This window comes from Grampus griseus (assembly GCF_964374135.1).
Source record: "Grampus griseus genome assembly, chromosome: 16".
NCBI lineage: Eukaryota > Metazoa > Chordata > Mammalia > Artiodactyla > Delphinidae > Grampus > Grampus griseus.
The window spans coordinates 15,764,162-15,908,340 of NC_139010.1; the positions used below are offsets into that span (position 1 = coordinate 15,764,162).

At 42.5% G+C, this 144,179-nt stretch overlaps 1 protein-coding gene across 3 annotated transcripts; it reads right to left on the reverse strand.

The window, feature by feature from the left end:
- Nucleotides 1–19,935: 19,935 nt before the first annotated feature.
- Nucleotides 19,936–88,012, reverse strand: RHOBTB1 (Rho related BTB domain containing 1). 3 transcript variants are annotated; one of them, XM_082673794.1, is made up of 11 exons: nucleotides 87,963–88,012; nucleotides 85,128–85,178; nucleotides 56,351–56,552; nucleotides 55,730–55,833; nucleotides 39,158–39,343; nucleotides 35,403–36,382; nucleotides 33,596–33,714; nucleotides 27,668–27,818; nucleotides 23,647–23,735; nucleotides 20,913–21,018; nucleotides 19,936–20,370 (listed from the first exon to the last, which is right to left on the reverse strand). In XM_082673794.1, the coding sequence occupies exons 3-11, from the start codon at nucleotides 56,540–56,542 to the stop codon at nucleotides 20,201–20,203; spliced, it is 2,097 nt and encodes a 698-aa protein (XP_082529920.1). In that variant the 5' UTR covers nucleotides 56,543–56,552; nucleotides 85,128–85,178; nucleotides 87,963–88,012; the 3' UTR covers nucleotides 19,936–20,200. The 3 variants fall into 3 exon arrangements, with proteins under 3 accessions (XP_082529920.1, XP_082529919.1, XP_082529921.1); XM_082673793.1 differs by lacking the exon at nucleotides 87,963–88,012 and adding an exon at nucleotides 87,234–87,291; XM_082673795.1 differs by lacking the exons at nucleotides 55,730–55,833; nucleotides 56,351–56,552; nucleotides 85,128–85,178; nucleotides 87,963–88,012 and adding an exon at nucleotides 48,289–48,340.
- Between the last annotated feature and the right edge of the window lie 56,167 nt (nucleotides 88,013–144,179).

Consider the following 144,179-nt stretch of genomic DNA (forward strand, 5'->3'; position numbering starts at 1 on the left):
AGAAGCTCCCCAGGTGACGTGGGTGCCCGTGAAAGCTTGAGAAGCACCACCTCACATGACACGCCCCTTGGCACCCTTCTGTCCAGGAAAAGAGACTCAGTCCAGTAAACAAACGCTCGCACAGCCGTACGGTGGACCAGGCAACGTTCTGAACACGTTTCAGATATTACCTCTCTAAGAACCCATCAGTCACACCGTTGCACTCTTCTCTCACCTGATGCCTGTGTCAGGGCCACCCGGAGGGCAACAGGTGCCTTGTCCCATGGAGCCCCCATACTGGCCAGGCCAGCTGGGGGGTGACGGGAGCCTTTTTCTGGGGCCCATCCTAAGGCAGAGAAGAGTGTGGGAGGGGGGAGGTTTGTGTGAGGGGGGCGCCCTATCCAGACCAGCCTTTTCTAAGCGCTGTGGAAATCCTTCTGGATTCTGCCTGTGACTGCATCTCAGAAATGGGGTCGGTAGACTGGCTTCTAGCCTCTCTCCAACCACTCTTCCACCTCTAGAGGGAAGGGAAAATGCTGTTTTAAATCTCAGGTCATGCCGATGGGGTGAATCTCTGGAAGGGGAGAACCTGAGATGGCGCTTCCAGCTTCTCACTCTCGAGGGTGGAGACTTTGGCCGCACAGAGAAGTGGTTTCGGGTTTGGACTCTGAAGAAAGACTTCTTAAGGGCAAATCTGCCTCCTGTCCCTTACCAGTGGTATGGGCGTTGGGTATTTGACTTAACATCTCTGTGCCTCAGCTTCCCATCTGTAAGAGGGGGATATAAAGTACCTCCCCTATAGATGTGTGGTGAGGATGAAATGAATTAAGACTTGTCACGTACTTAGAAGCAACCAGCTAATGTTACCTATTGTTGGGGCGGTTGTGTCCCACGTCAGACTTGACTTCTCTCCTTCGTCCAGGCACGTTGGGTTAGGGCCAGAGCCAAGCTGGAGGATTCCAGGGATGCTCCACGGTGTGAGGAGGAGATTAGCAGGTCTTCCCGGGCGGACAGGGATTAGGGGCTGTATTCGTTTCCCATTGCTGCAGTAACGGATTACCGCAATTTAGTGGTTTAAGACAACACGAGTTTAGTAACAATTCTGGAGGTCAGAAGTCTGAAATGAGGTTCACCAGGCTAAAATCAAGGTATCCGCCCAGCAAAGTGCCTTCAGGAGGCTCTAGGAGAGAATGCATTTCTTTGCCTTTTCCATTTTCTAGAGGCTTCCTAGGTTCATGACCCCCTTCTTCAAGCCTCAAAGCCAGCAGCCTAGCATCTGCAAACCTCCCTTGCATCTCTCCCTTTGCTTCGGTTTTAACCTGTCCTTCTCTCTCACTTCCCTACCTTCGACTTTCACCTATAAGGACCCTGGTGATGACACTGGGCTCACCTGGGTAATCCAGGGGAACCTCTTCATCTCACAATCCTTAATCACGTCTGTGAAATCTCTTTTGCCGTGTAAGGTAGCATTCATAGGTTCCAGGGACTGGAACGTGGCTATTTTGGGGAGAGAAGCATTATTTTACCTACCACAAGGGCTAAAAAGATAAAGCAGCAGTTTACTTTGCTAAGTAAAGGAAGAAAACCCATGTCAATGCTCAGATGAGGTTGGTAAGAAGCTCTTGGTAATCACAGGGCACTACCGTTGTTGGGCATTTCTACATGCCAAGCCCTGCTATAGGTGCTCCTGTGGTTTTTAGCATTTAATTTGCATACTAACCCAGTTTACAAATGAGGAAACAGAGGCTGGGAGAGATGGGTCCGTTCTCTGGTGGCAGGGCTGGTGTTTGAACTCCGGTGTGTCTGGTTGCAAAGCCCATCCTCCTCCCATCGCGCCATGATTTTTTTTCAGAGTAAATAGAGCCCAGCAAGGCAGGCTCATTCAGAAGGCTAAACATTGCCCTGGAATCCATGTTTACTAATACTGCTTGAATATTTCTACAGCTGGGAGCTGGCCAGAGCGGAACTTGGCAGTAGCCTTTGGAGTCTCATTACCCAGGGCGGGGAAGGGCTGGGGGAGCCCCTTAGGGAAGAGGTCTCCATTTGCTATGGGCGCCCCCCGCCTTGGGCTTCATCTCAAACCCCGTGGTTTCCAAGGCAATGTGGCCCAGAAACCTAGTGCCCTGCACTGCCTGGCCCAGCCCGATGCTCAGCCCAGGGTAGGCTCCTTTCACATAAATAAATGAGAAGATCTTATATATAGTGTGCAAACCACTCCACAAAATCAATTCGGCCCCTCTGGCAGCAAAGCTTTTGGCATTAAAACTACTGGAAGGGTTCATGAATAATGGAAATCACACTAAACGGCAGGAGAGAGAAACATGGTTTGGCGAGAGTGCTGTTTTCTTGGAGGCAGAATATTCAAGAGTGGAAACAAACTTGGACAAAGCCCCTCCCCGATGGGATGATGGCCAAGGGGAAGAGCCCCAGGAGTGACTGTGGTGGAGGCGCTCTTGTACGGGCAGGGGGCCTGCTCCCTCCATAGAAACTGGGGAGCATCTCTGTATGGCTTCTACTGGAAGCAGCTCTGGGAGATGCCAGTGACCAAATGGGTTCATGGGGGAAATGACAGAGAGGCAAACTTCGGCTTCATGTGGGAAAGAGCAACTAGAGCTGCCCATAGATGGAATGGGCCAATACAGAGAGCGGGGAGCTGTGTTCAGAATTATTTAAGGAGAAACCACACACAGATCTGATAGGAAGTCTGGAGAAGGAGTTTCTACTGTAACCTCCAAGTCCCTCACTTGTGGGTTTAAAGAAGGCGACAATAGCCTCTAAGTCCACACTTGAAAAGTGTGTTCCACCTGTAGAAGCCTTCCGGGTTATTGCTGGAGTCCCCAGATGTTTTGTATATGCTCAAATCAGTTCTCCTATGGTTTTTTGTTTTAACTTTCCAAGGCAATTTTTATTTATTTTAATGTATTTTTTCCTTTTTATTTTTAAAAATTTAAAAAAATTTTTCTTGGAATATAGTTGCTTTCTTATGTTGTGTTAGTTTCTGTTGTACAAAAAAGTGAATCCGCTATATGTGTATATATATATATATATATCTCCTCTTTTTTTAGATTTCCTTTCCATTTAGGTCACCACAGAGCATTGAGTAGAGTTCCCTGTGCTAAACAATAGGTTCTCATTAGTTATCTATTTTATACATACTAGTATATATATGTCAATCCCAATCTCCCAATTTGTCCCACGCCCCTCTTCCCCCCTTGGTAACCGTAAGGTTGTTCTCTGCACCTGTGACTCTGTTTCTGCTTTGCCAATAAGTTCATCTGTACCATTTTTCTAGATTCCACATATAAGTGATACTATACTGTATACTATAAGTGATATTTGTTTTTCTCTTTCTGACTTCACTCTGTATGACAGGCTCTAGGTCCATCCACATCTCTGCAAATGGCACCATTTCGTTCCTTTTGATGACTGAGTAATATTCCATTGTGTATATGTAACACACCTTTTTTTTTAACATCTCTATTGGTGTATAATTGCTTTACATTGTTGTGTTAGTTGCTGCTGTATAACAAAGTGAGTCAGCTATATGTATACATATATCCCCATATCTCCTCCCTCTTGCATCTCCCTTCCACCCTCCCTACCCCACCCCTCTAGGGGGTCACAAAGCCCTGAGCTGATCTCCCTGTGCGATGCAGCTGCTTCCCACTAGCTATCTATTTTACGTTTGGTAGTGTATATATGTCCATGCCACTCTCTCACTTCGTCCCAGCTTACCCTTCCCCCTCCCCGTGTCCTCAAGTCCATTCTCTACATCTGCATCTTTATTCCTGTCCTGCCCCTAGGTTCTTCAGAACCATTTTTTTTTTTAGATTCCATATATATGTGTTAGCATACGGTATTTGTTTTTCTCTTTCTGATGTACCACATCTTCTTTATCCATTCCTGTGTCAGTGAACGTTTAGGTTGCTTCCATGTCCTGGCTGTTGTAAATAGTGCTACAGTGAACACTGGGGTGCATGCATCCTTTTGAATTATGGTTTTCTCTGGGTATGTGCCTTTCCTGTGCTCTTTTGAATCATCCTGCTTGTTGATGTCATCTGCCTGTGAGTCGCTAAAGGAGGGCCTCTCATGCCCATCACGACTCCGTCTGTGCAGCTGATTGCCAAATGCTTTATGTACCAAGTGCACCGTAGTCCCAAAGAACGGGAAGAAGGCAGGAGGATGCTAGTAAATGTTTGGTCACGGGTTCTCCAGAAAAAAAGAAGAAAGTTTCTGAGTTATAGTATTTTTCACTTTCTGTGGTATAAATACTTCCACCACGGCTGATTGCAAGCTACCAACTCGTTGTCAGCTGGCTTGCGGAATTCCTGAGACGTTAACAGATGCAGGTCAGCCCCGGCACACCCCTGGAAAGAAGTTTTCATTGTTTCTCTTTGTCATTCAGAGCCCCTGCTTCTTGTGAACAGAATGCATTGTGAGAGCAGCCATCGAGTTTCTGCAGGTGGCACCCTTTCCTCGGGGGCTCAGTCTGAAGTTCTGGGACAGTCTAGGGGGTGGCATGCCGTCTTGTTTCTCATCCCTACGGCACAGTGTTTTCCTGGCTCTAGGCACAATCGGAACACACACTCACCATTTCAGGAGAGACCTTCCCACGTGTGCTGATAGTTCCCTCATGGGGTCTCTAGATCATCACCCTTCACTCTCAGTTTAAATCTAGCTGCTTCTGCAAAGTGACCGATCATCAGAATTTAATGGCGGGCCATAAAACAAGTAGAATTCTGTGCTGCTCCTTTCTCCAGAGATTCTGATTTGGTAGATAAGGTCTGGAGCCTGGAAAATTGTAATTACCTGAAGTTCCCTGGGTGATTCTCTTGATGAGACAGGTTTGGAAGTCACCATGCGTCTTTGCTTTGGGAAGGAGTTTAGTTAGGGAGCATAGCCTTTAATAGCCCTTCCAGAAGAGTCAGCGCCATCACATCTGCTTCTCAATGGGAATGATGTCCTAAGAAGTGAAGCAGTGAATCCAAGGGATAAGACTGTATCTTCCTTCTGCCCGTAGCAGAGCAGGTTCAGAAAGCCACACCACAATCTGAGACAGCAGCTAAGTAGCAGAGTGAGGTGCCTAAGTCGCTCTGAACCATGTGTTATACTTGTTTAATTGGAGTATAGTTGCTTTACAATGTTGTGTTAGTTTCTGCTGTACAGCAAAGTGATTCAGTGTTATATATATTATATATATGTATATATATTTTATATATATATATATAGAGAGAGAGAGAGAGAATTTTTCATATTCTTTTCTGTTATGGTATATTATAGGTATTGAATATAGTAGTTCCCTGTGCTATACAGTAGGACTTTGTTGTTTATCTGTTTTATATATAGTAGTTTGTATCTGCTAATCCCAAACTCCTAGTTTATCCCTCCCTGACCCTTTCCCCTTTAGTAATCATGTTTATTTTCTATATCTGTGAGTCTGTTTCTGTTTTGTAAGTCTGTTCATTTGTACTGTTTTTCTAGATTTCACATATAAGTGATATCATATATTTGTCTTTCTCTGTCTGCCTTACTTCACTCAGTATGATAATCTCTAGGTCCATCCATGTTGCCACAAATGGCATCATTTCATTCTTTTTGATGGCCGAGTAATATTCCATTGTGTATATGTGCCACATCTTCATTATCCGTTCCTCTGTTGATGGACACTTTAGGTTGCTTCCATGTCTTGGCTATTGTAAACACTGCTGCTATGAATATAGGGGTACATGTATCTTTTCAAATTATAGTTTTCTCTGGATATATGCCCAGGAGTGGGATTGCAGCATCATATGGCAACTCTATTTTTAGTTTTTTAAAGGAACCTCCATGCTGTTCTCCATAGTGACTGCACCAATTTACATTCCCACCAACAGTGCAAGAGGGTTCCCCTTTCTCCGCACCCTCTCCGGCATTTATTGTTTGTAGACTTTTTGATGATGGCCATTCTGACCAGTGTGAGGTGACACCTCATTGCAGTTTTGATTTGCATTTCTCTAATAATTAGAGATGTTGAGCACCTTTTCATGTGCTTCTTGGTCATCTGTATGAACCAAGTGTTCCCAGTGACCGTCACCCAGTGCTGCTGGGCTGTGGCTGGACTTTCCCTCGGGCTCTGCTAGCCCTGCCCCCATCCCTCATCCTTTCTCCCTAAGTCTTCCTCGGCACCTTGAGTGCCTGCCGCACAGCTTGGATACTGCGTTTCTCCGGAGGGCAGAGGAGCTTTCTTCTCAGCCTGGCCTAAGAGAGAATGATATCAGACACTGGCAAAGAAGGTAGAAAGGGCAAAAGAACTAAGGGGGCTCTAGTGGGAAGAGACCGGGGTGAGGGGAGGTCTGAAACGTTTCAGAGTCCTCACCCAAAGCGACAACCCAGGCTACAGAGCCTGCTATGAGCAAGGTGGGTTAGAACAGCAAGGCTGTTTAGAGGAAGAAGGCTTAGGATTTATGGCTAGGGCTGGGGATAAATCATGAATGAAGCCTGGGTAGGACTCTCAGTAGCCATCTGTCTCTGCCCGTGGAACCTCGTTCCCTCTGCCTCTGATCTCGTCCTTCTCTGAACTGTAGCACGTTCTGTGCTGTACACACCAGCGCTGATTACTAGGATTGCTTACCGGGTTCACACTGATGGCCTCCTTAAAGACCCGCTAGCGTTTGGATTACATGACCTCACAGGGCCCTTCCAGCCTCCTAATTTCCAAATTTGCTGCCAGGACACTTGAGGGCAGGGGATAGGTTTTCTGTGTCATTGTTACCGCTCCCAATGAAGTGTCTCCTAAACAGGGGTTACCGGAGAAATACTGTGTCCAGCTGGCCTCCTACCTCTCCGGAGAACACAGATGCAACTGCAGAGCCCACGTCTGCCAGACTTGGGGCTCATCTGTTACCTGTAGCTGCAGATTACAGCTCTGGTGAACTGTGGATGACTTCAGAATCCCATCATAGGTTAAACTTTAGCCAACTAGTGAGGTGGAAAGGAGATGCACGTTTCATTCAAAGGATCCTGGAACCTAACACTGGATTCCGTGCACATAGGGATAAGAGGGCTTTGTAGGTGTGAGAGACAGTTTGCAGACGTGGCCTCAAGAAGAGAACAGGAGGGTTATGGGCAGTATTAGAAAGTCACGGGGGACAGCATAGGGAAGTACCCAAGAGTGAGGTCAAAGGACCTGGCCTTACCCTCAGGAGTTTACACTAACCCCCTGTGGCCTGGGTGACGCCACTTACATTCTCTGGCTCTCAGGATAGAATTTTGATTTTATATAGTTGACACTATCAGTTGTTTCTTTTATTTCCTAAAGATTTGAACCAGACTCATAAATGTCATCCCACTCTCAGGCAATTCACCCAGAGTTTTGTATTAGTTCGCTCTAGTTATGTTTGTTTTATTTTTACACTGAGATCTCTAAAGTTAAAAATGATGTGGAAGTACAGATGTGTTTCGTTTTTTCTTTGCAAATGGCTATCCAGGTGTCCCAACACCATGTATTAAAAATTCCATATCTTCCCCAGTCCTGTGAAGTACAACTTTAATCGTAGGCTAAATATACTCTGCAGGTGTTTATTTCTAGACTTTCTATTGTATTCTATTTTTATGTCCGTTCTTGGGCTGACATTAACTGTTCATCGTAAAGCCGCCTTAGACATTTTCATATCAAATAGGGCTATCCATCTCCTATTTTTTTCTCCTTGTTTTTAGAGCTTTCATGGTGTTTTAGTCGTTTGGGCTGCTATAACAAAAATCATAGACTGGGTACAGAAATTTATTTCTCACAGCTCTGCAGGCTGGGAAGTCCAGGATTAAGGCACCAGCGGACTCTGTGTCTGGTGAGAGCCCACTACCTGGTTCCTAGATGGCTGTCTTTTCTCTGTGTCCTCGCATGGCAGAAGGAGGGAGGGAACTCTCTGAGGTCCCTTTTACAAGGGCACTCATCCCACTCATGAGTGCTGTACCCTTATGGCCTAATCGCCTCCCAAATGCCCTACTTCCTAGTACCATCACACTGGGGGGTAGGTTTCAACATATGAATTTGGGGGTGGGACACAAATATTCAGCCTATAGCACATGGCTATTGTTATCTGTCTCTAAGAAATTTAGAATAAATTTGTCTAACTCTAATAAAAAAGTAAATAAGTAAACAAACAAAGGGTGCAAATGAGGTACTGAAGCGAGTTAAAATCCCTGCTCTGGTACTAAGTGTGGAAACTTGGTGACTTTTCCCGCCTCTCTGGGTCTGGTTTCCCATTTGTAAAACAAATAGGAAGATGTATTGCAGAGCACTATGAATTGTTGTGGGGACAGTGCGGGCTCTGAGTGAGTCGAGAGAAATAAAGGTACTTGTGTGCCTGGGGAGTCATTTAGCCATCTCTTCTTGTCTGCAGGTTCTAACCACTAGAGGAGAGATATAAGCACCCAGAAGGCGATCATTGTTAGCTACATGGTGTCACGTATGCAATAAGCCTGAATTTCAGGGTTTCCTGGTGACGTTGGACTGGAGACCAAGCGAGGGCTTCCTGCTGCTTCTCAAACCCAAGCCTTCGTCCCTGTCTGTGGGGAGCACTGGGTGGCACAGTGGGCTCGGGGCACTCTTACCCAGTGGGCTTCAGCAGGGCAGCAGCCTGCTCACAGCATCCCTTGCTGGCAGAGAAAGGAAGGTCCTTGAGAGAATGGCGGTCCCCAGGCAGCCTCTTGAAGTCCTGACCCAGGTGTTCTCTCCGTTGGGTCAGGGAATAGAAAGGGTCCTTTCCCTTTCTGCACTTCCTGGAGGCAAGGGAGAGAGACTGGGCCATCCCATCCTCTGCTGCTCTGTGGAGAGGAACCACAGGGGTACAGAGAGGCTCCGGGACTTTTGCTCCAGGAACCCTCCACCGTGGAGAGGGCTGGGAAAACTCTGCGGAAGCATGGACAGGAGGCTGAGGGCTCCCGTCTAAGGTGGTTGTGCCTGTGGTGCTGAAAATAACAATTAGACTCTCATGAAGAGCTTGGGCTCGAGGTATTTGCAAGTCTGGCTGTTGGGTGGCACCAGGAAACCTATTGGATGAATACCCTTTCCGACACCTGTCTTAGATATAATCTGCCATGTGTCCATCCACCTTGCATGGTCTGAATATCAGTTCCTGTTGAAGTTTCTGAAAGCCAAGGGCAGAACAGCTGGGGCTTTAGAGTGCCAGATGCCCAGGAATACATAATGAGTTGGTGATTTTGAGAGAAAGAAACAGCATGTCTGTGGTTGGAAAGGGTACCCTGGGGGAAGGGGGACTTTTCCCCCCCAACATGCCCGTCCTCTAGCCCTCACTGCTATACTAGGACTTCCTAACCGGTCTCCCTGCTGGTCATTTCTTCGCCCTCCACTCTTTCTGCACCTGCGTTCGGCCTCCTTAGACCCAGAGGGAGGGGGAAGCCAGAGAGCAGCTGGGGTTGCAGCCAGGCCAGAGGGCTGGTTTGGAGGTAGAACTGAGTTTACCTAGAAATCGTAAGCACTCTTTTCAGGTGTGTGGGAGACTGGGTTGCTGCTTCGTTGCACTGATGGTAACATTGACAAGTGAGCCGTGATGTGTGTAATTACGGAACTTCCGGGCTGAATTCTTTTCAACCCTAAGCTGAGATGGTTTCTTCTAGTTATCACGTGAGCCTCTTGGGCCTCCTTGAAGATGGTTATACAACTGGATAGAAACTCAATGAGGTTTATATGGTGGGACATCCAAGGAGCAAGAGGGGTGCTTCTTGAAGCTTTACGGTTCTGGCGCAGGTCCTTGAATCGAGGGGTGAGTTGAGCAGTTAACTGGGGAAAGAGCATCTGATGGCTGAGGGAAAAGCATGTACAAAGATCACAGGACAAGGACACAGCCTAGTGAAAGCTCGTCAAGAAGACCTGTTTGGGACTTCCCTGGTGGTCCAGTGGTTAAGACTCCACACTTCAACTGCAGGGGACCCGGGTTTGATCCCTGGTCAGGGTAAGATCAGGATGGCCCCCCCCAAAAAGAAAAAAAAGATGTGTTTGACTATATATAAAATAGATAACTAATAAGAACCTGCTGTATAGCACAGGGAACTCTACTCAATATTCTGTAATGACCTGCACGGGAAAAGAATTTTAAAAAGAGTGGATATATATACATGCATAACTAGCACAACATTGTAAATCAACTACACTCCAATAAAATTTAATTAAAAAGAAAAAGAAGAAGCCCTGTTGGGCTGAAGCATGGCAGGCAGGGGAAGCAGGGTCAGGAAGGGAGTCAGGACACATCAGATTGACAGAGCCGCTCAACCCCCACGCACGTTGGAATTGCCCGGAATGCTTTCAAAACACAGATATCCTGGCACCGTCCCCTCCGCCATCTGAATTGACTTTTGGGCTGTCTGGTTCCTCCACTGAAAAGAATGTTATTGTTGTTTGTGAAGAAATATTTGTTCTCTGAACTTTTACTGAACAAAAGGCCGTTAGCTCAAGAAGGTCAGACCCTCTCTGAAGAGTTTGTGTGAGGATAAAGAGAGGACGTAGCCTTTAAAGAGGTTGTGTCTTTCATGGGAGATCCAATAAGAAAATAGCTGGGCCTCCAGCTGAATAATTTTCAGACAGTTGAAGCTGCTGAAATACAGTAGCTGCCCCTCTTGGGGAGGTAACCATCTTTTTTTTTTTTTTTAATTTTATTGAAGTATAGTTGATTTACAGTGTTGTGTTAATTTCTTCTGCCCAGCAAAGTGACTTAGTTATACACGTATGGATATATATATATTCTTTTTTATATTCTTTTCCATTATGGTTTGCCACAGAGTATTGAATATAATTCCATGTGCTATACAGTGTGACCTTGTTGTTTATCCATCCTATATATAAGTTTGCCTCTGCTAATCCCAAACTCCCAATCCTTCCCTCCCCCACCTCCCCTCCCCCTTGGCAACCACAAATCTGTCCTCTGTGTCTGAGTCTGTTTTTGTTTTGTAGATACGTTGATTTGTATCGTATTTTAGATTCCACATATAAGTGATATCATATGGTATTTGTCTTTCTCTTTCTGACTTACTTCACTTAGTATGATAATCTCTAGGTCCATCCATGTTGCTGCACATGGCATTATTTCATTCTTTTTGATGGCCGAGTAATATTCCATTATATATATATATATACACACACACACATATATATACATACATACACACATATGTGCCACATCTTCTTTATCCACTCCTCTGTTGATGGACATTTTGGTTGTTTCCATGTCTTGGCTATTGTAAGTAGTGCTGCTGTGAACACAGGGGTGCATGTATCTTTTCCAGTTTTCTCTGGGTATATGCCCAGGAGTGGGATTGCTAGATCATATGGCAGCTCTGTTTTGGGGGAGGTAACCATCTTGATGACCAGAAGCTTGGGTGAAGTGGGTGGAGTTCCTGTCAGTTAAGTGAACGTGGGTTAATGCAGGAATCGGGCAAGGAAGTACAGAGAGTGGTCCAGGCAGTAGCTTTCAAGAAAAAGAAGATGTCACATAATAAAGCAAGCAGTGGCAGAGCTTTTCTTCCTTGCTCTGAGCCCTGACTCCACCTCAGGCTCTCCTTTTCTCCCTTTGGTTAGCTCAGTAAAAATCAGGCAGTGAATGCCATGGAAATCACACAGTTGGTATTGAAAGAAAAATTTTTAAAGACTTAAAATCTTTAGACTTTGATCATTTCCTCTGGACTGATTCTGGTGTGTGTAGGGAGATGGTGGGTGTGTTGAGGGAGAATCAGAATTGCCATCCTGGGCTTTTTTCCGAAATTGCTGTAAATCTAGAAAATGCTGTGTGGCAGAAATTTGTTGAGGTTCAATTAAATCGTTATTAAATTTGTTTTGCACAATCTAGGGGAAATTCAATGATACCCTTTCCAATAAGGTCTTGGGTACATTTTGGGGGAGGATGATTATGTTTGAGATTCGGTAATTTTGAAAAATTAATCCAAGACGAAGTTCTCTTCTGATGCTCTTCAAGTTGATTTCTGAAGCTTTTTGACAGGAAGCAAAAGAGGATGCAATGTTTTGTCAGCACACAAGACTGCCATCAGTGTGCCCCATCAAACAGTCCAGGTTGTTTTTCAGAATTTCAGGATAGAGGTTAGTGGCCAGAGTAACCTGGCGCCGTTAGGTCCATTTCACTTTTCTGGGTGTCCCTCCCTGGCTTTTGTGTTCTGCTTACCTTTAACAACCGACACACATGACTCACCTCAGAGGATTTCCTACATGCTACTGGAGTCACTTTATTTTTATTTTTTACAACTCATTTTTAAAAATTGAAGTATAGTTGATTTCCAATGTTGTGTTAATTTCTGCTGTACAGCAGTGATTCAGTTATATATGTTGACTATAGTTCCATCTGCTAGACAGTAGCAACTTGTTGTTTATATATACATAATAGCTTACATCCGCTAACCCCAACCTCCCACTCCAGCCCTCCCCCAACCCCCTCCCCCTTGGCAACCACCAGTCTGTTCTCTATGTGTGTGATTCTGTTTCTGTTTCATAGATAAGTTCATTTGTGTCATATTTTAGATTCCACATAGAAGTGATATCATATGATATTTGTCTTTCTCTTTCTGACTTACTTCACTTAGGATAATCTCTAGTTGCGTCCATGTTGCTGCAAATGGCATTATTTCACTCTTTTTGTTGGCTGAAGAATATCCCATTGTATATATGTACCACATCTTTATCCATTCCTCTGCTGATGGACACTTTAGGTTGCTTCCATACCTTGGCTGTTGTGAATAGTGCTGCTATGAACATTGGGGTGCATGTATCTTTTTTTTTTCTTTCCACTCTGTAGATTTTTACTTGCACCCTGTGTGCATATATCTAGGGCACAGAGGACCACCAACATGCGCCAGTACAGCGTAGGAACCCTGCGTTACATCCATTAACTTAAACCTATCTTTAAGATCCTGCTTTGAACAAAAAAGAAAGCTTAGAAGGCAATATGTTGAGTGGGAATAAACATTGAAATATAGCAATCATGTCTTCAACTTCTACAATTGTCTTTACGTGCCAACTAACATTTATGCAGCCTCTTACAGGTACTTTACCATGTAATTTAAGTTTTAGAAGCTTTGATAAAATCACTAGTAGTATATAACCATGCAGAAAACACATCACGCTGACAGCACAGAGGCAAAGATTTTGCACAGCTTTCCACATTGTGCAGGTTACACACAATACAATATCAATCTTATTCCTAACAGATCCTAAAAAAGATATTTCAAGGCCTAGCTGTAAACTACAGTACTTTATATCTATATTCTTAATAAAAATAAAATCCACAAATCTTAAAAAGGAATTTTAAATGCAGGGCTATATTGAATTGGTAAACTGCAACACAAACTGGCGCAACAGAGGTAACTGAATACCAGTCTCACTCTATATGATGCAAGCATGCTACTTTCCCACTAATTCTTTTTTATTATGTAGTTATTTTTTTTTAACATTTTTACTGGAGTATAATTGCTTTACAATGGTGTGTTAGTTTCTGCTGTATAACAAAGTGAATCAGCTATACATATACATATATCCCCATACCTCTTCCCTCTTGCGTATCCCTCCTCCCACCCTCCCTATCCCACCCCTCTAGGTGGTCACAAAGCACCAGGCCGATCTCCCTGTGCTATGCAGCTGCTTCCCACTAGCTATTGGTTTTACATTTGGTAGTGTATATATGTCCATGCCACTCTCTCACTTCATCCCAGCTTATCCTTCCCTCTCCCCGTGTCCTCAAGTCCATTCTGTAGTAGGTCTGCATCTTTGGGGTGCATGTATCTTTTTGAATTATTGTTTTTTCCAGATATATGCCCAGGATTGGGATTGCTAGATCATATGTAATTCTACTTTTTGTTTTCTGAAGAACCTCCATACTGTTTTCCACAGTGGCTGCACCAACTTACATTCCCACCAACAGTGTAGGAGGGTTCCCTTTTCTCCACACTCTCCCCAGCATTTGCTTTTTGTAGACTTTTAAATGATGGCCATTCTGGCTGGTGCGAGGCGATACCTCATTGTAGTTTTGATTTGCATTTCTCTAATAATTAGTGATGTTGAGCATCTTTTCATGTGCCTGTTGGCCATCTGTATGTCTTCTTTGGTGTAATGTCTATTTAGGTCTTCTGCCCACTTTTGGATAGGGTTGTTTGTTTTTTTTTTGTTCAGTTGTCTGAGCTGTTTGTATATTTGGAAAGTAAGTCCTTGTTGTTTGTGTCATTTGCAAATATTTTCTCCCATTCTGAGGGTTGTCTTTTCATCTTGTTTATGGTTTCCTTTGCTGTGCAAAAGCTTGTAAGTTTGATTAGGTCCCATTTGTTTATTTTTGTTTTTATTTGTATTGCCTTGGGAGACTGATCTAAGAAAACCTTGGTGTGATTTATGTCAGAGAATGTTTTGCCTATGTTCTCTTCTAGGAGTTTTATGATGTCATATCTTATGTTTAAGTCTTTAAGCCATTTTGAATTTATTCTTCTGTATGGTTGGAGCCACTTTTTTCAACTCGCCAACACAGGCCTAAAATGCTCAGAAATTTACACTAATCCCTTCCCCTGCCCAGAGTACTTAGCCTTTGACTATCTGTGCAGGAATAGGAAAGCCAACTCCGAGGTGTAGTTTATACTGCAGGGCACACCTCAAGACCAGGCTGGTTTCTTACCTTCCTGCTTCCTTCTGCCTCCCATGTTGGTCTCACCTAAGGACACTTCCTAAATAAATCACTCGCCTGTGACTCTCTGACTCAGGGTTAGCTTCTGGGCAACCCATCACCTTCCCCATAAGACAGTGTCGTGAGAATTAAATGAGGTAAGTGCATGTAAAGCACTTATTGTTTGGCCCCAACATGTACTAAAAAATGTTAAATATTATTAGCTTGGTTCTCATCTCTGTGCTTTGGACTCTGATAGATTGGTGCCAAATTGGAACATCAATCCATCGGGTTGGGCACTGTGAGGAAATAGTGGAATAAAACTGGAAGAGCATGTGAAAGTGCATCTTAGCCTCCCAAGGCCTCACCACCCTGGCTACCTAGGCAAATGTCAGCAAAATGGGTGCAAGGGTACCCGCAGTACAAAATTTGCTGCGGAGAGAGTCCACCTTATAATTATTATTTTTTAAAAAGATTGGTAAGCCCATTTCTCTAATAGTTGGAAATTTCAAATGTTTGGCCATTTACTATGACTACTTACTTTTAAAGAATTCTCTCCAATACAAAAATTGAAAGATATACTCGTGGTGGTCATGAGGTCCCAGCATCCCAGTGGGCGTGAGGCAGTGGGAGAAATCACAGTGGTCTGAACACCCTCCATCTCATGAACTAGGTAGTGTTGCTCTGTGGTTCACCACCCAGAATGGAAAACTAAGTTTTATATTCACGTTGATATGACTCACAGAATTCAAGAGACTCTTTGAAAAATCTGTAGAATTTGTACTGGTAGGTTACTTTTTCTTTAGACTTCATATGTGAAATAAAATTAGAAGGCAACCTTCAATGCATATGCACAAGCTCTCTAGGGATGTATTTATTTTTTTGGAAAGGTTTATTGCAGGGCCAAGCAAGGAGAACATGTGGCTTGCGCTCAAAAACCCCGAGCTGTTGGATGGTTTGGGGGGAAAGGTTTTTTATCTCTCGGGTTTTTTTTAAAGGCAGAAAATCCAGCCCTTATTCTATGGAGAGAAGGGAGGAACAGTGAGGGCAGTGTCTTCTTGGAAAGAGCCATACTCTCCTCCATCCTCCTACCACTTGCCTTTTCTCTTTCCACAGCTCTTATTTTCTAACTCTTTAATCACTGTCATGAAGCACTAAGCAGCGAGGCTGGCACACAGCTTGAGAAATGCAGGAAAAGACAATACAGTAATTTTGTAACGTGCAGAGTTGTCCTCTCTCCTGGATTTCTTGCCTGGGTATTTCACATGCTGAGTACACAGGTTTATTTACTGAGTGATAACTATGTGTCAGGCACAGTTCCAAGTGCTTTACATAAATCATCTCACTTAATCTGCACTAAAAACTCAGTGAAAGTTGTTTCCATTCTTTTCTGGATGACTAAAGCTTGGAGAAGTAGTGTATCTTTTCCCACACCAGTTAAACCTAACATTCCATGGGTATTATCCCTCCATTGGGGACTACCGTGAATCATCAAATCAAAAGGATGTTTATTTTTATCCGATTGGGAGGAAACAAAAAAAAAATGCCCAAACTTTGGTTGGCATCCAAGCAGAGAGATATGAATCAAGTTCTTTTCTTATTGATTGCCTGCTCCGTCTAACCATTCTTGTCTTGGGGATTGAGAATGTATTCAGACTCAAAGAATTTAAATACTCCTTCCATGGGGCCACATTTGGGAATCACCCATTTCATCTACATTCTGGAAATGCATGTCACTTACATGTTCTGTTCCTGGAGAACTGGTGAGCAACAGGAGGGAGTTGCTGGCAAGTCACTTCATGTCTCCTACTGTTGTTTCTAACACTTTCACGTCTGTGGATGTGCAACTGTATGATTGATTTGTTTCCACCCAAGAGTTATCTGCTCCCAAATTATTTCCATATTTTGTAGACTATAGTCTGTAAATGTCTAACTGATGAGGCACCTGCACATGAACCCAGTGAAATATCCCGCAGCTAAATGGCTTAAGTGAAAATACCCAACTTAAAGGCACTAGCAGCACAGGGTGAGATTTTCAAATGCAGCCAAAGGGAAGAGCATGGCTTCTCCTCTGACAGGAGGTCAGCAGTGTTGCCATGCCGGTGCATACATCACCTGCCTCCTAATTGGAAATTTAAGAGAGCAAACTCTTCATCTGAAAATTAAGTCATGAGATATGGAATAATCTCATAAATTAGCACTTTGGAAGAAAGGGGTGTATCCAAGGCTCACGGTGCTTAATTCAACTTCGGTGGCTCTGGTCAGTGCCCCTTCTCCCTCTTTATTTTTTAAAATTGTGTTTAGCCTTTTTCTTTTTCTTCCTTGTGTTGTTTCTTGATTACTTACACACATACACACACACACACAGAACACAAACACATTCTCCACGGCTAACTTTTAACTCTACCACTTTTATGCAATAGTCACATTCTTCTAGAAAAGAGGAATTATTGCTGCTTGCCCACTGGCATCCAATTAGGGCATTCAATTAAAGAAATACCCCATATATTTCCGTAAGAAAAAGTCTGGTAAATCTTTAGCTTGCAGAAAAGCATCCAATTCAGAAATGCTGCACTCATTAAGTTTCCAAATTCAGAATTCACTTTGTTTTTTCCTCTGACTGGCAGAATTTATTCTACTTAGCCAATGTCACAGTGATGAAAAACTGAATTTTGACAACTGATATACCATACAATGGAAGTAAGTGTGAAAAAAAAATCTTAGAAGCATAGAATTCCTGTTTTTGAATGTCTATAATGAAAATACTGGAGTTACCTGTAAACCAGTACAATTTGTGGTTCCTGTAATGCTGATACAGGGTTGCTGAAATCCTTGATGGTTTGCTAGGCATTGCCACAGGAGAGATTTAGACCAAGACTTTCTATGTGTAAGACCCCACTGGTATGCGTTACATAAAAGGTGTCTGACCTGGACCACCCACCTTTAAAAGGTGTGTAAATGTATTGGAAACTCACTGTCTTTTTCCTGCGGTTGTTTTTTATAGCTGTCAACTCCTTTCCATGGAGGCATAGGGAATTTGCCGCTCAGAAAATCCCCCCCTGTGACCTCACTGGAGACCCTTCTTCCTTCTGAGCTTGGGCAAATATTACACTGCCTAGAAGTCCAGAAATTTTTAACAGATTTTTCCAGAGGCTTTTCTCAGATCTGCTTCTGAAGAAAAGACTGATCTTCATGAGTCCACCAACGCAAACTTTGACTTAATTGCTGGTGGAATCCCCCAAAATCCGGTTATAAGAAGTCCATTAGGGGAATGGACTTAGTCCATTAGTCCATTTTTGTTTTTTCCAGAACTGTACCACGTCTAATGACATAACCATATTAGCCAAGAGCCAAGATCCAGACCCCGCATTTACATCATGGCATTGCACCATGCTGGCAATACTGAAAACAAAGATGACGGTCATTCAAGCTGCCTGGTTCCTAGAGGACACACAGCCCCCGTGACCCAGCACCTTTAAAGTTTTGACAGTTTTTTAAAAAAGCAATGAAAATGACACACATAATGATGGTAGTCCTTAAAGAAAAACTGGAGGCATTTTATAGCTAAACGATTTTACTGGCTTTTCGTGAAATAAAAAACACAAAACAAACCACCATGGTTAAAAGGCCATAATCAGCGTTAACCAAATGAACCAGCCACTTGGTTACAGTAGCTGATAACAAACACTAGTGGATATTATTGCTTATACCCAGGTTCATTTATATGTCCATTACATTTTGGCAAGATTACAATCACATGGGAGCTTTGGTTGTGTAAATTCCATTCTGACTACTCATCGAAAACTCAACTCCTACCATTTTATGATGGGATATATGCCGATCCTTCCTCTCATTCTGTCTCCTTTCTCCTTCCATTAATGACTTACAACCTATTGACCCCAAATTAAAGTAGAGGCATTTACAATCATCCTATCCTTCCCTACTCTGCTGCCCCCTCCTTTGTCATGAGAGGGTGATAAAGGGGCCTCTTTATGGCTGGGCCTCTCCCAGCTTTTGAATCTGGTGTGTATCCCCTGCCAGTCATAAATGTCCATCTGTAATCTGGATAGATTTTCAAATATATTTGGCTGTCAACATTGGAGTTTGGATTCAGCTGTCTCTTTTCCAACTTCTGAAAGGTAGAAAAAAAATCAACAGCTTTTAGCATCAGTAAATTGACTTCCTGAAAGAATAAGTCCCAGCCTCCACCATACAACATCCCTTGACAGGTATGGAAGTGTGGCCTGAAAATGCTCTGCGTGAGTGCTGTAACATTTTAATTTACAGAGAAGCAGTGATTGACGGCCTCTCAAAACTCCCCTGCTCAGTACTTTCTATTTTAACACTGAAAACTCAGACTGACAAAGGGTCAGAACTAACTCACAATAGCACCATTTCCTAGACTCTTGGAGTAAAATTCCCATCTTCGTTGGAGAATGCAGTGACCCTAGACGACCCAGCCTCCAGCTTCGTGCCTTCACAGGCCCCGCTGAATTTCAGCAGGGGTGGGTGGTCTGCCTTGGTATACTTCTGCAGCAACATGAGTTTTCCCTGGGAAGAGTTAAAAATATGGGTCTTACAAAGTGAAGTTGGCCGCAGGTGAGAGACCTGAGGAAGCCTGTTTCCAGTGGGGAGGTGTGACAAGCCTGCAGACGTTGGGACAGAGTCCGGGGACCCTTTCCCTTGCCCATCTCGATTCAAGTCAGTGGAGAATCTGCATGCAGAAACACGGCAAGATCAAGGAACACTGAGAGATGTACGTCCTAATACAGCAATCCGAACACCAATGCTCTTACGGTATCTTCTGTATTCAGGTCCACCAGAGAGTTTGCCCTGGATAATGCTGGGATTTAATAAGCCCTTCTAATGATTATAAAGATTGTCCTCTTAAATCTAGATGTTTTATACAACAGAAGATGTGATATCACTATATTTTACATGGCACATATAACCATATAATTACTAGCACTTACATGGCAAATATCGTAAATATTACACATTCTTGGAGTGGACTTTGTAATTATACCGATGCTATTCAGCAGAACAAAGATGAAACACTCCCTAACTTGCACTTTGGGGAATTTCATTCCAACCCTTTACTTCACGACAGAAGGATAACCCTCTAAGTAATAATGCTTGGTGATCACATGGGCAAAGAGAATCACAGGGCGACTTCATGGTTAATGTGTGGCTTGTAAAATAAAGTAATACACAGTATTTTCATTTACAAGAGACCATATAAAAATATTTTCCAATTTGGAATTCGAAACATGAGAGCTGGATTTTTTTTTCCTTTGTATAAAAAGAAATGAGATAACGGACTAAAGTTTATTAAGCCTTCTAACAAAAAATATACAAGTTTAAGGAATGCAGTGGGCGTCAACTTCCCTTTTTGTCCAGGCTCATGGATGGTGAGCTTGTGCTTTGATCCCAACACAGATAAATGCATGAAAGTGGAGGAAGAGCAGCGCCTGCCACCTGAACTACACCTTATCTCTAATAGTAAGACCGATTTTACAGCAGTGCTTTGAAAAGTGGTGTGTCAGATTTCTCCTTTTTTTTTTTTTTTCTCTTCTGCCTCAGGCGACCGCTGGAGATGAATTCCAGAAGCACCACTTTCGTCTCGAGTGATGTTTATTTAGTGCAATATCTTCCTTCTCTCTTTCCCTTTTCACACGCTGGTAGTGGTCTTCTTCCTTCAGGTACCACACGGGGGGCCAGCGGTGCCGCTCAAAGTATTCCTGGTTGTCTGGGGAAGGAAAGATGCAGATGGTGATACCTGCTGTTCATTCATGGCCTCTTTGTGCCAGTAGGTTCTGTGCTTAGGCTTCTTATATATGATTATCGTGTGCTCATCCCAACTACCCAATGGGCAGGGACTGTGGGCAGGGCCAGTGGCAGACTGTGACACCAGAGTTTTGAGAGGTAGAATCACTTGCCTAAAATCACACAGCTGGACACAGAGAGCCTGAACCCAGGACCCCTTCACTTCAGAGCGTAAGCTCGCTCCCAAGCATGCCTCCCTGGACAAGGGCGAGCCAGCAATCTCTGCTCGCTCCACAGCAGGGCATCCTGACCGCCCCCTCCGCCCAGATCCCCCCGGCCGTGGAGTTCTCCAGAGATGACTTCCAACCTCCAATTCCTTGGGTCACGTCACGTGAATCTGTGACGACCGCACAAGGAATTCTCCATGAGCTGGGGGCTGCCCGCGTTCCTTCTCGGGGGCAGTGAAGGTAAAGCCTTCAGTCACAGGTGAGGGGAACTGGACAGATGGGGACCGCACGGCCTCACCTGCAGATTTCGATTTGATCTCCTTGCGGAACTTGGAACAAACACTGTTGTAGTTGGTGCAGATGTGGTGCAAACACCAGGCGGCCAACTGGTGGGCGTTGTGAAACTGCAGGGAAGTGACCAAAAGGGGGTCAGACTCTGTTTTCTAAAGTGGGGCTACAAAGAAATAAAAAGCCACAGGACGGGTCAAAGAAATAAAGGGCCCAGATGACTAATTCGGAAACCTCTTGTTTTGACTACACGGTTTTGACTCTGCCCATGGTTCCGACGCCAGCCACGCGTAAGCGTTCGGCACACTCCCCCCCCGCCGCCCCCACTGGGATATGTGCGCTAAAAATAATCACTGTATCAGATCAGGAGTCTAAAGTATGCCTTGCCCTCCTCTTCTCCCCTTCCACCTGCCCTCTAATGGTAAGTGGCCGTGGCCTCTGGAAGGCACCAGACCATGGGAGAAAGCAGCGATGTCATCTCCGTTTAAGGAGCCCCGGCAACAGAAGCCTCCGTGTTGCATGTCGAAGCTCAGGTGGCTGGGGCCAGAGATCTAAAACAGGAGCACGAAAGATCAGTGCAGGAGCACGCGGCATGTGTGCCTGTCCTCCACCTGTCCTCTGGTTACATAAGAAGAGCAGGCAGTGTGGGCGGGGACGGAGGGATCCAGACCCTCGATCCACCCTCTCCTTTCTGAGCAGACGCTCAGGACAGCGGCAGCTGAGGAAGCCGTGACTGCAAAACACCCGATGCTCAAAAACCCACAGTCCACTCCCCATTCCCTCCCCCACTTTGGCAGGTCCCCCCACCCCTCACTCTTTCTGTCCAGGCCCCTGTCAGGCATCCATTCTGTTGTCTGTCGCTCTTGAAGTTTCTTTGAGCAGGTGAACCCCTGAAACCTACAGTGCGCTTCCTCCAGGGCCCCCGTCAGTGCCCTGAACAGAGGCCAAGAGGAAAGCCAACGCCCTCAGAAACTAACTCAAGGAACTCTCTGCAGATCATAAGCCCAACAGGACAGACAATTCTAGCAGGTGCTTCCGACTTCTCTCGATAATAGATTTCCTTCTGCAAGTCAGAGCAGAGCAGTGCGGTACTGGCGTTGGCTTGTACCTGCTCGAGAGCATCACAGAGCTCGGTGACTTCAAGTTGTTAAAGTTGGCCAGGTAGGGGTATTTACACCCCAGAAACTGGAAAATGCAACAGATCAGCGTCCCACCTGTCCCCAAGCTGACTGTTAAATACTTACCTCTTGGGTTAGGGTCTAACAAATGAGCTAAGATGTGGGAGACTCTGTCCTAAACTCTTCCTGCCACGGCTTGTCAGAGATGAGCAGGAATCATATTATTTCTTTGCAGGGTGTATGTGTGGGCGGGGTCGGGGGAGGTCACGGGGTGGGAACACACAGCAAACAAATAGACACGACTGTAAATCATTACCTCCAGTGGGCTGGCCCTATATGAAGTTCTGGGTCATCTGATTGTTCTCAAGGAGGCATACTTACTGGAGAGGGCACAGGTCATAAGCTGTCCTCCAGGCCTGTTTCAAAACACCCCCAAATTCCCTTTTGGACAGTGTTGATGGGGGCTTGCTGATTTGACTTGTGATTGATGTTTGCTCTCAGTTTTAACTGGAACCTCTGTGAGGTTGTTTTTCACATTGGATTTTAATAAGTTGTGCTTGTGTCTGTTTCCCTCAGTGGCCTAGGACGGCCCCAAGGGCAGAGAATCTACCCTGTTTGTATCTCCATGTCCTCTCGTCTAGGGTGGTGCCTGGTACAGGGGGAGAAAATACCAAATCCTTGTTGAATGTTAAGTCAGAGTGAGCAGGTTGCTGTGAAGTCCTGGTCCACCGTTTTCCCTTCTGAGAAATCTGGATTGAAACTGCCTGACCTAAGACTTAGTGAACCACTGCCCTGAGAAAGGGAATGAAGGAAGCCAAACCTAACAGGCCACAGAAAAAACGAAAGAGTTTATTCTTAGTTCCTTCAGAGTGTAACCTCATCGCCAGTAAGTCTAGGCCAGGGACTAGATAACTCTGCATACGTGCCTTGTACTATGAAAGGGCTTCCTCTCTTTGGTGCTCTTTCTGGAACATTCTCTCCCACCTGATTCTCAAAATAATCTGTAAGGTTGACAGGGTGTGAATTACCATCCTTATTTCCTACAGATGAGGAAACTGAGGCAGAGTTTAGCTTTGTGCATTAAGTAAGTTATGTAGTGACCAAGCCGAGGCTGGATCTCAGACCCTCTATGGGGGAAGGGGGCAAGTGTGTATGGGGATTATGGAAACACAACGTCAACAGTAACAAGTACTGATGTAAAAAAAAAACCCAGGAGGGCTGCAGTGAGACGTGAGGCATCCATCACTGGACTTCACGAAATTCTTGAAACTGTCTGATCTCGGCCAATCCGTGTCTGAGAATTCAAGGAAGGAGAGAGAATGCCTTCTCCTCCCATGCCCTGAGTTGTTCTCCCACATGTGAAGCTGGTGCCTCGGGGCAGGGGGAGGGGGCACAAGGGGGCTGGCGTGTGGGTGGGGTCCTTGTTGTTTTATTCAAACAAAGCCCAGCAGGGTGAACCGTGCATGAAACGTAAAACTCTCAGATCTTCTCGTTGCACACAGTGGGGGGCCTCTGTGACTCGGTGGTGACATCTTTATTTAGACAGATGCAACAGCGGAATGTTGCATCAGCGTTAAACGAACTGGTTGAACACACTGAAAAGGTGAAAGGCAAACTGCTACAAACCTGGGCCAATTCCAAATAAGAGAGCACTTCCCCGTCGATGCCCACGCCACTCATGGCGGCCCTGGTCAGCTCCTGGACAGCGTGCTGCTCTGGGGAGGAGAGAGGGAGCGGGAGAAAGTTAGTGCCTGGAGGCCATGGCCCGGGAGCAGCCACGAGGGGAGGAAGCACGGGTCACAGCTCCACGTGAACTGAAGCCAGGGCCCGCTCTGCCGCGCGCCTTTCAGCACGGGGAGTCCTGGTCTCCAGCCAGTGCACCGGCGACTCCGGGGATCCTTGTTCGCCTTCTGAAATATCTAGAGTCCTCCAGACCTTCTCTGTCCAATATGGTAACTACTGGCCACCTGAAACTATTAAACTTAAATTAATAATTAAAAGTAAACCAAGTAAAAACTTCAGGTCCTCAGCCACGCAAGCCGCATTTCATGTGTATCGGCCAATGCGGACACAGGAACTTTCCATCACTGCAGATAGTTCTGTTGGAGCGTGCTCCGGACAGGCCAGTACCTGCCTAGAATCCTCTATTTTTTTTCTTTTTTTGTGGTACGCGGGCCTCTCACCACTGTGGCCTCTCCCGTTGCGGAGCACAGGCTCCGGACGCGCAGGCTCAGCGGCCATGGCTCACGGGCCCAGCCGCTCCGCGGCATGTGGGATCTTCCCGGACCGGGGCACGAACCCATGTCCCCTGCATCGGCAGGAGGACTCTCAACCACTGCGCCACCAGGGAAGCCCTAGAATCCTCTAGACTCCGTAATATCTTCCTGCTTGACAGTTTCCCCATTCACATCCCTCCAATTCTCAGTACTCTCTGACCGTGGAGAGACTGAGTAACCGGAATGAGTCCAAATGGGGAATTAAAATTGTGAATGTGTACGTGTGTCTCAGCAGCAGCAGACAAGGGACATGTTCAACCTCTCAGATTCCAAAGGCTCGGGGGAAACTTCAGCCAGAAGTCAGACAAGTCTAGATGGGAGAGCCATTTCTGCTCTGAAGCTGTGTTCCAGGCTTCTAAGATGAATTCAAACTGTGGTTCGGAGACTGAGCTGTGTCTTGCCTCTGTTAGGCTGTTGCCCTCCTCTGGCGCTGACGTGTGGGTACAGTCTTGGCCCGGCATTTCTGGCTCCTTGATGCTGACGTATTCTTTTTTCATCTCTAGCACTGCATCTATTCTTCTAGTATATGGTCCAAATCATGCTTACTTTCTGCTCTGGTTCTATCGATACATACTTACTTGTTAGTCAGTACGCCCCCATCTGGTCAACAGGGTATCAAGATTGGGATGGTTTCTTTGACACAAGCTTCCTCAGCTCGATTGACAAACAAAGAACTATTTGGAACTAAATCTCCCAGAGGAGTCACTGGGTTTTTTGTTTTTTCTTTTCTTTTTTTTTTTTTTTTTTGCGTTATGCGGGCCTCTTACTGTTGTGGCCTCTCCCATTGCGGAGCACAGGCTCTGGACGCGCAGGCTCAGCGGCCATGGCTCACGGGCATAGCCGCTCTGTGGCATGTGGGATCTTCCTGGACCAGGGCACGAACCCATGTCCCCTGCATCGGCAGGCGGACTCTCAACCACTGCGCCACCAGGGAAGCCCTGTTTTTTCTTTTAAAATAAATTTATTTATTTTTGGCTGCATTGGGTCTTCATTGCTGCTCATGGGCTTTCTCTAGTTGCGGCGAGCAGGCTTCTCACTGCGGTGGCTTCTCCTGTTCTGGAGCAGGGCCTCTAGGCGCACGGGCTTTAGTAGTTGTGGCACGTGGCCTCAGTAGTTGTGGCACATGGGCTTCAGTAGTTGTGGCACGTGGGCTCAGTAGTTGTGGCACGTGGCCTCAGTAGTTGTGGCGCACGGGCTTAGTTGCTCCGCGGCATGTGGGATCTGCCCGGACCAGGGCTCAAACCCATGTCTCCTGCACTGGCAGGCAGATTCTTAACCACTGCGCCACCAGGGAAGTCCAGTCACTGGGTTTTAAATTTTAGGGAACTGCAATATTTCTTGATATTCATTTAACACTTTGCCTTGCAAGGCATTTTCACCCCAGAAACCGACTTTTAAACACTATGGTCTAAACACTCTATACTACACACCAAACACTATATAAAGGATTAAAGGAATCACCTTAGGAAGCTATTTACTAAATAATCATAATAGTTAATAATAGCATTTAATAAGAAAAGTAAACATACATAGAAGTCTATAGTTCACACAAGAAGGTTTCTTTGGGTCAGTTTCTTCCATATTTTCATCCCCACACTTAATATTTAAGCAAAAATGGCACTACTTCAAGATTGATTGCAAACCTTGTTCAGCAGATTTGCCTCCAAATTACTTTTGACTATTTAAAAAAATTCAATTTGTTTTCAAAGGACAAATACTTGTAAAAACTGGATAGTCAAATGGCTTGGGACTCTTACTTCTGAAAAAAAGAATTGCCCATTGCAGCCTCCTAGCAGCAATACTCATTTGAATCTATGACTTCAGGTATATTGGTTAAAAACCGTTTAAAAAAATGAATAGCAATACTTCAACCATCTCTTGTTATCCAACTGGTGAAGAAGGGAGGTAAGGAGAAAACTTTGATCTCCAGTTGGTTGAGTGTAGTAGAAACCTGGAATACAGAGAAGTAAATCTTTTCTCTAGAGACACTGGCAGAAAGTCAAGGGCAGATATGACTGGTTGGTTTGTTCATACATTCATTTTCATTTAATGATTCCACAAATCTTTACTGAGAACCTCATATGCTCAGGCACTTTTCTGCGTGCAGGGGATAAGCCAGTGAGCAAAACAGGCACTATTCTGCTTTCACGGTTAACAGGAGTCAACTAAACGTAGCAATAAACACCCTATTGCTAATCGAAACCTTTGGTGATGAAGCACAAGGTTTAAATTCAAGAAAAACAATATTCGAAAGCGTGTATCTTATTTTGACCTGCTTTGGCTCACCAACTGAGCAAGTCTAGAAATGATACATAAGATTCTGTGAAGTTAAAGCAAGTCTCCCTTTTTCCCAAAATGGTCTTGACAATGTCAGAACATTTTCTAAAATAGCTTTAAGAAAACCACTTACATAACGCTTACTAGGTGCCAGACACTGTTCCTAAGGCCTCTCTCTCTCTTTATATACATATAATCTCTTAACTCATTTAATCTTCATAACTCTGTAGTAGAATATTATGATCCCCATTTTAAAGAGAGAGAAAGCTGAGACCCAGAGCAGTTAAATCAAGCAGGAAATCAGCCAGCCAGTAAATAGTGGAGCCAGGATTTGAACCCAGGCAATCTGGATCTGTAGCCTATGTTCTTACCCACTGCCTCCTACTGCCTCTTTCTTTCTTTTTTTTTTCGTGGCTGCGTTGTGTCTTCGTTGCTGCGCGAGGGCTTTTCTCTAGTTGAGGCGAGCAGGGGCTACTCTTCGTTGCAGTGCGTGGGTTTCTCACTGTGGTGGCTTCTCTTGTTGCGGAGCACGGGCTCTAGGCGTGTGGGCTTCAGTAGGTGCAGCATGCAGGCTCAGTAGTTGCGGCACTCAGGCTTAGTTGCACCGTGGCATGTGGGATCTTCCCGGACCAGGGATCGAACCCGTGTCCCCTGCACTGGCAGGCAGATTTTTAACCACCGGGGAAGTCCCCTGCCTCTTTCTTAGACGCTGTGTCTGAACACATATTATGGGGATAAATGGACACAACAGAATTTCCAATTCCAAATGGAATTTCCAATTTCCAATTCTGTGGTCCACCCACAAATGAGGCAGAGGGCATAGAGCACGGGCTTCAGGGGCAGGGGCCATGCATTACTCAGCTTTAAATGTGCATCAGCAGGACCTACTACAAAGTAGGTGCTGAAAAAATAGTTGCTGAATTGAACTGGGCTGTCTGATACATTTGATCCGTTCATATCACCCTGTACCAGACAGTCCTATATTGGGTGCTAAAAAATAAATTTTTATTCCCTGGAAATCTTATTTTTGCTTAAATGCGATTTTGATAAATATGACAGTCAGACACCGCACGGCCCTGAGTCATCAGCCTTACCTGCAAGCGCGACCAAGTGTGGCAGGCAAAATCTGTTTGCCAAAGCAATTAGTTCCAGTGGGTCCAGGTCCAAGTTAGGTGACAACTGCTTGGTATAAAGATAATCCAGTACCGCCTGCATTGACATCTTGTTTATGTTCGGGAGATATACCTGAAAGGTTATTTGAAAAGGTAAGTTCTGCTGAAGAAAGCAGTGGGCACATTTTCAGGCTCTACTGCTTGTAAATATCCCCACTGTGTGATTCACTGTTAGTGAGTCTGGGACACCTTGCTTTGAGGCTGTGCAGAGAAGTCATTTACTATTTATGGCTTGAAACATAACCGTTTGATTTGTAGATGACAAAAAAGTGGGGCTGCCTGACAGCCTGATTTGGAATTTTTAAATGGCTGTTTGGGCTTATAAATCAGACCAATGGGCTGTACATGGATGACATTACAGGCCCTCCTTGCCAAGTACCTTATAATACTCGATTGTGGGGAAAGAAATCTCCTAGCAACATGACAGGTGTTGGGGGGAGCTGCACACTGCACTGTTGCTGACACATGACAGAGCCCAGCTGTCTAAGATGTCAAAACAAAGGATGAACAGCCACCCTAGTTGCCACAGTGACTGGCTTGATTCCAACCTTTCACTAAATGCGAGCATGGAATCAACTCTATGTCAATAAAAAAAAATTGAAAAGTATATGTTAGCATGACATACACACTTTATCCTTCCTATGACATAGACATAGAACTACTGGAACATTATCAGGTTTCAGCAGAGAATCCAGAGAAACCTGTGCTTGGGACATCTAGGGGAATGGCTGGGGAATGGGGAAGTGTTCCCTGGAGGATCCCCCTAATCTCCTTCCTGAGTACCTGTAGTTGTTGCCCATATTCCTACACGCTAGAGTTTGCTGGGGAGCCAGGGACTGCCTGGGAAGTAGAGTTCTGAATGTCTGGGCCTGGATCAACAGGGATATACACGTTACAGCAGGTATTCTTCACTTCACGAGACGTACCCTGGCAAAACACGGAACGGTGCCCCTAGTGCTTGCTATTTGGAATGACGATAAGAATTAACCCAACAGAAGGCCTCCTATGCACAAAGTACTGTGCTAATAAGCTTTCCACATGCATTATCTATTTTGATCCTTATATCCTCCCTAGGAGGAAGAGACTTTTATTTTTGCCATCTTACAGGTAAAGGGATGGAGGTTCAGGGAGGTTAAGTCCAGCGCCCAGGGTCACAGAGCTAGGAGGCTGGGGCTGATATCTGAACCCAGGAAACATGATTCTGAAGTCAGTGTTCAGAACTGCTGTGTAGGACTGGAAACCCTTCGTGGTAAGGAAGAAAGCTACACGACAGCACCTTATTTCACTAACAGTTGTTTAGAATTAGATTTCTAAGTTCAAAAGGATGAACAGTCACACACTTCTTAATTCTGGTACTTAATAAACCTCTCTATACAGCATAGAAAAATATATATCTATATATGATTACATTTATGAATTATATATGATTATATCTGTATATTATATATGATTACATCTATACTATATATCTAATCTCTCTCCATATATTTGTATGTATGTGTGTATATATGTGTGTGTATATATATATATATATACACACACACACACACACACACACACACACACACACACACACACACACACATAAAATGCCTCCACAATCTACAAGGGCCTTGTGGCCATTGCAGTCTTCTAGTGGTATGGTTGCAGAACTGTTTAGGTTATAGCAACCATCTATATAATTTTCCTGCATAGACACCAGCCACTTCAGAGAGGGAATATCCTTTCAGACAGTTGGAGTTTCCCTAAGTGTATCAAAGAGGGCCCAGAAAAATTCCTAGAAATATTAAGAAAATTACCCCCTCCCCTCTCAGACGGAGGGAAAACAATTATGATTCTATTAATAAGCTGCATGGGTTACTACCATCAATGACTTGACGAGCGTGATCATTTCAAGTTTCTAGCACAACCTCTACAATAAATAAAACCTGGCAAGTAGAAAGTATTACTTATACCACTTTGAAATAGAGAAGCTGTGGTGTTGTAATTGCTATTCCAGTGACTCTAACACCGGTTATATCTGTGTGTCTACATGTTTGCGCACACATGCGTTTATCTTGTACAGACATGAATTTATGGCAAATATGGCAAATGACATAGGGCAAAATTTCATTTCTCTAGAATGGTGCTTGGATTCGTACCCCTTTTAGATAACTGAAGGTTAATTAACTTGTGAAACTTTAAGATCTGGGCCATTGTGATAGTAAAAATATATACATTTTACCAAGTGCTAAGTGCTCTAAAGTGTTAGTGATTATCAATAAAAAAAGTCCCAGAGTTTCCTGTGAGCACCTGTTCTCCCAGGGATGGGGATGTCTGCTGTTTCTGAAAATAACGGATTGGAGGACAGGGCAAGAGGCTGGGGCAGGCCCAGAGAGGTGTTGCTAAAATGCTCTGTGACCTTTGACAGATCACCCTCTCTGAACCTCAGTTTCCTCATCCGTGACACGGGAGGGGTTTGGAATACATGACATCTAAAGCTTCTCTTCACTGAGATGACGGATTTTGAAGTTACCCAGATGACTTTAGCAATTTTTGCTAAGAGTGCGTTCTAAGTCATGGCAAAATGGACATCCTAAATGGAAAGAAGTTGTTTCTGGCGGCCGGAGATGACAGTGGATTCCAGCAAGCAGCCCTGGCCCAACACTTCCACTGTCTTCAGAGCATTCTGACATTTGGAATCATCCATGACCTACTGTTTCCTTCTTGCTTAATATAACACTGACATTTTTTTTTAAAGCAATGGCTCTTTGGGGCAAATAATGTTAGGGACCCTCCGAAGTAACCAGCAAATGAGAAAAAACTAAAACACTTTCAGAACATGCATTTCTTTCCCCCTCGATGCTGATTCTCTGTAAAAGGCTGTTTCTGTGATTTCAACATTTATAATGAACTGAATAGCAACAGAGCGACCGTTTTTATAGAACTTTAAAAAATAATACAAATACAAGAAATGGAATTAAAAATGTTGTGCCCTACCTGCTGAATGTAGCTTTAAAAAATAAAAGAATATAATGCTACCCTAAACAACGACCCATATTCCAGTTTAGTTGGTTTAAAATTTTAATTGTGAAGATCAGCTCAGACTATCAGGCTTATAATTAGAGATGGTCTCATAGAGAATGAGAGAGTATTCTAGATCCAGAGCATTGCTTCCTACAAGCCGGCCATGCATTTTTAATGAACCACTTGCTGAGTACCTCTGGGGAGAAAATTATGCTTACTGCTACATTAAAAGTAATGAGAAAAACAGAAGTAAATTACAGTGTCTTCTTAAATATTAAATGACAAAAAAAGTTAAAGGAACATCAGTGGGCATATTTTATTCCTTTCTGGATATGCATGTGAATTCTATTAATGCAAAAAAAAAAAAAGGCTGGATTTTGTGGAGGATGTCAGATTTTCAGAAGACAAAGAGTTAAAAGGTGGCCTAGGAAGAAAAGGCCCATGTGAATACGCGCCTCAATTAACCATGAAGCATTTATTGGGCCTTTAACCAAATGCCTCTTCTTACCCCCATAACCATCTCTACTACACTTCGCTAGTTTAGGAAGGGAACTGGGGGCTTGTTACCTGAAGGCTTTTGGGGGACAAAGATCTTGAGCTCCTCATGGAAACAATTTAACAGGAATCCTCCAGGATAATAGTCACTGACACTCCTTGAGCCTTTGCACGTTCTAGGCACCAAATCTGATGCTTTACACGCGTATCCTCATGCCTTACCTGCCCTTTGAAAAAGGTTCTCTTGCGGTCCCCGTTTTAGAGATGAGGACACAGGTCTAAAGGGGGTCAGACTCTTGCCCAAGGTCAAGCTGAGACTAGAGTTCATAACTATGTAAATTACAGTCCACCCTGGAAATCACGAGAAAGGGCGGGAAAGGCTGGACATATCCACAGCTCATGCCATTCTTTGTATACGAGGTGCCCTGGCACAGACCTTCGGTTGCTTGGTTCCAGGGCCTTTGTCTCTTGAGCTGGGTTGAATCTCTACATCCCTATCAGGCTCAGCTGCAGTTCTCAATGGTGAGTGACCTGGTCCTTAGGGGGTGGGGGGCAGGGTGAAGCTAAACAGGTGTCGTCCCTGGGAGAGGCTGTGGCGCCGCGTACGCGTGTGGTTCACATCGCTGACAAGTTTTTGTTTTGGTCACCTCTCCCGCACATTTTAATCTGGACACAATTACAGTCCATTCTGGGAAGGGATAAAGGGGATTAGCATTTGTGAGGTCAGCTCTGACAGTGTCCCTTTGTGGGACAATGGGCTCCTGACCTCGATCAACTTCTCTCTGCTGCGTGAAGAGCAGGCTATCTGCGGCACTCTTGGCACACACTTCAGAGAGCTGGAAAAAGAAGGGAAGCGAGCCTCTGGACTCTTTATCTCAGGAGATTACTGAAGTCGGCGACGTGCCAGTTGGATGAGGTTTTATGAATTGGTGGCTTCCCCCAATTTTCTTGGAAGTGAGAGGGAAGGAATATCATCAATGCTACCGGCATCCAAATAGGACTGAGGTCATCTGGCATTTAGCGCTTACGACGTGCTTTGCAAGTATCAACTGTCACACCTCACAACCACGTTACGGGTTTACGATCGCCTTTTCCAGATGGGGAGGCTGGAGCCCAGCAAGGTGGTCACTTGCCCAAGGCCACTCAGCTTTTTATGTAGGGGAGTTGGGGGATCTGAGCCTCAAGCCCTTTCTTCACTGGGTGGCCTCTACCAGCTGCTGTCATCTCAGTAACGATGCTCCCAAACACCTTTGATGGCCCAGGAAAGACTTCATTTAGCTACAGGCAAGGACCTCCTGGTTTACAAAGGCTGGCAGACACCAGAAGAGGTCATCCGGATAATTCTAACATCTTTTCCCCCAACAGACAGTCTTTGGCTGGGGGTCGGTTTAGGAGCAGTGTAGTTTTTTCTGGAAGCAGGAGGGTGGCCTAGTGACAGCTGGCCCTCCTGGCTTGGGATTCTAGGATTCTGTTTCCCTACTTGGGGATGCAGATGCAGGCGTCTGGGTCACAAAGGGAGTGCTCGGATTTCTGGTGTGAGCCCCCCCCCCCGCCCGCCCCCTTGGAAAAGTTAGCTATTGTTTTCTGTATTTCTGTTAAAAGTTTGGAGAGATGCTGAGATAAGCATAACAAGCCTCTTAGGACAATAAGCTTGTGTCCCCATGTTTTATTTTTTCTTAAAAAAGATGGTTAAGAAATACCTGCAAAACTTGACAGAAAAAATGCCCACCTCTAGGCTAAAGTTAGAAACGCTCACCTCTAGGCTAAAGTTAGAAACGCCCACCTCTAGGCTAAAGTTAGAAACGCTCGAAGGGAATTTTTCTGTCTTTTCCAACAGTTCGTAAAACGGTGGAGATACAGGGTCTCCAAGATACTGCTTGCTCTGCTGTAAGAATATCCCTCTTGGGCTTCCCTGGTGGCGCAGTGGTTGAGAGTCCACCTGCCGATGCAGGGGACACGGGTTCGTGCCCCAGTCCGGGAAGATCCCACATGCCGTGGAGCGGCTGGGCCCGTGAGCCATGGCCACTGAGCCTGCGCGTCCGGAGCCTGTGCTCCGCAACGGGAGAGGCCACATCAGTGAGAGGCCCGCGTACCAAACAAAAAAAAAAAAAAAAAGAAAGAAAAAAGACGACGGTGACCTGACACTGAAGCACTGCCTAAAAAACTATTCCGGATTTCCCTGGCGGTCCAGTGGTTAGGACTCCAGTCTTTCACTGCAGGGAAACAAACAAACCTATTCCAAGTTAGCAGTTAAAGAATCGAAGTCCTCTGGCCAGTTAAACACTTCCTAACATAAATACACATGCACGTTCATAAACATGCCGCTTGGGCTTTTCGGAAGGCACCTACCTCACTGTTGGCGCTTTCGATGAACGACCCCCCGAACATGGCAGCCATCCACTTGCAGCTGCAGATCAGCAGCGGTTTGTGGGCACTGATGGCTCCGTCGTCCAACTTAAATGTCACATCTGCCCAAGGATGGAGGAAGCACAAGCGTGAGCCAACCTCCCCGAGAAACTTCCACCCACGCGCCTCAGCCTACATCTCTCGTCTTCTCTCCTCCATACCTTTAAGCACTGATGTTGTGTCCACCCCTCCCCAACCTCCCCGGCACCCCCCGACCCCCCGCCTTGGGCACACCCAATTCTCACCGTGTCCTCCGAGGATTAAGGAGTAAGCAGTTAAAATTACACAAAGGGTCACAACACAAATTCTCTGAACCATAAAGTAACGTAAAGGAGAGGAATATTTTTTCAGCCTTATTATGAAAAATTTCAAACATAGAGAACAGTGGAAAGAATAGTACAACGACAACTTGCTTTTCACATGCTTAACATTTTGTCATGTTTGCCTTAGCGATATATATATTTATATATTTTACATTTATGTAGACATTTTTTAACAGCATGATACTTCACTCCTAACTACTTTATTAATAAAGAATTTTCTAAAAATAAGAACATTCTCCTAGATAACCATACCATTATTATTTTTAAGAAAATTAGGAATAATTCCCTAATATCATCCATTATCTAGTTCATATTCAAAATTTTCTAATTACCCCCAATTGTATTTTATAGTTTGTTTGTTTTTTTTTTAAACAGAATCCAATTGAAGCTCCCACACTGTATTTGGTTAATATACCTCTGTAGTAGGGAAAGGGAGATTTCATCATGTTCACTTAAGGTCTATTGTTTACTTTACTGTGGGTTTGTGACATTTCATTAACTTTCAAGACTGCTTCTGTACCATGACGGTCAATGTCTGGAGTAAATATTACGCAAAGCTTCAAAATTAATGAACAGATTCAGCTACCCCCTATTACATGTATATTACTATGACAGGCATTATGAAAGAGAAAGAAAAATACAAGTATCCCTGTAAATAGAAGTCAGGAAGTCAAAGTTTTACAATGAAACATACACAGAGAGAACAAAAACGACACACGCCTGTAAGATAGGACAAGCATGGGCCAGTCGCCCATCTTGGATACAGGCCACCAGGGTGCTTAAGCAATTACATAAGGGCGCTGTGGGCAGCCCTTGGCACAGTTATCAAAGACAACGAAGGGGCAAGAAGGATACAGATAAGCAGGGTAAAGGAGGGTAAGAAGTGAAAGGAGAGGGATTAGAGGCAGATGAGGCTTTCCAGATGGGAATGCAGAGGGTCACCGAAATGGCCTCAAGGATTTCAGTGGCCTCGGGAACAAAGGTCACTGATTTTTGTCATGGGTGTGTGCCGAAGGGTCAAAACAGACTTGATCAGGGAAGGAATCCTGGAGGGCAGTTGTGAGCATCAAACCAATGGCTGAGGCTCACGGGTAGCTCGACCTACCCTTGAGGAGCGCTGTGACAGCACGGGGCTTTAGGGGGCAGCTTGCGTTCAAATCCTGGCTCAGTCATTTACTACCTGTGCAACCGTGGGCCAGTTACCTAACCTCTCTGTCCCTCCGTTTCCCCATCTGCAAAACGGAGATCATCAGATTTAACCCTCAAGTCTGTGAGAATGAAATAAGCAAAATACGTGGAACTTGGGTACGTGGGGGAAGAGTACTTACGTACGCTAGTGACGGTTACCCTTCCCCTCCTCGTGTCTGGCTAACGTTTGATCAAAGGCAACCAGAGGTATCGATGACTTTGCCATTGGACCCACTCACCTGAGAACGTCCCCTTGCTGAGACACTCTTTTATCCGGTTGGCTTTCCGGACGTGAAACGCTTTCGTAATCTCCTGGTTCATGAAGGCTTCCTTGTTCATGATGTTCTCCACCATCATCCGCAAATCAAACATCTCTAGGACCTCTGCTATCTGAGCCAGGCCCACCAGATCCTTTTCCTTTTCATCCAGTTGCCCCGTATAGAGAAACTGGAGCAGGGTCCGGAAAGGGCCTGGCTGGACGGATGGGTCCATCCTGACCACAGTCATGGGGCCCACCCGCTTCGAAATGGGGTTGACCTGCATCTCCTTGTGCATGGCAACGAAGCCCTTACTCCAGCCTGACAGGGTCTGTGTCTCCGCCGCTGAGCCCTCGGCCTCCAGCCCCGGGGTCTCCTGCTGGGACAGGTTCTGGCTTGAGGACGTCCACTGATCGGCCTGAGGTGTCCTTGGGGTGCCCTCCTCCCTTTCCTCGTCTGGATCAAGACTCAGGGGCCGCCCCTGGAAATCCCTGCTTTGCTTCTCTTGCTCACAGGCTCCTTCGCTCCAATGGGGGGTTTCTTCACATTCCATTAAAAAGAGATCATAAAATTTGGAAGAGGAGGTAGCGAGGTAAATCCGGTGTGCGAAGATCTGCTCCTGGTCCTGGAGGATGAACAGGACGTCAGCGCACAGAGGATTGTCCAGTAAACAGGCGGCTTCGTTCGTTCCTGTGGAGGGACATTCTGGAACTTTGATGACCGGTGGAGGGGCTTTTGGAGGTAGGAACGGTGCCTGAAGTAGAGGTTTCTGGACTTTCTTTAGGTGGGATTTCCAGAACTGCAGGTGCCGGCGGGAAATGAGGGCGGCTCGGATTGCATTGTCAAACACATCCTTGATTCCAAACTGGTCAAACACGCTTGTTTCGTAGTAGGGTATGCCCAGTTCCTTTGCAACCTCTCGGCCTTTTTCTGGGGGCAAGATATCCCCTCTCTTTATGGGCCTGAAATAGAATACTTTAAAAATTAGAATCAGTCTTCTTTCAGGAAAGAAAATAGTAACCAGGGCCTATCTAAGCACCTACATGGATTATACATTTAAAATCCTATTCAGGCTTTTAACCAGACTCTTGAAAAATCTACCAACCTTAAGACTTGCAAATATAAAGGACTTAGGACTGCAGGAGAAAAAAAAAATTGCTTCTGGTAGTAACAACAGTAACTCAAGTATCAGCCATTTGCTAGCTATGTGATCCTGGACAAGTTACTTAACCTCTTTAAGCCTTGGTTTTCCCATCTGTAAAACAGGAAGAATAATAGTGAGTACTTGCATCTCAAAGGACGATTGGAAGGTTTAAATGAGATATTTGCCCAGCACAGTACCTGTTCCACAGTAAGTGCTTGAGACACGTTGGCTGTTATCATCATTGCCACCATCATCTGCATCATTTTCATTATTATCCCCTTATGCTTACGTTTTGCTGTATACCTTAAAAATCAATCCATAGTCATTTTCTCACTTGAGCCCCAGAGCAACTCTATGGCTATTATATTTGTTCTACATTCTGAAGAAACTGAGGCAGAGAGGTTAAAGGGTTTGCCTAAGGTCACATTTGCAAGTTGCTGAGAGACCTTTCCTAAGCAATGAGAGTCTAGAACTCCCTGGTTCTAGACTAAATGGTCCATGTCCGACAGCTCATTAAGTCTCCTCTATTAGGTGTGTGAGCCTTATTTCATATCTCACCGCTTCTCTTTACTTCCACACCCTTCAGTCAGGCCCTCATCATCTTTTGCCTGGACTAGTACATAAGCCTCTGAACTCATCTTTCTTCAGATTCTCCACATTTTCTCTCACAGTGCTCACTGTTGCACGAAAATTCCTCACATAATACAAGTATGACTTAGCCGCAGTTCTTTAAAAAAACTTCCTCTGGTTCCACAGAGCCCATGGAATAAAGTCTACACCCTTTAGACCGGCACACAAGGCCCATTTACAATCTAATCAAAACCCAGGAAGCCAAATGTCTGGAAGCAGTACTGGCAGAAGAGTGCCGTAATTATGGCATTACCATGGTCAAGACACAGATGGATTCCAGAACGTAGGCAAGATGGGATCTGTCGTTATGCTCTTCACACACACATCCTTGGTTCTGAGACACACTCTTAGGAGATGATCTTCCTAAATAAATATTTGGCTTACGAGACCAAGGGTGATGTGTGTGACAGGCACCGGCCTTAGGAACAATAAGAATACTGGGTAGAATTTGGATTTGAGGACCTAGATGGAAAACTACAGCTTGTTGTAAAGGCGGAAGGGAAGTGCAGAGAGGGAGAAGGGTTAACTTCATCACAAACTGATGAATCTCTTTAAGGCTTAGCTCAGATGCCACCTCCTTCATCAAATCTCAGAACTGTCTATGGAAAGGACTGTCCCCTGGAGCTCTGTAACTCTCCTCCAGGCCTCCGCACATCCACGGTGTGAGGCCCGACTATCCTAACCTTTGAAACAGAAAGTTCCGGGGCCAGGGGCTCATCTCTCATTTGCCCAGAGTCCTCTTTCCCTCTACGTGGCTTACGATATTCAATTCCTAGTCCCTGCATTTAAGAATAGAAGGAACATGAATTGTTTTCAGAACATTCATCCAAGACATACCTAGAACATCAGAAATTATCTCAACAAAGTACCATTTGCTTTTGCTGTGAGAGCATAAAAACTTGTATCTGTATAAAATTTTCTAACAACCCTATTAAGGCAAGTACCTGCCTGGAAGGAAGGTATTAATATCAACATTTTGGGGAAAGCTATGCTCACCAGCAAAAAATGGAGTTAAGCATAAAACGTATAAAATTATTTTTTAAAGGAGAATATTGAAGGAGCACAGCTTTTGGAAAAACTCTTATTCCATGCCCCCGCCACCAAGATTGGTATCCACATTTTATACAGACTGAAACAAACTCTCCTTCAAGTTGTATTTTAAACGTGTGACGCTCTAAACATATCACCACTAGAGCCATTTGAAAAGCAGTTTTGCAACCATAGGTGTATATAATTTTTTAAAACTTGACACTGCCAACTTGGGAATGAAATACTCTCAGAGGTTGGATGGAGGAAAATGAGAAGATTAAAAACACCTGGATAGGGCTTCCCTGGTGGCGCAGTGGTTGAGAGTCCGCCTGCCGATGCAGGGGACACGGGTTCGTGCCCCAGTCCAGGAAGATCCCACATGCCGCAGAGCGGCTGGGCCCGTGAGCCACGGCCGCTAAGCCTGCGCGTCCGGAGCCTGTGCTCCGCAATGGGAGAGGCCACAGCAGTGAGAGGCCCGCGTACCGCAAAACAAAACAAAACAAAACAAACAAACACCTGGATATATGTGTTTGCATGAACCTGATGTTCCTGGGGGCAAGAATTATGGCTGATGGCTCTGAACGTCAGTTAACTTTACTATAATATAATTTCCAGAAAGACATTATTATGAGTAGCTAACAGTTTGTTTACTACTTTACAAAGTTCAAAGCACTTTTATACACTCCGTATCATAATTAGAGAACTCACTTCAATCACTGGTCAACCATTTTACAGAAATGGGCTCCTGCCTAAGAGGTGAGAGGGGTCAGGGACACACACCCCTTCCTCATGTTCAACAAGCAAACCTAAAGCATATGGCTGACTGATGGGGCCCCAGAGCCACTGAAGAACAGAACCCAAGGCTACAGAGACATCTGCTACCTCTAAATTTTAATTTGGCCGGCACAGGGAAACACTGAGTCCCTCGGCTTACCTTGCTAAAGGGCGTCTGGCTCTATTAACAGCCTCGAGATCGGCATAGCGGAGATCTAGCTGGCAGCCAACTAGAACAACAGGTGTGCGAGGGCAAAAGTGCTTGATTTCTTGATACCACATCGTTTTCACATGATTTAGGGAATTGGGATTAGCAATCGAAAAACAGAGGACCACAACGTCGGACCTAAAAGGAAATCACACAAGAAGCTGTATTTTGCCTTTTAACTTGTATTTTCTCTTTCATCATTATGGGTCCTCCCCTCCCCCATCCATCTAATGCCATATCATGTCACAGTTTAAAAAAAAAAAGACCAGATATTAAAATACATCTTGGTGTCATGCAAACAGCCCATTAAGCCTCCACATTCCAGCACCCGCACAGCCTGAGTTCATTTCCATGTTGCACTGCAGAAGGGTTTCCAGTGACGTTATTTTACAGTACGGATGGGTTATCCAAACTAGACTCAGGTCTGGAACCACCACATGCTGAACTATTTCTGTTCATCACAAGAAATAGTTTCAAGATAAAAGAAAATAATAAAAAAATACCATTTACCACTGTAAACAGAAAGGTGATGATGACTCAATGAGATAAAGCAAACAGTTTACGCATTACAAAAAAATGTAACAGGTATTTGCTGTACAGGGTCGGCAAATACACAGAAGGATTTCTGCCCTTCTTCTCCCTTAAGCACACATGGAGAGAGCACAACCACTTATCTTTTTCTGAAAAGGAAAAGTCCTGAACTTGCAGGAATTTCGACTTTTTGCTGGGTGTAAGGCAAGAAGGTAGTATTTAACATAAAACTAGCCGGAGTTAGTCAGACGGCTAATAAGATGGATGAGAAAACGTTGGAAGCAGATTTCTCAAATGTGCTACATGACACAGAGCAGATATATGGAAAAAAGGAAAATTGTTTTATAGTCAGTTGTGACATAAGGATCTTCCATGTTTTATATAATAACTTATCATTCTAGGAGCCAAAGAACTGTTTTACAAAACAGTTGTCAATTATGGTGTTTGACAGATAATTGCTAAAAGGTATCTTTAATAAGAATTATAAACCATCTTTCTAGGTTCAAATGTGCAGAATGATGACTGTGAAAACATGGAGGCAGAAGAATATAAAGAATAGAAAAAGTTATAACCAAGGATTCAAGACTATTTTGCAGCTATATTCAGAAATAAACTCACAATTTTATTAGATGTTAATTTATTGCCTTTATTGTTTATATAATGAGAAGAATCAAGTCGATGAATCAAAACACCATCTTTTTAAATCATTAATGAGCTTCTCTCCCTACATATCAATGAAGAGAAACAAATATATCCAGGCAACCATAAAATTTCTAAAAATAATCATTTGCAATGCAGCAAACTGCAGGGTGCTTACATTAAATGTAATTCACAAGTTGAGTATTTAAATTTATATCCAAGAAAAACGGCACCAGACCACGACAAGTAGAGGGGAAAATCCTGACATTAAAATATTTACTAATTATAAAAGAGGACCCTAGGACTCAAAGCAGATGAGTGTATTAATCTGCATGTTTAAAATGCCCTTGAAATAAAGATCTTATCAAAGATTCTTGGGTACTGGAAAATATAATGTCTGTAAAAATATGCATAACTATATAAATGAAAGGGAAGCATGTCTTGTCTCTGGGATTCTGATTTAGTTAGCAGAATATTCTGTGCACAGCCTCACTTCTAATCAGCATAAATAATAGTATCCAGTAAAGTCAAGAATGCTTTGAATGTTACATTTTTTAGGAGCTGAGTTTTCTATTATTCATAATTCTATTTATATAGGATATCTGATGCAGCTCTGCTGTAAGCTTCAGCCTGATCGTAAAATAAAGCTGCTAAGAATTCTGCACAGCGAGAATAATATGGCAGGATCTCAGGTTCAGAATCATAGGGAAGGAATTGAGAAAACGTATCCACCACCTAAATGTGGAACAGTACCTATTGATATATGTATAAATTTTTTCTAATTGGTGCCTTCTATTTCCATATTAAGGCACATGGCTATAAAGAAAATCACTCTCAGAGTTGAATTTATATGACAGACATGTAGCAAAATGTCAATTCTGCTATCTAATTTTATGATACAGCATGTGAGGTTTTGAAATCAGAGCTAGCTCTGTTGCCAAGGTTACCGTGATAACACTCATGCCACTGAACCTATACAAGTTTCTATCCAGATGACCCGTAAACAAGTACAGACAGGACCTTGGGGGCTGGAAAAAACGGCATCTCCTGATGATAGCAGCACAATGCCATTGCACAATACGCGTCCGGAGGGCCCAACTTCTAACTATGTCACGTCAATATCTCAGTGCATGAAATGCTGTTGGAAAGCCAGAAAAATAATTCAATGCTCTGTAAATATTTTGCCTCAAAAGGATGATAGTTAAAGAGAAGAGGCTGTACTGAGAGCAACGCTACCTCTGAAGCGAAAATAACTTGAGTCAAAATTCTATTTGCATCCTTGGAATAAAGTTATTCTTTTTCCTTTTTTGAAATGCATGTTTAGATGCTATGGGAATCTGTCCCCATGATTTTACATTAAAAGTAGTTTAAAAATTAGATCATATTTTATCTACCAACCTGCTTAAATGTCTTTAACCCTTGTTGATTTAAATACAAATTCAAGTTAAGAAACATGTACAGAGGCCTGCCATACGAATGTAGTGTTCTAAACTTGATTTCAAGCAAAAGCCTGAGAATCAATGGCCATAGGGACAGAGCTATAGAAAGACGCTGCTTTGACATATTCCTTGCATCCCAGCATTCTTTTCTAATTCCTAATTCTCAACACATCAGGATCCTCTATGATATAAACACCTATATAATCAAGTAGCTATTTTGAGAATGCCATTTATTCCCTCTAGATTTTGAGCCATTTTTCTATCTGGTCAAAGAGGCACAAGACCTGCAGCTAAGAATACCTCCAGCTTTAGGCAGAATTCCAAGGAGCTAGAGATACTAAATAACTTTTAATCAAAACATTCATTCCTGGGTGGAGACTGTTCAATGTCTGACACAAGCTGGTGTTTAAAAATGCCATTCCTGCGAAAGATAAAAAGAAAAAGGCAAGTTCTAGCATTTCTGCTTCTCTGGGCTCTGTTACACTTTTTTATTTTTGAAGAGTTGAGTTTAAAAATAATTGGGAGGGGGAGGTGTGATGAGGACATTCTCACAGATTAGGCAGCAGAGTTGGCCTAGAAGTGACCTCAGGGTTCCTATTTCAGCTGTAAAAAGAATCTGATGGGATTTAAGTGGAGTCCTACAGCCATTTGGAGTAGAAAGCACGAGAATTCGAGAATGCAGAGGCAAAGCACATAGGAGACAAAACTCTAAACTCCAGAACTTGAATATTGAGAAGGGTAGGAAAGGTTTGGATTTTTTTGGACCGGGCTAAGTGGCTGTATTAAAGAAAGCCAGGATTACAAAGGATTTTAGAGTGTTGCTGGCCTATGAATGTTTATTTTTTGGAGAAAAATGTGATTTATTGTTTCTAAGGGGAAAATATCAATATAAAAGTTTCACTAGGGTACTGACGCATCAAATAATGCCCATGAAATAATGTTTTGATTAGACAAGTGAAAAACAATCCAAAGTAAATCTATGTGTTGAAACAATTGCGGATCTCTAGTTTCATGGAGGGGTGGGACCAGAGAGAGACCTAGTCATCCCCAAAACGCTTGAGCTGATAAAGCCAACCTCAGTTGTAGCAGTTCTTCTTCAGATATTAAACAAACAGAAAGGCATATTTTTTTCAGCTATCTTTCAAGGAGAACACTGGCCAAAGATAGCATGTGAAAGATTGGCAGAGATATTTGGATAACATAAGGCGTGCATGCAAAGTTGGGACCAATCTTTGTTGGAGGATTAAAGAAAACAAAATCTGAAAATAGTGCATCATACCCACATACCTTGGCCCGGGACAGACTTTTTAAAAAGTGTACTTTACTCATTACACTCTTTATTATATATGGCTATGGGCGTAGAGTGAAATTTTTTTTATGTGAAGTCTTTAAAGAATAGATTGAAATTAAATACATGGCGGATTTTCCTTTTAAGGTAATAATATGTGTATATATACATTTTTTTTTCTTTTTCAAGCTAGACTTTAAACATTAAATGCCACATATTTTCATGGCCTGTCTTTATAATACCTACAGTCAAATTAGCAAACTTGGTGGGAAAAGATCAGGGAGGCAAACAGAAGCTAAGTTTATCCTTTGAAGAAGTGATTAAAAAGGGTAGATAGGGCTTCCCTGGTGGCGCAGTGGTTGGGAGTCCGCCTGCCGATGCAGGGGACACGGGTTCGTGCTCCGGTCCGGGAGGATCCCACATGCCGCGGAGCGGCTGGGCCCGTGAGCCATGGCCGCTGAGCCTGCGCGTCCGGAGCCTGTGCTCCGCGACGGGAGAGGCCACAACAGTGAGAGGCCCGCGTACAGCAAAAAATAAAAATAAAATTAAAAAAAAAAAGGTAGATAATCATTATTAAAAATTTGCTGTTAGGAATAAATTTTCTATGTTCTTTCCTATCACAAAAGTGCTTTCCATCTTTTTAGTTTCTCTTCCCTTTTCTTCCCTTTTCTACTTTGCCATCACTGTCCAGCTAAGGAGCCATGGGCCTTGGGTTTTCTTATCTGCTTAGGTGAAAAAAATAATTGCTAAATTATCCTTTATCTAAGTAAGACCAGGCCAACGCAGGCAACATGAAGGACAGTGGATTCCATGCAGTCCTCCAGATAGCTGTGAGCAGGGCATCCGAGGGCCCTTCTCTGGTGTGCCAGTTTTGCTTGGGTCTCTTGCTGATGAATACTTGGTAACCAAGAGTAAGCGACCAATTCTATTTACCTGAGTCTTGCTTGGAAGTATCTCCTTTTTAACATATACTTTTAAGCCTTTCTATGTCACTACTGCCTATTATTATTTCTTTAGTAGAGACTACCATATCCTTTATATATTGGTAGAGATCATGATCACATTTCAATGGTTTCTTTGTCAATGTACACAAGTCCTCTTCTGGCAAAGACTCAAGTAGGAGTCCCTGACCTCCTTCTCCCCACTGATAACCGAGGTAGCCTCTACGGAAACGTTTTCAAAACCATTCATGTCAGCAATACACCTTTCATGCATATAATCTGACAGCGCTGTGCAAACAGACAGATCAAAACAGCACAAAACAGCTGGGAGCATGGCAGAGAAAAGGAATGTGTAACACGTGGCTTTGGAAAATTTTAGTAGGGGAGCAGCCCGGTGTGTATGAGATGCGGAGGGAGTTGTCAGTGATGGTGAACATAACCACCTGGAGATGAATGGCTGTGTGAGCTCACACTCATGGAGAATGGAGAGGCCTGTAGGGGAGTGCCTGGCAGGGGATCTAGGGAGAGCAGGGCAGTACCATGCAGTGCCCTGGATGTGAGCAGAGAAATCAAGTCAATACTTTACCAATAGCAGTGAGGCTTCTTAAGTACAGATGTTATGTGGGGAAAACTGTGAAAACACCCTGAAATATATCCAGATTGGGGAGTGATTAGCATGCGTAGCTATTTCTTCCAAGCCCGTAACTGCATGTTTAGTAGGAAGCAACATTTTAAAACAGTCTTCCCCCACCCTCCAAAAATGGGACCAAGCGATGCACACTCTCAAGTACAGGGAAGCCATGTCAACATCCCACCAATGCCACCAGATCCTAAAATAGATAATACTCAAGTCTTAAAAATGGTTGGTTCTGCCATCATAGTGCAAATATCCCAGAAGGCAATGGCCTGACCATAGAGAAAGCTGTGGGTTATCATCTTTTGGAAACCAGCTTTTTTTTAACTTGATATCCCATTTTTCTATCTATGCTCCCTTTAGTGTACAAATCTTCTCTGACTTATAATGGGGTTATGTCCTGATAAACCCATCTAAATTGAAAATATCATAAATCAAAAATGCATTTAATACACTTAACTTGCCAAACATCATAGCTTAGTCTCGCCTACCCTAAATGTGCTCAGAACACTTACATTAGCATACAGTTGGGCAACATCTAACAAAAAGCCTATTTCATAATCAAGTATTGCATATCTCATGTAGCTTATAGGACACTGTACTGAATGTGCAGAATGGCTGTCGGGTACAGAGTGGTTGTAAATGTATCAGTTGTTTACCCTGGTGACTGCGTGGCTCCCTGCCAACGCGCAGCAGCATGAGAGCGTAGAGTACCACATTTCGCTAGCCTGGGAAAAGATCAAAATTCAAAGTATGTTTGCTACTGAATGTGTATCGCTTTTGCACCACCGTAAAGTAGAAAAATTGTAAATAGGACTATTATAAGGCAGAGACTGTCTGTATTCTTACACCTCACACAATCATCAGAAGAAGTGGAGTGCATGTGAAATTGCGTGAAGCACAAGTAATTAAAAGAAATAGCTTAAGCAATCTCATTTAACTCCTGATCAATGAAAGCAGGAAACACTGATACAGAGAAGGCTTCCTTGACAGGAGAAAGTGAAATCGTGGTAACAAATTCTCTGCCTAAACTCCACCTCATTCCCATTTCTCTTCGGCTTGCCCTGAAGCTACATGACTGAGGAAATGCCTTCCTGCACTGTTTTCTCCTAAGAGCAAGACCAGCTGCGCATGTAACAGTGCCCACATGTCAGCTAGATGGCCAGATGGGAGGGCTCTGGAATTAACCTCCTGACTCTTCTGAAACGAAACTGGGTGAACCGGCAAGATCATCCCACCACTCTCACCCAGGCTTCTCCCCAATCCTCTGTGAATCAATAAAGGTACAAGGACTTGCCAAGTCACTTATCCAGTATCAATAAGCAATCATTCAATCATTTCTCCCAGAAATATTAACTGATAACCTACTATGTGCCAGGTGCTCTTCCAGACATTTGTGTCTTTAACAAGTTAAAGACACAAATCACTGTTCTCATTGTGCTAACCCTCGTCATGCTTATATTCAACTGGAGAATAGAGACAAAAAGCAAGAAAAATAGGTAGGATATTTAGTATGCTAGGTGGTGACAAGTGCTAAGGAGGAGATATAGTGGGGAAGGGGGACAGAAATATTGGGGAGCATAAGCTGCTGCCGAAATGAGGTGGCCGTGGAGGGCCTTACTGAGAAGGTGACATTTCAGGAGAGACCTGAAGGAAGTGAAGGAGCTGACACGTTGATATCTGCGGGGAGAACACTGTGGAAGAGGGAACGGCTAGTGCAAAGGTCCTGAGGCAGGAGCATTCCTGGGGTGTTTTCCTGAGGGCGAGGGGGAAAACAGCAGGAGCTGAGCTCAGAGAGGCAATGCTGGGCTGAGGTACAGAGGGCCTAATGGGTGTCTGGCTCTTACTCGGAGTGAACTGGTAGACGATTAGGGGTTTTTGAGCAGAATGACTTAATTTATGTGTTAACAGGCTCACCCCACTGCCATCATGAGAACTGACCCAATGGTGGTGGGGCGTGGGTTGTCAGGAGGGATAAGACAGAAGGAGAAGCCAGTTAAAAAATAATAATCCAGAGGGAGATGGTGGTGACTTCGGCCTGGGAGTGGTGCAGGTGGTGAGAAGTGGCTGCGTTCTTTATACACGTGGAAGCTAGAGCCACCGGGGTTTGCTGATGGAGCAGGTGTCAGATATGACCAAAAGGAGTCAAGAATGATGGTGGAATTTTTGCTCAGAGAAATTCTTTCTTCCCTGTTCCTGGTACTGACATCTTTAGCTCAGCGCTTTAACACTGAATTGTAACTCTTTAAAATGTTGCTGTCTTTCCCCACTACTCTTTGAGTCTCATTTTTAGGGATTTTGTTCTGTTCCTACTAGTTTCTCTCCCATTGTGCACAACACAGTGTTTGTAACAAAAGAAGCCCTCAGTGACTGTTTATCAAATAAAATGGCCTTATAGATATTGCAGGATGTAGATGCAAATATGTCTGCAGACTCCAAATCTAAAAGAAATAAATTTGGGCCTAAAATAAGTCAGTTAGGGGATATGCTTAAAGTTTTAATGAAAAAATGATACGTGAGCTATTACATTTCTTCAGACAATTATGGCTGAAAGATAGCTATATAATATCTCTGGTATATAGCAGAGATTATCCACTAAAAATATATCTTTAAATTATTTGGATTTATCTTAAAAATCTATTTACCCATCTAATTGGATACTTTCATAATGGCAGAATAAAAATGGATTAATGATCTCTTCTAGGAATTAGACTGTATCCAGGAACAAAGGAAATATAAAGAAATGGGCAGGTTACTTTCAGGATTAATTCTGGGCTAGTTTCACAGAATTAAGGCTTAACATAACACCCTCTATTTCACAGACCATCTTGTTTTTTAAAAAACATGCCGACTCTCCCGTCCCACCCCAAAAGTACTAAAATAGAAAGATAACCAAGGTGATAAGTTTAGAAGAGATTTTTGCTTCTTTGTTTTATCTTTTGGTAATTCAGTACTTTGTCCTTCTAACTATATTTTCTAGGCAGAAAATATAGTTATTTTCTGAGGCAGAGGAGTTCTGGGGAGAGAACAAAGTAGTGGAATAATTTTGGAAATCTAATAAATGGTCAAAATTAAAAGTTATTGATACGATTATTGTTAAGATTCACTAAGAAAAATATCTGTGAAAGTGGTCTGTAAACCATATGGTACCAATTATTGTCAGACAAATACGATTATGGGTTCAAAAGTCACCGAAGACATATCTTGTATATTGCAGCTAATAAGAATGGCAGGACATTCTCATCAAGAGATCTTTCCCTTTTGGCTGACTAGCTCATTGATATGGAATTGCTGAAAGACGGTAATAGAAGCATCCTCTGAGGACACTGCAGAATTACCCAGCAGCTGTCTCTTTCTTCTTACCACCTAATTTATAAGGGAAAACTGTACGGGCTGAAATATCTATTTCTTCATCAGATGATTCCAGTATAGAAACACCACAAACTGATGTTTTCTCTTTGTCCAAGGATGAAAAGTCAACAAACTTAGCTGTATTTGACCCAACTTGTCAAGCTTGCAGTTATTAAGTAGTAACAGCAAAAAGGTAAAAAGAAGGCAGAACACACGATGTTAATGCATTGAACAGTATATATGTCCCTTATTCTCCTTACCCATCTCAGTGGCCACGTTATTCATATGTCTGCGGCATCTTTTGGGTCCACAAATGCTTTCCTGGGCTCAACCATAACGGACTGTCTTTCCCAGTCATGTGACCAGTGTTTGGGCAGCAGCCAGCATCCTTCCAGGTCCCGGAACATGACTGACCCCAGTCATCAACCAAGCCCTGTTCCTGTCTCATTTGGCACTGCTGCTTCCCAAGGACAATTTCATCCTGGGAACAGGGCTGGGCTGCGCACAGGGATCCCAGCTCTTCTGATACTGTGTCTTCTGGTTACAGTACAAGATGTACCAGTTCAGAGCAGGAAGGACGGTGGAGGACAGTAGGCTGGGGATGGCACAGAGCACGGCACAGACATATTTTCTCTGTGCCAGATGATGTGGCGTGACTGCAATCCTATGCTTGAGTACTTTAGTACAGAATCCATAAATTTCCAGTACGTTAAAAATTTTTAATTACTTGTATGCATTTAGTCTAACATATTTTTGTTTTGGATTAGCACAAAGCAGTAATAATCCACTTTCAACCGTTTTAGTTAATGCCCTCATCTATGGGTAAATGGAGTACCATAAGTATATAATTATTTTTTAAAATGATTCTTGTAAAGACCTTGGAAATGATACCCAGAGGAGAAACAAACTATAGTTGGAAAAACGTTAGTGTTAATACATGTAATTCTGTTTAAGAATACTCATTCAAACAAGGCATTCCCCCCCGCCCCAATTTATAAATTCAAAAATTTGGCAAAAAAGGGGGAGGTTTGGGGTGGTGTGGCTTACTACGCTTCCCTCCTTTTTCTCTTGGTCTCGCACCATTCTCTAGTTCCAGAAAGGACCAACTACGAAAGAGAAAATTGTTACTATTTGATGGAGAAATGGAAAACTTTCAGGAATGTGGTGTCCTTTATTCAGTTATCACGGGGTACCTGCTCAAATATATCTTCTCAGAAAAAGATACAAACAGGACCACAGCCAAAGACACAGGCCACTTGGGTGAATTACGATCCACACAGCTGAGGGCTCTGTCTCTGGGAAAAGGGATCCAGCATGATTTGGGGACAATTTGATAGTGTCCCATCATTAGCTTTGAGATGCCAGAACCATTCCATTTCCCATGTTCAGCTATTAAGGATCTCGTCTTATTTTTTTCACCCCTAAGTTCATACAAATGATTTCTATTGATATTTTCAATGAGAACTAAGTTTAAGTTCTATAAATAATCAAAACATACATTGTCAGCCATGAAAATTTCCTCACATATCATAGACTACTTAGACGGCCCATAAAAATATTTTATTTAAAAAATTATTGAGCTACAATTGAAATGCACTAAACTTTGTATACTTAAGGTGCTCAATGTGATTAGCTTTGACATAGGTATACACTCTCCATACTGTCATCCCAGTCAGTAAAACAAATATTTCCATCACCCTGAAAGTGTCCTTGTGTCCCTTGGTAATCCCTCCTTCCCTCCATCCTCTTTCCCAGGCAGCGAGTGTTCTCCTTTCTGTCAGTATAGATTACGCTGCATTTGCTAGAATTTTACAGCAAGGGATCCACACACAGTATGTGCTCTTTTTTCCCCGGTTTCCCTCACTCAGAAGCTCTCTCCAGCATTCATGAGATTCTTCCCGTCTGGCTGAGGTTCAGTAGAGAGTATTGTGATGTTTCCGTGACAGTGTTTAGCAAAGCGTGGCCTGAGGACTGGCTGCTTTCGGATCATCCAGGTACGGGCCAAAACATGCCGGTTCACCTCCCCCCAGATCTCTGACATCAGGTAACCGGTAGCTTCGGCATAATCAACTATGAGAAGTAGCAGTTTTAGTCGAACCTCTTAGGGAACAACTACTCCTGTCCCTTGGTCCAACTAGCTGCTCTTCTAATGTCTTTCTACTGTTTTCTATAACTTGGGCAAGTCTCAGTCCTTTATGCCACAGCAGGACGAAGTATCTTTGGGAAACAAGCTGCAGTAGTTTTCCTAGATCCCTCTGGATCACACATTTAGAAGTGGTTTGGATGACTTTTCCATCAAGTACCCGCATTGGGAACTTTCCTCCCTTTGCTGATTTGTTACCCATTTATAAAGTCCACCTTCAGGGCCAGGACTTGGGTGAAGAGTGAAGCACTGGCCTCAGGTGCAAAATTTAAAGAGGTGCCCAAAACCTCAGTAATCCAGATGAACACTATTTTTTCAAAAATCAAAATTAAGGTTAAAAAAAAAATCCATGATGAGCAAAATACCAAAATTTTAAATAAGGTCAGGACCAGTAACATTTGCCATGCTGAGCCTGAGACAGAAAGAAAAGATCAGTTAACAGTGATCCTATCTTTCCTTTTTTTTTTTTTTTCTTTTTTTGCCGTACGCGGGCCTCTCACTGTCGTGGCCTCTCCCCTTGCGGAGCACAGGCTCCGGACGCGCAGGCTCAGCGGCCATGGCTCACGGGCCCAGCCGCTCCGCGGCATGTGGGATCTTCCCAGACCGGGGCACGAACCCGCGTCCCCTGCATCGGCAGGCGGACTCTCAACCACCGCGCCAGCAGGGAAGCCCAGATCCTATCTTTTAAAAATTATTATGATTTACATTTTACACCCAAGGTGAGTGCCTCACCCTCATCCTGGCCCTGGCCCTCTTCCACCTGATATGTTTTCCTGTCTGACAGGCTGTTTGCCATCCTGAAGTCATCATCAGAATGTTAGTTCTGGCCAAGCGTTTAGAAGGTGCCACGGACGAGAACTACTTCAAAATACTTTCCTGAGGCACATTCGTTGTTTCTTGCTTTTTTCCCATGCCATTAACCACAACTTCGGCCAATCCCAAACAAAGACATAAACACTGGTCACCCACAGTCCTGAATTTTTTAAAGGGCCTCAACCAGGCATTCAAGATGAGATGTATTCATGCTGTATCTGATTACATGTGCCTTCAACGTGAAACTAGAGCTGTCTTATCTAAACAGATACACAGAAACCATGGCTCTGATTGATGTTATCATTTAAAACATGTAGTGTACTTCTCATTGGACGTAAAAGCACGAGAAAAATCAGTGTGTAAGAGTAATCTATATAATAAGAGTTCCAACTGTACTGAAAATATGCCTAGAAACTCTTCGGGGTAAGGGTAAATGCAGTGATTCTGCATGCTTACGTAAAATTGGGGGGAGAAAACATGCCATAGAGAGTACCCCAGCATCCCACTCACTCTCAGAAAGTTTGCTCGGTTGTAACATTTTTACTGGAAATGAAAGGACTCATGTTTAGTCACTCATGGATGCATATAGAGAATTAAGTCATTTGCTACGTATTAAAGAACTTAAGAGGAACAAATGGAATATTAGTTAGAGCTGGTGATAGATGGTGAACGCTGGTCTTCCATGTCCACACAGAACAGTGTAAGAATTAGACTGGACTGGGAATAAATGTAAAGTAAGTTGGCCATCAATCATCATCATCAACCACAAAAGCCTGGGGGCAAGGGAAGAAGCAGGCTTTGGAGTCAGACAGAACTACCAGGAGAAGCTCAGTACCACTCTCTCCTAGCCATCTGACCTTGGCCCCTTTCCGTACATGCTTGCTCAACTGTGACATGAGCCTAGTTTACAGGGTCACCACAAGAATGACGTGGCAACAAGATACGTAGAGCCGTGAGCACAGGCCTGGCTCATGGGGAGCCCTGATTAAATTGGAGCTGCTGTTATCACCGCCTCCAGCCCCATAGGCTTTATGTGTTTGAAGGTTATGTGACCCCAAGACACAGCAATGGCGAAGGTTTTCAAGGAAAGTGGACACTAAAATGGGTACTCATTTATGTGTGGTGTGACTGTAGGATGGCGGCAGAGGGGCCCAGGTATTCTGTTGAAGGCAGAGCCCATCCTACTTGCCTACATGTTCAGTGCCAGGTACCTAAGTGTCCACACTTCCTTCTTTTAATAGTTCTAGGGGAAAACTCTTGAGTGATATCCCTTTAAAAAGAAGTTATTTTTTTTTCTTGCCAGAAAAGAGCAGCTGATCACAGTCATGGCTACTATGTACAGTTTTGTTCTTGACATTTTAAAAGATCCAGGAAAGAGCTTCAAAAGTTCATGCGAAAATGGATAGAAAGTAGGTGGTAGGAAGAAGGAAGGCTACTAAAAGTTGGAGTCATTCGCTCCAGACAAAAGAGGGTTTGAAGTATTTCAAATGTGTTAGGTAAGTGTTAGGATGCTAATGCCACTCTGCTACCTTTCATGTCCATCGGACAGAAGGACTCCTATCACTACTTCTTCTTGGATGGGTGATCTCCCTTCCTGGAGAAAAGGGGTTGACCAGATGACTTTTTGAGATCTCTTCTCATTCTAAGCCACCACACAAATATAGAAGAGCAAATGGATACCCAGCTCATCAATGTGGGGTGGTGGTTTCAGTTGCATTCTGTTTAAAATGAGGTCAAGGTAGCTTGTCACAATGGAAAGAGTGGGAGCCAGGAGTCAGGCAGAGCTGGGTTTGAATCTATTTTTGAAACTCACTATTGGGCAGGTTATGGTAGTAAAAGAACTCAACTCTCTACTCAACTGCAGTAGAGATAATCTCTGCCTCCTAGGGTTCCTGGAAGGATGAACTAAACTAGTGTTGGCAAAGCGCCTAATAGTTTGATTGACACACTGTAGGGCTTTGATGAATTGGAGCTATTAATCTAGTTGGCTAAAAAAATGGGTTGAATAATTACCTTTAAATTATAACAAGAGCCTTGACATTCTGGTTGTAGTTATACCACGTGAGGAAAATCGCAAATTCGAGTCAGCAGACTGGTACCACCCTGGCCCACCCTGCAAACTAGAACGTGCCTGTGCCAAAGGAGGTTTGAGGGGGTAACTTGTTAACTAGCTTGGTGCTAAGACGCCGAGGAAACTGAAGGCGAGGTCTAAGGCATCTTGGTATGAATCTGGTTTCTCTCACTGTCACCATAAGAATCAAATGAATTATTTTAAAAAGGTTCCAAATACATTTCCGAGTCTCAGGAATGTATCACATCTCGCTGACTTGTAATTCATACCAAGTATAGTAAAAACATCAGTGAAAAAACAGCTTTGCAAACCAAACTGAATTTCAGAAACTGGAATTATGATATTTCTCCGTAACGAATGATAGGGAGCTAAAAATGGAAGTTATACAGAAATTAAACAGCTCTCACACAGCAATGAGATCCAGTGGTTGGAGCCCTATACTGAGGAAAAGAAACTTCTACTACTACCAGACTTTTCCATACAATGTAACTTTTTGGTGCTATAGCAACGTGGTCTGACATATTTAGCGTTTATAGACAGAGGCTGGAATCCGAGACAGAACAGCCCTGGTTTTTGTTCTTTACCAGTGGTGGGGTCTGTGGCAGGAAGCCTGGAGGCTGCGGAGAATCAGAAAAGACAGAGGAAATGCAAGGCCAGACATGCACATAAAAGTGAGGCCCACAGAGAGCTCGGTGAGACACACGGGAGGGCTTCCTGAGCCCCTCTGTGTGGCTCAGGGAGTCAGACTTGGCTTGGAAACCGCGTCCTGTTTCCACCAAAGGGGTGGGGGATGGCTACAGTTGACAGAGCAAAACACTGTCAGAGCCAGAACACTGCACTTTGAACTGATAGAGTCACATGAGAGACCAGCTTATTTCTGTTGGGAGGGACCAAGCACAGGCACGACATACATCAAGAAGCTGGACGAGGCCCAGCGTAGATGCCTGTCAGTATCAGACCTATGAAGGTCACTGTGCCATTCAATCACCCCTAAGCAGGAACCTCCCATGATAATGAGGCCGCCTTTCTAGTACCACAAAACAAGTTTTACATGGTGGAACCAAGTTAGAATTCATCATCCCAAATACATGAATTTCAAGTGGCAATAAACCACTGAGCTGTTGAGACAGCATGTGGAAGCTAAACCCAATATCTCAGTAAGCTCATCTCTATTCACCACACCTTTTTAGAAGTTGGGTACAAACAGTCCTTTGAAATCTATTGTGCTGTCCTGACTTTGCTTCCAGTCATCATTTAATTATGCTTCCTTAAAACCACAGGTATTACAAAATCTGACGGCATAGTACTTACAAGCAGGTTCACTGATTCTTATTTCTGTGCGTGTGTAATAATGAGACAACAGAAAAAAACCCAAATGGCAACTAAGATAAGAATCAAGAACATCATGGAAAGGGAAAAGAAAAACAAAAAACAACCCAGGAAACTCAAGAAGAAACCTATCTGTAATGCTGGATATTAAGTTCAACAGTTCTCGTTGTTCAAGGGGACGTTAAAATCAGTTTTATTTCTACATGCCTCTTTCTGAGACCCCCTTGAACAAACGCCTAAATTGCAGATTCTTTCAGTGTGTGAACGACTTCTCAGGACTAGGGCAAACCCTTTCAGCGGTTTAGTCAGTATTTTAGACCACTTGGATAAATGCCAATAGAAGTTCAGAGGCTTACGAGGGCTACTGGCTTGAAGAAAAGAGAGGTCCTTTCAGAAAAGCTTATCTCAATACAAAGGAGTAACTCGTTTGGAGTATCTAATCCAATCCTGTGAGGTAGCATGATGCTTGATGTTAACAGAGACCTAAATTCTAAACTTTCTAAACTTAAAAGGAAACGTCTTCATTTACTATTAAGGGGTAAGGAAATCTCCTCCTTATCTGGATTTTGATAGTCATAACAGATTCACTGAGAGGGACTTTAAGACCGCTGGAGTCCCGGAGACTCCTTTGGAGTTATAGTGACCAAGAGCAGTTGCTAAATATTTTACGGTACTTTGACCTTGTTCCCACTCATATTAATGTCCTAGATTTATCTTCCCTTTACTGGATTTTTCCTCCTCCTCCTTTTTTTTTTTTTTAAATGAAAAGTAGACATGAATGCTTCAGTTCATTTTGGAAATGTGCCTTTATGAAGGACTTCAGAGATATTTTTCTTTCTTTTTTAAAAATGACCTTCAAATAAAAACAATAGACTTTTCAGACAACAAAGCCCAAAGCAAGTAACATCAGACTGCAGTATGGTCACAAAAAGACCAAAGAGACCTTCTGAAGCGGGGTGGCCAAGTGCTAAAAAAACTTAAAACATTCTAAGAGAAGGTAAATTAAGTATTATTCAGGAAGACAACAATCAAAGCGGCCCAAGGTTGGAGAGCACAACAGAATCTGCACCCAGCAAACGTCCAGTTTAACTAGCACTGGTTGTTTTAAATAAAGTACTTCCTGGGAGGAACCACGTGGCCACGCAGAGTGCTTTTCTTGACATCAGGAAACAATGCTGTTTGGGGTTGCTCTTTTTTTTTGTCTTGTCTTTTCTTAGACACAGTGCAGAACCCAACACATCTCGAGGCCATATTATGTGATTTTTTGTTGATTTACGAAGCAGAGATGGGTTTGGGAAAGGAAATTGTACTGAAGTTGAACTGAACTGCACTAGTCTTGGTTTACCTGCCATATGCAAAACGCCTGTCTTTGTGATGATCGCCGAAAGTATCCCAAAGCCTGAGAGAAACGCTCACTTCGTCAACGACGTCCCGGGAACGCTCCAAGACCTGCAGGAGAGACAGCACCCATGCTCACCGGCAGTCAGAGGCTCCCCCTCAGAGCCCCCGGGACGCACTTGCATTTAGCGTTCTCCTTCTATCTAACAGGACTTAGCTAAGTCCTAATTCTGTTCCTGGAGCCACGTGCCTCAAAAGCCCTCCCTCAGGATACCATAGCCACACTCCAAGTCGGCCTTCTGGCTTTCGTTTTCTCTTGTGACACTAAAAAGGTGAGTTTTGTCTCGAATATACAAGTTAACCCCTTCCCCTGCTTTTAAAAAATCAGACTGGCTGTATTCAATTGCCTGTGGTAAACTGTAATGGAAAAGAATATAAAAGAATGTATACATAGGTATACCTGAATCACTGTGCTGTACAGCAGAAACTAACACAACATTGTAAAGCAACTAGACTTCGATAAAAAAAAAAAATCAAGTAACTAGAAATCCAAAAAAATAAATAAAAATCAGACTGGCAACAGCAATGATGTACCCTTAGGATTCTAAAGAAACGCCGTCTGTCTTACCTCCTGGCAGACCCGGTACTGGTCAATGGCCCACACTGTGGGGACGTGGGTGGCCAGCAGCTGGTACTGTGTCAGCGTCGTATTACACGCTCTGGCGCAGATCAAGCGTGTCTTCCCCACGGCGTTGTCTCCCACGACCACGCACTTGATGGTTTCCACGTTGGGTCTTTCGTAGTCCATGTCAGTGTCCATTTATAAAACTCTAGAAGAAGAGAGCAGACACCACATTCAAGACACTGGTGCTTTCCAGAGCGGTCAAAGATGGGAGGGGGCCAGGTGGTTTTCCCTTGGTCCAGGTACTTCTTTGGAGGTACCCAGGCAGAAGCCAGAAGTTTGGAAGTTTCTACTAAGCCAAACTGAAACTCAACTTTTCTTTTTATATCTCACACAAGTACAAAAACACCGGATTGTTATTTTGACCCCAAACGGTTGATTCCGGTTAACATGTTATTTTCTCCTTGGTTTTCTCTAAACACAACCTGCCTACTGGAGCTCCATCCAGGCGAGTCAGGGCTGCTTGCACACATTTCTAGCTCACTAGCTACTCACGTCAACCCGCTAAAGAGACTGGGCACCTGCAGGTTTAACCTTACACATTCGGTCATAAGCAGCCTTTTCAGTATGAGTGTCCGTTACAATCTTCCAGTGATCCAAGATCTCTCATTAAAAAGCAATTTCCTGTAGGTTCTAAACTATCCTGGTGACTTAGGGGAGAATCCAAAGTGTGAGCAGAAAGGGACTACTTGACTTTAAAGAAGAGTGAACTGTAAGTGTGAGATTGGATACATTATTGTTATTATTATTATTTTAATTAATTAATTTATTTTGGCTGAGTTGAGTCTTCCGTTGCTGTGTGCCGGCTTTCTTTAGTTGCGGCGGGTGGGGTTGCTCTTCGTTGCGGTGCGCAGGCTTCTCACTGCGGTGGCTTCTCTTGTTGCGGAGCACGGGCTCTAGGCGTGCAGGCTCAGTAGTTGTGGCGCACGGGCTTAGTTGCTCCGAGGCATGTGGGATCTTCCCAGACCAGGGATTGAACCCGTGTCCCCTGCATTGGCAGGCGGATTCTTAACCACTGCGCCACCAGGGAAGTCCCTTGATACATTATTAAAATTAATTTATCCTTATACTCATTCATTAATTTTTATTAATCAAATTCATTAAAAGATATTCTTAAGAGGAGCATTATAAAGAAAGATTTTGAAAAAAATTCCCTTCCTCTCTGTTCTCAGAGAAGAAATCTGGAGCATGTGGTAGAGAATGATTTTACCAGAATGAGGAGCTACTTCAGAATCTTCCTGAAACCATCAAAAAGGGTTAAAAGAGGGTTGCTGGGTGAGGGGTGAAGAGGCAGAGGAAAGTTGCTGGCAGCTCTGCTTCCCCAAAACAGGAACCCCACAAGTTGCAGAGCGGACTGCTTCCTGGTAGCAGCTGGATGGGTGGCCAACCATGCAAGATTTTAATGTATTATGATTGCTCTTCTGAGGAAGTCTATTGTTAAACTGAGAAAACTGTTGGATGGTCATTTTCTTGAAAAGAGTCCATAATGGTCTTAACAGCCATGGTAAAAAAAAAAAAAAAAAAACTCAGAGTAGGGCCTAATACATAATTGGGAATCAAAACATGTTAAAAAAATTTTTTTTAATAAATTTATTTATTTTTGGCTGTGTTGGGTCTTTGTTGCTGCACGCTGGCTTTCTCTAGTTGCAGCAAATGGGGGCTACTCTTCCTTGCGGTGCGCAGGCTTCTCATTGCGGTGGCTTCTCTTGTTGCGGAGCACGGGCTCTAGGCACATGGGCTTCAGTAGCTGTGGTGTGCGGGCTCAGTAGTTGTGGCTCGTGGGCTCTAGAGCGCAGGCTCAGTAGTTGTGGCGCATGGGCTTAGTTGCTCCGCGGAATGTGGGATTTTCCTGGACCAGGGCTCGAACCCATGTCCCCTGCATTGGCAGGAGGATTCTTAACCACTGTGCCACCAGGCAAGTCCCTCAATACATGTTTAATTCAATTGACTTAAGAAAAATGATAATTTGGATAATATGAGATTAAGGGTATAGAGGGAGAGATAGAAGAAGAATGTTAAAGAAGAATGCTTTTGCACAGTTAGGACCATCTGAATGTGGATAACACCATCACAGGAGGTGTTAAACCCGAGGCTGGAGAACTATCTGGCAGGAATTGAGTGGAGTGATTCAAGGAACAGATGTGTGGTGAGGTTAAGATCTGATCCTACACCCGTGAAGAGGCTTAAAATAGATACCTGTCCCCCACCTGGTAAATGCTGATTTTGAAGGTCTTGGGTGGGAAAAGAGTCTTTAAATATCTCCAATTCTGGTGATTAGCCAGGTGTGGTGCTTCCAAAAATCAACCTCTTTAAAATCCAGCCTTAAATTTCTATGACTGTATTAGTTCTCGATTTAATAGTATAATGTGGCAAAAGCATTACTTTGGCATCAGATGGGCGGTGCTTAAATTCTAGAACATTTGGCAATGTCTGGAGGCATTTGGCAATGTCTGGAGCATTTTTGGTTGTCACAATGGGTGTGGAGAAGGGCTACTGGCTTCAGGTAGGCAGAGGCCAGAGGTGCTGCTAAACATACTACAATGTACAGGGCAGCTCCCACAACAAAGAATTATCTGGCCCCAAATACCATAGTGCGAGGTTGGGAAACCCTACCTTGGATGGATGAGAGTTTGAATCCTGGTCTCTCTGCTTTCTAGTCATTTCTTTGACTTTAGGCAAGTCAGCGGCACTATCTGAGCCCTAGCTTCCTCGTCTGTTAGATGGGAATGATAGTACCCATCTCCTAATGCGGTGAGGGTTAGGTGAACTGATGTTTTCAGTCCCCAGGGCCGTACCTGACACACCGATGGCTTCAAAATTATAATCATCATGCTGAAATGAATACTTTTAGATGACAACAAAATTGAGTCAGGTGGAAGACCAGGATTAGATGCAAAAATCATAAACTTAATCATCATAAAGATCTATAAAAAGGATATATTTTAGTAGAGCAATTAAAGGGTAATTCATTGAAAACTGCAGCACATAAATACAAGATGGAGCACAGCTGACCTGATGCAAAGAAGGCAGAGAAAGTTCTGGGTGGGGACAGGAAGAGAGGAGGTCGCAGTTAACTGAAGGATAACAGAGTTGCAAAGGTAGGTTAAAAATATTTTTATGGGGCACTTCTAGATCCTAGAACAAAAGTGGTAGGACTTCACAACAGTCTTTGACAAGATTCTGGTGATCTTGCCATGGGGTAGCCTATGTCAGAAAAAACCAGGTTCCACTTGGAGTCTCACAACTCTGGAACCTGAGGTCTATTACTTTGAATGTCCTAAGTGACATTAAAACTTTATACTTTTGAGTGAATTTTATTTTATTTTTTAGATAGATAGAAGTCAAAGAGAACCAATCCATAAAATTGGGGAGAATGTTTGGATTTAGTAAAAATTCAGACATGACACAAAAACTGTAACAATGGTTTTCTCGTTGGCTTGCAAACGTACTCTGATAGCATCCCCCCAAAGAGAAGTCCCCCAAATAATTTGGATAGTGGCAGCTCAGGTGGAATAGCTGTGTAGCTTTTACAGAAGATGACTTGGAGGGGGATAAAAGCCCTTCTGGTTTTAGATGAAGGCCATGATTACAAAAATATCATCACTTTACTTATTTATAGACACATCTCATGCACAGTCCTAAAAAGAATTTCTGCATCAAAGGTGAGAATAACATCCCTTGGTCCTCTCATCTCTAGCAATCTGTGCAAAACCGAAGTGACTGCCAAAGGTGCTGAACTCTGTGCAAAGGTGACAGCGTATAAGGGAAGTGAAAGGCAGGCAGAGTTAAATTCTCATAGCCCGGATCATGCACTCTACATGGGGCACTTCCAGGAAGAGTTTGCTGGCTTTCCAAAATCCGAGGCTCCAAATCTTTCCTTTTGGGTAGAAATTTACTTAGTGGTAGTCTAAAAAGTACTTTAAGAGTATGACGTCACAGCCAAGGGTGTAAACTCCTGCTCTTCTTGTACTGTAAACCAAGTATTCATCTGTTACACATAAACCAATAAACATTACATTATGGTCTAATTATAAAACTATGCAATTGTATCCTCTTTTGCTTGTTATGGGCTCAAATTTATCCATATCTAGCACTCTTACGGTTGAATGCACGCTTACGACCATCTGGATAATGACTCTCTGGTTTCTGATTTTTATTCACCCGGAAAAGAGAGTAATAAATATTCCTTTAACATTGTTAATAAATTTCGCCACCATAAATCCTGCTGATCTATGAAGATACCCTTTTGCCTTTAGATCCATATCTGGGGAGACAAGGAAGGTATAAAAGGGAAAGAATAGCTAGGCGGAAGTGCTACTGGTAACCTGATACTGTGCAGCTCTGTAATCTCACTCAAAACCGACTTGAACTTTATTTCATACTTTCACTGAGTCTTCAGGACATGGATGCTGACAGTTAAAAATGCTGCCTGAAAAATCTACTTGTACACTCTCTAGAAGTCATAAGTTTATTTAAAAACAGGTAAGTGATAAAAATAAGAAATGAAAGAGGAGAAATAATATCTGATACTGCAGAAATAAAAAAAAAAAACCATAAGAGAATACTATTCCAACAAACTGGAGAACCTAGAAGAAACGGACAAGTTTATAGAAACATACAGCTCACCAAAACTGAATCAAGAAGATATAATCTGAACAGACCAACCACTAAAAATGAAATAGAATCTGTAATAAAAGAAAAAATTCCTTGCAAACAAAAGTCCAGGATGGGATGGCTTCACTGAAGAATTCTACCAAACATATAAAGGAGAACTTATACCAATCCTTCTCAAACTCTTCCAAAAAACTGAAGAGGAGGGAACCCTCCCAAAGTCATTCTATGAAGCCACCATCGCCCTGATACCAAAACCAGACAAAGACACTACCAAAAAAATTATAGGCCAACATCCTTGATGAATATAGATGCAAAAATCTTCAACAACATATTAGCAAATTGAACCCAACCACACATAAAAAGGATCATACACCATGATCAAGTTGGATTCATCCTAGGGTCACAAGGCTGGTTCAACATACGTAAAATCAATGTGATACACCACATCAACAACAGAAAAGACCAAAACCTCTGTTGATCATCTCAACAGATGCAGAAAAAGCATCTGATAAAATTCTACATCCATTCATGATAAAAACTCTCAGCAAAGTGTGTATAGAGGGAACATATCTCAACATAATAAAAGCTATTTATGACAAACCCACAGTCAACATAATACTCAACAGTGAAAAGCTGAAAGCCTTCCCACTAAAATCTGCAACAAGACAAGGATGCCCAGTCTCACTTTTATTTAACATAGTATTGGAAGTCCAAGCTACAGCAATCAGACAAAAAAAAAAAGAAATGTGTCCAAATTGGAAGGGAAGATGTAAAATTGTCTTTACATGCAGATAACATGGTATTCTATATGAAAACCCTAAAGACGCCACACAAAAACTGTTAGAACTGATGAACGAATTCAGCAAGGCAGCAGGATACAAGATTAACATACAGAAATCTGTTGCATTTCTTTACACTAACAATGAAATATCAGAAAGAGAAAGTAAAAAAAAAAAAAAAATCCCTTTTAAAATCATGTCCAAAAACAAGATACACAGGAATAAACCTGACCAAGGAGGTGAAAGACTTACGCACTGAGAACTATAAACATTGATAAAGGAAACTGAACATGACTGAAAGAGATGGAAAGATATTCCATGCTCTTGGATTGGAAGAATTAATATATATATTTTTAGCTTCATTTTTTATTGGAGTATAATTGCTTTACAATGTGATGTTAGTTTCTTCTGTACAATGAATCAGCTATATACATACCTATATCCCCTCCCTCTTGCACCTCCTTCCCCACCTCCCATCCCACCCATCCAGTTCATCACAGAGCACCAAGCTGAGCTTCCTGTGCTTTATAGCATGTTCCCGCTCGCTATTTTACGCATGGTAGTGTATATATGTCAATCCTAATCTCCCAGTTCATCCCACCCTCCCCTTCCCTCCCTGTGTCCACATGTCCGTTCTGTACATCTATGTCTCTATTCCTACCCTGCAAATAGGTTCACCTGTACCATTTTTCTACATTTCACATGTATATGTTAATATACGATATTTGCTTTTCTCTTTCTGGCTTACTTCATTCTGTATGACAGACTCTGGGTCCCTCCACATCTCTACAAATGAGCCAATTTCGTTCCTTTTTACAGCTGAGTAATACTCCATTGTGTATATGTATCACATCTTCTTTATCTATTCATCTGTTGTTGGACGTTCAGGTAGTTTCCATGTCCTGACTCTTGTAAATAGTGGGGCAATGAACATTGGGGTACACGTGTCCTTTTGAATTATGGTTTTCTCAGGGTATATGCTCAGTAGTGGGATTGCTGGGTCATATGGTGGTTGGCAGAATTAATATTGTTAAAATGGCCATACTACCCAAAGCAATCTACAAATTTAATGCAATCCACATCAAATTTTCCACAGAACTAGAACAAATAATCCTAAACTTTATATGGAGGCACAAAAGACCCAGAATTGCCAAAACAATCCTGAGGAAAAAGAACAAAGCTGGAGGCATAACCTTCTCAGACTTCAGAATCAAAGCAGCATGGTACTGGCACAAAACCAGACATACGGATCAATGGAACAGAATAGAGAGCCCCAAAATAAACCCACACACTTAGGCTCAGTTAATCTATGACAAAGCAGGCAAGAATGTACAATGGAGAAAAGACAAGTGGTGTTGGGAAGGCTGGAGAGCCGCATGTAAATCAGTGAAGTTAGAACACTCCCTCACATGGTACACAAAAGTAAACTCAAAACGGCTTAAAGACTTAAACATAAGACATGACACCATAAAACTCCTAGAAGAGAACGTAGGCAAAACATTCTCTGACATAAATCGTAGCAATGTTTTCTTAGGGCAGTTTCCCAAGACAAAAGAAATAAAAGCAAAAATAAACCAAAGGGGCCTAAACTAACTTACAAGCTTTTGCACAGCAAAGGAAACCGTACAAAACAGAAAGACAACCTACGGAATGGGAGAAAATATTTGCAAACGATGCAACTGACAAGGGACTAATTTCCAAAATATACAAACAGCTCATACAACTCAATATCAAAAAAAACAAACAACCCAATCCAAAAATGGGCAGAAGACCTAAACAGACATTTCTCTAAAGAAGACATACAGATGGCCAACAGGCACACGAGAAGACGCTCAACATCACTAATTATTAGAAAAATGCAAATCAAAACTACAATGAGGTATCACCTCACACTGGTCAGAGTGGCCATCATCAAAAAGTCTACAAACAATAAATGCTGGAGAGGGTGTGAAGAAAAGGGAGCCCTCCTACACTGTTGGTGGGAATGTAAATTGGTGCAGCCACTAGGGAGAGCAGTATGAAGGTTCCTTAAAAAACAAAAGAGAGTTACCATATGATCCAGCAATCCCTATTCTGGGCATATATCTCGAAAAGATGAAAACTGTAATTTGAAAAGATACATGCACCCCAGTGTTCATAGCAGCACCATTTACAATAACCAAGACATGGAAGCAACCTAAATGTCTACTAACAGAGGAACGGATAAAGAAGACATGGTATATATATACAATGGAATATTACTAAGCCATAAAAAATGAATGAAATAATGACATTTGCAGCAACATGGATGGACCTAGAGATTATCTTACTAAGTGAAGTAAGTCAGAGAAAGACAAATTTCATGACATCATTTATATGCAGAATGTAAAAAATGTTACAAATGAACTTATTTATGAAACAGAAACAGACTCACAGACATAGAAAACAAACTTATGGCTACCAAAGGAGAAAGGGAGGGGGAGGGATAAATTAGGAGTTTGGGATTAACAGATACACACTACTGTATATAAAAGAAACAACAAGGTCCTACTGTATAGCACAGGGAACTATATTCAATATCTTGTAATAACCTATAATGGAAGAGAATCTGAAAAAGAACATATATGTATGCATAACTGAATCACTGTGCTGTATACCTGAAACTAACACAGCAGTGTAAATCAGCTATACTTCAATTAAAAAAAAAAACTGGTAAGTGAACAAGATATTGTGGAGGTTGGGAAGTGAAGGACTTGGTGAGGTGCAGGGAGGCCACTGCTCTGGGTACCGGTGCCCTCCACAAGGCCGGCTTAGAACAGCGTGGTCCCGATCTTCTAGCTCTCAGGTTACGCCATCTGCTTGGTTATCCCATATCTGCCCCCGCCATTATTACTGCCATCTACTGGACTTCACGTCGCTCCTGCACATCCACCACCAACTCAGTCTTCTTGCTGCGTCCACAGGATGACGCACCCCACACCCAAGCCTCAGAGCTTCTTCGCCTCTTCAGTGCCAGTGACATTCACCACACCGTACTGGAGCTATTCGTACCTTTTGGCCGTGTGCTGGATATCGCTGTCCTTCAGAAACATTTTACCTCTGAAATCTCCAATTCCAAAATCCTACTCTAAGAGCAAAAAAATCCTGTCTTTACAGCCCAGTGCTGGGTGAAATATGGCCACGGCAGCGACTCCCATCAGGAGATGGAATCTATTTCCCTTCCTCTTGAATGTGAGTGACTTCCTGGCCCAACCCAAAAGAATGTGGTGAATGTGACGCTGTGTGAATTCCGGAATGAAGGCCTCCACAGGCCCCGCAGCTCCACCTTCGTGCTACTGGAGCAACCTCAAGGCTGTCCTCTGAGGCCCGCCCAGCAGAAGATGAGGATTCAGTGAGGAAAACCGAGGCAGTCCGGCCCGATGGCCATCACCAAATGCCACATAATGGGAGGCCATCTTGAATCCTCTAGGCCGGCCAACCCTCCAGCTGAATGTTGTTTTATGAGTGAACCGGCTGAAACCAGCTGAGGAATCACCCAGCCAACCTACAGAATCCTAAGAAATAATAAACTGTTGCTTTAAGCCACCAACTTTCGGGGTGGTTTGTTTCAGAGCGATAGTTAATTGAAACATATACATTATTCTTTAGGAACATCTCCAGAACCTCGACTCCTCCATTAAAAACTAATATATACATTTCCATATCAGACGATAGGATGATCTTTTCTACCTAGGGTTGAGGAATCATGCCAACGCTTATCTACACCGTCACCCTCAACTTCTTGCACTGCACTGTGCAGTAGGCAAAATAATGGTCCCTCGAAGATGTCCATGTTCTAATCTCCGGGACCTGTGAATATGTTCTGTTACACGGCATGCGGGAATAGGTAGCAAATGGGACTGAGGTTGCTAACCAGCTGACTTTACTATAAAGAGATTATCCTGGATTATCTGAGTAGGCCCAGTGTAATCACAAGAGTCCTTTACATGTGGAAGAAGGAGGCAAGAAGGAGGCAGAAGGTCAGAGTCGGAGAGAAATAAAGGACGACTCTGAAGATAGAGGGAAGGGCCCTAAACCAAGAAATGCAGGTAACCTCTGGGAGCTGGGACAGGTAGGGAAGCAGATTCTCCCCTGGGGCCTCCAGCAGGAACACAGCCTGCCAACACCTTGATTTTTACCCCGGTGAGACCCGTTTCAGGCTTCTGACCTCCAGAACTATAAGATAATACATCTGTTGGTTTAAGACATTTAACTTTGGGTAACTTGTTACAGCAGCAGTAGGAAACTAACACAGCTTGCTTTAGCCGCACAAAATGGCTTTCAAAATTCTAAACACTGGGGACTTCCCTGGCGGCCCACGGATTAAGACTCCGCGCTCCCCATGCAGGGGGTGCGCGTTCCATCCCTGGTCAGGGAGCTAAGATCCCACGTGCTGCATGGCGTGGCCAAAAAAAAAAAAATTCTAAACGTTGTGTGTACCTCCGCAATTCTTCATCTGCCTGGTGAATTCTATTCATTCCCTAAAATCTTATTCAGATAATACCTCCTCTAAAAAGCTTTCATAATTGCCCCACCTCCCCACAGACTAAATTACTTGCTCCTCTGTACCAATAAATGGTTTTAGGAGAAGCAGTCAAAAACATAGATACTCTCTTTCTCCTCCTCTCTCTCACACTCATTTTTTCTTATATTAGCAAATCACTGAATGGTGGTCTGTGACCTTTTAATTTTTTTTCCCTGCGGCTGTAACTTCAAAGTGCCCGTCTTGTTCACTGAATGAATCATCAGCTGTTTCTGGGGTACTACTATATACGGAAGTGCTTGGAATATATGAGCATACGATGCCCCTCTTCTATAAAGCTGTGTCATGGGTCCCTAATATACTCCTGGGCAAACCATGGGCAAAACAGTGATGGAGCCTAACATGACCTTAGCTGCCCTAGGCTGCTTGCTTTTCAAAGCATGTTCCTTCCTGTGATGGTTCCCCACACCCACCTTCAGTCCTTGAGATGATGGCCTTTGTGCTGTCCTGTTCTCTTAAGAAACAGGTTCTCAGGACGTCTCAGGCACGTTCGCTTCCTCAGTCACACGACAGCTAGGTGACCGTCAGAGTCTTGTCTCCATAACTGAATAATTCAGAGGCACTGTGGCTTATAAAACTCTAGATGTTTCCGCGTGTCCCAGGTGGGTGCACATTAGGATAGGGCCACTATCTGAATTCAGGTAAGGGTGCAGATCTCTTCTAACACTAGAAATTCAGACATTAGAGCGGGTGGCAAGGAAAGATTTATCACTTGTCTAAGATGCCTCACTGAGCATCTCCTAATTCCTCCGCATCACCCCACTCTCGGAATATGCCGCCTCTTACTGTCACTTTTTCCGTATCTTTTGTTATATTTGCTACTGCAGTCAAGGCCAGGTGAGCAGTCTGCTTAAAGACAGAAATCTAAGGCCCATAGAGGGGCCTTTGTACTTTAAGCTCCATTCGGCTGTTACTAACAGTTTGAACAGGGCTCTTGCACAGCCACTAAACTTTCTTGTCCTTTAGAAAAGCATATACTCTGAACATTAAGAAATAATTTAACTTGGTCATTAAAAAATACTAGCGGAACAAATTTCAGCGTCTTTGAAGAGTTAACTTTGAAAGAAAAACTGAGAATTTTATATTATTGGCCGGAACAAAAGGGAAATGTTAAGAGTTGCATAATAACTATAGCCAACAGCCAAGTTTCAACTGTGCAGATTTCATTATCCTGAGCTCTTAATCACCAGTCCTAGTGAGGCAGGAGCTGCCTTATGCATTATATAAACATCTCAGCTGGAATGGAGAATGGGTCCAGACCTGGGGAAAGAGACAGTCGGGGCTGGGCTGGGCTGGGCTGCGCTGGGCTTCCCTAAATCAAAACTTCACCGAAATATATCTCCAGGATAATACTGCCTTTCATCATTCAGAGCAACAATATTTTTTCAATTGAAAGTTGTGATCAAAACAAAAAAAGAGATTAAGTAACAGAAAAAGCACTGCAGAGAAGTCCAGGAATACAGATAATACAGGGACACTTTTAGAAACATTCACTCGTTCTCAGCAGAGCCCTGTGAAGACCTACACCAGATCACGTTCCTTCCTTTTTAAAAACTCAGTGTCAGTGGGGAAGGTGGGCCAGGATTCGAAATAGACTTCTCCTTCTGTCTATCCACTGCCCTTAATACATGCTGTCTCAGTGAAAGACAACAAATCAGAAACAGCTTAAAAGGTGCATACAAATTCCAGGGTAGGTTTCAAAACCACCATAAGTAAAGTGTGGGCTACATGCCTACAAACATGCCAGGTAACCTCGCCTTTGATGTTGACTGTGCCGTTATTTCTGCTCAAATGCCCTTTCTCGTGCCCCCGATCCATCCGCTGAAATAGTTCTTAGGACTCGGGCTGTCATAGTTAAAGAAACAGAGGCTGCACTTACTGAGTGCCAGGCCTACAGGTGGACAGCAGCAGACAGGCCAGGGGTGGTGCCGGCCCTCAGGGACCCTCACAGTCAGGTGGGGAGGGACCACTAAACCTGGGGACATAACTGTACGTTTGATAAGCTCCCTGAGGAAGAACGAAAGGGGTTATGAGAGGAAATGATGGGTGGGAGGTCTCCACAAGGAGGTTCCATTTCCCTGCTCTCAAGAATGAGAAGGGCCCCGTCACGAGATGGGAACGAAGCAGGTGGGAAAAGCTCAAGTGTAGGGAACTGGGGCAAGAGAGGGCTGCAAGGCAGGAAGGGGCCAGGTCACACACGGCCTTTTAGGCCACGGTCAGGAGTCTCGATGTTATTCTCAGTGAAGTGAGAAGCCACTGAGGTGTTTTCAGCAGAGGAATAACAGGTTCTGACTTGCTTTTTTTTAAAGGATCATTGGTTTCACCGAGACTGCCGTGTGGAGAGCATGTGGGGGGATTCTGAGCAGTGGCCGAGGCCCAGCTAGGAAGCTCCTAAGTTCTCCAGGAGGGAAAGGGTGGTGGCTGGGACCAGGGTGGAATCAGCAGAGATGGAGCAAAGCAGACACATTCAAGTTCATTTTGGATCGAGAAGCACTTAGCACGTTCTCCCTTTATCCTGTCTCCTAGGGTATTTATCAAATTCTTGTTTTGTAATATTCACAGTTAGGCTCACCAAGATTATGCACTTTTGACAACAGAGACTGTTATTCACCTTTAAATCCTCAGATCCTTTCATGGTGCCTTGGCCGTATGTGGCTTGCCGTAAATGTCTGTTCACTTGCATATACAGCACGGTCGTTCCACCTTCCTTAGGAAGCCTTCCACCTGGGGCTGGCAGAGACCTGGCGCTCGGCTGTCTCTGGTGACTGATAATTAAGCCCATGGCCTCGAAAGCTGCGGCATGTTGCCAAGCCTGCAGAGGAACACGTTGAGGGACATCTGTGTGGCCCATCATGAGAGCTGTCTCTGACAGATGGCAGTGCACCAGCCATGGCTCCCCCAGCAGGAAGAGCATCAGTAACCATGGGAACCACCACGGACCAAGGTCCAGGCCCCTCCACCAAACGGGAAGGCAGAGGAGCCCCGATATAGGCAGATAAGAGTGGCTTCGGGCTGGACCTGATTTAGAAAAATAAAGGAATGTGGTCTTTCGCTGTGCTCTAGTGCCTATAGCCAATTTATGAATCTTGATAATATCTATGTATAAGGGACGTATAAAGTTCTCATCCACTTTTAGACTTTGACATCCTAATTCAAGGGATTCCCAACTCTCTTCACTGCTTGGCTGAAAAAGAAGAGGAAAAGGGAGGCATCCACTACATAGGGAGAAAGATTCATAACTGATACGAACATGAGTCTGGAAGACAGAGTTCACTCTATGCCTACAAGAGCCACATCACAAAAGGCAATTAGCTGGACTTAAGGCAAGTTAGCCATGAAAGCACAGATGCCTTGGACCCCCCTCTACCCATGTCTCACTAAAATTAACCTTATTCTGTACAGATAACAGACTCCAAAACAGTACCAGAAACTAAGAGTAAGAAGTATCCATTCACCAGAAACTGCAAAGATCTCCACCCAGTTCACTTCCATGGAGCCAAATGAGAAGGTCACTCTTTTCCACGGGGAAGAGAGTTGGCCTGGAGGGAAGCAGGAGGCTCTTTGCCACAGATGCCTGTGATCTGGAGTGATACGAGCTGGACTCACTGGGACAGGGTGGAAAGAGGAGATTGTGGAGCCACTGGAGAGCCATTATGACGCCAGCAGGCTGCTGTCATTGCCCCTTCCTGAGGCTGGGCCGGGCAGACAGCACCGAGCATGGAGGAGACGGGTTTTTGCTTCCTTCAGCTGGCCCCGCCAGGCTGTTTCCGCTTTGACACTGCAAACAGAAGAGACTGAGCTTGCGATGTTGACGCCAGAGGGAGTGCGGTGAGGGCGTACGAGGCTGGACGTCGGTATATCCTCTGTGGTGACACTCCTCACGTTAGTCCTTATCTCACCCTCCTAAGTCCTCAACCCGAACCAAACTGAATAGCTTTGCTTGTCCGCTGGGGACTGGGTGGGTTCCTGGATCTCTACAGAGCCCTGCCTTGGTCCCTGAAAGCCTACGGTTATTCCAAGCCTTTGGAATGTAAATATACTTCAATCCTTTTTTATATGGATGGACTAAACAGTGACCATTCAACATATGGTCTATTAAAAACCTGGACACAAAAAAATACATGCACCCCAGTGTTCATTGCGGCACTATTTACAATAGCCAGGACATGGAAGCAACCTAAATGTCCATCAATGGAGGAATGGATAAAGAAGATGTGGTACATATACACCACGGAATACTACTCAGCCATAAAAAAGAATGAAATAATGACATTTCCAGCGACATGGATGGACCTAGAGATTCTCATATTGAATGAAGTAAGTCAAACAGAGAAAGACAAATATCATATGATATTGCTTATATGTGGAATCTAAAAAAATGGTACAAATGAACCTATTTACAAAACAGAAATAGAGTCACAGATGTAGAAAATAAACTTATGGTTACCAAAGGGGAAAGTGGGGGGGAAGGATAAATTGGGAGATTGGGATTGACATGTACACACTACCATATACAAAATAGATAACTAATAAGAACCTACCGTATAGCACAGGGAACTCTACTCAGTACTCTGTAAGGACCTATATGGGAAAAGAATCTAAAAAAGAGTGGAGGGACTTCCCTGGTGGCACAGTGGTTAAGAATCTACCTACCAATGCAGGGGACACGGGTTCGATCCCTGGTCCGGGAAGATCCCACATGCTGTGGAGCAACTAAGCCCCTGTGCCACAACTTCTGAGCCTGCGCTCTAGAGGCCACGAGCCACAGCTACTGAGCCCACATGCTGCAACTACTGAAGCCCGTGTGCCTAGAGCCTGTGCTCTGCAACAAGAGAAGCCACTGCGGTGAGAAGCCCGCGCACCACAAACAGAGAAAGCCCGTGTGCAGCAACGAAGACCCAACGCAGCCAAAAAAAAAAAAAAAGAGTGGATATATGTATGTGGATAACTGATTCACTTTTCTATACAGCAGGAACTAACACAACATTGTAAATCAACTCTACTCCAATTAAAATTAATAAAAAAGAAAAGTACAAGAAATTAGCTAAAGACATAGAGAAGATTCTTCTACTGAAGTAGATATGCTCTAAGAAACATAAGAAGAAAAATCCCATCCATGTACTTGATCACGCAGAAGAAGATAATGCAGGTATACTAACAGCAGATGAGGCTATAAGTAGGCAATAGAACACGGTGAGTAAAGGCCATGTATAAATGGAATATGAGTCAGCCAAATTCAAAACCATACTGGCAACAGTCAATAGCAGCCTTGAAAATGTAGTAAAATGAATCCGTGAGGTAGAGGGCAAACATGAGAAACTCTAAATATAGAAATAAGCCCCTCTGAAAATGATGTAACGGAAGACATCAGGTAAGAGGCTGTTGAAAAGCAATCCCATAGATAGTAGGGCTCTTGAAGAAATAAGGTTGCAACATGTGATTTAATAGAACAAATTTTTCCCAGTACTAAAAGGAGGATGTAGTGGGGAGAAAAAGAAGGAGAAGATAAGAAGACTCCAAAGCTATACATTTTTCAGCAAAAAATAACTGTATAATAATCCTGTAAGTAATCTTAGCAAAACATCTTCTAAAACTAATGGCGAAAAACATTTCTATCAAGAAAGGATAATACAGATGACCATATACTTCACCAATACATTATTTTAATGCAGTAGAAACCACAGAGCTTTCAAAGGAAAAGGATATAATAACAAATTTGTGAATCAGGTCAAATTAATATTGGTGTGAAGGCAACATAAAGTTATTTTTGGATATTAAAGACTCAGGGGGTGGGACTTCCCTGGTGGTCTAGTGGTAAAGAATCCGCCTTCCAATGCAGGGGACGTGGGTTCGATCCCTGGTCGGGGAACTAAGATCCCACATGCACATGCCGCAGGACAACTAAGCCCACGCGCCGCAGCTACTGAGCTCGCGCGCCTCAACTAGAGAGAGAAAACCCACATGCCACAACTAGAGAGAAGACCACACGCTGCAATGAAAGATCCCGTGTACCGCAACTAAGACCCAATGCAGACCAAAAAAAAAAAAAAGACTTGGGGGCAAAACCTCAAATGTCTTTAAGGAATTAAACTGCTCAAAGATACTTGCCAAAACACCCAGAGATAATTAAAAATGAAAAAAATGGACATTTCAGTTTCAAAGAACTATGGAAACCAGAACCAGTCGAGAATATAAGACCAGCCTACAGTTATTTAGCCTTTGGTTTCAAATTTATATAGAAAAATTATCTGTAAAAGATAATTAGAAGGTAAAAAAGAGCAATTCATAGTAGAAGCATAGCAGTAATAATGACCCTTGATAGATTAAAAGGCATGTAATAAAAAGGAAGACAAATTCTATAAGTAAAAAGAGAAGTTAATGCAAATAACTGACATGAGATGAATAATCAGAATCACCATCAGATGAAGAAAGCAAAAGTGAAATACAACACACGGAGGGCTTGAGTAGCATAAAAAGTGGCATTAAGTTAATAGATAACCCACATTTAAAAAAATCTATAAGAGAGTGCTTTCTTTTCAAGTGTTCTTGGCACCTTTATAAAAGTTGACTACATATGGACTGATCATAAAGACAAATATCCTTCAAAACATAAGTTATAGCAACCAAATTCTCTAGCCGCAAAGAAAGAAATGAAAAAGTTAAGAGGAAAGGTTTTATGACAGCAACCAAGAAACTCAACCACTTGGAAACTTGAAAAATACCCATCTAAGAACTTTATAAATGGAAAATGTTTAAAAGCAAACATATTTATCACATCTTTATTAAGAATAAGGAAAAATTGCAAACCACTTGTCTATGATAAGTCGGGGGATAATTATTTAAGGTACTTGGTATGTGATCTTGGGCAAATTACTTAATCTTTCTAAGCCTCTATTTCCTTGTCTGTAAACTGGGGATGACTTCCCTCAATGGTTGTTGTGAAGATGAAATTAGATAATGCTTGTAAAATATTTTAATCACTATGCCAGCCATCAAGAGAACATTCAGTAAGTCTGATCTGTTAAGATTATCATTATTTAAAATTATGTTTACATTAAGTTTGCAGTCACTGAGAGAAGTGCTAATGTATCACTACGGAGGGGAAAGTGCAGGAGAGTCATCTGAAATATAGTTGACAAAAACTACATAAAATGAATATGTGTAACTCGAATAAAATCAAGCCTCCTTGTTCTCTCCCTCTAAGTACCACCTTACCACAGTGACACATCTAAAAGGGACAAAAATGTGACTTTTAGAAAGCCTTGAAAACAATACAGGTATTGAAGAATAGAGAGATGTGGTTCACATAATGTATCAGGCATCTTGCAGCGAAACTTCTAAAAAGTCTCTTTGGGATGTTTCCCTGAAGAGTTCTGCCTCCAAGGCAACTGCTCAAACCTGTCTTTTTGCCTCTCGGGACCCTAGAGCTTTTCCCTTCAGGTGTTGCTTCATCCCCCCTCACAGGGCTGGCCATTGCTCTCTGCCTCTCTCACGTGCATTCCCCTCAGCCAACGAACCGATCTTCCTTGGGGACCCGCCCTTTGTTTGGAGGGGAAGAGATGGGTGGGTTTTGATAAGTGAATACTTAAAATTTAATAAATTGTGCCCTTGCCATCTAAAGGGCAACAATACCAGTCTCCTCCTCCTGCAACAATACATGGAAAATAAATTGGAAGGAAGTACACTAAACAGATGCCAGTGATTGTGGCTGGATCATGGGGCTGTAACTTGTTGCCAGTTTTCTGCTGTCCTGTAGTTTCCAAATTTTCTACGGTGAAAATATATTACCTCTTTTTGGTAAACTGTGATAAAATTTACATGCCAAAAAACTCACCCTTTTAAAGTGTGCAATTCAGGTTTTTTTTTTTATTATATTCACAAAGTTGTACACCTATTCCCACTATCTAATTCTAAAACATTTTCATCATCCCTAAAAGAAACCTTGTGCCCATTAGCAGACATTCTTGTTCCCTCCTCCCTCCAGCTCTGGAAACCATTAATTTACTTTCTGTTGCTATGGACTTTCCTACTCTGGACATTTCTTATAAATGGAACCATACGAGAGATGGCCTTTTGTGTCTGTCTTCTTCTACTTAGCATAATGTTTTCAAGTTCATCCATGTTGTAGCATGTATTAGTACCTCATTCCTTTTTATTGGCTGAATAATATTCTTAGATGTATTACTTCTATAATGGGAAAACTATTTTAAAAAATGTAATGAGTACATAAGCATAACCCTTGATTGTTAATTCTACTAAGAGTACACTGGTACACTCCGGTAATAATAAAAAATGATTTTTGATGATAGATTAATTATTTTTCAAAATCATGTATTTAAAAAGCATAGTGAGCCTATTAAACCTGTTTTTTTCTGACTCAACCTCTCAACTAAAAAGAACATAGGAACCTAGGGCTTCCCTGGTGGCACAGTGGTTGAGAGTCCGCCTGCCGATGCAGGGGACACGGGTTCGTGCCCCGGTCTGGGAAGATCCCACATGCCGCGGAGCGGCTGGGCCCGTGAGCCATGGCCGCTGAGCGGGCACGTCCAGAGCCTGTGCTCTGCAACGGGAGAGGCCACAACAGTGAGAGGCCCGCGTACCGCAAAAAAAAAAAGAACATAGGAACCTAAATGATATCTTGCTGAATATCAGACATAGCAATTGAGCCAAAAGAGACAGCTGTGGACAACCAGGATACTTAATATATGATTCTATTTCAAAGAGATGAAAAATTCTTGGCTTTTAAATTTTGAGTGTTTAAAGGGAATATTTACGGTAATGAAAATGAGCAATTTTAAGAAATTGTGGGAACTTAGCCCATGAACTATTCTGTGGCAATCAATTGTAGCTAAGATTTTTTTAAGTTGGATAATGTAGTATAATCAGCTTTATATTCATTAAGAAAAAAAGTTCCAAATTCGTTTGTATGCCTGTTGTGTATTTGTATACCTGCAAATCACAAACACATAAATATTGCACACTCAGTGCATGAATTTAATGTTATAATTTTTACTCGGAAAGGCAGATTCTACATATTCTCAGTTGCAAGGGAGATAGTTTGATCAAAGCTGACTGCAGCTAGCTCATATTAAGGAAGGGTTCAGTCAAAAATCAAATTCTGTAAATGAGTGACTTACCCAGGACATAAAATTTGAAGCGGTTCAGACATACTGATGGTGCAGTGGGGTGGTGACCAGAAGTGGGGTTCTTGATCTAGGTGTTGGTTACAGACGTATGTTCCGTTTGCAAAAATTCATCAAACTGTACACAAACAAACTGATCTAGACACATTTCTCTATGCATGTTATACTTCAATATCCTTTTTTAAAGTCAAAAATATATATAAAGCAACAAAGGACACTATACATTGTTTTCAGAGGGCCTGTAGTCCTCATATGGGTGAGCCTTAGCCAAAGGCTGGATCAGGAAGCTTTGTCAAGAATTGATAATGAAAATACTGGTCAAGTCTTTAAAGAGATGTCAAAGTGCTCGTTTGAGAAAGTTCATATCAAGTCTGCGGACTAGATGCCCTTAAAAATCCGTCCTTGTATAGAGAAGTCTCTATAGTCCTCTGTCATAAATTGTTCATTCCAAGTATTCTCTAAAGATGTCACTTGGGTTAGCGTCTGTAGCACCGGAAAGACCACCTGCTGCGAAACCTTCAGATATGATGACAATCAAACAATTGCATTTAATCATTGATGAGACTATAACATGTCGGTTAGGATTAGCTTATGCTCTCATTCAGGCAAATGAAGAAAACTATTCCCCCACCACCACCTGCCCCCCAGGATTTCTTAGCAACATTAGACCAGAAACACAAAAATGCTGGTAGACAAAAACCTTAAAAATCTCGTATTTTATTCGAGGTTATTGGCTGCCAGGAACGTGTGGATTCTAGCTAGTATTTTCAGAACATGTTCTTATACCCTCCAACTCTAGGTAGGAATTATTACATGAAAGATTGTACATTATTTAAAAGCAGGATGAGGCACTGTTAGTGGGAGTGGAAGATGGTATCATTATTTTGGAGTGCCACTGGCACTCAAAAGACTTTAAAATGTCCATAACTTTCATCCAGTTATAAGACTTTACTCCTAAAAAACTATTTAGGATTACAAAAAGATTCCATTAAAGGAGTGTTCATCATATTACTGTGGAAACAAAATATTGGAAACAATTTTAGAAATCCAACCACAGGGGAGGGATTTTTAAAAAGTGTCCATATAATGGGAGAGTATATAGCAGTTAAAAATATGTTATAGGAGTACATTTATTATTTCAGTTAGAGGTTCATGAGTAACACCATTCCTTAAAAATCATGTACCTAAAAAAAATTATGTACCTAAATGTACAGAAAAATATTTGGGAGATACGTTAAAATATTAATGCCAACTGGGATTATAACTGATTTAATTTTTCTTTTTTTCTTATCTACATACATATTCCATCTTTTCTATAATGAACATGTGTTATTTTGTAACAAAGACATTTTACAAAAAAGTGAGGTTGGGGAGGTCGGAAAACCAGGGACTATGATATTTATGTGTGGGGGAATACATTCTTCTTTCATTAAGTGGAATTAGTGTCTATTCTTTACTTTTTCTCTGCATATCATGAAAGCTGTAAGTGATGTTGCCTTTCACATGGCAGGAAACAGCCTTGCTGCTGTTGGCACCTTTCTTTCCATTCTGAGCACCCATCCTACTCCATCAACAGCATCATCTTGGAGCTCCTGGCCATTCAGCTCCCTTGACTTCTATCAAAGGAACTAATATCTCAATAGGCCCAAAGGCACAAATTACACAGCCACTCAGCCTAGAACGACGCAGCAGGGCTACACTGGCTGCACACGAGGTGTAGGACAAGCCCACGGCAACACCTCCTTCTGTACTCTCTCCAGATCAAATCATGAGACTTCGAGAGATGTCAGTTCTCGTGTCAGAAGAGAGTCCCTGGTCTACTTCAAATAAATCAATTTTGAAAAATTTAGAATCGGAAATATTCCAAAGGTTTGCCGTTGATTTTGGTTTGATACACACAAAGGGAAACAATTTCCCTTCCTTGAAGCCTCTTTCCAGGAGCCTTAATGCTCGGCTGCCAGATTTAGCCTTGGCTCCATCTCTACCATGTCTAATATTCCTCCGTGCTATTGATGTGAGGCCAAATCGCCTCTCTATTTAGAGTGCACAAGAGCAGATGTCTTGACGAAAGGGGGTGTTGGTGAACCTATATTGAAAAGAGCCAGGAGAACGTGCTGTAATGAATGGAAGCACACAGCTTCACGGCCTAAGGTGTTAAAAGTACATTCACACAAAAGAAGCAATAGCTTCGGTCACATCATATGAGAAATAAAAGACAGGAGGGGAAATGATAGAGGAGGCAGTCAAGAAATCAGCTGCTCATTCGAATCACTGGGGGAATTTGTTTCGTTTCAAATACTGCCGCCTGCGCAAGAATGTCCTTGGTAGCACTACTTGTGATAGTCAACAACTGGAAACAAACCGTCGACAGTACGATGGATATAGAAATAATAAATTGAGGCCTGTTCACACAATGGAATATTATACAGCACTAAAAATGGATGAACTGGGACTTCCCTGCTGGTCCAGTGGGTAAGACTCCACGTTCCCAATGCAGGGGCCCGGGTTCGATCCCTGGACGGGGAACTAGATCCCACATGCATGCTGCAACTAAGAGCCCGCATGCCGCAACAAAGATCCCATGTGCCGCAACTAAGACCTGGTGCGGCCAAATAAATAGATAAAATAAAAATTTAAAAGAAGGTAAAATTGAAGAGCTTCTTTAAAAAACAATGGATGAACTACGGCTGCATATATTATAATGAATCTTCCAAACATAATATTGAGGGGAAGAGGCCAGACACAAAAGAGATTGCATTTATATAAAAGTTCACAACCAGGCAAAACTAATCCCTGGTATTAGAAGTCAAGGCAGTGGTTGGCTCAATTGGGTAGTGATTGAATAGGGGCTTAAGAAGAGATTCTGGGCGCTGGTGATGTTCTGTTTCTATATTCAGGTGTTAGTTAGATTAGGTGAAGGTGTGCGGTCAGTTTGTGATTAATTCTTTAAGTTCTATACTTATGATTTGTGTATTTTTCTTGAAATAAGATACAGTTCAATAAAAATGTTTAACAAATCCAGATTCCTGGGCCCTGACATGAATTTCCTAAAGCTGTAGGTTGTAAATTCCTGGGGGTATTCCAGTGTACAGCAAAGGCTGAGAATCACCGGGACCAGATGATCCAGGTCCAGTGGTGCGCTGGAGCCAGCCTCTACGAGCCCATGAACCAACTGTTAAATGTTCAGGACTTTTGCAAACCTGTTAAAATAGGGTCAGTGTTGAAAATTAAAGTAGATAAAGTTTCAATTCAATAAAGTATACTAAAAACAAAGGTACTAAATACTCAGAACTCACCCCTTTGTATTTACTTTACTGTTATCTATATTTCGAGGTTATCTGGGCACATTTTACCTGTATGGTGGAAAGGCTGTGTAACGGTGTGCTACTGTACCATCTCTTTCCAATTCCAGCTCAGTCACAATGATGGCTTCAAATTGGCCATGATGGGAGTATTTATACCAGTGAAACTGGCAACCGCTTCACATCAGGGCTTGCTTTCTTGTTCTGTTGATTGTCTTGACTTAAGAAAGTGATTTAAAAATGTTAACAATGCAGATTAAACTTAATAGTGTGTAATATGTTTAGCTGTTACATTATGAACAGGACATTTAAGGAAATATCTTATTATATTTAAAAGCTATTATCTGGTTCAGCAGTCATTCATATCTTTTTTTTTTTTTTTCATTCATATCTTTTTTTTTGCGGTACGCGGGCCTCTCACTGTTGTGGCCTCTCCCGTTGCGGAGCACAGGCTCCGGATGCGCAGGCTCAGCGGCCATGGCTCACGGGCCCAGCCGCTCCGCGGCATGTGGGATCTACCCGGACCGGGGCACGAACCCGTGTCCCCTGCATCAGCAGGCAGACTCTTAACCACTGAGCCACCAGGGAAGCCCCCATATCTTTGATGAATGCGTACAGTTCTGACATATGTCTTCGTTATTTCACTTTTATCTTACTCATTAACATAAGGGAAAGTATCAGACAACGTTTATATGGGAATTACACTCATCAGTTGTACCATAGGTGAGTTCTCAAAAAGCAACAAGTGTTTTGTGAGACTAACCAATTAGCTAGATGGAGTTCACAACAAAGAGTATTCTTTATTTTATTATTATTTATAAATTGTATGCTACACACATCCTTTGTCAGTAAAATTTTTAATCAACTTATATATGCACATAAATGCATTCCTTTATTCCCCAGAGTGCTGGTTGATTTACTAGCATATCCCTTTCAAGTTTAAGATTCCATGACTCTCTATTATAATTTAAGAAAGAAGCAAACAAAATAAGATGGGAGCCTTACAGCCTCCAAGGCGTGAGTTTCAGCATCAGATAGAGTAATGACTATACTTTAGAGAGTACAGTATATTTCACTACTCAAAATGTGGTCCTTGGACCAGTAGCGCTGGCATCAGTGAGGAGCCCCTGGGAAACGCATCATCTCAGGTCTCATCCTAGAACTTCTGAATCAGAGTCTGCTTTTTATCGAGATGCCTAGGTGATGTGTATGTACATTAAAGTTTGAGAAGCACTGCTTTAAAGCACTGCTTTAAAAATAAACTTCTTAGTATGAACTGAAACTTGTATAACCGATCAGTTGGTGATCTGTAAGCATCTCGCACCAGTTGAGCCGCAGCACTGGGGAAAACAACTAATCGCTACACCGAAGCCTGAAGAAAAGGACATACATCTTGCCATTTGTCACATCTGTCAAATACTGAAAAGGGAAACTGAGCCACTAGGAAAATAAAGGCCATTCTAGGCCACTTGGCCTATTAATGTCAAAAACAGGGGGGAAAGTACAAGTAAGAAAATAATCGTTATCAGTAGCTTTCCTGCATGTATATGATGAGTAGGACACATTGCCAAAGGCTTGGTTCCTAAAACCCAAAGCTGGGCAGCAAGGGCCACATGACAAAGTGTGGTAGCTGGAGAGAGGATGTGATGAAACACTTCCCAGGGATGTAATTTAGGCCAGGGTAGCTATCAAGTGCTGAGGGTGAAAGGGGGAAATTGTAGTGCTTATGTATTTCCCAGTCAATAAAGCAGTTGGCAACCCAGGGCAAAGAGAAAAGACAGGGCCAATGCACAGGAAAGATTCAATACTAGAGTTAATTGAAATGATGGGAGGAAGCTCTCACATGTTTTGAAATTGAAAGCAAAATTGTTTTACTGGCAACACTATTCTCTGGAAATATTTCTTAGTTATTTGGCTGAAAACATAGTGGATACTTTGAGATGCAAAGGTCTATGTGGAAAACACGTTAGATACTTAAACAGTGTCTGGAAGGAAATGAGAGCCACAGATCTCCAAGAGGAGCTTGGTATTAGTCTGAGGCAGAAACCGAAGCAATAAAATAATTCAAGTAAACCCTGGCAACCCTAGACCATGGAGAAGACAAATGTAATTGTACCCAGGCGTGCCCACGCCACTGGTACTCAGAGACGCCGCTGGTACTGAGACACGATTGGGCCCATTTTCACCCAAGAAAAAAGGTCACTGTAATCATCCCTTGCAATATCAGACTTCAGATGACTGAAGAACATTTAGCAGCAAAATGACATGAATGCCCTTATGTGTTATAACATTTTCCCTTAAGATACCTTAGCATGGCTAGGAAGAGAACTCACCCTTATTGAGCACCTACTATCTGTTTTACATGTGTGATTTCATAGCACCCTCATAACCCTCTGACAGAGGTGATACTGTTAGCATTTTACAGACGAGCAAAATAAGGTTCAAAGAAGTATGTCACCCACATCACACAGTTAATAAAAAGCCAGAACTCCAGAGACAAAATAAAAAAGCTCCATACTTGATGAAAACAGGTATCTCAACAGAGACAGCTTGGAAGGGATCAAGAGTATGGAGCTGTTATGGTTCGAAGACGAGGCAAGACTGGTCTATATTGGTGTCAGTGAAGATAAGTGAGGCTTCTCCTAGAACCCACCTTATCTTTACATTGCTGGAATCCTCTTATCACCCACTTCTGGCTGTATATTAGGTTTCAGATGTATTTCAAACTTGATAGCTGTAATTTGGGCTAAGTTGGAGGCTTCTGAAGACTTGGCACGTTTCAGGCAGTGTTATGTAATAGAACTGAGTCCTGGGCTGGGCCTTGGAAACCTGGGTTCAGTTCCAGCTGTGCCACTTATGAACTGTAAGAGTGGCGAGTTACATTGCTTCTCTGGGTGGCAGATTTTTTTCACTTACATGAGGTTGGATTAAGTATCCTTAAGAACCTTTCTGGGTCCATGATTCAACCCTCCATGACTCAACTGCTTACAATTGTGACTTCCATCAAAATATATTAGAAATGACCTGAAGAGTTAACAAGTCTGTCCAGACAAGACTGCTGAGTGGTTCAAGTTACCAAATATAAAACAAAACAAAAAAACAAAACAAAACAAACCCCAAAATTCAAAAAACCCTACAAGAATAATTACTTAACTCCTGTACTCTACCATCTGCAAGAATAACCTGGAATTTAATGTTTTTAAAGTGGTTTTTTCCCCCCAGGATATATTTAAAACAAATATATATTCAAGTTCTTAGATCTGGATACAAATCCAAGCTCTACCTCTAATTAGTTCTCTGACTTAACATATCTGAGTTTCCCTTAGGCTTCTGTAAAATTGGAATTAATAATGAATATTAGCTGTAATGCAGTAAAGTGTCTGGCATCTAGTAGGAGCATAATAAGTACTGGTTATTGTTATTCCAGTGGTCATTAGGGGTCTGGACTACCACTGGGTAACAATTCAGAGGAAACTTCTCCACAGAGGGATGGAGCCTGAGACTGTACCTCATTAGCACTGGGAACTTGCCATTCATCTGTGTCTATGCAATAACAAACTCAGGTGCAGAGTGGAGAAATGTAATCATGCTTCTTCTGGACCTACGTGCATCTATCTCTTTCTTTCTTTGTAAAAACCTTCTAATTCACCCTCAGTGGATAAAACCTTGTAAGAGAAATGCTGATGTATTTGACAGGACAGCTGGAGGGAGGGAGTGTCTGAAGACAGGAGTGTCCTGGGACATCTGGAAAGAGTGCCTGTCAGACCCACATTTCATTTTAGTGGCTTTTTTTTTTTTTTTTTTTTTGCCTATTTCCCAGTTTCTGCCCAATGCGCACAAAGAACAAAAGATTCTAGGAGGAGGTGACTTGACTTTGCTTATAAGCCCCACCAAAAAAACCGAACAATTTTGATGCTGACATGTCAATAACCAATCCATGCACATCCCATCCGTTTGAGTGACTGCTTCTTGCCCTCCCTGCCAAAGCTCTCCCTTTCCCCATCCCCTCCCCCGGCACTCAAACACTCTCCCACCCCCTCCCCCTTTCTACAAACGCCACACTTTTTGTGACTTATTTTTCCTTCCCCGTCCAAATTTTGCTTTGGTGTTGCCAGGTTGGTGGGAAGCCTGGGTGAACAAAAGAAGATGAACACAAGAACCAGATTCCAATTGCCTGTACTCTTTGAACCCCATCCTTCACATAATGAGGTTGAACTGCCTGTTTTCTAAAAGGAAGACCAATAGAAAGGTTAAAGAAAAAATTCCTGTTTTCTACAGGTAAATTTCCTGAGCAAAAAAACACAGTAAAGTGTCAAATATTTCCAGGCGTGTTTTAAGATAAGTCAAGTATATTAACCAAAGTCTCTGAAGTTCAAAAAAGCAAACAAATGATTGCTAATTAAATTACTACTGGAGATACCATGCTCATTCTGAAGCTTCTTTCGGTGCTAACATCATAGGATTCAGAGTATAATTTTACTCTTTAAGTAATTATAGGTTTATAGCTGTTATACGGATAATTTACGACATACCATGGTCATAGCTAAGCAAACATCAGTTGATAATGAGGCCTTAACCTGTAATGGGATCTTCCCAGTCTAACAGTGCTCTTATGATCTATTTTGTAATGATACACTATATAACAACTTTTACAGGACAAAGGTGTAATAGGACAGCTTATAACAACCCCTTAAATGCTTAAAAGTATCTCTTAACTAATTAAGCTTTTAGGGTTATTAGCTTGGGTTGGGGTTTTTCAGTACATTAAAAAAGATGATATAGTAAAGCTTTCTCTAGTAATCTATTCCCCATTTTATTTTTTATTATCCCTTTATATAATACCCTCTGAGAAGGATTAACAACTGTTACAAATTATTCTACAAAAAGTAGGAGGGGAGTATGAAAGGGGGGAAGGAGACGGTTGTCAACTCCGGCAAAAACTGAAAATGTCCTGCTTAATCTTTAAATACTGGCCATTTTCAGAACTTTAGCTGGTATTTAACTATTAGGTATCCAAATCTATCTATGTGGCACATATCAGACAAACTGAGGTTTCAGAAGGAATCTGGTATGCCAAATGGTAATGCTTTCTCATTGATGCTGTGAAGATTCAGACAGCTCACAATTTTGTTTCAACGCTTTTGAAGCAATAACACCTTGAGTTTGAGATACTGTAATTTAGCAGTTCTAAACGAATGCATGTCTCCCTCTTGGTTTGAAATTCTACATTCTGTCTTTCTTCAATCTCTCACCCTTTTATTATCTATCCTGACAAAAATGTGCTTGGAAATTCTTTTCCATGCATACATAGAACTGCAAAGTAGTCCCACTGGGTGGAAAATGCTGAACTTCTCGTAAATGTACCATTGACCCTCAGTTCAAACTTCTGGCATGTATGATCTCGATTTATTTTCTCACTTTTCCTACATGAATGTTTAATATCTTGTCTTTTAAATCTGTTTGTGAGATCCTTAAAACCAGAGACCCCATGGTAAAAACTTTCTTAAATTTTGACAGGGCCATGCCAGAAAGTACATATGAATACTTAATATTTTGCTGTTTTACAATACTTAAGAGAATGGAATTTATTCTTTTGTAACAGCTGTGCCACTGAATGTTACTACATAAGCTGTAATTACCAAGTTATCTCAGGCAAGTCGCTTAACCTTTCGTGGTCCCAGTTTCTCTACTGGAGATAAGATTTTTCCAATTAGAGAATTTAGGTTTTGGAGTAAGACAGCATTTGAAAAAAAATATTATTTCTTCCATTTACTAGAGAAGCAGGAATTGAACCTATTACCTAACCTCTCTGACCTTTCAATTCCTCACCTGTCCTTTGGCGACCAAGGGAGTAGTTACACCTAACAGGGATTTTTTTGATGCAGATTGAGAACATAGTATAAAGAATGCGGCACGTTACCTGAACTTTGGTTCATGCTCAAAAATGTCAAGTATTATTGTATCAATTTTCTTTCAGCTTTAGAGCGCTAAGATTAGCATAGATGTAAAATCTTAATTATCAAGCACCCAAATCCCCAGTATCTTCAGCTATTTTGGCGCCACTTGGATCCCCAAAGTGAAAATGAAAAGTCTTTAAAGAACATACTGATTCAAGGCCCATTTTAGTACCACTTTGCTCAGAGTAAATAGAATAATTTTAATAATCACTGAAATTGTGATATTCATAATTGAGTCAATAAAAACATGACAAAGACGAACCGTTTTAAGACAGATGACTAAGAAACTTGTTCTGAAATGCATGCTCAGAATTAGACACAGGATGTCAGCAATTTATGGTCATGGGTTTGCACAAAGAACACTGACCTGGCTTGCTGGAAGTGAAGAACAGAACACCCTGCTCACAGCTGGACTTACCTACACAAAAGAGAGAAATACTTTATAAATCCTACTGCTTGCTAGGAGCACATGGGGAGCCACTGACATTTTAAACATACATTGTTTTCCTTTTTTTCCCCCCAAAAGGGCAGAATCTGCTTTACTTCTGCCAAGTGTCGGTGTTAAAATGGCATTTCTTGGGGTCATATACCTCCTGAAATGGCTAGGTTAACTTTTTGCAGCATTTCTGAAAGTCTGTTTCTGAGCCTTTGGGGATGATACAGAATAAAGCATGTAACCACAAACTCAGGAATAGGAACAAGGAAAACCTTACAGGCATTTAACAATATGGAAGTCAACGAAGTGGACACGCTATTCTTCCAAAATAGCATTTTTTGGACCATATTATCATAAGTAAAAGTCCAAATGATTCTGGTTTTTACTATTTGATTACATTTGTATAGTTAATAAGTTATGCTGTTGTGCCAGTGACATCAAACTACCTATGTTTCTATTTTCACCTCTGTGATCACAATAGCCCCTATGCACTTAAATTTACGCTCCTCTCAAAACAACAATCAATGGCGCAAGCTTAGAGTACTATGATTTCATTGCTTCCGACTGAGTTTTCAAAGTCTTCCACGCTGGGATGAACAAGTTAAATCCCCTTCCCACTAATATGTCCAAATACAATCCAGGTATCTCAGAGGAAACCCCAGTTGAATAATAATTTGCTGCCCACTTCACCTGCGGAGCGGTGTGTAGACATTATTTACATTGAAAAGAGCTTGTGTTTCTTTTCTAGCAATCAGTGACCCTCTTGGGCATCTACAGAGTTACCGGAAATGAAATATAACTCCAAATTTCTGAAGAGTGTTTTTAAACAAACTTATCTGTATGTTTAGAAAAGCCTAGCGTTTGCTGCACACAGAGCCTATTGGCTATTTATATCTGCTGATAGTGAGAGCACAGTTATACAGAGATGAAAACTACTGATAACATACTTCCGCAGCTTAGAGAGGATCCACAATACGGTGTAGAATATGCAGCACTGCCCCGGTTGGTGGTGGGGAGCCCCAAACTAGTGAAACCTCAAGCTGAGCGTCTGGCTGGGGTTCAACAGAGCTGCGTGAACAGCACGGGTTGGGGGAAGTTCAAAGTCAAGGCGACTCCTCTGGTCTTAACTTCCTAGGTCTTCCTAGGTCTGGGTGCCTTTGTGTATATACCGATCTTCGTACCTTTCCCCGCCCCCAACCCCAGCAAACGTGTGCAGTCAGCTCGAAAGGCACCGCTCTTGTGCTGACGTGCAAAACCAAGTCAGAACCCTGCGCCTGGCGCTCCCCTCTAAGTTTCTGGCTCCTCCAAGTCTAAATATTGACACTGCTCCTCGGTTGAGATGTTTGATACTGCTGAGGGTAGAAACGGCAGAGCGACAGTAGGATCGGGTGGTCCATTTTTACATAGCTGGGCCTTCCTTCCACTTCGTCTTCTGTAGTAGGGGTTGGATTCCCTGTCTGCATATCCCCACCCCCCGTTTTTCTCCCCGAAAGCTGAGCGCGCAGAGACAAGGTAAGGTGTTTTGCCAGCCCCTCATGGCAGCTCCTACTGTTGTCACAGCAACTCACAACAGACTCCATGGACACCGGCTGGTGGTGGGGAGCGCCGAACTCTGGGCAGACCGGTCAGGGGGGTGCAAGAGCCCAAGGGGCTCGGGTATCCCCCTCTGCAGTCCCACCACCGTCCTTCCAAGGAAAAGAGCCCTCTGGTCTGCGCGGCACCCCGCCCCGCCCGCCTGCAAAGGGTGCCTGTTGTGCATTTTCTCAGCTCCAAGTTAGGGGTGCGGCTGGACGGGCGCTCCTAGGAATCTCTTCTGCTTGCCTCTGATGGCGGGGCTCCCGGCCTCGCGAGACAGGCGAGGGCGGCTCCCAGAGCAGCTCGGTCCCACGACTCTCGCTCGGGACGCTGCCCGCCGCGTGGCGCGCGGCCCGGGGCTCCCACAGGCCACCCGCCGGGGCCGGGGCGGGTGGAGCGAGGCTCCGCGGCGGCCGCTCGGAGAAGTTTCACAGCATAGCGCACTCACGACACAGAACCTACCCTGAAGCCGAGCGAGACGCCAGCTCTCTCCGCCTTCAAGGGCTGGGGGAGCGGGGGGCGGGGGGGGGCGCTGGCCCCCGCCACTCAGCAGCAGCCACGACTGCGCGCGGTCGCGGGTGTGCGGGGCCCCTGCGCGCGGCGCGCCGCCCGCCGCCCAACTTTGCACAAAGGCAGCATGGCACTGCCTCGCCTCCCGGGCTCGCCCGGCGCCGCGGCCGCTCTTCCCGGTGCCGGGCCGGAGGGGCTCGCCCCTTTCCGCCGCCGCCCCCCAGCCCTCCCCTTTTCCTCCCGCCCCCACCCGGCTCTCAGGCTGGCTGGCCGGCCGGGCGGAACAGAGCGCTCGGCACCCAGCTCCGCCGCCTTGGCGGCCGCCGCTCGCTCCGTGACGTTAGCAGCCTTCGCGGCTATTTATAGCCACACGGTTGGATTTCATTCATGAAACCGGGGCCTGGTGTGTCTGTGCGCTGGGGCGCGGGTTGCAAAGGTGCCTCCGCTTGACGCGGACCCGGGGGGGGCCCGGCCTCGGAGGCAGACTGCCCGGGGCTGACGTGCGCAGTACCTGGCAGACCCCAGCCCCACTCGCTAGCGGCCGGGCGGGGAGGGGCAGGACGACCAGCCCCCCCCCCCACCTCCACCCCACCCCGTCCTCTGTCCCCAGCACTCCACCCATTCCCGTACAACTGCTGGCCCTTTGTCCCAGGCTCCGGAAAAGTAAGTTGGGCCACTAACCGGCTGGGCGGCATGGTTTTCTTCCCCCAAGGAGCTGACCGGCCGCGGACTCCGAGGGAGGACATGGGCTTTTGTTTCAAAACCGAGCCCAGCTGCTGACTAAGGGCTGCGTTAGCCCAGCCTGCTCCTCCCCTGGGCGCTGCACGTGTTGGCCGGCTCCCCCCTCTGGGTTACCTTCCTCTGTGACTTGGCTCGTGGGGGTCCCCGCAGGGGGCGGTAAGGTCACACGGGCTGCCCCCGGAGTAAGTAGGCGATTTACAACCGCCTACAAATGGCTGAGTGAGGAAGTGAAATTGATTCTGGCCGCTCGTGGGTTGTCAAAATTCTTGGATGCCCACGACAGTCCGTCCTTCCTCGTGAACTCTTTCTTACTCTTCCAGGCTGACTTTGAGCTTTGAGGACAGGACCAGGGGCAGTTTTCATGCACGCACGTAAAAGGTACTTATTTAGTGTCGACATACAGTGTGTCAGGTACCCTGTCAAGCTCTAAGGAGGTGACAGCGAACACAACCAACCTGGTGCCGGCCCTCAACGTGCTTTCAGTCAGCCTATTAAAATTACTGTGTTTTAAACCTCCTTATTCCCAGCTTATAAAGAGGCAATTAGGAGATAAAGGTATTGATGTGTTCAGCTACCTTAAGGGGCTTGTTCCTTTAATAAACCTTCACCGAGGAGGCTGTCTGTGTACTAAGGGCTGGGGATACAAAGATGGCAACAATGTCCTCGAGGAGTTCTCAGCTAATGGGTTCCTGAAGGTTTGCAGGGCTGGGAAAGAGGGACCCACATTCTATTGCAAAGGCTGTCTCTATGTGTTATCCCTCAAGAAACAGAACATTAGAAAAAAATTATACATGCGAACATACCCCTCTCTCCCTCGGTTTCTTCCAAGAAACCATCTTCAGATTCCCAGATGGAATACTTGCTCTCCCTTCGTAGGCTCCCCAGATGAGTTTTACTACATTGGCTATTCCTACTCTTCCTCACTAGTTTATATTCCCTTTGGGGAACAAGTCTTGCCTGGTGCTCTCTGAATTTCCCAGAGACCCCAGAATATAGTGATATTCAGTGTTTTTACAAGGAAGGTTATTAAGGGCAACCTGCTTTGTTTAAGCCATCCTCACTGAACTGTCTGTTGGGAATGGAATTATTAGTCCCTAATCTTTGATACCCAGAGAAGAGGATAATGAAAAGTCAAGTATGGGCGTCTACTCTAAGAACTTCAACACAGATACATGAGGGGGTGATCATTTACTTGGCACAAAACAGACTTTGCTTAGTCTATGTAAAAGTGACTCCATTTTGAAAGGTTTAATCAATATATTATACATTTTTTTCAGGAACACATTTCTTTCTTGGGAAAAGTTAATTAACCCTGTTCACTCCTAGCAATCAGTTCGCTTTATTGCAAGCCATTTCTCTTCAAACTGTCCAGAGGGGCTAAAAAATAGTGTAAAACCTCAAAAGAAATAGGAATCAACATGTATTATGGCCTTCACATGTGGCAGGCAATGGGTTAGGCTAGGAGATTCCAAACACATTGTCTCAAGCTCACAGCAGCAGATGAGGAAGATGCCATTGTTAACATAACCATTTTATAGATGAGGAAACTGAGGCACACAGAGGCAGTTTCCTGAGATTTTGACAGCTGCATTTGCACCTGGGTCAGCCTGTGCTAAGGCCTTATTTTACCACTAATTGGCTTTTTGACATCCTGCCTCTTCTCAATTTCTTTCATTTCCCCAGTTATAAATTAAAAAGAATTAAATGGCTTGTTTAAGCAGCAGGTAGGTGGTAGGACCAGAAGGACACCTATACAAAGACCCCAGTTGGTAGGCAACTGTTCAGACGTTGCCCTCCACCCCTAGGGGGCACTGAGGCTCAGATAGGCCTTCCAAAGGATGCTTCTTCTCCAGGGGGCAAAGAATTAACCATCATTATGGAATTACCCAGTTGGATGCCTACATCTGAGGGAAAATGACCGGAAGAATGTCCAGGAAAATAAATTGGTGTAAACAATAATTCAGATGCGGCAGAGGAAAGGGCATGATTTAAGGAAGTCCTTCCCAACCAGGGCAGTGATTTGAGAAAGAGGTTGCCACAGTGGTGCTATGTAGCCCCCAAATTTTACACATGAAACTCAGGATTCTAAAAAAGTTGGACAAAATGAGTACAGACTATATTTTGCCAACAGGAAAGGAAAAGAACAACAGCAAATAATCCTCTGAAGCACTGCCATGCATCTTGTTATTGCCCTGTTCTTGCTATTACCACAAAATAATCCACATGTGTATGCTAAAATTGTGGCTTGCTAATAAAATCAATACCATTCACTTTTAATAAATACAAAAATTGGTGGGACTTCCCTGGTGGTGCAGCCATTAAGAATGCACCTGCCAGTGCAGGGGACACGGATTTGAGCCCTGGACCAGGAAGATCCCACACGCCGTGGAGCAGCTAAGCCCGTGTGCCACAACTACAGAGCCTGCGCTCTAGAGCCCGCGAGCCACAACTACTGAGCCCACGTGCTGCAACTACTGAAGCCTGTGCACCACAACTACTGACCCCGTGTGCTGCAACTACTGAAGCCACACACCTAGAGCCCGTGCTCCACAATAAGAGAAGCCACCGTAATGAGAAGCCTGCGCATCACAACGAAGAGTAGCCCCCGCTGGCCGCGACTAGAGAAAGCCCAAGCGCAGCAACAAAGACCCAGTGCAGCCAAAAATAAAAGAAAAATTTGGTACTTAAGCTTAATTAAACCAACACTGTGTATTTAAACACTCAGGATTGTACTGCACAAAAGTGGTGTAAAGACTTTTGACTACCTTTTATGGTAATTATTTACCGAAGTCACAGGATTAAAAAAAAAATCTCACAATCAAGATACAGAAGTTTCATCATCATAAAAGAACTTCTTCATGCTAAATCTTGGTATTTGCATCCCCACCAACCATTAATCTCTTCTCCATCTCTAGAATTTTGACATTTTGAGGCTTACTTTAATAAGAGCATACAGTATGTAACGTTTTGAGATTGAATGAAAAATTTGTTTTACTAGGCAGAATGCTCTTGAGGTTCATCCAGGGTGTTGCATATATCAGTAGTTCATTTCTTTTTATTGCTAAGTAAACTATTGGATGGATACACCAGAATTTGTTCATCCATTTTCCCATTGAGGAACTTTTGAGTGGCTTCCAGTATTTTGCCATTAAGAATAATACTTCTGTAAACATTGCATTGTAGGTATTTGTGTGAACTTAAGTTTTTTATTTCTTTGGGATGAATGCCCAAGAATGCCATTGCTGGGTCATATGCTAAGAAACTGTCAAACTATGTTCCAGAGTGGCTGTACCATTTTACATTCCCACCAGTAATGTATGAGAAATCTAGTTCCTCCAAGATCTCACCAGTATTTGGTATTATCAGTATTAAAAAATATTTGTTTTCAATTGTACAGTAGCTTTGTAGGGACAAGTCATTGTGGTTTTAATCTGGATTTCCCTAATGACTAATGATGTTGAACATCTCATATCCCATGTCTCTTTTTGCTGAAATATCTGTTCATCTCTTTGGCCTACTTTGTAATTGGATTTTTTTAATTACTGAGTTTTGAGATTTTTTTTTTCCTTCAAAAATATATCCTGGAGCAGAAGCAAGAAGAACTACAATCCAGCAGCCTGTGGAACAAAAACCACACTCAAAGACAGATAGACAAGATGAAAAGGCAGAGGGCTATGTACCAGATGAAGGAACAAGATAAAACCCCAGAAAAACAACTAACTGAAATAGGCAACCTTCCAGAAAAAGAATTCAGAATAATGACAGTGAAGATGATCCAGGACCTTGAAAAAAGAATGGAGGCAAAGATGGAGAAGACGCAATAAATGTTTAACAAAGATCAAGAAGAATTAAAGAACAAACAAACAGAGATAAACAATACAGTAACCGAAATGAAAAATACGCTAGAAGGAATCAATAGCAGAATAACTGAGGCAGAAGAACAGATAACTGACCTGGAAGACAGAATGGTGGAATTCACTGCTGCGGAACAGAATAAAGAAAAAAGAATGAAAAGAAATGAAGACAGCCTAAGAGACCTGTGAGACAACATTAAACGCAACAACATTTGCATTATAGGAGTCCCAGAAGGAGAAGAAAGAGAGAGAAAGGACCCGAGAAAATATTTGAAGAGATTGTAGTCGAAAACTTCCCTAACATGGGAAAGGAAATAGCCACCCAAGTCCAGGAAGTGCAGAGAGTCCCATATAGGATAAACCCAGGGGGAAACACACCGAGACACATAGTAATCAGATGGGCAAAAATTAAAGACAAAGAAAAATTATGGAAAGCAGCAATGGAAAAATGACAAATAACATACAAGGAAACTCCCATAAGGTTAACAGCTGATTTCTCAGCAGAAACTCTACAAGCCAGAAGGGAGTGGCATGATTAAAGTGATGAAAGGGAAGAACCTACAACCAAGGTTACTCTACCCGGCAAAGATCTTATTCAGATTCGATGGAGAAATCAAAAGCTTTACAGACAAGCAAAAGCTAAGAAAATTCAGCACCACCAAACCATCTCTACAACAAATGCTAAAGGAACTTCTCTAAGTGGGAAATACAAGAGAAGAAAAGCACCTAGAAAAACAAATGCAAAACAATTAAGAAAATGGTAATAGGAACATACATATCGATAATTACCTTAAACGTGAATGGATTAAATGATCCAACCAAAAGACACAGGCTTGCTGAATGGATACAAAAGCAAAACCCATATATATGCTGTCTACAAGAGACCCACTTCAGACCTAGGGACACATACAGACTGAAAGTGAGGGTATGGAAAAAGATATTCCATGCAAATGGAAATCCAAAGAAGGCTGGAGTGGCAATACTCATATCAGATAAAATAGACTTTAAAATAAAGAATGTTACAAGAGAGAAGGAAAGACACTACGTAACAATCAAGGGATCAATCCAAGAAGAAGATATAACAATTATAAATATATATGCACCCAACATAGGAGCACCTCAGTACATAAGGAAATGTCTAACAGCACTAAAAGAAGAAATTGACAGTAACACAATAATAATGGGGGACTTGAACACCTCACTTACCCCAATGGACAGATCATCCAAACAGAAAATTAATAAGGAAACACAAGCTTTAAATGACACAATAGACCAGATAGATTTCATTGATATTTATAGGACATTCCATCCAAAAACAGCAGATTACACTTTCTTCTCAAGTGTGCACAGAACATTCTCCAGGATAGATCACATCCTAGGTAACAAATCAAGCCTCAGTAAATTTAAGAAAATTGAAATCATATCAAGCATCTTTTCTGACCACAACGCTATGAGATTAGAAATCAATTACAGGGAACAAAACGTAAAATACACAAACAAATGGAGGCTAAACAAAACGTTACTAAATAAGCAAGAGGTCACTGAAGAAATCAAAGAGGAAATCAAAAAACACCTAGAGACAAATGACAATGAAAACACGATGATCCAAAACCTGTGGGATGCAGCAAAAGCAGTTCTAAGAGAGAAGTTGATAGCTATACAAGCCTACCTCAGGAAACAAGAAAAATCTCAAATAAACCATCTAACGTTACACCTGAAGGAACTAGAGAAGAAGAACAAACAAAACCCAAAGTTAGCAAAAGGAAAGAAATCATAAAGATCACAGCAGAAATAAATGAAATAGAAACAAAGAAAACAATAGCAAAGATCAATAAAACTAAAAGCTGGTTCTTTGACAAGATAAACAATTTGATAAACCATTAGCCACACTCATCAAGAAAAAGAGGGAGAGGACTCAAATCACTAAAATTAGAAATGAAAAAGGAGAAGTTACAACAGACACTGCAGAAATACAAAGCATCCTAAGAGGCTACTACAAGCAACTCTATGCCAATAAAATGGACAACCTGGAAGAAATGGACAAATTCTTGGAAAGGTATAACCTTCCAAGACTGAACCAGGAAGAAATAGAAAATATGAACAGACCAGTCACAAGGAATGTAATTGAAACTGTGATTAAAATTCTTCCTACAAACAAAAGTCCAAGACCAGACGGCTTTACGGGTGAATTCTATCAAACATTTAGAGAAGAGCTAACACCCATCCTTCTCAAATTCTTCCAAAAAATTACAGAGGAAGGAACATTCTCAAACTCATTCTATGAGGCCACCATCACCCTGATACCAAAACCAGACAAAGATACTACAAAAAAAGAAAATTACAGACCAATATCACTGATGAAGATAGATGCAAAAATCCTCAACAAAATACTAGCAAACAGAATCCAACAACACATTAAAAGGATCATACACCATGATCAAGTGGGGTTTATCCCAGGGATGCAAGGATTCTTCAATATACGCAAATCAATCAATGTGGTACACCATATTAACAAACTGAAGAATAAAAACCATATGATCATCTCAATAGATGCAGAAAAAGCTTTTGACAAAATTCAACACCCATTTATGATAAAAGCTCTCCAGAAAGTGGGCATAGACGGAACCTACTTCAACATAATAAAGGCCATTTACGACAGACCCACAGCAAACATCATTCTCAATGGTGAAAAACTGAAATCATTTCCTCTAAGATCAGGAACAAGACAAGGATATCCACTCTCACCACTGTTATTCAAAATAGTTTTGGAAGTTCTAGCCACGGCATTCAGAGAAGAAAAAGAAATCAAAGGAATACAAATTGCTAAAGAAGAAGTAAACTGTCACTGTTTGCAGATTACATGACACTATACATAGAGAATCCTAAAGACGCCACCAGAAAACTACTAGAGCTAATCAATTAATTTGTTAAAGTTGCAGGATACAAAATTAATGTACTGAAATCCCTTGCATTCCTATACACTAATGATGAAAAATCTGAAAGAGAAATTAAGGAACCACTCCCATTTACCATTGCAAAAAAAGAATAAAATACCTAGGAATAAACCTACCTAGGGAGACAAAAGACCTGTATGCAGAAAATATAAGACACTGATGAAAGAAATTAAAGATGATACCAGCATATGGAGAGATATACCATGTTCTTGGATTAGAAGAATCAATATTGTGAAAATGACTATAGTACCCAAAGCAATCTACAGATTCAGTGCAATCCCTATCAAATTGCCAATGGCATTTTTTACAGAACTAGAAGAAAAAGTTTTAAAATTTGTATGGAGACACAAAAGACCCCGAATAGCCAAAGCAATCTTGAGAAAGAAAAACGGAGCTGGAGGAATCAGACTCCCTGACTTCAGCCTATACTACAAAGCTACAGTAATCAAGACAATATGGTACTGGCACAAAAACAGAAATATAGATCAATGGAACAGGATAGAAAGCCCAGAGATAAACCCATGCCCCTATGGTCAACTAATCCATGACAAAGGAGGCAAGGATATACAATGGAGAAAAGACAGTCTCTTCAATAAGTGGTGCTGGGAAAACTGGACAGCTACATGTAAAAGAATGAAATTAGAACACTCCCTAACACCATACACAAAAATAAACTCAAAATGGATTAGAGACCTAAATGTAAGACCGGGCACTATAAAACTCTTAGAGGAAAACATAGGAAGAACACACTTTGACATAAACCACAGCAAGATATTTTTTGGCCCACCTCCTAGAGTAATGGAAATAAAAACAAAAATAAACAAATGGGGGCTTCCCTGGTGGTGCAGTGGTTGAGAATCTGTCTGCCAATGCAGGGGACACGGGTTCGAGCCCTGGTCTGGGAGATCCCACATGCCACGGAGCAACTGGGCCCGTGGGCCAGTTGCTGAGCCTGCATGTCTGGACCCTGTGCTCCACAACAAGAGAGGCCGCGATAGTGAGAGGCCCGCACACCGCGATGAACAGTGGCCCCCGCTTGCCACAACTGGAGAAAGCCCTCGCACAGAAACGAAGACCCAACACAGCCATAAATAAATAAATAATTAAAAAAAATAAAATAAAAACAAATGGGACCTAATGAAACTTCAAAGCTTTTGCACAGCAAAGGAAACCATAAACAAGATGAAAAGACAACCCTTAGATTGGGAGAAATTATTTGTAAATGATATATATAATGTATATATATATAATATATAAATTATATATATATTATATATAAATATATATATAAATAGCTATATATAAATATATATAAATACCATATAATATATATATATAAATACCATATAAGTATATATAAAGTTTGGTATATAAATACCAAAATATATAAATAACATGCAGCTCAATATCAAAAAATATATATATAATATATATTTATATATATAATATATATAAATATATATAATATATATATAAATAGCTATATATATAAATATATATAAATACCAAAATATATAAATAACTCATGCAGCTCAATATCAAAAAAACAAACAACCCAATCCAAAAATGGGCAGAAGACCTAAATAGACATTTCTCCAAAGAAGAGATACAGATGGCCAAGAAGCACAACATCACTAATTATTAGAGAAATGCAAATCAAAACTACAATGAGGTATCACCTCACACCAGTTAGAATGGGCATCATCAGAAAATCTACAAACAACAAATGCTGGAGAGGGTGTGGAGAAAAGGGAACCCTCTTGCACTGTTGGTGGGAATGTAAATTGATACAGCCACTATGGAGAACAGTATGGAGGTTCCTTAAAGAACTAAAAATAGAATTACCATATGACCCAGCAGTCCCACTACTGGGCATATACCCAGAGAAAACCATAATTCAAAAAGACACATGCACCCCAATGTTCATTGCAGCACTATTTACAATAGCCGGGTCATGGAAGCAACCTAAATGCTTATCGACAGATAAATGGATAAAGATGAAGTGGTACATATATACAGTCGAATATTACTCAGCCATCAAATGGAAAGAAATTAGGTCATTTGTAGAGACGTGGATGGATCTAAAGACTGTCATACAGAGTGAAGTAAGTCAGAAAGAGAAAAACAAATATCGTAGATAAACGTATATATGTGGAACCTAGAAAATGGTACAGAGGAACCAGTTTGCCTAGCAGAAGTTGAGACACAGAAGTAGAGAATAAACATATGGGGGAAAGTGGCAGGGGGTGGCGGTGGTGGTGTGCTGAATTGGGCGATTGGGATTGACATGTATACACTGATGTGTATAAAATGCGTGACTAATAGGAACAAATAAATAAAAATAAACATAAAAAAAATTCTGGGATCACAGAATTTGCAGATGCAAATTAAATGCTACCTTAAGATTACTCCGTTTTCAGTTCAGTCACTATCGTTCAACACTTCTATTGCCATCCGTTTTATAGAGAATATTCTCAGGTGTTTACAGTAAGTATTCTCAAGTATTTACAAAAAACTCCTATAGAGAGGGTCTTTCAGGATTATTTAATTAACTTGGTTTTCAGCTGTCGGTAACCAACACGCAGAGCCCGCCCCACACGTGGCCGCAGCGCAAGTCGTGGACGTCTTGTCTCCGCGCAGTCGCAGACGCCTCTTCCGGTGATGTGTGTGCGTGCTCGACGCAGCTACGCCTGCAGCAGAAGCCTGAGTGCGGCCGGCTTTGCTTCGTCTCTCTCCTTCTCCTTGGGTGCCCGGTAGGATGCTGTACTTGGCTGTTGAGAGGATGTTATCCTGGGTGGCGGGTTCCAGGTGTTACGGAGACAAGCGCTACCAGCGTTTGAAGACATGCCCCTGTTTTAAGGAGAGATGTGTTCGGTAGAACAATGTTGAAAAACAGCTATTGGAGCAGATTCCTGGTGTTAATGTGGAACAGCCGACAACTCTGCGGTACTCTAAAGAGATGGTGGCTGGAGACCTAGTGAGTGGCATGCTGTCTCATGTATTCGGGTGTTCTGGCTTTTGAAGAAATGCTTCTGGACCAGAGAACAGAGTGAGGCCCGTGGGCACCGGACTTCAGCGTTGGCTGAGGGGCGACTTCCTCGTCCCGTACAAATCGTCTTGTTCGCTGGCTGCCCAGGAGGACCGGGGCTCTGGCTCCCACCAGCAGGCAGTGGCGTCTGTCTGGACCTAGCTGGCAGGAGGGGCTGTATGCGGCTCCAGCGAACGGTGGCAATAAGGTAAGACAGCCCCTGTTCGGGGCTCTAGATTAATGCAAAGTATTGCGGGATCTAAAAGAAAATGACCTGATCCTCCCGGGCCCTCTGTTTCTCCTGAAACTCTTTCTTGTATTCAGGACCTTTAGTACTTCTGCCGGAGTAGGTGCTTCTCCCAGATGTCAGACTGCTCTGGGGCCTGTCGAGCATTGTGTCTGGGGCCCCCTCGCCAGCTCTCATGTCATTGATAGCCACATGGAATTACATACCATCACGAACCCTTTCTGTCCCAAATACCACAGGCAGGCTTTGGCCAAATTGCTTTCACGTGGGTAGAGTGAAGACCCTTTAGCCCCAGGAGCCCAGCTGTGTGGGGTTTTGACTACTTGGGAATTTATCTCAGCTGTTACTCAAACCAGCCCTTGTGGTCCCTGAAGTTCCTATTTTCTGGGGAAATCCAAGCTAGTCTTGGCTGTGGGAATCAACTGAAGGAGACTGTCCTTTACCTAAAAGCTACAAGTGTAAATTAACTAGTCCTTCAGTCTTGGCATTTCCTTGGTTACCCATTTAAGGACAGAAGCGTTAAATACAGTCAGTGTGCTTTTTAGTTGTCAGTTCTATGAAGGTGAAAATGCTTTTTACATTGGCGTTCGTGTATTACTGGGCACCAGTGTATATAGGCCATGTGTTGGAAATAGACAAAAAGGTATCCTTTGATTATAGCATGTTAAATGTATTTGTGCATGTTTGCATAAAATCCTTTCTGTATGCATCCCTTCATTAGGTTTTCTGTTACGGTGGGGCAAGTTTGGTAAAAATGTGGTTTTGCGGGCTGGGCAATTCTAACTACGTTCATCTTCCTGTCAGAATCTCTCTTACTAAGGTGGTGTTCCGCTGGTCTAGCTCAGCATGTGTTAAGAGGAGGTAGCAAACAGCTTTTATGGGCCTCTGGCTGGCTTTGTTTAGCATGGCGTTGCTGATCGTAACCCTGGTATGTCACACCTCTAGAAAAGAAAAACACAGTAGCCTAATGCACATTATCTTTGCTTTTAAAAAAAAAAGTAAAAATAGGGCTCTGTACTGGGAAAGAAGTCTGCATTTGAAAGGGACATTTGTTCAAAATCAGCTATGTTCCTAATATTACAAAAGGTGTTATATTAAGCTTCAACTTTACCTAATTACAAATAAATGACAAGGTTTATGTGTCATAGCATGTTTAAGGCTATCTTGCCCGACCAACTGTTTCATACAAAAAATACAAAACTGTATTTCTCTTCATGACATAAGTTAAAAAACAAAAAAAACCCCGAAAAACCCCAAACGGAGACACATTAAAGGGGGCATAGAGTAGTGGAAAGAGTAGGAAAATGGAATTGTGTTTTGGCCATCCCACTAACTAGTCATGTAATTCTGTGCTAGTTCCTTCATCCATTGCATTTCAAATTTCCATATATGAGATGAAGATGAGAATAATAACTTTCTAAAAAGTTGTTACGACTAAATGAAATAATGAAAATGTCTTGTAAAATGTGAAACTGTATACACACTGTGAGTGTAAAATGACTCATCCTGAAGCCATTTAAAAATCTTGTACAGCACAGTGTATCCTTGGATTTCGGAGTAGCAAAGATCAGTCTTATAGGAACTATATCATTCCCACAACTCAGCCCCAAATGCTGACTGTAAGTATTATACAGAATAGCCGACACCAAATTCTATCCATAAGGTAGAAGGTTTAGTTTTTGAGATTTGAGGTTTTTGCTGTGCCGGTGACTTGTAATTGCTGCATTTCCCTAGAAGTGAGCTAAACTACATGCGGAAACTAGAAAAATAAATCGACTACACACACACACAGCTCATGTCAGAAAACTAATTCCACCTATATTCATATCACATTTTTCTTCTTACCAAGCATCTCTAATATACATGTCACTTAATCTTCATGACAGCCTTGAGAATTATCTCAAAATTCGAGAGATGGGGGAAATGAAGTTTACTAGAGGGTAAGTGACTTGCTGTGTGTTAGCAGACGGGGAACCTGAATTCTATCTAACCCAGAATTCTAACCCAGATCTTCTGACCACATGAAAGTAAATATTCTGAAGTAATTGAGTGCATAGTACACTAATTTATGTATAGATACCACATTAAAAGAAATACAAATTTTTTTAGAAACGCCAATGACCTGGAAGGAGACCTACCAGTCAGTCCCCAGAAAAAAGCTGAATTGTGAGGCTTTTTCTGAATTGTCATCACTTCTGCTTTCATCATGGTTCCTTGTCTAAAAGCGCTGAGGATCTGACTCCTTGCTCTGGAGTCAAGACCATGTCTCGTGCACACAACTGCAATCGCTCCTTAGCTCTGTAAATATTATATTTATCTTAATATTTCACAGGACCTCTGATTTACTACTTGGTAAACTTCCCGCTTCATGAACAAGTAGTTAACTGAATCACATGTGAGTGATATAAGCAGTTAAACACGTCGTGATCAACATTGCAGGAGTCTAGTCCTTTAGCTTGTAAACATAGCCGATAACTCCTGGGGCCAGGGACAAAATCTCACTTCCCATCACAGATCCACTTCAGAGGAGCCTGGAGTTTTGGTGAAAGTGTCGTGTCTCTGTGGGCGAGAAAGCCCAGAGTAACTGGTTTATAATAAAGGTGAATGATAAAACTTTCACAAGTTTCCTTAGTTATAATTTCTTCTAGTTACTCATATATACAAGGCCACCTATGTGACTTAAGACAGAGCTGCAGTTTTAATGGAAAATTATCCTTTATGGCTTTATTTGTTCCACTGTAACCACTGCCAACATTACATTGATCATCCATGAAAGGGCACTTTGAGATCATGCAAATATTCTGCAAAGAGTAAAGTATAATAAACAGGTAAGGTACTAGTGTGCATGAATAATAGTAATAAACACCGTGATCACTACCTGACTTTCTTTTTGAGATATAATTATTTTAATTTATTTTAATTGAAGTGCAGTTAAATTACAGTGTTGTATTAATTATTGCTGTACAGCAAAGTAAATCAGTTATACATATATATATATTCTTTTTCATATTCTTTTCCATTATGGTTTATCACAGGATAATGAATATAGTTCCCTGTGCTATACAGTTGGACCTTGTTGTTTAGCCATCCTATATATAATAGTTAGCATCTGCTAATCCCAAACTCCCAATCCATCCCTCCCCCACCTCTCTCCCCCTTGGCAACCCCCAGACTATGTCTATTCTCTATGTCCCTGATTCTACTTCTGTTTCATAGATAGGTTCATTTGTGTCATATTTTAGATTTCACATATGAGTGATATCATATGGTATGTGTCTTTCTCTTTCTGACTTACTTCACTTAGTATGATAAACTCTAGTTGAATCCATGACCACCTGACTTTTTAAAAAAATTTAATTATTTATGGCTGTATTGCATCTTCTTTGCTGCACGTGCGCTTTCTCTAGCTGCAACGGGCGGGAGCTACTCTTTGTTGTGGTGCACAGGCTTCTCATTGCAGTAGCTTCTCTTGTTGCAGAGCACGGGCTCTAGGCGCACAGGCTTCAGTAGTTGTGGCACGTGGACTCAGTAGCTGTGGCTTGTGGGCTCTAGAGCGCATGCTCATTAGTTGTGGCGCACGGGCTTAGCTGCTCCGAGGCATGTGGGATCTTCCCGGACCAGGGCTCGAACCCATGTCCCCTACATTGGCAGGCGGATTCTTAACCACTGCGCCACCAGGGAAGCCCCCACCTGACTTTTTAATCTGTAATTATACTAGTTAATATTTAGGTAGCATCCACTATGTGTTGGGCGTGGTGCAGCATGTTTTCGATACCTCAGTCCAAATAATACCTCTTTTTAATAGTAAAGATATACCATCTGTGCATGTAAATAGTTCTTCCGCTTTCTATGGAAAGGAACCCATCACAACAGTTGTTCTTATAAGCATGACTTTCGTACTGTTTGATTATTGCTGGCCTTGATGTTTCTTCCCAGTAACACGTTTGAGGTGGCGAATGGATGGGAAAAAAGTGTGCATATCCTGAACGATAGTTTACGAATAGAAACACATAGGCACCCAAAAGATACCTGGAATTCTCTTTAAATTTGTACTCTTGCATACTATACAGAAATGGGGGACTGGGATACTGGGACATACTCATGTGCCTTATGAATGATAAAAATTTAAGGTATGTTCAGTATAATTTAAGCTTTAAATGTATTTTAATGTATTCAATTTTATTGTGATTTTATCAATTAAGATGGTAAACTTAGCTAACTCTATTATTCAGAACATTTATTAACCCGTTCGTCACCTTTTTTTTTAATTGGTATTTTCTGGCTCTACCAAATACAGTGTAAAACAATGAAGACAGCCCGGTTGGGGGTTCAGACCATTGGCTGGAGAGTTAGGTAACGAGAACTCAAGACTGGCCGTTATCAACTCCTTGTGGGAGAATTTCCTTGGGCAAGTTAAGTCACTTCTCTCAGGGCCCAATTTCCTCATCTCTAAAATGAAAGTGCTCAGACTGGAGTACCAGAGTTCATGGCAGTCCAGAGTGAATACACTTTTCATGTTGAAATTATGATAAAGAGACCAAAGACTTAGTGATCTCAAAAAGCGCTTCACACTTTTGTTATTGTGAAAGATTCAAAAAACATATTCAACAAACATTGAATGAATTCTTCCCATGTACTTGTTACTAAATTAAGCTGACAGTTTCATTAATTACTGATGGCTCTCATTCGGCTTGGAGTCAGGGTTGCTAGATAAAAATGCAGGACCCCCAATTACATTCAGCTGTCCCATGCAATGTTTGGGACATACATTAAAAAAGTTATTCATTGTTTTTCTGAAATTCGGATCTAACTGGGGATCCTGTATTTTCATTTGCTAAATCTGGTGATTTAGTGGGTCAGAAAGGGTGAGGAGAGGGGAGCAAAACTGAATTGAAGGAAAGTAGACCGAAGAACTTTTGGAATTATCTAGTGGTGAATTTACTAATAAACAGAAGATGAAATGGTCAAGTAGCATTTCCCAAAGTTGATTCTGTTGGACCAGCGCTGGGTGAAACTCTGTTAATGAAGGGGAAAAGTCCTTCTTTATAAACGGTAGTGTCAGTTGGAGAAATACTTTACATTTTATCCTCCTCTTAAGCAAAGTTATTTTTCTTACTGCAAGTCTTCTCAGGGCATTTATCGGTGAAAGTTAATTTCTCAGTGGGAAGTAGTCTGTGTTGAGCTGCCTGTGCTTATTTGACCAGCTTCCCTTCTTTTTGGTCTTAGAATACCTATCAACAATCCACAGTGTTCCTCAAACACACTTTGTGAACATCAACGTTAAGAATACCACAGCAGTGTACCGCGCGGATCAGTCGTTCTAAACGGCACGGAGGCTCCTCCCTGATTGGGTGGACGTGCGGGTCATTGTGGTTAGTTATTCAAGGAGTAACTGTCCTGGGTTACTCCAAACCACAGATAACTGCCAGCCATCATTACACAGCACAAATATATTCTTTTAAAATGCCAGTTCAGTGCATACCAGCAATGCTGATTATAAAACACTGTAAGTAGTTAAGGTAGCATGGTAGCAGCAGGCCCAGTATTGGAAAGCATTCTCAGTCTAAATTTGTTAATGATAGATACTCAAAAGGGTCCAGCGTTTGATTGCAAAGGAAACAAAAACCCATGTGTACACCAAGCTTGTTTGTTGTTTGAAAAAAGAATGTCCCTACTTTGAAAATTAATATGTACTATCATGGTAGATGAGGTATCTTTTGTTTAAACATGTTATTAAATTCATAACCATGTTTAGCCATTAACTTTTATCAGTGAACACACTGAAAGACTGTCATGTGGACCTCATCTGTTAATAGGCTGGTAATCCTCTTCGGAGTGACTACAGCTGTTCGCAAACAATTTGCTGCAGTGGCTTAACTGCCGCTAAGCCTTAGAAGTCAGTTCACCTTACGTCCTTCTCCCATCCTCAAAACCAACCTGAATCAGATGCTAGTTGCTAATGAGAATGCTACAGAGCAAGTCCACAGAATAAGTAAGGGGGTGGAGCCCGAGGTTTTAGGATAATCACAAACTTAGTAAATCTATTTCTGAAAAACAAAGTATTCTGAACAGTTTGTCCACTGGTAATAATAATAACAACAACAACATGTACTGAATGTTTACTCTGTGCCTGACACACTCTGTTCAGTGCTTTGCAAGCTTTATCAGATCCTGTAAACCTCATGGCAGCCCTCTGAGGTACTAGTCTCCTCTCCACTGAACAGATGAGAAAGCTGAGGTATAGAGCGCTAAGTCATTTGTGCGAGATCATATCCCTAGAAAGGGCAGTTCAAGGATTAAAATTCTAAGTCTAGATTCAAACCCAAATTCATAACCACTGTACAATACCTCTGCAAAGTGGAAGGACTTACTGTGAGCAGACATCACTTGTGAGTGTATTTTCTCTGCCAGGACAGACACAGACCCCCACCGTTAATCGGATTACAAAGTCAGTAATTGGGTTCTCAGAACATGTGGTTAAAAGACTGAGTACAGGGCACGAGAAGGCTAATGCCAAATTTAGGGAGGTGGGAAAGTCAAGCACCTCTGAATGAGGAAATCACAGGGAACTTGATACCATTTTTATAAGCATACAGTCGAAGGCTGGAAACACTGAATTTTGAGCACAGTGTGTTGTAAAGAACACTAATGTGATTGTAAATTTTCTGAAGACTTGTCCAGTATAAAATTGCTAAACTCTCATTTCCTTTAGAAATCAACATTTCTGAGCTGGTCTCTTGCAAAAGAAACCCAAAAGGTTTTAGTTCTTAAAGGGTTTGGGACCTTGATATTGCACAGGTCGGAGGAGCTAAGTTTTTTCTTTTTATTTGATGAGTAAGCATAACTGGATCTATAAGGCAAAACTTGGAATTAAACGATATGAACTTCTAAATTTTTTTTCAGAAAAATCTCAGAAAATATCAACCATCAACAGAGAGGAAAGAGTAGGAGTTTGAAGTAAAAATGACTTCAGTTTTACAGTTTATATGGTGATGTCCTCATTGTGGTAGCATGTTACTTTGGTGGTCCCCAGTGGACCCCGCCTCTCAGTATTCCACGAGGGGGGTCCCTCGTGGAAGACTGGCCCTTGGATCTGCGTCAGCCAGTAAAGTGTGGTTGAATTTCTGGGCCTAAGCCTTAAGAAGGCCTGGCAGCTTCTGCTTGCAGACTTCGTAGGAAACTACTTACAATGTAAGAAGTTGGACTACGCTGGGACTGCCGTTCTGCAAAAGCGTAGCCTAGCCACGTGGAGAGGCCCCGTGTATCCATAAATAGGCAGGCCCTAGAAGACAACCTCAGCTGAGCTCCCAGCTGACAACCAGCACCAACTTGCCAGCCAGCTGAATGAGACTGTCTTGGAAGCGGCTCCTCCGGCCCCAGCTGAGTCACCCCAAAACGATGCCATGCGGAGCAGGTTCCCCTACAGGGTCCCACCTAAGCTGCAGAATGGGGAGCAAATAAGTGAAACAGTTGTTGTGTTATGCCTCCAAGTTTTGAGTTAATTTTTTATTTTTTTGTCTGCGCTGCACGGCATGTGGGACCTTAGCTCCCTGATCAGGGATTCAACCCGGGCCCCCTGCCGTGGAAGCACAGAGTCTTAACCACTGCACCGCCAGGGAAGTCCCTTGAGTTAATTTTTAATGCAACGGTACATAGACATAATTATACCAGATCTTTTCCCCTCCTCCCAAAATTGTTTTGGAGGAGACATTCATCTGTTTGTTTATTGGTTTTATAAAGTGGTAACAACTTCACCATATTATACTCTTTTCCTTCCCCCAGCTTTGTATTGGAGGAAGCATTCATTCTTTCAGTGTTTCCAAGTCCTCCTGTTGCGTGCTGTTGGGCCCTAGATACCCAAAGATGAGAAGGAGACTCAGAAAATCATTTAGCCTAACAGAGGAGACAGAAACATTCACACACAGCATCTGTTTTGTGTGCTAGAACACTGTGTGCCTAGTGCAATGGCAGCACGGAGAAGGGATCAACTCATGTGCCAGTGGCTGGGCTGGGGGGGGGTGGTGTCAGCATCTTCCAGGAAATGTCCTAGAAGGAACAGCGTTTGTGTTAAGCCTTGAAAGATGAAAGGAATTCTCCCAGGTGGAGAAAGAGTCGTATGGGGGTCATTCTGTGCCAGAGGAAGAGCAGTAGCAAAGTTCTGAGAGTGTGAAATAATGTGATGGTTAGAGCAAGTGAAGCCTTCTGCGGCCCTAGTGTAAGGTGCAGGAACAGTGGTTACCCAGCTGTCCAAGCAGACAGAAGCCTTGAAGGCCATTCTCATCAATTTGGCTTGAGGACAAGGTAAAGCCTTGTGAATGATTTTTTTAAATTGCACTTAAATGAAGTGTAATTTACACACAGTAAAATGTCTAACATCTTAAGTTCAATGACTTTTAATGTATGCAAATACCTATGTGACCACCACTCGGACTAAGGTGAGGCCAGTGTAATATGAGAAACCCTGACAAGGACGTCAGGAGCATAGAGCCATATGTCCCGAACAAAATATTAGAAAATGCAGCAACTGAACAAAGGTTGATACATCAAGACCAAGTGATCAAGAATGCAAGGTTGGTTTACTATTAAGGAAATCAATAATGTAAATCACCACATTAGTAGAATAGAAAACCACATGATCTCGCTAGATGCAGATGAAACAACTGATAAAATTCAACATTCATTCATGATACAAATTTTCATCCGAGTTATTGAATGCAAGGAAAAGCCATGGCTACATCTGTGCTGTTCAGAGTAGAAGGCTCTTTATGAAGCAGTCACCGTTCTTGGTCCTTGAACAGGGAGCCACAGTATGACGTTCCCTGGGAAAAGTTTCCAGGGGTGTGGGAGCAAGCAAAATCCACAGATACCCAACTCTACCGTTGGAGGAACTATGCCGAGTGCTGACTCCAGGTGAGCAATAAATGAACTCCAGACCTCTTTAAGAGCTATGCAGGCCAGGAAGGACTCAGACAGAGTCCATTAAACATGGGGTTGCTCTACGCATCACAGGCAGCCGTGCTAATGGATATTGCTTACGTGTCTCTGAGCCTGGCTGCTCTGTGCTGAAATAGAAATGAAACAAATTAGAAGTTGAGTAGCTCAGGTCTTTAGTGATGGCTCATGGCAATAAAGGTAACCGATGGAAGCCTGAATCCTAGTTTTGTATGCCACTCTCCAGCTGTGTGCCCTTTGGAAAGACAGGTTACCCCCCGGGTTGGTTGCTGGATCTGTGAAATAAGGGGGTTAGATTAGATGGGCCTTGGTATGAGTCACATCTGGATTTCAGTCCTGGCTCTGTCCTTTACCATCTATGTGACTGGTGCCTCAGTTTCTACATCTGTATAATGGACAGAAACCGCAATGTGTTCCTCTGAAGATTAAGTGAGATCACGTAAGCAGAGCACTCAACACATTCACTGCACATATTGAACACTAAATAAAGGTAGATGTTGTTAATGTTCTTAAGAATTAGCTATGAGGGTCTAAAATGCCATAATGATAAATAGTAGACTGGAAATACTAATTTTCTCTGACATGGAGATTGGTAAGTGTTGTGGAAAGCTTTGAAATTCTGCATGTCCCGCCTATCACAGGTGGTACCGTAAGAAGCTTGAATAATTTTAGCAGGAAGGAAAACAGAAGGGTAGATATTCTTTCATGATTTAATCTTGGTAATGTACCAGTGACTTCATTACTATGTGCAAAGAAACTGTGATGACATTTCCTATACTCTGATAAGTACTAAGTGAAAAATCTAATTAAATGATGCATCCATAGAATTTCCATAGAATGTAATTAATGAGACAGCCAGAACCCCTATTGATTACGCTGGTGAATTTAATCAAATAGTATGTTTATCTAAGTAACCCAACAAGAGTCTGACGTCCACAGTCAGGCATGTGGTTTTGCCAGTTGTAAATAAGCTGCCCACAGGAACAAAGTACCCCCTTAGAGAATGGGAAATTTAATGATCTGTGTTTGCAACATAGCACGTTGTATCAAATAAATGACTGCTTTTTCCGAAAGTCATATTCATAGTATCTGAGTTTGAACTATTCAGTTGGGCCAGATATTTAAACTGGAAATATTCATGAGAGAGTTGTAAATGATATTACTTTTGGACCATGTCCCCACCATCCATCCGACACGTTCTTACTTACGGGCAATCGCAGCCCAAGTCATGAAGCACTTGTAATGGCTACAGTGGGACTGCGTTTTCTGTGGCCTTCTGGGTAGTCCTGGAAGCTTACCTAACCCCCGTCCCCCGACTGGCCTGCTGCATTGCTTACCACCTCTAATACCCTTGAACTTGTTATTACGGCTTCAGGAAGATGCTGTCCCCATCACGGCCACAGTGGTGAGAGCAGGCTTGTGGAGTCTTTTTCAAACTTCTTTCTACAGCTCTTCCGTATCTTTCGTGACTTGGGGTTGGGTTTGTGGGTAGGGGAGGGTCACTAACTCTGTTCTGTACTCAGAGTCAAGTGTGCTTTACTCAGACCCTCCTTTTCTTCTAACCCTTCAGCGAACCACAGGAACGGGAGGGGTGGCTGTCACTTTAAGAGGGCTAGGCTTCCAGGATTACTTCACTTGGTCCTCTGTTGATGTTTGGGAGGCGCCGTGCCTTGCAAGTTACACCTTAAACAGAGGGCCCACCCCAACATCATTTGGAACGTGTAGAAAACCTCGGATTCAATGCAAATGTACAACCTCGAGGCAGAAGTCAGCACAGAACCACCGACAGTTTTAGAATAGAACAGCTAGGGGAGTGTGAAAGCCCGGTCTAGAATAATAGCCGCCCTGGAAAGAAAGTGCTTTTCTGGCAAGCAGTGTGGCTTCGGAGCTGGACTCACCTGGCGTGTCCCTGGCTCCACGGCTCACTAGCTGTGTGATTCTCGATGCGTTTAGACTTGCTGGGGCTCTGCTTCCTCCTCTCTAAAAGGGAGACCTGTGCTTTGAGTGTGCTGCCCGCCACATGATAATAGCACTACCTTACGTCAGCTAGAAGTAGGCTGCCTTGTATGATAAAATGAATGCAATGATTGTAAATACTGACTCACTAGAATGTCACTTAGATCTAGACTCAAAGTGGGGAGACCTTGCCCAAGAATGAGCTCAGCCATTTCCTAGCTATGTGACCTTGGGAAGGTCCCCCAAGTTCTCTGGAATGGATTTAACTACACCCACCTAGGATCAGCGTGAAGTTTAAATGAGTTGCCATGTGTGGAACTGCTTTTAATAAAGCTATAAAGTTAAACTTTAAAAAAAGCTATGAAAGTAAGATAGGGGGGTTTCCCTGGTGGCGCACTGGTTGAGAATCTGCCTGCCGATGCGGGGGACACGGGTTCGTGCCCCGGTCCAGGAGGATCCCACATGGCCGCGGAGCCGCTGGGCTCGTGAGCCATGGCCGCTGAGCCTGCGCGTCCGGAGCCTGTGCTCCGCAACAGGAGAGGCCACAACAGTGAGAGGCCCGCGTACCAAAAAAAAAAAAAAAAAAAAGGTTATTCTATTAATATCTTATTGCAGTGCAATTAAATGTAGTGATTATTTATAATATTTTTTAAAGGAACTGGTCATTTTTCTGCACCTGAGATCCAGTGGTAGGAGTGTTATGAGCAGAAACTTTCAAAATGAGCCACATGGTAGAAAATGGCTGCGGATGAATTATTTGCAGTTAGTGATCTGTAGTTTTTGTTGGAACCAAATTAAAATCATCTGGCTATCTCTGACCTCCCATATAACCCTTCTGAACAGGAAAAGAGACACTTTTCTACAACAGATAATACATCAAAATACACACAATGGTTTTATTTTCCTTTTTTTTTTTTTTGCGGTACACGCGCCTCTCATTGTTGGGGCCTCTCCCGTTGCAGAGCACAGGCTCTGGACGCTCAAGCTCAGCGGCCATGGCTCATGGGCCCAGCCGCTCCGCGGCACGTGGGATCTTCCCGGACCGGGGCACGAACCCGTGTCCCCTGAATCGGCAGGCGGACTCGCAACCACTGCGCCACCAGGGAAGCCCCTATTTTCCTTTTAAATATAGCACTCAGAATTGGTGGTGGAGAGAGAAATGATTAATGTCTAAGAGTAGCCATTTTATAGGCCCATCTCAAACTACAAATGCAAAATAGTCAGGAGGGCAAATTAGCTCTTATACCTGCTCTTTCTACAATTTTTTTTTTTTTTAACCTTTTAGGGGAAATTTCCACATCTTCAGGAAGAAGCAAATTATATAGTGTTTTTTTCCCCCTCATAAAATGTCTAGAGTAAATGTTCAAGTCTTTCTCAAACAGTCCTCATTTTCTGTTTTCTTCTAAAGAAGTTTCACACTTGACAAGTACTTAGACACTCACCCGTCCTTTGATGAAGATTTAAGGTTATTTACTGCAGCCCTGGAAATAAAATTTGGCTTAGTCAATTTTGGCCGAATAGAAATAATTTAAAAAATGCTATGGTTTCTTGTCCACTTGTAACAATTTTGTCCCCTTGCTGGGTTGGTCCTGGATTCCTAAACATAACCTGTACATAACTGACAGCGCTATGATTCTGCTACTTGCTCTCTTCAAAGCAATATCACTTAAGCTATCCACAGGTTTCAATGTACTTAAACAAATACGTCATTCCTAATCTAGAGTTGGACCATCATAAATGGTTAGTTAGACCGTCTGCTATATCGTTAGGACTGGAAATCCATTTTCTAATGTCTCAAAGCCTTCGATTGTAGTGCAGACCATGGATTCAGATGTGATGGCAGAAGTCCCCCAGGAAGTATTGCAAATATGTGTAACTTCCAGCCAAAGCAGTCTGCGTAAACAAGCAGTCACACAAACCATGTCATTTGGTTTGACCCAAAGTTATGGCAGGAATGTCCTCAGAGCCACTCATTGCCATGTAGGTAGACCGTTTTCATTACCCTCTGCTCATACAGAAGACCCAAATGGCTCAGCAAATATTGACTGAATTATAATTCTGACATCGTTAATCTTTTTCTTCACAGACTTGAGGTTTGCATCTTACTCCCAATTTCATAAAATGAAAGTGAATAAAGAAGTTTAATCAGCAAATAATCTGAATACAATAAAAAAGATCCCGGAAGGTAAATGCCACAAGCATGATAAGAGGCTTTTAGGGCAGCCCTGCAAAAAGTCTCTTTTGAAAGTTGCACCCTTTGCGTAAAAATATCTATGAGCAGAATAAAATATTTAAACAAGCAATAGTAACTAAAAAAGAAAACCTCAGCATTAGAAAAGCACACACACTCAGACTCTCCCTTCCCATTTAGGAAGCTTCCTGTGTTTCGTCATCACCTTTTAAATAGAAAGTTTTGTGCTCTGTTGGACTGGGCGAGCATTTCAGACCCATGGGCCTCCAAAAGAAATCCACACCATGTGCTGGGGGAGCACATTGCTGCTAGCCGGGTACACTCCTGTGTCATCTTTCTCTGTATCATGTGATTTAGCATCGCCTTCTTATTTATAAGCTCCCTGCTGTAGTTGCTTTATTTCACACATTACCAAATGTAGCATCTAATATGATGGTTCTTACACGTAGGTAACTCCTGAGTGAATGAATGAATGAATAGGCATTCAGTAATAACTATGGATTGTTTCAAGCCAACTAAAGGAAAAAAAACTTTCTTTGTCTTGAGCCATCTTATTTCCCCCCCAAATGTTTAACACCATTCTCTACTCCAAAATGCATGAAAATGCATAAAAAGGACCAACTAGGGTATGTGTGTGTGTGAAGTGATATACACAAACATAAAATAACAATCTTCATATAATGTTCTTTCCTTCCAGTCTCTGTAAAAATATGCTCCATGCAATGTTCTTTTCTCGTATTTAATGATTTTACTAGTTAGGTACTCAGAAATAACCATAGCACTGCCAGCTTGCTTACAGAAGGCAGAGCAGCGAGAGATGGTAAAGGGACTGGAGTGAAGGTTGTCACCAGAGGATGAGACTAACAGAAAATCCTTTCCTGTGTTTTGGGCCACCGCTGCCCTCTAGGGGACACATGGAAAATAAGCAAAGTCTCTCATGCTTCTGCTAGAAATTTAAGACCTTGGGAAGTCATCTTGTCTGCCTAACTTTTATTAAGGAAGAAAAGCTTAATGAAAAGCTAATTAAAATTACTTCAACGATAGCTGTATCATCCTAAGAAATCTTTACATCACATGCTTTTCTAGGATCAGCTAATTTAGAGTCACTCTCAGCTGATAAGAAGTTCTTCATTCTGTCTATCCTGACTTCCCTGCAGAATTTTAAACATGTTATTTCTTGTCCTGTTAAGGAACAGCTGCTTGTTATGACTAACGTGTTAGTCACTGTTTGTACTTTTACCTTTCAGTGCTCCAACAAGCAGAAACCCCGGCTCTTTCAGCCTTTCTTTATAAAGTCATTTTGTACTGAGGAAAATGTCCAAACATTTCCGAAGTTGCCAAATTGTTACTTATTTCTAGACGAAAGAATTTGAAGTGAAGAGCAAAAATCAACTTGTGATTTTTACATGGGAGATACAACTTAAAATACCCTCAGGGCTTTCAAGCTTCTTTATATAAAACTTGAAAAATTAGGGACAGTATCTACTGTAATCCTACTGTATAGGCAGATATTAATCTGCTTTCATTTCTAAATCTTAAAGGAGAATTTAAATAATACTAAAGTGAGGTTTCTGGAAGTAAATATTCTGCCTTAAGAGAAAATTTCATGACTTTAGGGTGATATTGTGGAAGAGTCACTTATAAAATATCTACTTGTTCATCCGTTTAACATTTGTTGAGTATTCCATTACTCAAAGGATACTATATTAGGGGCTCTAGGTGTGCAAAGAAACTTACCATTCGGTAGAAAAGTTAATATAGTATTACAGTATCACATTTTGTCCTGTATTAGATTTGATTTTATTCAATAAGTATTATCGAAATGCTTAGTTTTTATGTATATTATCTACTAGACTTCAAGCATCTTGAGAAAAGAGAATTTATTTTGCTCATCTTTATATCACCAGTACCTTGGATGATTTAACTTCTCAAGCCTAACAGTAGTCCTTTAAGTGTGTGTTGTTAGTCTTAGTTTCTAGATAAAGTAAATTATTCAGGAACTTGTAAGTTAGAATGTAATTGAGATTTAAATCCAAGTGTGTCTGATCATTGATATTATGATTCCTCCCTGCTTATATGCCTAGCATAGTGCCTGGCACATAGTAGGTGTTCAATAAATATTTGTAGAAGACTCATTGGTGTGCTTTTCCCAAGTAGTGTATTCTTTGCTTTCATTTTGGTATCTCAAGGGCTTCAAACAGGTCCCCAATAATTAAGTGTTGAATGAATGAATATAGATTTCTTAGGAAGTCTCTTTTGAGCATTTTTGCATTACCTTCATTCTTATGGTATATCCTTAATGGTAGAATAAAGTCTGAAGACTAAATGAGACAATATTTTATGACATATGGTATCGATGGTGGTCTCTAACCAGCTATCCTGGAATTCATTTTCAGCTGAACTCAGGACATCAGATAGGTCATTGACCTGCCTTCTTGGCAATTCCATTGTCCCAGAATTGGAGGAAATGAATGGAGGAACTGATAGTTCAAAAAAATCAAGTTCTGACTCATAAGGGAGAGCCAGTTGAGCAGGTGGAAGTAACAGGAATCTTAAAGAACGATAAAAATAGAGTTTTAAAAACTGTGATGGGGATAGAAGTTCTGAAAAATATCAGAGAAGTATGGTAAATTTATGAGAACAGATTTTAAAAGTTCAGGGAACAGATTAGAAGAATTCTATAGCATATAAATTTCAAAAGGAAAAATGCCTTGAAAAGATTGAGGAGCTTGCAAAAATTCTGAACATACCCTAAAGCTCTTAATGTCATTTTTTTCAGTATTAGGATTATGAGTAATTTCTTTAAAATTTACCCCTCCACATTTTTGTCTATGAAGTGGTTTTCAGATGGTCAGAGCAATTCTGATTATATTATCATCTAAAAAAATAAAACAAAAGTTACTTTAAAACAATTTCTGCTATGTAGCTGCACATCATTCTGCTGTGGTGGTTTTTATATGACCTTCTTTCCAGTGCCTCTGCATCTCTGCTCTAAATAATCCATTTATTGCTTCATTCATTAAGCGTATGTTTACGGAGAAACTTCCATGTAGCAGCGGTGTTCCAGGTGCTGGGACTCTGATACGAACAAGGTCACATCCTTGTTCTTAGAGGGCTGATATTCTAGTAGGGGAGAAAGACAGCAAACAAATAGAGCATGTCTTTAATTCTAGGCAGCAATCGTGCTTTTAAGAAAAATGAAGGAAGGTAAGAGGAGAGGGAACAACATGGTGTCGTGGTTTCAGATGTGCTGGTTAAGGAAGTCAGTCCTCTGAGAAGGGAGTGACTCTTTTTTTTTAATATTTATTTTTTTATTTGAATGCACCGGATCTTAGTTGCAGCATGCGGGATTTAGTTCCCTGGCCAGGATCGAACCTGGGTCCCCTGCAGTAGGAGCGTGGAGTCTTAGCCACCAGACCACCAGGGAAGTCCTTAGGGAGTGACTCTTGATGGGAGGCTTCCATGGTATGAATTGGCCTTGGGAAAATCCAGAGTTGTGCAGACAAGGGAATAGCAGACATAAAGGAAAACCCCCAGATGATCTGAGACCAGTTTAAAAAAAAAAAAAAACAAACCTCAGGATACACATGGTTTTCTTTGTCTGCTCTTTAAGTTCCAGGAACACATTGTTGCAGTAAAAGATGGACCTGCAGCTTAGAGGGGATGGTAACATGGGTAGATGAGAAAGAGAGCAGATTTGTAAGATTTCTATTTTCTTTGTGTCTTTGGAATGGAAATGATAGTCTGCTGTTGCTAAGAGGGAAGAGTAGATGAAGAAAGAGAATGTAAGAGGGTGCCTACGTTCTAGATGCTTTCAAGGATTCCGCTTGGTGGGAACTTTGTCCCTTTTTTTTTTTTTTTCCATCCCTTAGAAATGATTGCAATCTTGGGGCAAAGAGATGATGTTAGCATTCCTATAATTCTTTTGAATAATCTCAGTGGCCAGGGCTTTACTGAAATCTGAGGTTTGGTCATCATCATCTCCTTGTTTTTAGAAGCTGTTCCTCCTGAAATTCTCTCTACCTTCTGGCTTAAATTTCCCTTAAGGGGTCGATGAAGGGAGAGGTGCAGGTTAGATTATACTAGTAGAAGAGGGGCCAGGTCCTAAGAGAATTTGTCCCTAGAGGAAAATAAAGAGAGAACAGAGGGACTCCAGTTGTGTGGGCCACAGAAGGGTGAGGCTTCAAGGGACCGAACTGGAAACCTGCATCCCTTTCTCCTCCCCCAGACCCCGACTTCACCTTCCTCTTGTGTTCTTTAATGCCCCCGCCCTTCGCTCTCCCTCCCAGCAAACAGTTCAAACTTGGCTCCATCTTAGCCCCAGCAGGAAAACTAGTGCCCCAAATGTTTCCAGATGAATTTCCAGAAATCATCTTTCTGGAAACCCGGGAAATGCCATTTACAAGCACAAGAAGAGAACTCAGAAGGGCATTCAGTAGGTGTGCCACGTGGTCAGGTGTGGGAGTGTTGCTTTGTCCAATCAAAATTCTAATGGGGCTTCCCTGGTGGCGCAGTGGTTGAGAGTCTGCCTGCCGATGTAGGGGACGCAGGTTCGTGCCCCGGTCCGGGAGGATCCCCCATGCCGCGGAGCGGCTGGGCCCGTGAGCCATGGCCACTGAGCCTACGCGTCCGGAGCCTGTGCTCCGCAACGGGAGAGGCCACAACAGTGAGAGGCCCGTGTACTGCAAAAAAAAAAAAAAAAGGATGAAAAATCCCGATGAGGGAAGATGATTTAGTATTACATTGCTTGCAGATAACATTTTGGGAGAGAACTGAGTTAGATATTAGGAAGAATTTATTCAAAGTGGGGAGGTATGGTAAACACTGAAATGAGTTCCTGTTTAGGTTATACAATTTCAGTCTTCGGTGATGATCTTTTTTTTAAAGAAAAGTTTGTAATATTTGAACTAGTTTAGGCAAAATTATTGGAAGTTGGAAAGATGACCTCATTAAATTAAATCAGAATGATTTAATAAATGACATTTGATACCTATCATTTTCTAAGATGAAAAAATAATCTCCAAAATTTTACGTCTATCTCCATAACATGAAATACAGTCGTCCCTCAGTATTAGCAAGGGGATTGATTCCAGGACCCCACAGATGCCAAAATCCAAGAATGCTCAAGTTCTTTTTATAAAATGGTATAGTATTTGCATATAACCTCTGCACACCTTCCTGTGTACTTTAAATCATCTCTAGATTACTTATAATACGTAATGCAGTGTAAATGCTGTGTAAATAGTTGTAAGTACAATGTAAATGTTATGAAAATAGTTGCTGGCGTGGCAAATTCCAGTTTTCTTTTTTGGAATTTTCTGGAATTCTTTCTCACTGAGTATTTTCGATATGCGGTTGGTTGAATCATGTGGGGATGCAGGGTCTATGGATTCGGAACCTGCAGATACAGAGGGCTGACTATAAGACTCCTGATACCTAACGTGCATGGTCAAAATCCAGAATATTCTATCTGTGCGTCACTAAGCTTATAATTAGTTAGTAGTAGCCTCACTCGTACCAGCTCCAATTAAACAGATTTAAGACCTTTTCTCGGATTAGTTTTAGGTAAATAATATAAATGTATACTTGGAAGCAAACAAATGTGATTAATTAACAAAATGTGATCACTGGAATTGGACTCATAACTAATTCTATAGCCAGACCAAATAATGAGGTATGAATAGACAATGAAAGACAGCTATGACACTGCTTGGTATAATAACTGTTGTTTCTCTTTGCCTTTCCAATTCCCTGATAAGGAGTGTACAATAAATTCTTAAGTTCACTACGAACACATGTCGTTGTGTTCACAGTGTTCAGTTTAAAATCAGATTCCAGGGACTTCCCTAGTGGCGCAGTGGTTAAGAATCCACCTGCCAATGCAGGGGACACAGGTTTGATCCCTGGTCTGGGAAGATCCCACATGCCACAGAGCAACTAAGCCCGTGCACCACAACTACTGAGCCCATGTGTCACAACTACTGAAGCCCGCGCACCTAGAGCCTGTGCTCTGCAACAAGAGAAGCCACTACAGTGAGAAGCCTGCGTACCGCAAAGAAGTGTAGCCCCCGCTCGCCACAACTAGAGAAAGCCTGTGTGCAGCGACAAAGACCAATGCAGCCAAAAATAAATAAATAAATAAATAAATAAAAAGAAAATCAGATTCCAAAATATACATACAGGTGAATGATCAGACAGGGTTTCTTCAGACGTCCACGGAGATAAGAGTACCACTTACAGCAGTGGTCCGCAGCCTTTTTGGCACCAGGGGCCGGTTGTGTGGAAGACAGTTTTTCCATGGACTGGGGGTGGGGGGATGGTTTCTGGATGATTCAAGCGCATTGCATTTATTGTGCACTTTGTTATTATTACATTGTAATATATAATGAAATAATTATACAACTCACCCTAATGCAGAATCAGTGGGAGCCCTGAGCTTGTTCTCCTGCAACTAGATGGTCTCGCCTGGCAGTGACGGGAGACAGTGACACCTGACGTGTGTTGCTTATGTCCAGTCTACTCTGTAATCTCGTTTTGGTCGCTGTCACTGCAGAAAACCCTGCTTCACAGAGAGAGCATGTTGGAAATGGAAGCAGGCTTTTCAGTGCTTTTGTGGCAATCTCAGGATATCCCACCTTGACTTTAATCCAGAATGTATAGAGATCTGAAGTTGTCTCAGACAAACTTTTAAGGCTACCGTCATTTGCGATCTGAAGCAGTTGATCCTCGTCTAGCACGGACAAAGTCGATTCACCTGGCTTATTCACAAATGGGTCCGTGGATCCATTCCTTCCCAGTTACGGCTCTTTTATGGTTGGGAAGTAATGCTCAAAGTTTTTTGAAAATTGGGATAGGTGGTCATGCACCAGCTGGGAGGAGGAAGGCCCTGGCTCAGTCTCTTTCAAAATCTCTGCTAATGTTTCAAACGTGTCAAAAATCCCAACGTTCACTCGTCACCCTCATAATTCCAGTTTGGCTTTGAATTCAGCCACTTTATCTGTGGACCTGAACACAGTTGTCATTCTCCCCTGAAGTGACAGATTGAGTTCACTGAGCAGGTTGAATATGTCACACAAGTAAGCAAGTTTTGTGACCCATTCTGTGTCACTGAAATGTGGTGCCAATGGTGACTGTTTTTCTAAAAGAAATCTCTGGAGTGGCTCTCGTAACTCAAAAACTCTGGCCAGTGATCTACCTCTAGAAGCCATCTCACCTCTGTGTATAAGAGAAGACGTGTGTGCTCTGCGTCTGTCTCCTCACAGAGCTGCGTGAACAGACGTGAGTTAAGGCCGTGTACTTTAACGTGGTTGATAATTTTAATCACATCCTCCAAAACGTTAAGTTCAGGTGACATTTTCTGGCTAGCCAGCATTTCTCTATGGATGACACAGTGCGTAGGCTCACATTCAGAAGCGACCTCTTTGACCCAAGTAATGAAACCAGAAAGCCGTCCAGTCACGGCAGCCGATCTGTCCGTGCATATACCTACACAAAATGACCAGTTCGGTTTTCCTGATATGTAATCATTCAAAGACTTGAATAGTTCCGCAGCTGTGGGGTTGGTTGGCAACAAAAGTGCACATAACATATCCTTGTGCACAGCCTCCTGAAAAATACATCACACAGAATGAAGCATTGTTGCCTTGTTGTCAACATCGGTAGACTCGTCAACCTGGATTGCATACCACGGTGACTCATTAATCCTCTCTAACGATTGTGTCTCATCCTCTGCTGTTTCATCAATTCGTCTAGTTGTGGTGCTAGCCAAAAGAGGAACACGTGCCACCTTTAGAACTGCAGCCTCTCCTAAAAGTTCATAACAAACGTCCTTAGCACAGGCAGGATCAACTCTTCACCAGTAGTAAAGGGCTTCTTAGCTTTAGCCATGTGGTCAGCCACTAAGAATGACGCTCTCAGTGCAGACGCATGTGATGAAGTGGTGGCCTTCAATAATTGCTTCTGTTCTTTGTGTTCACATTTTTTTCTTTTGAAAAACTCCACAAAGTCTTGTCGTTTAATGCAGGGTGCTTGGTCTCCATGTGGAGAAGCAGTTTTGAAGGTTTCATGGCTTCCTTGGGTAGCCGGTCACCACCTATTATACAAAGCAGGCTTGGAGAATGTGAATCACCTGTTGCAATGAACCTGTACTTTCAGTAGGACTCTTGATATTTTCTTTTAAGTGCAGCTTTCTTTTTGTGGGCAGTCTTAGAGTCTTCTGCTGTCTCATCATTGGGTCTTTCCCCCTTTACAAAGAAGCTCTCCAGCGACATTTGTTTTTTATTCATTTTGGCTAGGGTTAGCTTGTTGGCTTACCCTAACTGTGGCTGAGACAATGCTCATTGTGGGAAAAAGGCGCAGACGGAAGTGGTAAATGAAATAATGGGCGGACTAAAATAAGTGTCGGATTCTGACTTAAAGCCTGCCACCAGATGCTGCTCAATTGCCACTTGCTACTCACTGATAGGGTGTTCATATGAGTCTGCAAGCAATTGATTTATTATGGTCTCTGTGCAGTCAAACCTCTCTGCTAATGATAATCTGTATTTGCAGCCGCTCGCCAGTGCTCGCATCACCGCCTCAGCTCCACCTCGGATCATCAGGCATTAGATTCTTGTAAGGAGCACGCAACCTAGATCCCTTGCATGCGCAGTTCGCGGTAGGGTTCGCGCTCCTGTGAGAATTTAATGCCGCCGCTGATCTGACAGGAGGCGGAGCTCAGGTGGTAATGCGAGCAATGGGGAGTGGCTGTGAATACAGATGAGGCTTCGCTCGGTTGCCCGCCACTCACCACCTGCTGTGTGGCCTGGTTCCTAACAGGCCAGTACCAGTCCATGGCCCAGGGGCTGGGGACCCCTGACTTACAGAACACCCACTGCTTGGGTGAGATCTGGGTTTAGAGTTGTTTAGAATAGCCCATAGGAGCAGTGTTCATTCTCCAGCAGACAGGGAGCTTGTTGCTAGTAGTAGAAGGTAAGTAAGACATAAGTTTAGTTGAAAGGACATCTGTCAGACCCGAGTTTTTTTTCCTTGGCTGTGTTGGGTCTTCGTTGCTGCACACGGGCTTTCTCTAGCTGCGGTGAGCAGGGGCTACTCTTTGTTGCGGTGCGCATGCTTCTCATTGCAGTGGCTTCCCTTGTTGCGGAGCACAGGCCCTAGGCGCGTGGGCTTCAGTAGTTGTGGCATGCAGGCTCAGCAGTTGTGGCTCACAGGCTCTAGAGTGCAGGCTCAGTAGTTGTGGCACACGGGCTTAGTTGCTCCGTGGCACATGGGATCTTCCCAGACCAGGGCTCGAACCTGTGTCCCCTACATTGGCAGGCGGATTCTTAACCACTGCGCCACCAGGGAAGTCCCAGACCTGAGTTTTATTCTCACCTCTGTTTACCTACTGGCTGGGTGAACCTGCACGAGGAGCTTTATTTCTCTAAGGACAGCGTTAGACTCACTGTCATTTCTTACAAGCATTAGTTCCCTTTCCTGTGGGGTGGGGAAGGCACTGTGATAGTATATATGGGAGTGGCTGTATTTTATAAACATATGGGATGAGAAATGTCTATCTCCCTCTAGCCTCAAGTTCCAGAAGTGGAACTTCTACCTCCGTATGTGTGGCCAAGAGTTACCTGACTTTAAAATGAGGTCATTGACACTATTCACGTTAATTAAAAAGCTTTTTACAGCAGAATGTCAATATATTACTTTACAGTAAGAAATATATCTATCAGGCTAATGAGTTATATTGACTGCTGTATTTTCTCCCTGTAGGTACAGATACAGATGTAGATATAAATATATGTGAAGAATTATTGTAATCAATGAACTGGTTACCGAGTGGATCTGACTTCAGAACCAGGGGAATAAGTTGGAAGGTGTAAATGGCTGATGATTCAAAGCCATGGAAACCTAAGGGATTGTGCTCTTTCTGGGGATCCATGTGCCACATGGTCTAGAGACCCATGTTCTTGGGCCGGGATCTTCTTGCCCTATTGGTGCTGGAAAGGCCCTGTCCATATTTGCCGCTTTGAATTTCCCTTTTCAGTACTTACTTGTGATGCACAAGAATGTTTCCTTGTAAGAGTTTTTCAGTTCAGTGTACACTAAAGCTGAAATTTGAGGCTGAAATACCATTTATTAGTTTGCATGGAAATGCTAGGTAATAATTGTGTAAATGCTGGGCTGACTTTATCTGGAACCAAGATTAAGTTTCAGCAACTTCTCCAAATGCACTTCCGAAAAATCAGGAATACTTGGTAAGTTCTCTTTTTGAAAAGGAACACAGTGTTTTTACTCAGCATGAACATTAGTTTTCAGTTTTTCCATAAAAGAATCCTTCCTCGAAATGGTTCTTTTTCACAGAAACTAACAGAATTATATAAAAAGATGACAATCAGTGAAAACAGAAATACCGTAATAGTGGGTCCTGGGGTTACAAGACTGAGAACCTGGGAATCAAGCCCAGTTCAACATTTAGAGTAATGGGACGCACATTCGTGTCTCATGTTCTGTGAGGGGTGGTGGAGAATGAGCAAGTGTAAGGGAGTCTTACCTGGCTCTCCGCCCAGTTAGTCCACTGTTGAACCAGAAAGTGACGTAAATTCACGGTTCTCCTGTAAGGCTGTGTAAGGACATGGAGTTCTCAGAGGAAAATGATACGTCCAATTTAGAAGCGGCAATACGGATCAAATAAATGTAAATGGGAAGAATAACTGCTGTCGAAAAAGTCTTGGAGGCTTCCCTGGTGGCGCGGTGGTTAAGAATCCGCCTGCCAATGCAGGGGACGTGGGTTTGAGCCCTGGCCCCGGAAGATCCCACGTGCCGTGGAGCAACTAAGCCCGTGCACCACAACTACTGAGCCTGAGCTCTAGAGCCCACGAGCCACAACTACTGAAGCCTGTGTGCCCAGAGCCCGTGCTCCACAACAAGAGAAGCCACCACAATGAGAAGCCCACGGACTGCAACAAAGAGTAGCCCCTGCTCACCGCAACTAGAGAAAGCCCGCATGCAGCAACGAAGACCCAATGCAGCCATAAATAAATAAATAACTAAAAAGTCTTGGACTGGAAAAAGCCTTGCGGTATTAGATGTTGGAACTGCAGTATGTGAGGGAAGCTATAATGGCATTTCATTTGGGTATTTTATTAGTAGGAGGGATTTTCAGAAGGTTGAAATTTGTATACTCCATATATTACTCCCATATTCTGAAATGTTTCTTTTAATTGTATTTGTATTTTTTTCTATTTTTATAGCAGAGTAAGATGGCTAAAACCTCCCAATTTGTCTCTCTGTCTTCATTATATGAAAGTAATCCACAGTGTCCATTTAAAGGTCAACTGTATCTAAGTCTGAGTTAGAAACCTGCACACTGAGGTGCTGATTCCTTTTTTAACTGATGTCTAAGCAAGTAGCATGGGGATAATATTTCAGTGACATTCATCTGTAGTAATGCTCCTGTTGTTTAAAAAAATTCATTTTCAAAACTTCTATGCCTTGATTAAATAGGTACTGTACAATAGATCCCTAAATGAATGACACAAATTAAAAAATATTACTTCATAATACACTGTCTTACTGATAGATCTGATGTAATGGAGTTTATATTTCAGTAGGTACAACATTTTTAATAATAAAAATACTTGCATAAAATTCATATCATAGCACTTCCTGAATCTTTAGGTGCTCTCTTAGTTTCAAAAATACATTTTAGGGGCTTCCGTGGTGGAGCAGTGGTTGAGAATCTGCCTGCCAATGCAGGGGACACGGGTTCGAGCCCTGGTCCGGGAAGATCCCACATGCCGCAGAGCAGCTAAGCCCGTGTGCCACAACTACTGAGCCTGCGTGCCGCAACTACTGAAGTCCGTGCGCCTAGATCCCATGCTCCACAATGAGAAGCCACCACAATGAGAAGCCCATGTACTGCAACAAAGAGTAGCCCCCCCGGGCTTCCCTGGTGGCGCAGTGGTTGAGAGTCCTGTGAGCCATGGCCGTGAGCCTGTGGCCGCTGAGCCTGCGCGTCCGGAGCCTGTGCTCCACAACGGGAGAGGCCACAACAGTGAGAGGCCCGCGTACCCCCCCCACAAAAAAAAAAAAGAGTAGCCCCCACTCACCACAACTAGAGAAAACCCGCGCGCAGCAGCGAAGACCCAGCGCAGCCAAAATCAAATAAATAAAATAAAAAAATTTATAAAAAGAAATACATTTTAATTTTGAAAGAGACAATTTCTGGGAAGAGTTAAAATACCCAGCACACACAATGTGTTGTGAATCACCTGCCTTTGACAGCTAACATGCCAGTAGTTACACTTTATCAGAAACGTTTGCATGTGAAATTAGGGCAGGGACCCTCTGCAAGGAATTTTTTAGACTCTTAGTTTTATTGGCTAAATATAGGAGTCCTGAGATCAATAAGTGAAGGAGAATTACATACTATAAATTATCATGAGAAGAAAGCACGTTTTCTAATTAATTAAAATTTTTTTGACTTACGATCAAATGACTGAACTTTGTGGTATTTTGTCTTCTAAATTATAAGATGAGCGCGGTGAAATGATAGTCGAGGGGGTCTAGCTGAGTCAGTGCTTAGGAAGCTTTTTGAGAACCTTGGACTGTAAGTGCTGCACACATTGAGGGGGCAGTTACAGGAATAGTATAGTAGAGTGCATTATGGAGAAATAATGCAAACGATAGTGTTGCCAGAGATGTTTCCCTTTTTTATTAAACCTTTAATATATCACTTAGGTGTGATTAGTTTCTTCTCCGTACAAGCAGCCACAACAGTCATCGCACTGATGGAAAAAATTGATAAAGAAGAGGAAAGGAAGAAATGAAGGCAGAAAAATAAAGACGGCAGAAGGAAGAGAGCCAGATAGAAGCCACACAGCCACAGTTATTCCATGGGCACAAGTCACTGATCAGACGTGCTTGCTCTTCCACTCTTGCCAGATGTAGTTATAAGCCTTTAGGTTCTTTATTTTACAGTTAAGATTTTAAACTCTGAAAATCTCAGCATATCTTTTCACTCTCACTGGACAGGTGCCATGTGGTCATTTTGTAGAAGGACCATTTATGACCCACACGGACCGGAGAGGGGAGAAAAGGGGGATGGTTGATTTAAATACCCTAATGCAGAATTTACTGTGGATTTAAAGTCTCTGACTTAATGTTGCATTAACTACTGGTGGCTGCTTTACTGCCTTTAAAACATGCATATATAACTGGATACTGTAATGCTTTGAGGGTAAGATAAATACCAACTCACACTAAAATAAATACTCTGCACGGTGAAGTTCACGTAGACATAAATTAATCATTTACCAGTTAACCAATATGCACAGGAAAGAAATAGATCACTTATTAAAGGTTGCCTCATCTATAAAATGGGGAAAAAATGCTGATATATTTTACAGTGGTGCTGTGAGGGAAAATATATGAAATTATTGCTAAGCAGTCTATAAACCATAAAATACAGTATGAACATTAAATTAATAATATTTATACTAATTCAGATTCAACACCCTCTGCCTTAAATATATCTCTTTGCCTATCTGAGTGTACACATAAGCAAGCTGAGGCTTTTTATTTAATTTTTATTGGTGTCTTTGGAATTCTGCAGAGCATCGCAGAAGCTACTGGTTACGTTAGAAACTTTTCAGTCCCAACATTTCTGAGACAAAGTTCTTGGCTGTTCACATCCCCAGTCCCATTTTTAAGGTTCTTTCCCGAAGGGACTTAGGTCTTTCACTTGCATAGACATAGTAGTTACGAAGGGGACATCGGTGTGAAGTTTTCAATCAGGTGGAAGTGATGAACATGCTCTGTGGCTTGGTTGATTCTAAATTATGGATTGAGATGGGGAAGCAATGTTAAATCAGCGGGGAGGTACGTCGGGTCTCTGCACATTGCATCGAACTCATCTGAGATGTAAACGTTCTGTGTCTCAGCAGCATGGCCTGAAGCAGCAGGGTTTCAAGGATATCACGCTGCTCCACACGTTACAGGCTTTAGAGATAAATCAAGCTCCCGTTTCTCAGCTCAGGTTCAGAAATGTCGTTCAAGGGCACAAGGGAGAACTAAGCAATATAAAACATATTTCCCTCACTCTTCTACCTTTTCTTCTTCTTTTTTAATGGAATCTTATCATTTAGAAGACCAACCTGTATGAAACCTGTAATCCATTCAGCACATTTTTAACATTGTCAAGTGTCCCTTTGACTCTCAATGATAAAACACATCAGGCATTTCTTCACTCACTTCCTTTTTATAGCGGCCGTTAATACAGAAATACCTCCTCATCTTCCACTATGAAATGACAAATGGCTGACTGGAGAAGTCTGAAATATTGCCAAATCTCCTCTATGTATCATGTGTCATCAGCGATGATACACAGCGACTAATCTTTGGTCATGGACTATATTGATGGCTTTCTTGTCATCGGGAGGTATGTATTTGCTCGAATCAGGTTTAAGGCTCTAATATTTATGCTAGGAATGTGTGTGCTAGAAAAAGTCTACCTAGGTCCAAAGGGAAATAACCCTCACGTTTTCTTTCATTTAACTATTTTTAGCACTTGGCATTTTCATCAGTATCTCTTTTTTGCATCACGATTCACCAAGGAGTGTTCTAATCAGGAATCTAATCTATCCCAGTCAATTTACCCTTTTACTGATAACAGTCTCCTTGTCTAATAGGAAAAGTAACAGGGAAAGGAACATGGCTAAAATGCATACTTATCCCAGTTGAAGCTTATCAGAGATCAAAAGGAAACACAGTGAAACTGTTTCCTCCATTTCCTAAATCCAACTCGGGGTTAGGGGCATTGAAGTTTTCCTAAAGGAACTATCATAAGGGCAGAGCACCAGAAGAAAAAGCCAGGGAGGGCAAAATTAAGGCTTTGAGGGAAACAAAAATAAGGTCAGTAAGGCAACAGTTCTACTTCAGTTCAAGTTAACTAATATCAAGTGCGTGATACCAGCCAAAACTAACCAAAATCATTGCCCACATAGAGCTTACATTCTAGTGGAGGGAGACAGACAATAAATAAATGAGCAATAAATGAGTCAGTTATATAATTTATCAGACGGTGGCGATTATCATGGTGAGAAATACATCAGGGGAGAAAAATAGGAATTGGTGGGAAGGGGTTGCATTTTTAGAAGAGTGGTCAGTGAAGATCTTACTGAGAAGTTGACATTTGAGGGAAGACTTGAAGGAGATAAGAGAGCAGGTCATGTGGATTCCCTGGGAAGAGTGTCCCACATGGGACATAGCATGTGCAAAGACCCTGAGGCAGGAACATGCCTGCTGTGCTGGCAGAACTATAGCGAGCTGTAGTGATTGGAGTGGAGTAAGTGTGGGGATGGGGGAAGGAGGAGAGAGTGGTCAGAGTGGGCTGAAACATAGATGGACTGAGGACCACTGTTAGGCTCTAGCTTTTACTCTGATTGTAACAGGGAACCACTGGAGAGTTTTGAGTCAGGGAACAAAATGACCTGACTTACACTTTATTGACAGATTGGGCGTTTGGGATTGGCATGTACAGACTGCTATTTTTAAAACATAGATAACCAACAAGGGCCTACTGTATAGCACAGGGAACGCTGCTCAATATTCTGTAATAACCTAAATGGGAAAAGAATTTGAAAAACAATAGGTACATGTATATATATAACTCAGTCACTTTGCTGTACACCTGAAACTAACACAACATTGTTAATCAGCTCTGCTCCAATATAAAATAAAAATTAAGAAAGAAAAGAAAAGAAAAGAGACGGTAGGGTGCAAGGGTGGAAGCAAGGAGATAATTAAAATGAAAAGTTCAGCTCTCCTCTCTGCATAAATTTAATGAATATGAGCCAGGACTTGGGAGACAATAGTTCAGAGTTATATGCAAAGACACTGAAGTTGTAACTACACAAAGCTAAAACTGGTTGGAAGAGAGAGTTCAATAAAGCAATCCATGTCCTCAGCACCAAATGTTAAGTCTGAAAACTTTTTTTTTTTTTTTTTGCGGTATGCGGGCCTCTCTCTGCTGTGGCCTCTCCCGTTGCGGAGCGCAGGCTCAGCGGCCATGGCTCACGGGCCCAGCCGCCCCGCGGCATGCGGGATCCTCCCGGACCGGGGCACGAACCCGTGTCCCCCGCATCGGCAGGCGGACTCCCAACCACTGCGCCACCAGGGAAGCCCTGAAAACATTTTAAACTAAGTTGATGGATAACCAATGATAACATTTTAAGGCTTGGGAACTTTGCATATCTCTTGCTAAGGGATATATTAAAAAAAAAAAAATCTCCTTCCTTAACACAGGGTCTGGGTTGTGGAATCAAAGAGATGCCTATTATGATGTTGAAATTGTCTCCTCAAGTACCTTTTGGTCCTGGAAACCGAAAAGAACAAAAAAACAAAAAAAAATCAAGACCTTTCAGTTGGAAGCTGTGGAAACTTGAAGAGTTAAGAAGAATGCAGACCAGCAAGAAAAATGAAGGAAGCCATAATTTGGATTAATTGTGTTTTTATTTTCAAATTTAAAACATACGAATGATGGGAAGAAAAAAAATAGTTGAGTCTCCTTCAGGGAACAAAGAAATGGAGAAATAAAAATACTGACGAGGGCTTCCCTGGTGGCACAGTGGTTGAGAGTCCACGTGCCGATGCAGGGGACTCGGGTTCGTGCCCCGGTCCAGGAGGATCCCACGTGCCGCGGAGTGGCTGGGCCCATGAGCCATGGCCGCTGAGCCTGCGCGTCCGGAGCCTGTGCTCCACAGCGGGAGAGGCCACGGCAGTGAGAGGCCCGCGTACCGCAAAAAAAATAAATAAATTAAAAAAAAAAATAAATACTGACAAAAGGTGAATTCAGCCTTATAGTCTCCCTTCCTGGCAGTCTGAATTATTAGGTTATGCAACAGAGCTCTCCCCGTTTCTCCTGGGTGGTTTAGGTTTGGAACAAATTGGACCTGAAAAAGTGTCAAAATTCACAGTAGGATCGCCTACTCACATCACCATTTCTCTCTCTGAAGTAGGTTACTACATTCATCTAGGGAAATTTCTATTGAATTATAATTAGGTGGCTAATTAAAAAGTGGATTATCAACTGTATTAAAATATGAGAGAAAGATGTGCACATCAATTGTTCTTTAATTTAGGAAATCCACTGTTTCCTTAAAAATATTCTCACTGGAAAATTCCATGTATAATATGTATGTTTTCCTTTTTCATCTTAAATCAGTTTTATTGAAGCAAGTCTAAGATTTTGTTTATTGAGGTAATGGAAATAATTTGAGCTTCCTCTGTTAATTAAAAAAAAGTACCTATATATCCTGGTTATCATTCTTTAGAATGAGAACTGATGGCCATGCAAAGCAATGCAAGGTTCCCAGAAGAAATAATAAGAATGAAAATAATAACTGCTGCCATTTATTCACTGCTAATATCCCTCAACAATCCTATGAGGTAATTTTATGCCTATTAAACAGGTGAGGAAACTGAGCTCAGAGAAGTTAGGCAAATTATTCAAAGTCACACAGCTTGATGGTTATAAAGCTGAAATACAAGTTTTTTTTGACCAAAATAATCTTGCATTAAGCAAGAGTTCCCCCGCCCTCAAAGCTAAAACTGTATGGTTGCATTCAGCTGGTTTTGAAATTGATCATGTTCACGTACCATATAAACAATTAATCAGGATCTTATATTAATCAGAAGACCATATTTCCTAGCTATTTGTCCAAACATCAGTTTATTTTATAAAGTAAATGATTGTCAGGAAGACTCCTGAGCCATTCCTAACAGCAGAAGTTAAAAAGTAAAAGTCACCTGTGACTGTAAGTTATTATTTGTCTTTCCTATTTCCTTCGAATTTCTAAGAAGGTAAAAATTAAATGATAGCCCTCGAACTTTGGTACGATCCTGTTTATGCGCGTGCTACACTAGTCAAGTATTAAGTGGGTCAGTCTGTCCCTAAAAATTGGCCACCCCAAGTAGATGACGTGGCTGACAGGCACGACTGACTGTGCTGGGATGGGCTTCCCGAATTGCTTATTCAGTCCTGATACCAGGCAGGTTACTTGGAGTTCCTTCTCCAATAAATAATGACAATAATAACAATGTAACTATACTAATATTTACTGTGGGCCTGTTGTGTGTCAGACACTGTGCTCATCGCGTACACCACTTCACTTTGCTCCGGGCTTTCTCAGTCTTGGTACTACCGACCTTTTGGGCTGGATGACTTTTTGGAGTGGGGAGGGTTGTCCTGTGCATCTTAAGAAGGTTTGGAACATCCCTGGCCTCTACTCCCCAGGTGCCAGTGGCGCACCCACCCCCTCCAGTTGTCACAGCCCAAACTATCTCCAGACATTGCCAGACGTCTCCTTGGAGGGCAAAATCGCCCCCAGTTGAGAGAGAACCTCTGTGTTACTTCCTCAACAACTCGAGGGAGGTCAGTACTATTAGATTAGTAACATTACTGTTGAGGAAACTGTGGCTCCAGGAGGGTGAAGTAAATGGCTGAGGTCTCACAGTTAGTAAATTACAGAGATGGAATGCACGTAGATCACCTGCCTCTAGAATGCTGTTATTCCATGGTTGAAACTCATAAGTGAAGGAGTGCCCTCTTTCCCACCCTTTTCACTCTTTTGTTTTTTGCGGTACGCGGGCCTCTCACTGTCGTGGCCTCTCCCGTTGCGGAGCACAGGCTCCGGACGCGCAGGCTCAGCGGCCGTGGCTCACGGGCCCAGCCGCTCCGCGGCATGTGGGATCCTCCCGAACCGGGGCACGAACCCGCGTCCCCTGCATCGGCAGGCGGACTCTCAACCACTGCGCCACCAGGGAAGCCCCCTCTTCACTCTTATATTTCATCATGGGGTGGAGCATTGGGAAGGAAGAAAGGGTGTACAAGACATAGTACACAGAATTTCTGTTGAATCATGGTCTTTTATTTGACAGATTAATTCCATTTTAATTGGAATTCTGAAAACTAATGAAAAAAATTACAAGTGTTAGATGGTCTGTTCTCAGGGTTTTTGAGTCTGTCTGATTTAATTCTAACCAATTAGCATGCCATTAGGGAGGAGTATTACGTTGAGAATCAATATTACACTAAACACTAATATTTTATTCAGTATTAAAAATCTGTACAAATGGTAATACAAGTGCTTTATTCCTACTTTCTCTAAATGAGAAGTGCTTCCTTAGGGCAATTCCAGCTACAAAGAAAATGGTATCTTCTGAGGAGACTATTGGTATTAAACTTAACATAGATCATTGCTTAAATGAATCAGTAAGATTTAATTGAATGAAATTTGTTTATTTTATTGCAAAGTGTATAAGTTTTTCAGGGTATCAAAAATTGTTTTTCTTTTTATACCTATAGTATAATCCCAGGTTAAGATGACAACAAAATTACATTATTGACCAATACTGCTAAACAGGACAAAATAACTGTCATATGCTGATTGTAGGATATCATTTCTTTCTTCCTTTTTTTCTACGGTATTTCTACACATTTTTTTGTTCAGATATAATCTTAGGCTGGAATTGGAACCTATATCCAGATTCTGCATTTTACGTCTTCTTTGCAAAGAGGAATTAATAAACCCAGATAAACAGTAAACTAGATAAACATCTAATAAGCACCTAGAAATAGGTCACTGAGGCAAGATTTAACACCAGGCTTTTAGGAATTCCCCAGCAGTCCAGCGGTTAGGACTCTGCGCTTTCACTGCTGGGGGATTGTGAGGGCATGGGTTCGACCCCTCGTTGGGGAACTAAGATCCCACAAACCGTGAGGCGCGGCCAAAAACAAACAAGCAAATAAAACCGGGATTTCAAATCTGCTTTCCATATTGTGCCCCTCTGTGTGTTTCCCGGCATCTGACCTTGCCACGTTCTTTCATTTTAGAGCCTGGGTCCACTGTGCGCGTCCTGTGGTTCTTCCTGGCCCCTGTTTTCATCTCGCCTGTCCTGCTGCTGCTTCTCCTCTCCTAACCTCAGTAGCTTTTTCAAGGTTCCAAGCTAGGGTAGCACCGCGAGATTACTATGGTTTGGATCTAATGAAGGCATTTACAATTTTTTTTTTTATGACTTGTGTACTTTAATTCCCAACTTCTCAAATATTTGAAAACCTTAAGCAAACTATGCCTTTAAAAACATACCTAACTTTGTGAATTACTATACTTTGTCCTTCAGTATTAGAAAAGTTTTTCTCCATACTTTAGTGATCTCCCAGTTGGGTTGGCAAGATCAGTTAATATGCACATACTTTGAAAAAGCTACTCTTTAGGAAAGGGATGCTTGTAATCCCATGGCATGATTAGAAGTTAAAAACTGCCATGCAGAACGACAGCAGGACAAAAAAAAATTGAATAAGTGAAACTAACCGAAAAATTAGAAATTGAAGGCATATTCAGCATGGCAATCACCATTACAAATAGGAAAATTTAAACTAAGAAAACAACATTTAATTGGTTGACTTCTCTAAAATATTGATTGGATTTCATTAATAAGCATTTTATGCATATGGCTATTCTGAAAGTTCCTTTAAAAATGAAAGACTAATGCCTTAATGAGAGGTATTATCACATGAACATATTTGAATCTGACTTATGAAAAACGGGACTTGAGAATTTAAAATGTGTGCATAAAATGCAAATGGATTTAATTAACTGAAAGCCCATAAGACAGAACTTCTTCAAATAAGCAATTACTTTGGGGACTAATCGTGTAAATAGGATCCTGATTCATTAGCACAAATACCCATATGAGAGACGTATCAGCAAATTTTATTCCTTAGATTATTCATGCACACATGGTAATATCTCATTAATTTAGGACTTCAGTGAATTTAAAATCTTTTGATAATTTGATCATGAGCTGGGCTGACGTTTACCTTTCTTCTGCAAACATTTTATTTATAGGTAGATAACATATGGTGTTTTAAACATTTTTTTCCAGTCTTATGTACTCTTTTAGACACAATAAGCTATTTTCAGTGAACCTCGGGCACTTTACAAGCTCCTACATACACCCAATCTATATGCTAATAACAAAATGCTCATATGATATACTATAACAGGTCTCCTTAAGGATTTCTGTTTTATAATGTTTTGTTGAAGTTGCTATATGTAGTTTAAAGTAATAAAGCCACATTTGTTTAACAGCTATCTATAAGTCATCCTTCTCACAAATTCAAATATGCCCACATCCCTAATTCATTAGAATAAATGTAATTTTGCAATATTCGCATCTCTACATATAGAATTTTTCTTTTCAACATGCATTAGAACCTCTAAAGAAAAATAAAATACAACGAAGAGGGAAAATAAATGATTTTGTGAGTATGGACAGAGGAGAGTGAACTGTTTCAGATCATTTTAAGTCCTTTAGGCACAATGCACTGGTGAAAACTCAATAATATAGCCCTTTACTCAAAAGCCAATTTTGCTCACTTCGGATGACTCAGTTCTAATCACTTGCAAAGTGGTAATAAGTCTTTCCAATTAAAGACAGTCAGTGTCCACACCAAAAGGGGTGGATGCTCCAAACTAGGGCATCTGGAATGAAGACAAGTACCACTGCACAGCAATCTGGCCTTTTGAAATCTTTCTTACATGTGGCCATGACTTTTCAGAGTCCGCATGACAGTTTTCTGCACAGATGCCACTCACTAAGGAATCTCAAAAGTGCTTATAAAGTGAGTAAAAGAATTGTGTTAATTTAATGATCAAAACTCATACGTAGGTCTACATATGAGTAGATCAAAATGACTAAAATTCTAAACCATGTAAAACATATTTAGCAGTGATAAAAACCACAACTGAACTAAAAACTTGAAATTCCCCTCTTTTATGAAACATTCTGAAGACAGATCTAGATATTGGAAGTTATGCCATGTTCACACAAGAAGTATTTCCATTTCTTTTTGAATATTATGAGAGGATTAGAATTACCCATAGTAGTAGTTACTTACCCCATGAAGGGGAAGAATGAGCTTCAATTCCATTTTCATGACTTAATCAAGAATACTTGCTGAAAGAGGCCTCTTTCATGTGCTTCTGGGTAGTTATAAAACCTGGGTAGGAGATACAAGCATGGAATGTTTTATCATCAAGAAGAAAAATTTACAAGGAATAATAGATTGTTATGTCAGTGATTGTTTCCCGTCTGAACGAGAGCTATCCCAGCCAACCATATGCTATTTACAGATCAACTTGGTGCCCACAAAAGTTTGAGCAAGAAAGGCTAAAATGACTACCGCCATTGAAGAAAGGAGACCGGGGGCCGTCCACATCCCATTTTGTATTTGTCTGGGTGAAGTGAAGGTCCTTAACTTCACCCAGGCTCAGTTCCTTCATCTCTCTTGTGGGAGTACTCACGCCAGCTATTCGATGGGCTGCTCTGATAAGCACATGAGACAATGTGTAGAAGGACATTTAGTTAACAGTAAAACTATTTCACTTATTTATGCTCTGACTCTATCGTAAAGATTTGAGGTGGCTTTCAAAAAGAAAAATGAAGAAATATGAATAAAAATAAGAAAATAGGGTTGAGAGTGAAAAAGGAAGAAGTGTGTATATGACTGACAATGGTCAATACTTGAGATGATTGAAGTTACAACTTGGATTTGAATTTCTTGGTAATTTAGGAAAAAGGAAAACATAATTTCTTTTTAATCTCCTATTATTAGAAAGGAGAAAATACATCATTTCCCCCAAAGAAGCCAAGTATTTTATCCTCTTGATACGAAATTCATAGAAAATTCTTACAGGTAAAACACGATAGAGGGACCCTGAGATACAATGGGCTAATATCCCATTTGATAAGAGTAGAGCTGACTACCTACCGTGACAACTGAAGGGCAAAAGAGGACTTTTGCTTGGAGGTAGTTATTACTGCTATGAAAATTGTATTACTCCTAGAGACAAACCTGAAGCTTGAATTAGGGAAATCCTAAATGTAAGCCCACCTCACTCCCAGTTAACAAATCATCCAGCTCTCCTCCCTCGCTGTGCCTTCCTAAGAAACACAGAAGGAGCTGCATAAGTCATGTTGTCAGCAATGAGGATAGTTTCTGAAGGAAGTCACTGATTGCTCATGACTCTAGGCCGGTCGCTGTGCATGAATAAACAGGTGGTAGAGCCGCAAAGATAATGAACGCAGACGTGATACAGGACTGACCTCCGCACAGCCCATTTTGTGAGGCCATTCCAAAGGGAAAGGATGAGAAAGGGAAAAGATACAACCACATGATTATACTATAAACGAAACAAGTCACAGCATGGAGCTCTTCCTTGAAATCCACGTGTTTTCCTGACTTCCTTGAAACCTCACTTCCGATCTTACAGGAAACGCCTCTCAATTGTCCTCTTTTGGTTCTTCTTCCTCCCCTTAAATGTGGACCTTCCTGAAGGCTCTCCACTGGCAGCAATTTCATTCACACTCCCACCTTATATTGTCTTTTTTGATGCTTCTCCAGGCTGGATTCTCATCCCCATCCTCTCCTGAATTTGCTCTTCTTTTTTGTGCCTGACGTCAGTGGCATTGTCACCCTCTGTGGCTTGAACCCTTGGTGTCATCTTTATTCTTCTCCTCCATCACCGCACCTCCACGCAAAACATTACCCGCCTGACCATGGCCACTTCGCACACAAACTTCACTTCCCTTTTACATGTCCAAGGCCGTTGGTGATCAAAAAACTCACCCAGCCTCCACCATCTCCCATCCAGGCAGTGGGCTCCAATCTCCTGTACCCCTGCTTCCAGTCGCCATCATTTCGCAGATTTCGGGATGGATCATAGTTTTCTTCCTAAACCTCATGCTTCCCCAGTTGCTTGAAAACTTCAAACAGCTCTCCAGTCCCTGTAGGATCAAGTCTAAACCTTCTCGGCAGAACTTGCCAATAGCTGAGATCAATACATTTACCACTTTTCACAGAACCTTTCTAGTCCTACTAAGGCATTTCCCCTCTCTGTGCACCTCTCCCCAAAAGCTGTTTCCTGCCTCCTTGACTTTGGTTACTAGCTTTCTGCCGATGAAATGCTCCTCTCAACAACAGGTTCAAATACCACCTCTTTCAGGGATCTTCCTGAATTCTTGTGCAGTATCCATTGTACCCTCCTCTACAAACCCAAGGATGCTTAACTATACCCTCACTACAAGAATCACACTTATAGTACTCTGGCTTTATTTATTTACTTTATAGAGCAATTACAATATTTATTATCAAATTGTATTATACAATTCTATATTTCTGTCATCTGAATTATTTTTTTCAAATCGAAATTGGTTTTGGGTTTTTCACTGCTAAGGAAATTTATATTCCCTTATGCTTAGTAGTAATTTAATAAGGACATGTCAGTTGAAAGCCTCACAGTCACCATCATGTGAAGTCCTATTTTCTCTTTCCCTATCACTTTATGGAGGGTCTTCGTCTTCCATTGGATTATTATTATTTTTTTAACATCTTTATTGGAGTATAATTGCTTTACAATGGTGTGTTAGTTTCTGCTGTATAACAAAGTGAATCAGCTATACATATACATATATCCCCATATCTCTTCCCTCTTGTGTCTCCTTCCCACCCTCCCTATCCCACCCCTCTAGGTGGTCACAAGCACTGAGCTGATCTCCCTGTGCTATGCGGCTGCTTCCCACTAGCTATCTATTTTACATTTGGTAGTGTATATATGTCCATGCCACTCTCTCACTTCGTCCCAGCTTACCCTTCCGCCTCCCCATGTCCATTCTCTACATCTGCTGCTTTACTCCTGTCCTGCCCCTAGGTTCTTCAGAACCAATTTTTTCTTTTTTTTAGATTTTTAGATATATATCTGTTAGCATATGGTATTTCTTTTTCTCTTTCTGACTTACTTCAATCCGTATGGCAGACTCTAGGTCCATCCACCTTACTACAAATAACTCAATTTCATTTCTTTATATGGCTGAGTAATATTCCATTGTATATATGTGCCACATCTTCTTTATCCATTCATCTGTCGATGGACACTTAGGTTGCTTCCATGTCCTGGCTATTGTAAATAGAGCTGCAGTGAACATTGTGGTACATGACTCTTTTTGAATTATGGTTTTCTCAGGGTATATGCCCAGTAGTGGGCTTGCTGGGTCGTATGGTAGTTCTATTTGTAGTTTTTTAAGGAACCTCCATACTGTTCTCCATAGTGGCTGTATCCATTTACGTTCCCACCAACAGCACAAGAGGGTTCTCTTTCTCCACACCCTCTCCAGCATTTATTGTTTGTAGATTTTTTTTTTGTGGTACGCGGGCCTCTCGCTGCCGTGGCCCCTCCCGTTGCGGAGCACAGGCTCCGGACGCGCAGGTGCAGCGGCCGTGGCTCACGGGCCCAGCCACTCTGCGGCATGTGGGATCCTCCCGGACCGAGGCACGAACCCGTGTCCCGTGCACCGGCAGGCGGACTCCCAACCACTGCGCCACCAGGGAAGCCCTGTTTGTACATTTTTTGATGATGGCCATTCTGACCTGTGTGAGGCGATACCTTATTATAATTTTGATTTGCATTTCTCTAATGATTAGTGATGTTGAGTATCCTTTCATGTGTCTGTTGGCAATCTGTATACCATCTTTGGAGAAATGTCTGTTTAGCTCTTCTGCCCATTATTGGATTGGGTTTGTTTTTTTGACATTGAGCTGCATGAGCTGCTTGTAAATTTTGGAGATGAATCCTTTGTCAGTTCTTTGTTTGCAAATATTTTCTCCCATTCTGAGGGCTGTCTTTTCATCTTGTTTATGGTTTCCTTTGCTCTGCAAAAGCTTTTAAGTTTCATTAGGTCCCATTTGTTTATTTTTGTTTTTATTTCAAAAATGAGGTGGGTCAAAAAGGATCTTGCTGTGATTTATGTCATAGAGCGTTCTGCCTGTGTTTTCCTCTAAGAGTTTTATAGTGTCCGGCCTTACATTTAGGTCTCTAATCCATTTTGAGTTTATTTTTGTGTATGGTGTTAGGAAGTGTTCTAATTTCATTCTTTTACAAGTAGCAGTTCTGGCTTTACTTTTTTTTTTTTTTTTTTTTGTGGTACGCGGGCCTCTCACTGTTGTGGCCTCTCCCGTTCCGGAGCACAGGCTCCGGACGTGCAGGCTCAGCGGCCATGGCTCACGGGCCCAGCCGCTCCGCGGCATGTGGGATCTTCCCGGACCGGGGCACGAACCCGTGTCCCCTGCATCGGCAGGCGGACTCTCAACCACTGCGCCACCAGGGAAGCCCTGGCTTTACTTTTGATAGCTGTAAATACAGCATCGTGAAGAGCTCTCAGCTTATAATCTAGCTAGGGAAACCCTGCTTTATTCACATTTCTAACTGCCCTGGTGTAATATTTCATGCTTGAATATTGTGGGTACTGTATAAAAGGCGGTAAGATGGTTTTTTTTAAAGTCAAATGGCACCATGAAAAGCTCTGAACATGGGTTACGGACACCATTTTAGAAGATATTTTCTGAATAGGCGACAATAGCAAGACTGTCCAAATTTGGAAGACAAAAGTAATGAAAGGAGAGAAGATGAGAAAGAAACCCAAATAGCGGTAGAGTATTACTTTCCTCTCTTCATTATTTTGACAAATGTGTTTGATCAATTTATAAAAATCAAGTAAGTGTTTACATCTGATCTCCCATTAAGGATAGAAAATGTCTTCCTGGTGCTGTCCCGTTGCCCGACGCATATAAGATAGTTTCCTATTTGTTGAATGAATAAGTTGGTGACTCATCCACTCATTTCTCTCCAGTTGGCCTCCAATCTCTCTTCCCCTTTATAGCCGCACTGCTGTAAATAAGTTCCGACGCTCGTCTTTTTTTCTTACCTTCCGTCTGCAGCTCACCCCACTTCAGTCTGACCTCTGCCTTACCACGGTGCTCACTGTGCCGAGGTACAGCTTTCCAGTCCTTGCCCTCTGGGTGGGCTCACACGTTGGTATTGTCCAGGGGCAGGGAGGGAAGTTGAGGCTGCAGCTCATGCCACAGAAGTCGCGGAGAATGTACGCTGCAGTGTCTCAGCCCGTGGCCTCCTCCCCCACCACAGCGATGCTAGCAAGTGGGTGAGGTGAGTCCACACTGCTCCATGAACATTCGGTTTATTTACCCTTCTCACAAGAGCACCACCGGGCGGGTGAACAGGCAGCTCATAGAATTCCCTGGTGTCACGGTCTGATTTTCTCTCCAGTTCACATCCCCAGAACCTCAGACTGTTCTGTGCACAGATTCCACCCAGTTCCACTCTCTCTCTAGTGGTTGCCAACATGTCAAAATGGCTTTCCTCTCTATCACACTTTCTCCCTAGCATCTTCTTAAGATATGTGTAAAATATGAACGTGTGAAATTGTCTCAAACATGCATGACCACATTCAGAACCAGTTATAGGTCTGTTTCCCAGACATATCATTTAGTGATTTCTCTTTCTTTTTTCATTTTAGTAATCCTTTTTTTTTTTTTTTGCCGTACGCGGGCCCCTCACTGTTGTGGCCTCTCCCATTGCGGAGCACAGGCTCCGGACGCGCAGGTTCAGCAGCCATGGCTCACGGGCCCAGCCGCTCCACAGCATGTGGGATCTTCCCAGACCAGGCACGAACCCGCGTCCCCTGCATCGGCAGGCGGACTCTCAACCACTGCACCACCAGGGAAGCCCGGCATTTTATTCTTTTTGTTGCAATGATAAATGGGAGTGTTTCCTTAATTTCTCTTTCAGATTTTTCATCATTAGTGTATAGGAATGCAAGGGATTTCTGTGCATTAATTTTGTAGCCTGCAACTTTACCAAATTCATTGATTACCTGTAGTAGTTTTTTGGTGGCATCTTTAGGATTCTCTATGTATAGTGTCATGTCATCTGCAAACAGTGACAGTTTTACTTCTTCTTTTCCAATTTGTATTCCTTTTATTGCTTTTTCTTCTCTGATTGTCGTGCCTAGGACTTCCAAAACTATTTTGAATAATAGTGGTGAGAGTGGACATCCTTGTCTTGTTGCTCATCTTAGAGGAAATGCTTTTGGTTTTTCACCATTGAGAATGATGTTTGCTGTGGGTTTGTTGTATATGGCCTTTAGTATGTTGATGTAGGTTCCCTCTATGCCCAGTTTCTGGAGAATTTTTATCATAAATGGGTGTTGAATTTTGTCAAAAGCTTTTTCTGCATCTATTGAGATGATCATATGGTTTTTACTCTTCAATTTGTTAATATGGTGTATCACATTGATTGATTTGTGTATATTGAAGAATCCTTGCATCCCTGGGATAAACCCCACTTGATCATAGTGTATGATCCTTTTAATGTGTTGTTGGATTCTGTTTGCTAGTATTTTGTTGAGGATTTTTGCATCTATCTTCATCAGTGATATTGGTCTGTAATTTTCTTTTTTTGTAGTATCTTTGTCTGGTTTTGGTATCAGGGTGATGGTGGCCTCGTAGAATGAGTTTGGGAGTGTACCTTCCTCTGCAATTTTTTGGAAGAGTTTGAGAAGGATGGGTGTTAGCTCTTCTCTAAATGTTTGATAGAATTCACCTGTGACGTCGTCTGGTCCTGGACTTCTGTTTGTTGGAAGATTTTTAATCACAGTTTCAATTTCATTCCTTGTGATTCGTCTGTTCATATTTTCTGTTTCTTCCTGGTTCAGTCTTGGAAGGTTATACCTTTCTAAGAATTTGTCCATTTCTTCCAGGTTGTCCATTTTATTGGCATAGAGTTGCTTGTAGTAGCCTCTTAGGTTGCCTTGTATTTCTGTGGTGTCTGTTGTAACTTCTCCTTTTTCATTTCTAATCTTAGTGATTTGAGTCCTCTCCCTCTTTTTCTTGTTGAGTCTGGCTAATGGTTTATTAATTTTATTTATCTTCTCAAAGAACCAGATTTTAGTTTTATTGATCTTTGCTATTGTTTCCTTTGTTTCTATTTCATTTATTTCTGCTCTGATCTTTATGATTTCTTTCCTTCTGCTACCTTTGGGTTTTGTTTGTTCTTCTTTCTGTAGGTGTTTAGGTGTAACGTTAGATTGTTTACTTGAGATTTTTCTTGTTTCTTGAGGTAGGCTTGTATAGCTATCAACTTCCCTCCTAGAACTGCTTTTGCTGCATCCCACAGGTTTTGGATCATCGTGTTTTCATTGTCATTTGTCTCTAGGTATTTTTTGATTTCCTCTTTGATTTCTTCAGTGCTCTCTTGGTTATTTAGTAACATATTGTTTAGCCTCCATCTGTTTGTGTTTTTTACATTTTTTTTCCCTGTAATTCATTTCTAATCTCATAGTGTTGTGGTCAGAAAAGATGCTTCATATGATTTCAATTTTCTTAAATTTACTGAGGCTTGATTTGTGACCCAAGATATGATGTATCCTGGAGAATGTTCTGTGCGCACTTGAGAAGAAAGTATAATCTGCTGTTTTTGGATGGAATGTCCTATAAATATCAATGAAATCTATCTGGTCTATTGTGTCATTTAAAGTTTGTGTTTCCTTATTAATTTTCTGTTTGGATGATCTGTCCATTGGGGTAAGTGAGGTGTTCAAGTCCCCACTATTATTGTGTTACTGTCGATTTCCTCTTTTAGAGCTGTTAGCCATTGCCTTATGTATTGAGGTGCTCCTATGTTGGGTGCATATATATTTATAATTGTTATATCTTGGATTGATCCCTTGATCGTTACGTAGTGTCCTTCCTTGTCTCTTGTAACATTCTTTATTTTAAAGTCTATTTTATCTGATATGACTATTGCTACTCCAACTTTCTTTTGATTTCCATTTGCATGGAATATCTTTTTCCATGCTCTCACTTTCAGTCTGTATGTGTCCCTAGGTCTGAAGTGGATCTGTTGTAGACAGCATATTTATGGGTCTTGTTTTTCTATCCATTCAGCAATCCTGTGTCTTTTGGTTGGCGCATTTAATCCATTCACGTTTAAGGTAATTATCGATATGTATGTTCCTATCACCATTTTCTTAATTGTTTTGCGTTTGTTTTTGTAGGCCCTTTTCTTTTGTGTTTCCCACTTAGAGAAGTTCCTTTAGCATTTGTTGTAGAGCTGGTTTGGTGGTGCTGAATTCTCTTAGCTTTTGCTTGTCTGTAAAGCTTTTGATTTCTGCATCGAATCTGAGTGAGATCCTTGCCGGGTAGAGTAATCTTGGTTGTAGGTTCTTCCCTTTCATCACTTTAAGTATGTCATGCCACTCCCTTCTGGCTTGTAGAGTTTCTGCTGAGAAATCAGCTGTTAACCTATGGGAGTTCCCTTGTATGTTATTTGTCGTTTTTCCCTTACTGCTTTCCATAATTTTTCTTTGTCTGTAATTTTTGCCAGTTTGATCACTTTGTGTCTCAGCGTGTTTCTCCTTGGGTTTATCCTGTATGGGACTCTCTGCGCTTCCTGGACTTGGGTGGTTATTTCCTTTCCCATGTTAGGGACGTTTTCGACTATAATCTCTTCAAATATTTTCTGTGGTCCTTTCTCTCTTTCTTCTCCTTCTAGGACGCCTATAATGTGAATGTTGTTGCATTTCATGTTGTCCCAGAGGTCTCTTAGGCTGTCTTCATTTCTTTTCATTCTTTTTTCTTTATTCTGTTCCTCAGCAATGAATTCCACCATTCTGTCTTCCAGGTCACTTAGCCGTTCTTCTGCCTCAGTTATTCTGCTGTTGATTCCTTCTAGTGTAGTTTTCATTTCAGTTATTGTATTATTCATCTTTGTTTGTTTGTTCTTTAATTCTTCTAGATCTTTGTTAAATGTTTCTTGCATCTTCTCAGTCTTTGCCTCCATTCTTTTTCCAAGGTCCTGGATCATCTTCACTCTCATTATTCTGAATTCTTTTTCTGGAAGGTTGCCTATCTCCATTTCATTTAGTTGTTTTTCTGGGGTTTTATCTTGTTCCTTTATCTGGTACATAGCCCTCTGCCTTTTCTTCTTGTCTGTCTTTCTGTGAATGTGGTTTTTGTTCCACAGGCTGCTGGATTCTAGTTCTTCTTGTCTGTGCTGTCTGCCCTCTGGTGGATGAGTCTATCCAGGAGGCTTGTGGAAGTTTCCTGATGGGAGGGACTGGTGGTGGGTAGAGCTTGCTGTTGCTCTGGTGAGCACAGATCAGTAGAACTTTAATCCGCTTGTCTGCTGATGGGTGGGGCTGTGTTCCCTCCCTCTTGGTTGTTTGGCCTGAGGCCACCCAACACTGGAGCCTACCCGGGCTCTTTGGTGGGGCTAATGGCAGACTCTGGTAGGACTCACGCCAAGACGTACTTGCCAGAACTTCTGCTGCCAGTGTCCTTGTCCTCAGGGTAAGCCACATCTGCCCCCCGCCTCTGCAGGAGACCGTCTGCCACTAGCAGGTAGGTCTGGTTCAGTCTCCCCTGGGGTCACTGCTACTTCCCCTGGGCTCTGATATGCACACTACTTTCTGCCCTCCAAGAGTGGAGTCTCTGTTTCCCCCAGGCCTGCTGAAGTCCTGCAATCAAATCCCGCTAGCCTTCAAAGTCTGATTCTCTAAGGAATTCCTCCTCCCGTTTCCAGATCCCCAGGTTGGGAAGCCTGACATGTGGCTTAGAACCTTCACCTCAGTGGGTGTACTTATGTGGTATAATTGTTCTCCAGTTTGTGAGTCACCCACCCAGCAGTTATGGGATTTGATTTTATTGTGATAGCGCCCCTCTTACCGTCTCATTGAGGCTTCTCCTTTGTCTTTGCATGTGGGATATCTTTTTTGGTGAGTTACAGTGTCTTCCTGTAGATGATGGTTCAGCAGTTAAGTGTTATTCCAAAGTTCTCGCAAGAGGGAATGAGAGCACGTCCTTCTACTCCGCCATCTTGAACCAATCTCCAGTTTCTCTTTATTTTAATTCAAAACAGGTGTCTCCTTTGTCAGTCTTCCACATTCAAGGCAACTGACCACTCGCACCTTCTCAAAAGGAAATCCTTGTTTCCTTGTCCCACGAGCCAGCTGTCTCCTGGGTTTCCTTCTTTCTCTTGGTTCTCCCCCCTCACCCTCAGCAGGCTTATCCTTCACTACATGGCCACGATGGATTTGAATACCTCAAGGCTTTGGTCGTAGCATTCTCTCCCATGACTCACTGTATACCCTTTCTGTGGCGTCATCTCCAACTGTGGATCCTGTCGATCATATCCAGACCAGTGAATGTGAAGTTGAATCACAAGTTTCTATCTCTGGTTCGGATCCCAGAGCTTTCTGACAAGCTCCACGCCCATAATCGCATGTCTGCTTGCTCTGCTCTGTGATGACTGCAAGCCATCTGAAACACAGCATGTCCAACACTGAACTTACAAACTGGTCTTCACAGACTTGTTCTTCTGCCAGTGTTCCCTGACACTTCCTTGTGGGCTCCACATAAATACTGCAGAAGGTGACCTGTCGATTTCACCTCCTGCACTTCTCTGGAATCCACTGACCCCTTAGAATTCATCCTTCCTCCCTTAAGTCAAGCTACCAGCATCTCTGCTCAAAAAGTTCAGTTGGTCTACATAACTTTTGCCGCTGGCCAACCAGTACTCTGCATTGTAGCCAGAAATACTTTGTTTTTTTTTTTTAATTAAAGAAGATGTTGGGGGTAGGAGTTTATTTATTTATTTATTTTGGCTGTGTTGGGTCTTCGTTTCTGTGCGAGGGCTTTCTCTAGTTGTGGCAAGCGGGGGCCACTCTTCATCGCGGTGCGTGGGCCTCTCACTATCGCGGTCTCTCTTGTTGCGGAGCACAGGCTCCAGACGCGCGGGCTCAGTAGTTGTGGCTCACGGGCCTAGTTGCTCCGCGGCATGTGGGATCCTCCCGGACCGGGGCACGAACCAGCGTCCCCTGTGTTGGCAGGCGGACTCTCAACCACTGCGCCACCAGGGAAGCCCCAGAAATACGTTTTTGAAATACACAATTGATGATGTGATTGACTATAATCCTCCCCCTCAAAAAAGTCCTCCCCAAAACCAACCTTTTTATTGGTGCTAGGTTAAAGGAATATGCTTTGCTACAGCTAAAAAGCCTTTCATGGTGATGGC

Excerpts from the sequence above, each read along its gene's own strand:
- RHOBTB1 (XM_082673794.1), bottom strand. The coding sequence starts at position 56,542 with ATGGACACTGACATGGACTACGAAAGACCCAACGTGGAAACCATCAAG. Across the intron at positions 33,715-35,402 it reads CAGCAAGGGGACGTTCTCAG|ATGTGACATTTAAGTTGGAC; the intron begins GTGAGTGGGTCC and ends ATCCTTGGGCAG. Across the intron at positions 23,736-27,667 it reads ACACTTGGTCGCGCTTGCAG|AGCAGCACGCTGTCCAGGAG; the intron begins GTAAGGCTGATG and ends TCTCCTCCCCAG.